The sequence below is a fragment of the Dermochelys coriacea genome, chromosome 9 (assembly GCF_009764565.3).
Source record: "Dermochelys coriacea isolate rDerCor1 chromosome 9, rDerCor1.pri.v4, whole genome shotgun sequence".
Classification (NCBI taxonomy): domain Eukaryota; kingdom Metazoa; phylum Chordata; order Testudines; family Dermochelyidae; genus Dermochelys; species Dermochelys coriacea.
Genome location: NC_050076.1, coordinates 43,691,421 through 43,813,316, shown reverse-complemented (window position 1 = coordinate 43,813,316; position 121,896 = coordinate 43,691,421). Strand labels below are relative to the sequence as shown.

Here is a 121,896-nt window from a genome sequence, read left to right as displayed (position 1 = left end):
ATGAGGTCTTTACAATGCTCATAACTGCTGTGATGATCTGAGTGGGCTCCATGCTTGCCATGGTATGGCATCTGCAGGAGAGCAGAGTTGCAGTTGAAGCAGTGGCTGATGATGGATGCCATGAGAATAGATATTTATAGAGAACGATGAGAGGACCTGCGAGGTGGATTCATGAGAGCAGGAGAGCAGAGTTGCAGCGGAAGTGGTGGATGACGATAGTTAGCACCACGCACATTTCCCAAGGAAGAACACAAGTACCTAGGAGCCCATGACAGACAACATAAAGAAATCCGCTATTGAGACAATAGCAGCAGAGCAGAGTTGCAGCGGAAGCGGTGTATAATGACGGTTAGCAGTCCTACTGCACCATCTGCTGCCAGCAGCACCCAGAACACAACAGTGGCAGTGGCAGTGAGCTGAGCTGAGCGGGCTGCATGCTTGCCGTGGTATGGCGTCTGTGTGGAAAAAAGGCACAAAACGATTGTCTGCCGTTGCTTTCACAGAGGGAAGGGCGAGTGACGTCATGTACCCAAAACCACTCGTGACAATGTTTTTGCCCCATCAGGCATTGGGAGCTTAACCCAGAATTCCAATGGGTGGCAGAGACTGCAGGAACTGTGGGATAGCTACCCACAGTGCACTGCTCCGTAAGTCGATGCTAGCCACGGTAGTGAGGATGCACTCCGCCGACTTAATGCGCTTAGTGTGGACATACGCAATCGACTGTATAAAATCGATTTCTAAAAATTGACTTCTATAATATCGACCTAATTTCGTAGCGTAGCCATACCCTTAGAATGGTATGTGAGGGGGGAAATGCAGTGCTCCTTCCAGCAAGTTGTCTTCCCTCATGTTTACCAGCAGTGAAATCACATTGAACTTGTGACATCTCAGTCATTCCCATGGTAACAGACAGCCATGCCACCAGTACAGGATTAGGACTTTCCACTTCACTGCGAGAACTAGCAGCAGATGAATCTGGAGAGTCAATAGGGACTGAATACTTCAGACACCTTTCCTACTTTTCTGCTCTTCTGCTGTCTTTGAACTGGAAGAAGTTGTTGATGCATCACCAAGCTAGAATTTTTCCTTCTGCGGGAGATACCCTATGGGATCATCTTGTCGTTCCCTGCCCCTCTAATATCAGGCCTCATAACACAGTGACACTCTTTGGAAGAGAAGAGCTGGACAACCACAGTTCATCAAAGCCACTCTGAAAGGCTGGCAAAGGAGGCTGCTTGTAAAGAAAAGTAAAGGGCTTCTCTTTTGGGAGGGGGGGGGGTTAAGTGTTTTTTGGAGGGTTGCGGTATGATCCCAGGCTGGGAAGTGAGGGACAAAATTGGGTCCCAAATTCTGACCATCTCAGCAGGCACCAGTTTGAGCTTAAATGGTTGGATATCTTAATATCTGCAATTATATCTGTTCACTATGGATGAGTATTGTGCATAAAGCTAATAGGATTTGGCACCTCCAAGTGTATAGAGCTTGTAATGTCCTTTGTGATTTGTCTGGATGAAAAGCACTATGCATAGAAGAGGATCTTAATAAAAAGGATACAAAAGATACCTTAAATTTAATCTAAAAGTAACGCACAGTGGAGAGTGTAAGGAACACTTTTAGCAGCCTTGCTCGCAAGGTATAACTGATAAGGTATAAATGATACAGCTGCATTTGGAGTTCACCCTGTTCTAATGCTTCCTTCCCACCCTTATTTTTTTTCCCTTTTCCTGTAAAATATGCCATTGATCTTCTGTCTGAGCTCTGTACTCATCCAGCAATTTCTGTATGTGGTGCCAACTGCTGGTAGAGCCCATGAAGCTCAGTGTGCACTATAACTTTCCATGTTACGTCCGAGGTTTACCTTTCAATCAATTATTAGCTAAAAATTGCCTTGTTTCCTCTCTGAGATAAAGAGAAGGTGAAATACCTGTTCTATGTCACAAGCACACTGGCCAAAATACATTTATGTTCAAGCACCTGACAAAGTGGCCTGACTGTCAAGAGTACATTTTACAATAAGGTTTTTTTTTCAGAAAGAGACTAGCCCCAGTGATCTAAATATTCTATGGAGATTGCACTTGGGCAAAATCTGTGCCCATCAGCTGAAAATCCTGTGGAAGTTCCCTAGGGGTCTTTCTTTGTATCCCTGTCATATCTGTGCCATCGCACATCACTGACAATCTTACCTTCTACTTGTGTATTCACTTGTGTATTGTACCCATATGAGAAATTTAGGTAGATTCTTAATGAGAGAGTTTCTGTCTTACTGGAACTGATACAATTAGCCTCTGTTAATTGAAGCACGGGAAAAGACTCTTAATAGGCAACAGTAATACAAAGAAATCAATGTTTCCTTGCTACAAGGGTACTCTACACTCATGTCTTCTACTTCAGTGCTGGCTTGTTTCTCCTAGGTGAGCTCAACCCTTCTGTAGAGGGCTTGCCAAAGGCCAAAGTATTATAATTAAACTATGGGGAATGTGTAATTCAGCCAGGGTTATTCACTTCCTTCCAACCAGCTCATTACTATCTAGGATTACCCAAAGTTTTGACACACTCTGCTCAAGACTTTAAAAAATTAGTGCCTAAAACTAGGCATTGGCTATAGCTAAGCACCTTGGATAGGAGTCTCGCAAGAAAGGCCAACACTGAGCACAACTCCATTGCCATTGAATTGGTGGTAAAACTCCCTTCACCTTCAATAGGAGTGGACCTCAGCCACCACTGAGCACTCCTGAAAAATCAGCAGTGGGGTTTTTCAAAAGTGCAGGTCACCCAACAAAGGCCGCTGACTTCAGGACAGAGTGGATCACACTGAAGTCAATGAATGCTGCGTGCTTAGAACTCAGACAGCTTGTTTAGGTGCATAGACATAGATTTAGGGTTCTAACTGTGGGTCCTTTTTTTATATCTTGGCCTTTTATTTTGCTAAACTGCACAGCTTTCAAAACACAGGTAGGCTGGTTAGCTCTACTGGATGGAGGAGAGGGGAGAGATTTGTGGAATTCTTTTCTTAATAAACAGACTAAAACGCTCGGATTACTGACTCTGCCAAAGCAACATGGACTACATTAACCAGTTGACTGCTGCTGACATTTCCAAATGCACCCAGGTAGACATTTCCTGCTGTGCTGCACAATGTGCTAGCTCCATCCTCACACGCCACTGATTTCGACAGGATGTTGATGGATTATAGCCATGCAGCCCATGGCTATCTGAGGAGGAATGAGCAGGGTAGCAAATGGATTCCATCACAGGTATTTCAAACTGCAGAGCAAGGATGGAGCCAGTCAAGCAGAAGATCATGCACAGCCTGCAAGTTAAAGGGTAAAAGGTGGGAGGAGGTTTCCCACAAATCAACCTTCTATGGGATGCTGTCATCTTATATTTGGCAGACCCCAGCAAATCAGTGTTAGCAGGAATAAGGAGGAAGTAATCCACCTTAAATCCAGGATTCCTGATTATGATAAATCAGTGATGATAGCAGTGACATTGCCCACAGCAAATTATATTTATATTCTCTCTCTCTCTCTCTTTTTATATAGGGATGTAAAGAACAAAGGGCTTTACATACCTATATAATCTACAAATGGACAAAGGGCTTCCAATATTTGGCATGTAGCTCACACCCAATATGGAAAGACTGTACAGTATTAATTGTACCTAACTGCTTCAAAAAGCTAATGGTCCTGTTAAATTTATGGTTGCAATTCTCCCTGCTCATCTCTCTTTATTCCAGAGAATGCCTATAAAATTCTGGAAAAAAACCTATTAGCATTGGCATACAAAACTTTATGTCCCAGATTATGTTGGAAGAGAGGTCAATACCCCAGAATGATTCACAAACCAGGGGATGATAAATGTTCGCTTAAGCCATAAGTGGGGCAGCTCCTGTAGATGTGCTCAAAGGCCCCCTACTGGAGCAGGCCTCTCAGGTGAGTTCACTCAAAACAGCCAGACTTCCCTTGTAACTTTAATCTAGAGTGCTCACCTGGGATGGAGAGACGGCTAGTTCAAAGTCCTCTTCCATCCATAGGGAATAAAGGTTTTGGACTAGGATCTTCCACCTCTCAGGTGCATGCACTAACCATTGGGCTAGAGGCTATTCTAAAGTGTAGCTCCCTCAGTCTCTCCAGTAGAAGCTGTTCCATTGTGGCAAAATAATTGACCATCATTGGAGCAGGGGGATTGGCTGGAGGAGATGGGGGGAAGCAGGCCCCTGAACTCTCCTACCCCTGCCCCTGTCATTGCCCGCCCACCCAAATGTCTCATGCTGCCTACACCACTGGTGCAAACCACCAGTCTATAAAGCAATTCTCATATGTGCGCGCTCACGCTCTGTCATTCTCTCTCTCTAACCCAAGTGACTGTAATTAGTGAACCAGAGTGGAACCACTTCAACAGGGGAGATCGAGAATATCCTATAGCCCAATAGCTGGAGCATTCCCGAGTGGTGGGTAGATACCTATTCAAATCCTGTCTCCCTACAGGTGGTGGGGCCTCCCCATCCAGGTGAGTGCCCTAATCACTGGCTTGTGTGAATCATAGTCTGAGGCACTATCTTTCCCCAGTCACTGTACAGGGAGTCTAGGCACCTAACTCAGGCTTTGTGAATTGCAGTGTGTTCTGGAGATTAGTGATTAGTGCCTGAAAGGTAAGTGACAGCACCTAACTTCTTTGTGCACCCAGGCCTAAAATTAGAAATCTTAAGTAAGCATCAGTGACACTAAAAATACAGTTCTGTTCTGGAAAGGGATTATGTAATAAAAGCTTCTTGTGCATGGGTCCTACTAGCTTTGTGTGTACAGCATTCTGTCTGCTTACTATAGAGACATTGGACCAAGGCAGTCTACCCCTTTCAGGGCCTGCAGAGCCAGGAACCAGCAAGCCCAGGCCTAAGGAGAAGCCAACAGACAGTTGTTGAACTAGCTGATCCAGCTGAGCAGCAGCTAATGATTGGTTCTGATTCCCAGCTGGAAGATATAAGTAAGGACCCAGCTGGTGGTGGTGGGGGGGGGTAGTGCTGTATTGGTCAGAGTAGGGATAACTCAACCACTTTCAGTGAGACAGGCAGCCCGTTGATCTTTTAGCTGTGAGGGGAGGGCTATGAACCTTGAGATAATGAGGGGTGGGGGGGAATGGAGGACCTGTGGTGCCCCTCCGGTCAGGGCTATGGTTTGTTACTTTTCAATATTTCTTGTGGTTTTGTGTGGTGGAGGACTAAAAGAGCCTATGCTGAAGGCTAAAACAGAGTTGGGTGTGGCTGACTGTTTGTCCCTAAGCCTGTGGAGAGACTCACCAGATTAGTAAATTGTACTGCTTTCTTCTTCTATTAGCCCTGCTGAGCCAACACAACTATGGGAAAGTGAGCTGGATTCTGGTCCTTCTTGAGCATCTGCAACAAAATTAATAACTTTTCAATCAGTTATACCTGTGCAAGCACACTGAGAACACTGGCTTGTGCATGTATAAACAAGGTCATAACTTGGCCTGCATCACCAGCAGTAATGGTTCTGCATAAGAATGAAAGAGTTCAGCTAGACTGTACAAATAGCCATATTGGGTCACCCCAAGGGTCCATGTAGCTCAGTATTCTGTCTCTGATGGTGACCAGTGCCAGATACTTCAGAGGGAATGAACAGAGCAGGGTTTGAGAATCTTCTTGCTGGCAGCTTGTTCCTGTTTCTTCTTCTTGTGCTCTAGAGATGGGTTCTGTATGCCTTGGAAGACTTGCTCTCAGGACCTATAGAGCTTCATACTGGCCACATGCTCTGCAGATATGATGATGGAAGGTCCCAGCATTGTGTGTGAAAGCCCTCTGCTGCTGAAGGTGCCATTTTTCACATGAGAGAGAAAGCTGAGGTCCTGACTGCTTGTGGTTGTTACAAATCCTGTGGCACTAGGATCGTTAGCCTTTATGTCCCTGCCAGATTATTTGGGTAATTCAATCTGCCTACGTGTAACCCTCCTGCATGTTCAGATAAGGTATTAATTACATCCTATTCTGTGATCTTGCCGTAAACTTGTCCAAATTTCATCTCGGCGGTGGCTGATGTGATAATCATGTATAATTTGTAAAGCACTTTGACATTCTTCCAGATAGATTACTATAAATACAAACCCTTTTTTAAATGGCAACTACTGCAAGTGACAAAACACATACTATGTACAATATATTTTACTCAACATACAGTCCATGTACAGTCTATCCAATATTTTAAATAGCTCATATGTACAGGAGGACATATTGTCTACTTTCCAGTCCAGTAACTCCCATTTAGGCTATATATTACCTTCATTTGGGTGAGCAGAACTTCAGCTGTTTATCACTAGCATGTGTCTACGTGAATCTAACGGTGATGTGGCCCTTTGTTTCTGCACTAATGCTAGCTATTAAATGAGAAGAGGAGGTTAATACCAGATAAATAGTGACAAAGAAAGCATACTTTGGAGATCTTGCATATTGGACAAAATTCTATTCCCACTGACAAAAAATAGGAGCTGTTCTACTGCTTGTGCTTTCAAAGGGAGTAGGATCTAGTCATCACTTTAGTTGAATACATGATGTTCAATGCATCTCTTATCTTGTAAGAAACACAAGTTATAAAACTTTGTGAAAGGCTACTGGGCTATCTTTCTAACACCCATAAGCAGAAATAGAGCAACACAGATAAGCAAATCCAGCATTCCAGCTGCTGTGGCCCCAGGAGTCTGACATCCACATAGATGAAGCAGGCAGACTGCAGAAGTATTTAAGGATGATAACAGTTGTAGACTGGGGAAGAGAAGAGGGTAGACTGGTGGGTTTTCCATTGGACACATTGGTTGACATAGGAACAAGGAAACAGAAGCCCAGGGTCCACTGGGGCTGTCAGCAGCTGCCTTGGAGTGCCTTTGTGTGGCAGAAGGGCTATCTGAAAAGATCCCCGGACCATATACCCTGAGTAATGGGGCTACCCTGGGTGGGATTTTGCCCTAACTGTGTAGCTCTTGTTTATCAACCACAAAAACGTGCAGAACAGGCATTTCTCCAACTGTATAACCACTGGCCAGTTTGCCAAGTAGACCCACACTCTGTTAATACAATGTATTTTGATTTTTACAGATCAGATGTGGTCAGTTTACACTTTAAAAATTGACTTAAATTGGACTTGAGCATATGCTTAAAATCAAACTTGTGATTTGCTGAATTGAGATTTTATGTATGGGCACCCGGTTTGGCCTTCCATAGCTACATGTTTAATGAATGTAATGCAAAAATTCTGCATAAGAGCATTGTTCATATTAAACTGACCTGGGCATGTGCAGTGTGACTTTCAAGGGGTCATATCCCACCAGATCAAAACCAGTCTTTGCTAGAAAACTTGGAGGTGTATCGCCTCCATAAAGATGATAGTGAGGACAAATGTCACCTTCCTATTCCTAAACCTACTTTCTGCTAGAGCTGTTCAAAAAAAGGTCAAAGGTTTTATTTTGTTTTGTTTTTGTTTAGAATGGAGAGTGTATTTTTGGTCATCCTATACTCAACAACAGTTGCAATTTCCCCTTCCCCCCATCAGTTTGCAGAAATTCTCACTTATGAGCAGTGTATAACCTATGGACAAGTTATACTGGGGAGGGAGGCTCATACATAAATGAGGCTAACAGTGCTGATCAAAAAAAAAAAAAAAAAAGGTTTACTTGTAGTTTCAGTGTACTGGATCCCCAAAACACATCACTTCCATCAGCCACTTGCTGTAGAATCTTTAGATATGCAACCTTTTGAAATGGCATACGGAATTCCTGGTGTATGTACAATATAGTTTGTCTAAATAGAAACATCAGCTGAGATGTTCCAAGGCTTTGGAACATCTTAACTTTAATGGGAACTAAGTCACTTCTGAAAATGGCATCCTAAGAGAGTTAGTCCAATTTTCAATGGGAGTTGAACCTTTTAGTTGTTTTATTAAAATCCTATCCCATATGTCCAAACGCATAACATGGTTCTGAAAATCTCAGCTGTCAATGTGAGTCTTAACAATTGCGTGAATTTGACATAGGATGAACAAATTTCCTGCTTAATTAGCAATTTCTGTTAAAAATTAAAACACAAGTTAACATTTTTAACAGCTCGAGAACATACACTGAAACTGAACGGTCAGAATGCGAGAAGAAATGATGGAGTCACAGGAAGTACAGAGCTCATAGTCATATGTATGCAAAAGCCATCACGAGTATGGAATAACAAAGTCAATAGCTAAGCAGAAACACACTTGATACTTAATAAAAACCACTTATAGACAAAAGTTCACGCAAAGGAAAGAGGTGCATGGAAAACTTAATGAAGAGAATTGCAATCTAAAAACGACAAAATACCCTTTAAAACATGAGCAGTATTGGCAATTAACATACACTATTCATTATCAGTGTGCACACGTATTAACTAACAGTTTGCTTTTGACTTTTTCCCCACTTAGACTTCTTCTACTTTAAGCCTTCTTATTTTGTTGGCTCCAATTCTGTTTAAAAATACCAGGCATCATTCAAATAGTTACTGATATTCTGATCCAAGAACAATAAATTATAAAAGAAATGTAATTGCGGTTTGTGTCGTTATACACATAACAAGAAGGCTCGCAATAACAAGGGTAACAAGAATACACTTAAATAGTTACAATGAAACTTTAGTTTACATTCTACCCTCAAGATCAGGAAAAATGTGATATAACTTGAAAGGGTGACTTTTGTACAGGCCTATATATTTAAATTGGTGAATAAAAAATGGAGGCATACAGATTAAACCATCTGAACTATAAAGTAACATTGTATTGTATTTTGTCCATGTTTAAAGTTTCCCAAATAATCACCTGTTTGTTAATATTCTCAGAACTGTACTGACATGCTACTCCACACATCCATGCTGTATCACCTGTAACAGCATGAGCACTGGAACAAACCTGCTTCTGTGCGATATTCATTTTCTGTCAGAAGCTTGCTTACCCTGCCATCAACATTACACCACCAGGCTTTCATGATCTTATGCAATTCAACATGTTTGCTGTATTTCTGACTTCCATCAGGAGCCTAAAACCTCATTACAAGTAACAGTCTTTTGCATTGTGTATCGCGGGAGACTGAGGAAATCAATTGTGACACTTCTCTGATAGCTTGAAAAATTGAAAATACATAGCGAATTATGTCAACCTAAAGGGTAGTGGGAGAAGGAGAAATTTGAAGCTGATTCTTTAACTCTCATGCATCTTAATAATGCACCAAACATAAGAAGAATGCTGGCTTCTATGATGAACTTTGTGCAAAAAACAACTGAACTGAAAAAACATTATTTCTGCCTGGGAGAATGGTGGGCTCATGGCAAAGTTAACAAGGGATGACGTTACTCCCCGCAGCTGAGGCTGATAGGAGCTGTAAGTCGTTGCTATCTGATGGCTGTTTGTTGGCCTGCCGTATTTGAACTGAGTTGACAGTTTCACTCAATTTCCTAAGAGGCAAGTGAGCACATCACAATAAAATTACATTCGCAGTTGGTGCTCGTTGACTCACTTGTTGGCAGGCTCAGCAAAGAGGCCCAACGATTAAATGGACTTGGAGAACAAACAACTTTTCTTCCCTGGAGTTGTTCCCTCTGTGCCAAGGCTAGAGGTGGTTTGGGGAAGTTGGCACTGATTTCCATGCCATGTATTTTAAATAAAATTCATTTTTCATTGTTGTCAGTTTGTACTTTTCCCAAGTAGTACATTCAATATTTAGAATTATCTGAAAAAATAGTACTTGATTGTTATAATATTCTGGTGCTCAATGTCTATACTTCCAGGGCAGACATGAAGTGCATATTTAGCTTCTTTCTTCTAAGCAACAATTGAAATTTGATGGTAGAGGATCTCTTGAGTTTCTAGCCCAGCTAGGGATGAGTATACTGTTATGGATAAAGAAAGATTTAAAAGGGACAACTTGAAATGAACCCATCTTAACCACTTTTAAAGATAAAAAATGTGTGTAATTCTTTCCTAATTATACTTATTTCTGTGTTTCTTGGTACTTCCTGATTCTGTCTGCGATAATACATGGAATTTCTGAAGTACCATGAGAGATACTTCTCTTGAAAGTTTCTGCCAAGTTTTGCAGGAACAAGAAGCTTGGGATTGTCTGGATAAAGTTCAGATGAGTATCTGAAGGCCAGTGATGCATCTCCCATTGACTTCAAAGCGTGCAACTAATGGGATCATCAGGCCCAAGTCTTTAGTTGCCTTTCCAAAATGAATCCCTGAACCTTTTTTGAGTAGAGCTGGATAGGAATTTTCCACTCATGTTTTTTCAGTGGAAAATAGCTTCCAAAATCAAAACTTTCCACAAGAAAACTTTATTGGCTGTGAATTTTTTCAAAATTTTTATAGGAAAATAGAAACAAAATGTTTGTTTTGGGTTGGCCCAAATCTAAACACTTTGGTTTGGGACACTTCAGCACTGAACTGCCTGAGCTGTGATAGTGTCTCATGGGAGTTGTGGTTTAGGTGTCTCATTTTTCTCCATTCTCTATGGGCTGGGTTCCCTGGCCATACTATTACTTCCGTGATGCATTGTCTTCCCTCTGGCTGAATTGCCATTGTGCATCCTGGGAGATGTAGTCTGGGCCATGCATGTGGAAACTGGCATTGGTGCACTGAAGTCGGTCTGGCCACACTGACTTACACCAGCTTCTGAATGCCACTTTCATCTGCCTGTAGAGTATGCTAGAGGTCAGTTACATTACAGAAAACGGATTAGGAGGAAGATCCACAACATGGTATTTCCTGCTTTCCTATAGGGTATGTCTACACTGCATACTAAGCCCAAGGTTTGATACAGGTTTAAGCCCAAACCCCTCTTCTGTCCACACACCAATTAGTCTGACTTGGGTCAGCAAGCACTTGGGATCTGGGTCCTAGGACCCTACTAAGGTGAGTGGGTGGGTCAGAGCCTGAGTCCTGCTGTGACTCTGATCCAAGCCCTGTCACTTTGCAGTGTGGATGCAGCTCAAGCCACAGACCCCAAGTCAGAAGGTTTGTATAGTGCAGCATAGATGTGTTAGCACAGCTGTAAGACCTGGTTCCAGCAATTGTAAATCCAGGTTTATAATGCAGTGTGGATGCTCAAGCATGGGTTTGGAAATACCGAGTCTACAAGTATCATTTTACACCAGCTGATGCTCTAGCCTCTCATGGGTCCTGAAATATTCATACAAATATATATCTGTTTAAAAGTGTACTGGTGACTCCCACTCTCTAACTTAACAGTGATGTGCACATTCCTCAAAGTTGAGGATTTTTTTTCCAGTAGCATAAGTTTCCTGAAACTCATTCAAAATGTTAAGTGTCATTAATTTTCACTTTGAGAAATAGAGCATTTTTGAGTGTCTGCACTTTCAACTCTTCACATTACAGTGAACACTGGACTGTTTGTTCCTGATAAATAATGAGCAAACTCTTCTTTGTATAGCAATATGTTTTGAACACTTTCGACTTATAAAAATCCAAGCGTTTGAAACCGCCAAAATGGGACACTTAAGTGTCCTGAAAGAAGTTCATTGGCTAGCTTATGAAAAACCAGAAACCTCCAGGTAAAATAGAGGCATAAGCCCACTTATATACTGATGACTAACAAGGCAACTCTTCAACGTATTTGTGACTGTGGACTGGGATGACTAACTTCTTCCACTGGAATATGTCAACACTTGTGCCTCTTTGTAGATCAAATTACACTGAATGGTTGAAGACATAGTTGGTGTGCATCCTCCTCCCACCCTGAAAAGCCAAGAATATGGTCTCCATAAAAGAGCTTAATCTTCATAGGTCCAGGCATCAGTGCAATAATCTGCTGGATCAATCGTCTTCATGCTCTGAATAAGGATGCTCTTCTGAACTCATGTGCTCAGTTACACTATTTTGAATTTATTTATAGATCCATGGCTCTGGAAAGAGGCAAGATAGATCTCTTTGCTGCCTCGTTTGCTTAAGCAAGTGAATAGATCTCTACCAGATATCTCCACAATAATTATAGCTTAACTTTCCCTCTTCTCCCAAAATCAGAATCCTTCATGAATCCTAAAAATGTGTATTATTTTTAATAGTTTATCTTGCAAGAATTAACCTTTGGCAAATGTCCAATATGTATAGCTTAATTTCTGAGTGGCTCAAGATATTAAAAATTTATTATAATGTATGCAGGCTTGTATTGAAGAGTTAAGTGAGTTTAAGATACAGTATAATCCAAAGCACGTATTTACATAATTTGAGAAAAGGCTCTGTAATACTGCTGATGTTGCATGCCAGTGGAGAATAAGTTACTCATTTGCTGGGCTTCTATTCAGTGATGAAATATCCTGACAAATTCCAGGATGGAACACCTGGCACTTATAATGGGTACAATAAGAGGCATCAGACCTCTTTCTAGCATAACAAAAATCTTTAGAATGTGTTTAAGTGTTGTGGGTTTTTTTAATTTATCCCTCAACACACACACATTTTAAGAGGAGACCCTTGTTTAATTAACACCCCCGCCAAAAGATTCTGAAATTCCATTTACCAGGATCTTCAGGAATGACAGCAACAGCTTGTTGGTGGATTGAACATACATCACTTTAAGTGGTAGGGAGATTTTCAGCAGGTGCAACACTATGACCTCAGCTTATTACACTAAGCTTCATGTCCATCCTTACCTATGGATTTAAACTAACAAAACCAGTTGACAGTTGTTTCTCCTGTCCACCAACACCGCCCAAATCATGTAGTATAAGTCTGTGTTTTCCTTGATTAAGCGCTATAGTGAGCTACAAGTAGCACTTCTCGTTTTGCCCTTGGGCCATTGTTCATGGTTGGCTCTGGATTCTGCAAGCTAACAGTGGCCTCCTGCTGTTCTGAGGATGGTGATCCTGCAGATGCAGCAACAAATGTGAAGTTGTTGTCCTGTACCCTTGGTGTAGTGCGGCACACTCGGGTGGACTTTGAAGAAAACTTGTTGCTGGTGGTGGAAGATGTCTTATCGCATTTCAGAAGTGCACAAAAGCACCTGTAAAACTAACAAAACATAAACAATGAATGAGAATATTATTTACTCACACCATCCTATTCTGTGTAAAACATTTCACCCGATGGTACTCCTGGGCCCTCCTTTGGGTACAGCACTTAATTTCCTAGAACAATAATGCAAAACACATTGGGTGGGTGTGATTCAACTGGTGGGTTTTTTTTTCTTTACAGTAGCCATCAGAGGCCCCAGCAGAGATCAGGACCCTATTATGCTAGGGAATGTACAAAACCATTTATTGCCTTGAACAGTTTACAATCTAGGGCACCCATCCCAACACATAGGTGGACTGCTGTGCCTATACTGAACCCCCAGATACCATGGGTTCTGCACAAGTGCAACCATCGGTTGTGTGCAAGATGTTGTAGGATCAACTAAGCCATGATGCAGTAGTGAGTATAACAAGCAATACGAAGGATCAGAAGAGGGTGGATAAGGGAAGCAAGTAAAGAAAATGCTTATCTTAGGCCATCTTTGTGCACAGCTAGATTGTTCGGATTATCCTCTTTTCCAGAGCTCTGTAGTGTTCTAGGCTGTTAGTTATTTATAGAAAGATAGAGTCCCTACTCAAAGAGCTTCCAATTTAGTTTCAGAAGTAATGCAACGGGAGGGTGAGAAACATGGCAGAAGGCCAGGGAGGAACAAAGATAAGACCAAGATCATGCCATGACTTTGATATGGAATTTGCACACAATGGGTTTCTGTTAAATATAACTGATATTTTGCATAGTTCACTATTTTCTTGTTGACAAACAGCAGAAGTGATTTACAAGGAGGAGTTTAAATAAAGAGAGGGAAGTGGCTTGGCCAACATAGAATCATAGAAATGAAGGGCTACAAGGGACCTTGAAGTCATCACATCATACATGCTCCATACATATGCATGGGAAAAGGTGCAGGGGAGGATGCGGAAAGGGGCATCAAAGCTGGAGTTGCTGCAGTTGAGGGGTTGAAGTATTGAAGGAAATTACTACAACTAATTCCTATGATGACTATACAGAATATTCCATTATTTTACCTCACAAAGACCTTTAAATTACAATGTCCCGTTGTCCCATTAAGATTTTGTTAGTTGGAAAAGCCTTCATTTTTTTCAGAAATGTTCATCATCTATTGAATTACAAGTCTGACGAAGAGCGATCATGTTGAGTGAGACAGTCAACTCCCATAGGCTTGTGCAGTGTAATAATCTAAAGGCATGTAGGAATTTCTGTATTGTATATCTGCCTATTACAACCTAATTCATTTCATCCCCTCCTGACTAAAGAGCTATATTCCTCAGATGGGAGATCTCATGGCTACTAGCTTAGTAGGCTTTATTATAATGACTATGTAATCATAAGCAAAATGCATTAATTCAACCATGATCTAAAAGGCTGCCAGAACCTGCTAATGGTATTGGCAAATCAATCGTACTAGCCTATGGCTGGTTTATTGAAAATATGGTGGGGCTTCTGTTAACTGAACATCAGAGCAAGATTGTCTGTCTAATTGAATCTTATTGGGGGGATAAAAGGGAAATTAGGTAGTTTGCTGGAGTTAAGCCTTCCAGACAGACTTTTTGTTAATCAAGCATCTGTTATGAAGTGGATTTTTCAGATGTTTGGCAAAAAATGGAGTGCATTGGAGATTAGAATTTGTCTATGAAGTGAGAGTTAAGGCAGTTAGTACCTATTTATTAAACAAACAATTACTCAAAACATATCACCAGATTGTTGAAAAATGATCATTTTAATAGGATTTTTTAAAGTCTTTAGTTCTCTGTGAAATTCTGGTTTTCATTTAAAAAAATCAGTTTCAACCAACAGGAAAATTTTGTTGGAGAATTTTCATTTGGTCAAAAGAGCCATTTTTCATCAAAGTGTTTTTATGCTACATTACAGCTCCAAATGCTGACCTTCTCCATAGTTTCTAAAGTAATTCCTACTAATAGCACTCTAAAGTCTGCTCCCTATAAACTAGAGATGGGTGAATTCTGAAATATTAAATTACCCTTATGTGCACTGAAAAACTCTCAGTTGCTTCACTGTGGAATATTTCCTGTTGTTGTCTTCTTCTCCTCCCCCACCAAGGTTGGGGACAGGGTTGAATGGTGCATTACAACTGTCACAGGGTGATTGGCCCATTTAAGAGAGTTGGTCCAGTTCACCTGTGGCTAATTAGCTGCCTTATAGCAGGTACCTTGTGTCTGAAAACCTAAACTGTGTTAGGACAAGGAGGAAGAAGAGGCAGGAAGCTGGAGGTGAGAGTTCTCTGGAGCAAGCTGTATGAGCTTCTCTTGATTTCCCCTGAGAGAGTACAAGTTGGGAGTTTCTTGGAGGGGAAGAAGATCTGGCCCAGAGGAAGAATTGGGCAGAGCTGATAGTTCAGGACTGACCGGAGCTGGGGAACTCCACCAACTGGAAGTTTCTTGAGGCAATCCCTAGGTAAAGGGGAATATCTGTTTCAGCCAGGGGCAGAGGATGATTCTGGAGGAGCTTAGTAGGGGTGAAGGAGGCCTGCGGAATGGAACACTGCAGGAGCCCTGAGGTGAGAGTTGCCATGGAAGAGTTGTAAGAAATTTGGAGACTGATCAGTGGGGTGGAGGCCCTGGAGTAGGAGTGCAGGAGTCATGGAGTAGGGATTGTTGTTTCAGGTAGCTAGATGATTTGGAGGCGTGTGCGTGTGTGTTAGGACAGGCACAGGGACAACAGACTTGGTGAACTGCTGCCTCTTTAACTTTAGGAGTTATGAACAGTTTCAGTTTGAGGGACCTGGGAGTTGAGGCACACATTAATAAATGATGCGCCAAAACAGAGGTCCTGTTAGCCTGTGAGAAGAACTGCTTTCCTTTCCTGGGTGGGTGAGATGGCTGTTGGTCTTGTCTGTGAGGAAAGGAGGGGCAACTCAGTTGCCCCTTGAGACTGAAGAAGGGGAAACTGAGGCTGGATGCATATGTTGCACCAGGTCAGCCGTTTGAGGGTGTCTTGGTGGGGATGGACACTGTGACAGAAACTTTAACTGTCATCTCTAGATTTTTCACAATTAACCTCTCCGCTCTGGTTCTTAAGACCTCTAGTTTCTTATTCAAATTAAATTATGTATTTTCAGCTGTTATGACTACAGGTCATCCACCTTGAAGCTAGTGCAAGAATCTGTGGTGAATAAAGGGAATAACTGAAGAGTTTAAGGATGTTGGAGAAGTTAAATGACTTCTTTGTATTAGTTTCCACTGCAGAGGATAATGGGGAGATGCTTTCTTTTTTCAGATAGTAGATGAAGCACTGTCAGAGATTAAGGTGTCAAAAGAGGAGGTGGTGAAACAAATTGATGAATAAAGAGCAACAAGTCACCAGGACCAATATATAGTGGGACAATTCCTTCTACTTTTTTAGAGGTATTACTGGTTCCGGCAGCATTCCCCATCAAGTATAGGGAGCATGGTTCTTGTCTTCTACTTGTACTGTAAGCTCTATAAGATAGGGACCACATTTTGTTCTGTTTGTACAATGCCTAGTACTAGGGCATCCTCATCCATGACTCCTAGATGCTATGGGGATAAAAATAAAAAACCCTCTAAAACTGGACTGAATCTCTTAGTATTTCCACTGTACATCTAAGAGTTCCAAAGGAATTTTAAGAATGAATGTGCAATCCATCATTAAAAATCAACTACTGTACCAGAACACTGGTAAGGAGCAAATGCCATAGTTATGCGTTTTAAAACTCTTAGAAGTGATTCTAGAAATTACAGAGCAGTAAGTCTACCTCAGTATCGGATAACTTGATTGAAATGATCACTTAGAGATAACCATGGTGTAATTATTTTTTTTCCTTAAGTAACAGACAATCATGCCTTCTAACCTACTATATTTCTTTGTCTATGATTTTGTTGTCATATTTAAAGGAGAACCAATGAATATAATTAACGAGGGAGATTTTCCCTAGCAATTTAGGCCCCAAACTTTCATTGAAAGTCAATGGAAATTGGGTGCTTAGCTATCTTCAGTGGCCTTTGAAAATCTCCAGCTATAAGTCCCCGATGGAGCTCTTCAAGAAACGAAGTAGTCATGGGGTGAGAGGTAAAATACTGTAATGGATTAGAAATTAGCTCAGAGAAATCAGAGTAGAAATAAATGGTCAACTTTCAGCAGGACTAAAGTTAATAGTAGGGTGCCACAAAGGCTCTGCACTTGTACCAGCATTATTTAATCCAAAAAGGGGGATAAATAATGAGGTGGCAAAACTTGCAGAAGACGCATCCACTTCTTACTGCAGCTAGAGCTGGCCTTGAGAAACTTCACAGGGAGTTGTCAAAGCCAGGTGAGTGGGTATTATGCTAGTGCTGAAAAAGTCATCTCTGACAAATGCACATAGAATGGAATTCTTTGAACTACTCATGCACACTGCTGGATTCTAAATAACTATGACCACTGTGGGAAGAAGGGGTGGAGGCATGGCTGTCACTGTGGACAGGTCAATGACAGCCTGTTCGATGCAAAAGATAAATTGAGTTGTGGGTGTGTAAGTCATGGGACAGAACTTAGTACTGAAAATATTTAATGCCATTCTTGGAACTGATGGCATACCCTGATTGGGAATAATTTATACAGTTCAGGACATTCTCTTAAAGTTACAGCTGAACTAGAAAGGGTTCAGAGACATTAAATGGCCTTAAAAAGCAACACAATTTAAAAAGGTAAATTGTATTATTCTAGGTATTGACCAGTGGAACTTAGTGCCTCAAACTGCTATTGAGGGTCAGAGCTTAGTAGGGTTCAAAAAAGGATTAGAGACTTATGTTTTTATAATCCACATCTCCAGTTAGATTAGATGGGATAATGGGGTTTAAGAGAGGAAACCCTCATACTTCAGAGCATGAGCCAATCATTAACTGATTGGTTTCAGAGTAGCAGTCGAGTTAGTCTGTATTCACAAAAAGAAAAGGAGTACTTGTGGCACCTTAGAGACTAACAAATTTATTTGAGCATAAGCTTTCGTGAGCTACAGCTCACTTCATCGGATGCATCTCACTTCATCGAGAGCTGTAGCTCACGAAAGCTTATGCTCAAATAAATGTGTTAGTCTCTAAGGTGCCACATGTACTCCTTTTCTATTAACTGATTGGGGGTTGGAAGAAACTTTCTTTATGGGCAGGTTATTCCATAGTTGTCCATGTTGGGCATTTATTGGATCTTCTCCTGAAGCAGCTGGTTCTGGCCACTGTCAGAGACAGGACATGGGACTAGATCAACACATGTTCTGACATTGCAATTCCTACCATGTGTTCCTATGTAACCATCACACTTCGTGAATCTGAGTGTCCCTGAAAAGCTCCCCCTGGTGGATTTCTCTTGAATAAGGATGGTATTTTCAATCTAAGATTTTTGTCAATGCCAGGAACACTCCAATTCCTTTTTGGCAGAAAAGACCAGTTACATCAGAGTGACACCTCTGCAGCCTTTTATCTTTGAATTTTTCAAAGAATAATGGAAAGTAAATGACAACAGGGCAAGATGACAGCTTGGTGAATAGTGAAATAATATCTTTGTACATTCTACTGAATTCCTAATCAAGTGGATTTGAATAAGCTTGCACCCCCTCTGTCTTTCTGGAAAGAGGCATAAGCTACACTTATATTTGTACAAGGGAAGCCTGTTTAAGGGAAGCTTCCTTTAACAGGTGTTTAAAAGGGACAGTTTAGGGTGTGTCAGCACTCTCTCTTCAGAAACCGGTCCATGCATATACAGGTGTGCAAAATTAAGATCCATGACTAGGGGAAAGAAATTGGACTAATAAATACAGCTTAATGGAAATGTCCAAGGCCATTCTTATTTCTGTAGAGGGGCAGATGTGCAGTGTTCCCCAAACCCTGGCTAGAAATGAGTCCCAGGGTCTGAGCCAAGCTCAAACCAAGGCCATGCTTAGGGTCCCAGCTGCTTGAGTCACAGAAGAGCAGTGTCTCTGCTTTCTTTAATAACTTACAAACCCATGCCTGTAAGGATGCAAAAACAGGCTCAAAAATGTGACCCAAATCTAAGACTTTGTAGGCAAAAGCATCAACCCCCTAGTACAGGCAGTTTAGCTTATTCCAGTTCAGCAAAAAAAGCTATAGTGTCATGAAGTGCCTTATATGGGTACAACTGCATCCTCACTGTGGCTTTGACTGGCATAGCTCTGTTGTCAGAAAATAACACCCCTTACTGACATAGTTATGCTAGTGAAACTTAAGTGTAAATGTAAGGTTCTTCCCTACAATCTTGGCTAGAGCTCTGGGAAGGAAGCAAATTTCACAAAACAGGCAATATGTAGCTACACCTTTCATAATTAGGACTAGCCGGAACCCTGACAAATAGTTGTTCAGTGACCCAGACAAGTATCTACTTTCCCTTGATAGTTGCCCACATCACATGCAATTTACTGTGTGGTGAGGTGAGAAAGCGAATTCTAAATCTTTGCCATGATAGTCATGGCAAAGGGAACGGAATCCTCCATTGTAGTGTGTTGGCCTTGCTGCAGGAATTGTGACAGAGCTTAATAACTGAAACCACTTAGAAAACGTTTGTTTTTTAGTGTCCTAAGTTGTCTCCCATTGTTTATTACCTAATTATTACAAATACATGAAATGTAGATCGCTGTAATCTCCAGAGGCAAAAGGAGGCTCACTAATGTTGTTGAATAATATGCGGTCATTAAATGCTCCTTTGAAGAGTTTTCACAACACAAGCACTTCAAGGTCATTATCAAAATGTATTTTTGAATACAGTGTGGCTGCTTGGGCTCAACGCACTTGAGGTGAAGGACTAGGCCAGTCTCTTCTCACTCTCAGGAAAAAGTACAATTAATCCTCAAACAAAATACATTGTATACAATGAAACCTAACACTAAACAACTCCTTTCTGTGCCTTGCTTTCCAATTCCCCCAGAGAATGGCACACAATCAGCAGAAAGAGACTTGTGTTTGAAGTTGAGCCCAATCCTTTTATGACTGGGTGTTTGGCCATTGATTTAGATAGAAGCAGGATCAGAAAGACACTTTCAAAGGACATCTTAACTGCTGTACTGTTTATAAGTGTAACAGTTTCCATAGGAAAAAACCCTAATTTAATTTGCAAATGAACATTCCAGAGTGCAACTCAGGTGCACCTTTTGCACTTACAAACCAGAAATCTTTACATCTATTGTAGTTGCACTTGTGGATCTTTCAAAATCTGGTACACACTTGAAATTAAGGGTATATTTATAAATGATCAGTAGAAGCTGTAATGAATGGTTAACCCTGAGCTGGTGTAAACTGGAATAGCTTCATTGGTATCAATGGAACTACTCACTGAAAGAAATGTTTGGAGCTTCAGTTCCAACTTTTGTATTCAACTCTTAATTCAGATATGCACGGCAGATCACACGATTTTCAAATGCACGTAAAAGGGCATAATGAATGCATCTGAATGATAACTTGTATTTGTGAATAATATATTTGACTGAAAGTCACTGTCTGAGTTAATTGACAACCCTTATTTGTACATGCAGTCAATCCTTTCCCACGCAAATAAGGGCTTGCAGGATTAGGCACTAAATAATGATCCATAATGCAGTTTGGTGCTACACAAGCCAATGTACAATGCCAAATGAGATGCTAAGGGAACAACAAATGAATACTTTTATGGAGATGCTGGACTCACTTAGAGTTGGTATTAAGAATGTATGTACACTGATAGATTCCAATATTCTCATCCTGCTTATGTAGATAGGAATAATTGTATTTCCCATATAAACTGTTATTTAGTATAAACAGCCTTGATAAACTAAAAACTTATTTATCGATTCTTGTGTCATCAAGCCAGTGCCTTTTCTTTGCCCAATATTTCATAAAGGGAAACAGATCACAGAAGTGTTACTCCAGCAGTTGCTTGAGGTTATTCAGCTATGAAGCAAACTAATTAGTTTTCTTTTTTTCAGTCGGCTGGCCCAGTTTCACAAGTGAACAGTCTCCAGCAATAACATTTCAACAGACTGTCCTCTTTACAGTGACAGAGCTTCAATTTATGATTTTTTTCCCCCTGAAATAAGCCAAGAATTCAACACAGAGTTTCTAGCAGCAGTCTTGACTGGGGCTCAGCAAACTGAGATTTGCCTATGCTGTTTTGAATCTGACACAGTATGAACTGTTTTTTTTTTTCAATTTCTGATTAAAATTTCTGAGTATACCCCTACATGCTGGCTTAGCCTGCCTCAGAAGATGCTCAGATACTAAGGCAATGAGTGCAGTACAAGCATCTGGATAGCGTACAGTGATAGGGCTCTCATCTGTGAGTTAAAGAGCACCTGATATATATCTTAATATAACTTCTTAGACACCTCACTGGTCCCCTGAGTATTCTGTGCTACAGAAACATACCATCTTTAGGACCAGATTGTTTCACCCTTGTGCAAGTGCACTGAGAGGTTGGGAGACAAGGGGCTACAGCCATATATGATCCACAAGTGTCAGGCACAGTTATGATCCCTGTGTACACTCAGTCTTCCTTGCGGCATAAGCCTCTGCAGTGAGGCAGGGATGTTGCCCCATCTCTGACTGAAGCAGTGATGGAAGAGCTGGCCAGATATGCTAGATGGAACATGCCACTCCAATATACAGGATGATGCTGGAGGCACACTTCCTCTGTGCTCCCTGGACCTCCATATGAGACTGTCTCCAGGTAGCACAATTCTTCTGATAGCTCCTCCAGGTCAAGCCAGAGTCTTCAAAGCACAATCTGCCCCTTGGCCTCTCTTGTGCCATGCCACCAGCCCTTATTCAGGGATGGAAGTGAAACCAAGGGGGCAGTATCAAAGGGCATATTTTGAAAGTGACATAGTTCACTATGAAGACACAATCACATTTACATAGACATTACCTTGCATTATATACTAGTATCTTGACATGCTGGCTTCAGCATATGCTGCCATTATGGAGGATTTTACTTTTTGGCAATATGAGCATATGGGACTACGTTCTTTCCTTTATAATGTTTAGTATGTCATGATTGTTATGGACCTGAGCCTGCAAACAATATCATTAGGAGTTTACCCATTGACTCCAGTGGAAACAGAACTAGTTCCCTTAGATAATCATTTTTATATCATTTGTGTCACTCTAATATTCATAGTCCATTCGATGCTTTTCCCCTTGATAGCTCTCATTTTGTCATGATGGGGCCTGGGCAGTCTGACCTAGCGGTCAGAGCAGGAGTCTGTAGTCAGACCGGGTCAGATACCAGGCAAGCCAGAAGGCCAGAGTCCAACGCAAGTCAGAGGGCAAAACTGAGAGTCAGATGTCAGGAGGCAGATAGGGTCAAGTTACCAGGAGAGCGGTAGCAAGGATCAGGTATTGCAGAGGAAGCAGTCCTAAGCAGGGAAATCCTAGTTGCATGGACAACTCCTGGTCCTGTGCTGGGTTTATATGGAAGTGGTGAACTAATCAGGACCCTGACTCTTCTGCCAATGGGATTCCAGGACTGGAATGCTCTGTCAGGGTTTAGCTTCTATTTTGGCAACTGTTAGCAGGGCCCTGAGTAGCAGGTTGGAACCTGTTAGCTCCTAGTTCCTGACACATCTCCATTATTTCTCATTTTCACTTGCTTCTGTATAGTGGCTGTCACCTTCTTCCAGTGTGTGAGAGAACATGCTTTGTCTTATTTTTCTCTGTGCTCTTGCTGAGAGCTTTTGAAGCTACGGCCATCTAGGTGTAGAATCCTTTGGAATGTGTGGTGTATTAACTCCAATGATGGAGAAAAATCTTTCTGCCAGACCACTTTGTGGAGATATGATACTATTCCTCAGCCTAATCGTTTCTAACTGTGGTTTGAGCTGCATGGATAGGTGTGGGTATCTAACTTTTTAAATTTTGTATTAAACTTCATTGAAACTTTATGTAACTTCAGTATGAATAATTGCCTTGGGAAATTCTGGGGCTGAACTGTTCACACATGTGGATTTGCCTAGCTAAATGTCTATCCAAGTATTGGAAGTCATTAGGGGAAACTGAGGCCTATCTCAAATGTGGTTTGGAGTTCTTTAAGACTAATGGCTAGTCATGCAAGATTGGAAGGAGGTAATTGGTGAGGAAACTGTCTGTTGTCTCTTACCTGATGTAAGCTGGAATGAAGGATGCAATCCACTATGCACAAAGACAATGAATTTCTACTATACAAAGTAAGTGGTGTTCATATTAGGTTAGATCAAATCATCTAAATTCTGGGGCTGGCTTAGTGGCACTTTTTTTTGTAGTGAAGTGCTACATAAGTATCAATTTGATTAACCAACTTTTATGACTTTGGTTTCTACCCCTTGCCAAATAAACTTTGCTTTTTAAATAATGTAACTGGAATGGGAGATACAAAGTGGTGTACTCATTGTTACTGGAAAGCCCCAGGAAAGGGAAACCAGATTTCTAGCCCTTAAGAGGCTGAGTATGCTATGGTGACTAGGCCCTTTAAGAGGGGTCAGGGCCAATGCACCTTTGACTAGTCAGCTGACCCAAATTAGGTTTAAAAGAGGCACCTGGAGCCATAGGGAAGGAAGATCTAGTGAGTCAGTGTGCTGCAAGGGCATGGCATGGCATGGCATGGGGCAGGGCAGGGCAGGGCAGGGCAGGGCAGGAGAAAGCCCCGGGTGGTAGTGCTCCGTGAACAGAACCCAGAAGATTCCTGCAAAGAGCTCCTGAGAGGTGAAGAGGAAAATCCTCAGGGAACTGAAGCCCAGAGTGGACTGAGGAGATGGGTTTTGTTAATATTGCTTATTTTTGGAAAACAAAACTGCCTGGGAAAATACTCTGGGGCCTGTACTGGTGGGTTCTCTGTGAGCTGTGGAGAAGGCCTGCTTGTTTCATCTATCAGTGTGAATATAAGGGTTAAGATTTTCAAAAGTGACTAATTATATTGGGTGTCCAATCTGAGACACCTTAAATGGGCCTGATTTTCAGAGAGAATGTGTTCAGCACTTTCTGGAAAGTAGGTCCTCTGATTGGGATCCCTGGGGTGCAGCCTGGGACTGTGAGACTGCTGTGCCCCTTTATCTCTCCAGCCTGGGCTGTCTCTCTCACAATGCTTTGCTAGTGAAAAGCAGCAAACCCCTCCAGGTGCTGTGATCACTCGGCACAACAGCATGTGGTGCCCCCTCACACAGCTTTATTGCAAGAATGGTCCCAGAGCCAGTCATGAATCACACAGAGAAAGGCACCAGAGCTAAATCCCCTCCCAGCACTGTACCTCAAGAATATATCATCTTGAACTGCTCAAGACGAGCAGTGCAAATTTATTAATTGGTTCACCACTTCATCAGTGGAACGTGGACATACTCTAGCCTTTGTAAAACCTGAGCACATTTACAATTCACTTCAGGCAAACTCACTGGTAAAGATAAACAGTAAAAGAAGTTTGATTAGATTTTAAGTGACATTAAGTGATAAGCAAAAAGTCATTTAGTTACCAAAAGAAATAAAATATAAGCACGTAGTCTAAACTCTCAACCCTATTAGACTGGGCAACAACTAGACTAAGCAGTTTTTCTCACCCCACTAGATATTGCAGTTCGTAGTATATAGATTTGTCCCTTAAAATCTGGGCAAGTCCCCTCAGTTGGAATCTTCAGAGTGTCCTTGTTGCTTGCAGCTTAGGTAGGTGAAGGAGTAAGGTCCAGCATGGGCCCCTTGTGTTTGGTTTTATACCCTCAGTCCATGTGTTTGGAAAACACAAGTCCAGGCATGTCTGGGTGCATTGCTGAGTCTCCAGGCAAAGCTGAGCAATTCCTCTGGTGTGGCCTCATGCAAGTGAGTCATTGCATTGTAGCTACCTTGCTGTACAATGGTTGTTGATGGGTTGATTACCACCCCATCCGGGTGTGGCTACTTTCCTTGCAGTTGCCTCTGGGGAGCTAATATCTTGCTGATTCCCCAGCTTACAGCATGTTTTAGTGACCACCATACAATACAATTCTCATAACTTCATATGCAATAATGAAATACATATATGGATAGAGAAATGACTTTCAGCAGATCATAACCTTTCCCCTGATACCTTACAAGGCATGCTTTATATGTGAGATCATGATATATAAAAATAAGGAATATGGGGGTTCCAGGATGCTGCCCCAAGCTATAGAATGTCACGGGTCCTTTTTAAGGTGTCTGGAGTTGGGCAACCAAAAACCAAGGCACCCAAAATCACTAGCCACTTTTAGAAAATTTTGGTTTTGGTCAATTGAACAAAGTGGCTAGTGGGACGTCCTACTCCGTTTATCTCACAAAGAAGCTGGGATAAGTTAGCATGAGAACAAGGACAGAAAAATGACATGAGGGCACCAGGCTAGCTTGTACACTTGACAAATAACTGTTATGTTCTGTGATGATCTACTGGCAGTGATGGCTCATCCAAGTATTCCAGTATAGCAAAGACAGTCACAACACACTCCTCTCCATCATGTCAGTCATCTTACAGCTGGGCTAGGAGGGGAAATGTACTGAAGGTCAACCAAAGAATATCTCAGTGTACACTAGTGAATATTTGAGTGTAACATTTAAAAAGCCCAATTATGTGATGCCTAAACTGTTCTTCAAATGTATTACACTAAATCTATAAAAATACTGATTAATACCAAAACCAAGTAAATATGAATACAGTGTTGATATTTCAAAATAATGTACTCTTCAGCAATAGCTAGTGGGCCACATGCCTAGGTGGTGTAAATGTGTATACCATCATTGGCTTCAGTGGAAATATGTCAATTTATACCAACTGAGGCTCTGGCCTATTATGTATATTTTAAGGCTATACACCCCCAACCAGGTAGGATAATGGATGCATTCAATCATAATTAGTATGTACTTTAGTCTTCTGTCTTCTACTTCCTTAGAATCATCTGAGTAAGATGATCTAGGTAACTATCTGATACTTTTCCATTACATCAACAGTACTTTTTCCTATTTTCCCATCTTATTACTCAGAAGTTCATATTTGCTGGTGAAAATGTTATTGGTGGTCTTGTGATTGGTTTTAACTTTTAGAGGAAATTGATTGCTTCCCTTACAGTTCAAGGAGTACTTGTGGCACCTTAGAGACTAACAAATTTATTTGAGCATAAGCTTTCGTGAGCTACAGCTCACTTCAAAGGATGCATTCGGTGGAAAATAATGCATCTGATGAAGTGAGCTGTAGCTCACGAAAGCTTGTGCTCAAATAAATTTGTTAGTCTCTAAGGTGCCGCAAGTACTCCTTTTCTTTTTTGCGAATGCAGACTAACACGGCTGCTACTCTGAAACCTTACAGTTCAAGAGTGCATTTGTTGGAAAGGCTTCCTCTTTAACCTTCACCTATTTCTATTGCTTGGAGAATTTTTATTCTACAGACACCCCTTATTTTATCCATTCTCTTCTCTAGATCAAAATTATTGAACTCTGACAAAAATGGCAAAGTTAGAACAAAGAGAGCAGGACAGATAAGGTCAGATGTATTTAGAAATACAATGAGCCAGATTAGCAAGAGGAAATATAAAGGCTACCTGCTGAACTAAACATCCCCCATGTGGACTTATGATACTTTAGAAAGAAACCCAAGTTAGCCTTAACTCTGTGTTGAACTTGGTGATTTAAATGGCCATCTCCTTTCTAATTTGGCCTGTTTAATTCACATTATTTTGTATGTACCAATAATATTCACTTTTTACTGTTTTAGTCTTTCTGCACTGAAGATGGGCTTGTAATTAAAGCACTACATCAGGACTTAGAAGATGTGGATGTAATTACAATTTTTTTCTACAGACTCCCTGTGTGACCATGAACATGTCACATGATCACCCTGTGCTTCAATTTCCCATGGGCAAAATTGGGATAATCTTCTACCCTTTGTTACTTATCTATTTAGATTCTGAACTTTGACATGGACTGGCACTTACTATTTGAATTACAGTAGCCCCTAATCTCCTTCCCACTGCCACTTATTCTTGCTCACACTCCTGAGTTTATTCTAAAACTAGCAAATTGCACACATATCTTAATGTTTTGTAGGCTTCATCTTACCCTTCCTTCCCCTCTCCCGCCTTCAGTGTCACAACTTCTTGACCAAATTTCCAACAGTGTTTGATTTCCAAATAAGCCCCCTGGAGTGTATCAAATGCAGACGGTCCACAGGAAGGCTGTGGAGGAAACTGTATGCAACTTCCCTGTGCTGGAGTGGCAGAGAGGAAACAGGAAACCAACAAGACCACTCAGCCTTGTTACCTGGGACTTGACTCAGCCCTCTGGAGAGCCATACTACCAGGCAGTATATAAATCTCGCTGCTGCTTCCTGCATAGTCGCTCTAGGTCCAGCCTTTCCTCTCCATCCATACAGCTAAAAATCTCATCCAGGCCTCCATCTTGTGTCTTGATTACTGCATCCCCATCCTCTCTGGTTTTGAGAAATCTCATCTTATCCCATTCAAAAAGTTCTGCAGAGATCATTACCTTGGTCTATCAGTTTAACCATATCACTTCTTCCTTTGTTTCCTGGACTCCTCTTCAACACATCAAACATGAACTTCTTGTCTTCACTTTTAAGGCCCTTCTCTGCATACCCCACCTTACCTATTGCCTCTGATATGCTGCTGAGATGACAGTTCCCTTCTTCATTGTGCAGATCATGCTAGACTTGAGGTGCCCATTTGTAAAAAAAAATTTCCTACAAACACCTCCATGTTTTCTCTCCTGCCAGCCTTTATGCATGGGAGCAGCTCCCCAGAAATACCTCCCCCCGGAGCCTTTGTCATCCTCTGACTTCCTCCTTAAAGCTCTCCTCTGCCGTGTCATCTATGGAAAGCTTGGTAATGGCTTGGCAGTTGGTGTGGGGTGACTGCTGCGTATCACACTGACCTTTGTCTCACTATTGCCTTGCACTCCCCTTATCTTTTTCTCATATGCACCTGCAGGATGGGGCCATTTTTGTAAAGTACCTTGCATGATGGGACCGGAGCATCTAGGCACTGCCATAATAGAAATAATAAACGATAACATGGCTAGAGGAGCAGTTGGATATACTGATTTGTCCCTGGTATAGGTAGTGCTGCTCCCAAAGAAGTGCATCCGATGAAGTGAGCTGTAGCTCACGAAAGCTTATGCTCAAATAAATTTGTTAGTCTCTAAGGTGCCACAAGTACTCCTTTTCTTTTTTCAGAAGTTTTGGGGTAGCTAGGGCTAAATTTGGAACCAGGAGTGTAGAGGATTGTGCAGATGTACAAGTGTGTGAATCAGGGCTCCTTCATTTAACAGTGTTGTGCGGATTTCTGCTATGCTCACCTCCTGCCACCTCAGTGTGTAACTTACACTACACTGTGCAGACTCGATGGATACCAAACTGATAAAACTTGCACTGGTTTACATCAAATGAGAAACACACCTGCCGGGCTAACAGCAATGCAAAGCCCAGCTATGTGGGGTGGAAAATCACAGCAGCACTTGGAAAACACTGCTCCGTAAGGGGCAAGCCAACACGCTGGAAGGGGAGGAGCATGACTAGCGTGTCGGCGTGCTGTGCTGACTTGCCACATCCAGAGGCAGCGGAGAGGTGCAAACCATGTGGGGGAGCTCAAGATTATGCACATCACATGCCCATTGCACCAGCAGGAATGATGTGAACACTGTACCTTTAAGGAACATATATGCAGAACAGTAGTCATTAACATCCTCAGTGGCCTAATGGACAGAGTGCTGGACTGGGACTTGAAAGACCCTTTTGGATTTTATTCCTGACTCTGCCACTAGCCTGCTGGTGACCTTTGGTAAGTCCCTTCTCCTCTCTGAGATTCCATTTTCTTATCTTAAAATGGGATTAATGATCCTGACTGACCTCCTTTTGTACAGGGCTCTGGAACTGGGATCTGAGTTACTATAGAAAATTCTTTCCTGGGTATCTGGCTGGTGAATCTTGCCCATGTGCTCAGGGTTTGGCTGATTGCCATGTTTGGGGTCGGGAGGGAGTTTTCCTCCAGGGCAGATTGGAGAGGCCCTGGAGGTTTTTTTGCCTTCCTCTGTAGCATGGGGCATGGTTGACTGGAGGGAGGCTTCTCTGCTCCTTGAAGTTTTGAACCATGATTTGAGGACTTCAATAGCTCAGACATGGGTGAGGTTTTTCATAGGAGTGGTGGGTGACATTCTGTGGCCTGCGCTGTGCAGGAGGTCGGACTAGATGATCAGAGTGGTCCCTTCTGACCTTAGTATCTATGAATCTATGAATCTATAAACTGACTGATGAAAAGCGCTATATAAGAGCTAGATATTTATGCAGCACAAGTTAGTGGGTGCTAGGTAAGTTCTCTTCACTCACATGGGGTTGAAATGTGGACCTATAGAACATGATGAGTTCTCCCAGCCCATGAGACCTGGGGAGATGGAATGTCTGTATGAAAACTGAATACGAGTATAAATACTGCAGTCACTAGCTTTCCTGTCAAGGAGAGCATGTGTGTTTGAAACAGCTAAGAGAATGTATTGGCTTTTTCACAAGGGACTTTTGGATGCCTAAATTCACAGCAGTCTATTTAAAAGGTAAATGAACTCTCATATTTTAGAGGCTGCCTGAACTCTCAAGGGAAAGAGCAGCCCCTTTCCCCTAATATATTTCATAACTAGAATATATTCCAAGTGACCTTTAACACCTTCTACTAGGAGATTGCTGGCTCAAACAAATAGGAGGGATGTTTAAATAATTGGCTGTGAGAGAGAAATGTTTCTCACCTCTGGGTCCTGACTGGCAAGTCACTCGGGTCATTCTTGTGAATTTGAGAGGGAGAAAGGTACTGGAAATGTGACTGAGGCATAAACACCACGTTTAAAGTGAAAAGTAAGGAAGCAGCAGGGATTTCTTTTGATCCAGGCTCAAAAGTTAAGATACAAGAGTTTTAACCATTTAAATGTATGGGTGCTGCTAATATATATTTATTATCTAAATTCTAATATGCAATCAATCTGATGAAACATGTCAAAGTTTGGTTATGTTCTGATGTATAAGTTTGAACCTTGGTGGCTTTTCAATGTAGCTAAACAGATAAGGATATATTCCAGAGATATCTTACCCTTAGTTATACAAGGGTTTAAAAACCAGGCTAGGAAGAATAGGAATATTGGATATAAAAGGGGAGGGAGAGACTAATAGATGATGAAATTACGATAAAGCGGGTGCATAACTAACTGGAAAAACTATACTTGGAGTAGTTATCTGTGCTACGCTGTCCAACTGGGAGGAGATATTTAATGGAGTCCCACAGGTGTCTGTCCTGGATCTGGGACTATTATTTTCATTAATGACCTTGAAGAATGGAGTGGAGGGCATGCTTATAAAATTTGTGGATGACATCAAGCTAAGAGGGATTACAAGCACTCTGGTGGACAGGATCATGGTTCAAAATGACCTTAATAAATTTGGAGAATTTGGTCTGAAAACAACAAGATGAAATTCAATAAAGACAAGTGCAAAGTACTGCATTTAAGAAGGGAAAAATCAAATGCACAACTATATAATGGGGAATAACTGGCTAGGCAGTAGTACTGCACAAAAAGATCTGGGGGTTACAGTGGATCTCAGATTGAAGAAGTCAACAATGTGACGTAATTGTAAAAAAGGCTAATATTATAGTATACAAGAGCTGGGAGGTAACAGTCCCGGTACACTTGGCACTGGTGAGTATTTAAGAAAGATGTTGACACACTGGAGAGAGTCCAGAGGAGATAAACAAAAATGATAAAAGATTTAGAAACCTTGACCTATGATGAAAAGTGTGTTGTTTTTTTTTTTAAACGAGGCATGTTTAGTCTTAAGAAAATTAGTTTTGGAGGGTGGGGAGAACCTGATGATGATCTTCAAGTATGTTAAGGGCTGTTATAAAGGGGACAGATCAATATTTCTCCATGTCCACTGATCTATAACCTTAACTAAGAAGGAAAGAACAAACTGAGTAAAGACTAGTACGTGTGTGTGGTGGGGGGAGGGAGGAGGTGGACTTTGGTGAATATACACTTGAAATGTGACATGAATTTGCTTTATCCATTCTTGCACCTTTTTCCCTCCAGTTTATTGCCAAATATTGCTTGTGGATGCTGTCCCTTGCAAAGCACATTAATATTCTCCCAGCAGCTCAGACTTAAGTGTGGAAAGGTGGGTGAAGTGAAAAAATAAAATTCTGTAGTGAAGTGATAGACTCAGTCAATGTACCATCTTTAAAAATGCAGTGAAGAGCTCCAGGAGACGGAAAGACGTGCTGCTGTGCCAAAGAAAGTAGCCTTCATTCTTCCAACTAATTAATCATTAACGAACAGTGGTGGGTGGAAACTTCTTACTCAATGGGAATTTCTTATGCCCCAATAAACATAACCAGGGCAATTCTCAAAGTAAAATTGAGTCTTTTCTGTCCTTCCCTACAGCAACTCCGAGTTTCCTCCCCTTAAGGCCCCTCCCTTTTCTGTTCCATGTGGCACAAAAAAAATCCACAGTGGGATAGTTAATGTTGAAACTGAAGTGTCATTGGGCTTCAGAGGTCTGGCTCCAAGGATATTAGGAGGGGACATGGACTCTGCACCCCAGAGTTACTGTTTCAGGCTGTGTGCAGACTTGAACAAACATTATGATATCTGTTTGCACTCGGTTCACTGTTGGAAGGTTATCTCTGCAGCTAAGAAGGCTAGAAAAAAATTTTAAATGAAAGCTAAGGTTCTGTAGAACACAAGTATATAATGCAAGTCGCATAATTATGCCCTCAGGCTGTGTGTTTCACACCACTGATTTAAAGACTCCAGATGATGGACAATTTATCACATCCCTTAGCAATCCATTCCGATGGTTGAGTACCATTGCTGTTAGCGATTTTCACATTATCTCAAGTTTGATTATTGCTGACTTCGACTGTCAGCTATTGGATGCCTTTGTCTAAAGGGTGGTTTTACTTCAGGTTTTTCAGAGATTGCATCTGCCATGTGGGTACAAATCAGTTATTTGTACTGTTCTGTCAGGAATACACTGAAGAAAAGTTGTTGGAGGAATGTTCCAGGTTACTGAAATTGTTTGTTTAAATACTGAAGTAGGAGCTGCTGGTGCTGAGCCACTCTAAAATTAGGCCACTTTTTTAGGTTCCTAATTTAAGGCAATCAAGTTTGAATATCTTGGCTGAAATCTCTGGGCTTGAATTTCAAACTTAGTCACCTAAATTAATTTACCCAAATCCTACATTTGGACATCTAAAGGCCCAATTGAGTGTTTACACACACAATGTGTGTGCCTCACTTAGGAGCTCCAGAGTGAAAATTGGTTGTGTAGCAGTAAAGAAGAGCAAGGAGGCTTACTGACTGTATCCAGGTCTGCTGGTGAAGGGCTATCTGGAGCTGGCTAAACTTTCAAAGTGCCCTGCTCAACAATAGATCTGGCAAACCTTGGAACACCAAACTGTTTCATTACAGTGCAAACAGTAGACCATTGATCTAAAAAGTAATGTTTCAATCGCACTCATTAGCAGCTGCCTTTTATTTTCTTTTTAAAAATCCATTAATATAATGTAATATTCCAGCTATTATACTGTGCAATAATAGGACATGTCACTGGCAGTAGCACATCATAGTACTGCATGTTATGTACTACTGCCGACATGTCAGGAAGCTAACAATTAGATCCAAAACACAACTCTGACATTTTCCAAAACAAATTTCCTGAAACTGAAAACTTTTCTATTCCAAAATATATTTGTTTTCTGTGGGAATGTTGGACAAAATACAGTTTTTCAAAATATGCTTTGATTGAGATGAAAATGGCATTTTCTGTCAGTTTTGATGAAAAACTTTCAGCCAGCTGTACCCTATAATACAAAGGGTCTTAAAGTAGTGAACTTTTGCAGTAGTTTCTTTCTTCTATTACAAAGTCATAGGGAGGGGTGCATGTGGAATTATTCCAGGATTTATATCCCTTGTTTGTTTCCAAAAACAGAATGTATTTTTTTTACTTTCCCAGTTATCTTTGCAATAACAAACTTGTGCAGTTTTGATACAGTATCAGTTTTCTGTTTCATCTACACACAATGCCCAAACAGTGAATGTCATGGGTTTAGTGCCATTCACTACTTCATTCTGAGTCCAAATGTGCTCTTTATAACATTTTCAGGACTTTGGACCATGTTCCCATGCATCAATTTGGCCCTCAAAAGTACCTCCTTAGGGCATTTCTCTGTAGTTTTGTTAGTGACACTGATGCACTGTGTGCTAACACTTCCATTCTGCCAGTGAAAACAGGAAAGGAAGGGATTGGCTTAGTCCACAAACTTCAGCCTAGATTTGCCGCTGCATTGGGGTTGCATTATGCTCTATCACTTGAGCAAAATAGCTTTGAAGCAGGATCACCCTAGTATTTGGAATCTTCCAATAGTTTAGAGCCAGTGAAGCCATACCACTTCCTGCTGGCATGGGGGTGTGCCCAGAACAAAGGGAATGAGGCTTGGTCCTGTATTACCAACTGATCTCTATATTACCGTATTGGTGCCTAATGGTCACTGGTATCTGCTGCAGGGTAGAACAGCCTTCAGTTTGTTCTGTCTTATACCTGGGTCCTGACTGTTTATAGATTCATAGATACTAAGGTCAGAAGGGACCATTCTGATCATCTAGTCCGACCTCCTGCACAGCACAGGCCACAGAATCTCACCCACCCACTCCTATGAAAAACCTCACCCATGTCTGAGCTATTGAAGTCCTTAAATCATGGTTCAAAGACTTCAAGGAGCAGAGAAGCCTCCCTCAAGTCAACCATGCCCCATGCTACAGAGGAAGGCGAAAAACCTCCAGGGCCTCTCCAATCTGCCCTGGAGGAAAATTCCTTCCCGACCCCAAATATGGCAATCAGCTAAACCCTGAGCATATGGGCAAGATTCACCAGCCACATACTACAGAAAATTCTTTCCTGGGTAACTCAGATCCCATCCATCTAATATCCCATCTCAGGGGATTTGGCCTATTTACCCTGAATATTTAAAGATCAATTACTTACCAAAATCCCATTATCCCATCATACCATCTCCGCCATAAACTTATCAAGTAGAATCTTAAAACCAGATAGATCTTTTGCCCCCACTGCTTCCCTTGGAAGGCTATTCCAAAACTTCACTCCTCTGATGGTTAAAAACCTTCGTCTGATTTCAAGTCTAAACTTCCTGGTGGCCAGTTTATACCCATTTGTTCTTGTGTCCACATTGGTGCTGAGCTGAAATAATTCCTCTCCCTCTCCTGTACTTATCCTTCTGATATATTTATAGAGAGCAATCATATCTCCCCTCAACCTTCTTTTAGTTAGGCTAAACAAGCCAAGCTCCTTAAGTCTCCTTTCATAAGACCAGTTTTCCATTCCTCGGATCATCCTAGTAGCCCTTCTCTGTACCTGCTCCAGTTTGAATTCATCCATTTTAAACATGGGAGAATACTGCACACAGTATTCTAGGTGAGGTCTCACCAGTGCCTTGTATAACGGTACTAAAACTTCCTTATCCCTACTGGAAATGCCTCTCCTGATGCATCCCAAAACCGCATTAGCTTTTTTCACAGCCATATCACATTGGCAGCTCATAGTCATCCTATGATCAACCAATACTCCAAGGTCCTTCTCCTCTTCCGTTACTTCTAATTGATGCGTCCCCAACTTATAACTAAAATTCTTGTTATTAATCCCTAAATGCATAACCTTACACTTCTCACTATTAAATTTCATCCTATTACTATTACTCCAGTTTACAAGGTCATCCAGATCCTCCTGTATAATATCCCGATCCTTCTCCGAATTGGCAATACCTCCCAGTTTTGTATCATCTGCAAACTTTATTAGCACACTCCCACTTTTTGTGCCAAGGTCAGTAATAAAAAGATTAAATAAGATTGGTCCCAAAACCGATCCCTGAGGAACTCCACTGGTAACCTCCCTACAACCTGACAGTTCGCCTTTCAGTAGGACCCGTTGCAGTCTCCCCTTTAACCAATTCCTTATCCACCTTTTGATGTTCATATTGATCCCCATCTTCTCCAATTTAACTAATAATTCCCCATGTGGCACGGTATCAAATGCCTTACTGAAATCTAGGTAAATTAGATCCACTGCATTTCCTTTATCTAAAAAATCTGATCCCCTCCCCAAAACCTCTGCCCTATCCAACCTCCCCCTGCTCCCTGTCCCCTGACTGCCCCAATCCCTATCCACACCCCTGATAGGCCCCTTGTCCAACCCCCCCGCTCCCTGCCCCCTTACCATGCTGCTAAGAGCGGCAGGAGCTCGCAACCCCACCGTCTGGCTGGAGCCAGCCATGCTGCCTGCGCTGCCCGGCAGGAGGAACAGGCCAGAGTGCTGGCGGTGCTCTGAGGTTGCGGGGGACAGTGGGAGAGGGGCTGGGGGCTAACCTCCCCTGCCGGGAGCTCAGGGACTGGGCAGGACGGTCCAGTGGGCCAGATGTGGCCCACGGGCCATAGTTTGCCCACCTCTGACCTAGACTGTTCTCAGTGGTAGCAGATGACAGAACAAGGAGTAATGGTCTCAAGTTGCAGTGGGGGAGGTTTAGGTTAGATATTAGGAAAAACTTTTTCGCCAGGAGGGTGGTGAAGCACTGGAATGGGTTACCTAGTGAGGTGGTGGAATCTCCTTCATTTGAGGTTTTTAAGGTCAGGCTTGCAAAGCCCTGGCTGGCATGATTTAGTTGGGGATTGGCCCTGCTTTGAGCAGGGGGTTGGACTAGATGACCTCCTGAGGTCCCTTCCAACCCTGATATTCTATGATTTGGAGGCTTGATTAGGCCTCCAACTCCCTTGGAGAGCTTTGAAAAACTTCAGCTCAGCTATCAACTATGTATAGAAAGTTGTAACAGCCTTTCTGTGAATGATTCAATGCTGCTGCTCCAGTAGAACTAGATTAGGGGGTGGACAGGGGTCAGAGAAAATGGAAAAAATATATTGGGTTTAAAAACTGACTTTTTGTCAAAACAGTTTGGACAGAGTTTTCATCCAACCCTTCTCTTCAGTAAATACCTCATTTCCATGCATGCCAGAGAAGAACAATATACAGAATGCATTGTGCCACCTTATGTTACGTCATCTGAAACTAAACCTCTCCTTTGTAGTAGGGGGTATGGGAACCTTGCACAAGAAGCATTTTCCACCGAGGAATGAAAAAGAGATAAAATAGCATAATAGTGGATCTCTCTGCAATAAAGTGCACGTCAAGGTTCTTCTAGCCCTATGGAATATCTGATGAAAATGTATGTCCTGAGACACCTTGACAATTTTCAAACTATTATCCAATTTAATTCAATGGGAGCTATGAATGCTCACAACGCTGAAAACCAGATCACTTTTTTAGGAGTCTTTGACTAGGTTAAGGTGCCTAAAATCTGGCACTTGTATTTGAACATTATGGGACAAAATCAGTTCAAGTATTTAAACACCAGGGACTGAAATCTGTTTTTTATATTTAAAGAATTGGAGTGGTGAAGTGAACATCAGCATTTGGGACTAAATAATAGCATCAAATAACTCAACAAGGTTTTTCAAACTGTGTACCGAGAAGTGTGGATTAACAGCTACCAATTTGACTTTTGCCATGACTTCAGATGTTAACAGAAGTTTTAGGTAAGTTGTCCTCAAATAGTATTTGTTAAAAGAATTGGACAAACAAGAAACTCCATATACAACTGTGTGGAGGGAGCAGGACCTAGAATAGATGCTAGGTATGGTCACCAGGAAGGAATTCACTTCTGCCCAAACTAACCTAGTGTAGGCTTAATCCTGCATGATAGTGACTGCCTACTGAAGTGCTAAATATCCCCGAGTCATAGTGAAGTCGATAGGACTTGAAAGCACTCCGCATCTCTCAGAATCAGGCCCTAATGCCAGGAGCCCATGACTGCTATTTAAAAAGGCCCAAGGATGTTTAAAACGGCTTCATGCTCCCTGCAAAAAGTCCAACATTTGTAAATCTCTCTCACTTAGGTACTCCGTTCACAGCAGGCTTTAGGTAGTACTGCACACAACTTTAGTGACGTCAACTTGGCCCACAATGACCTGTGAGCTGGTTCCGTATGAGAGAGGAGTCTGATGTGTGTTTGATGTGATCTGGACGTCAGCAATACCAGGAGGGATGAGCTGGAGTGCCAATGAGAAGCTCAGTCAGGAAAGTAACAAATACTTTCCTCATGGATTGTATTTTCTAAATAGACAACCAACCTAATTCTCAATTACTGAGGGACAATCTCCACTCATTGCTATATTTTGCTTTCCACAACCAAATCCCTGTACAACTTTTCATGAGTGATGTACCCAAGTATTCAGATTCTAATATCTATTCACCTAAATTTGGGTTATTGCTGATGTAGTTTTTAAAAACTAACTTTATATTTGTGGATAATCTAAACAATATACTCCGATGTACAGACACTCTTTCCCCAACATATGTATTATATAATTTTTTTAACATTAGCTTTAATACAACTTTTAAATCTCTACTTAGCAGGAAGCCAGACAGGAAAAGGCTAGAAAATTTTGGGAAAAGTTCTACAATGAAGTGCACAGTGAGTAAATGTAGGGAGAATTCCTTATTGTAATATAGTTCTTAGTTCGCTGTTAGAAGAAAGTGACTCTTACCATTGTCATTGCCATAAATATAAAGGGAAGGGTAAACACTTTTTTAAAATACCTCCTGGCCAGAGGAGAAACCCTTTAACCTCTAAAGGGTTAAGAAGCTAGGATAACCTCGCTGGCACCTGACCACAATGACCAATGAGGAGACAAGATGCTTTCAAAACTGCGGGGGGGGAGAAACAAAGGGTTTTTGTCTATCTGTGTGATCCTATTGCCAGGGACAGAACAGGAATGGAGTCTTAGAACTTAGTAAGTAATCTAGCTAGATATGCGTTAGATTATGATTTCTTTAAAGGGCTGAGAAAATAAGCTGTGCTGAATGGAATGGATATTCCTGTCTTTGTATCTTTTTGTAACTTAAGGTTTTGCCTAGAGGGATTCTCTATGTTTTGAATCTAATTACCCTGTACGGTATTTACCATCCTGATTTTACAGAGGTGATTCTTTTACTTCTATTAAAATTCTTCTTTTAAGAAACTGAATGCTTTTTCATTGTTCTTAAGATTCAAGGGTTTGGGTCTGTGGTCACCTATGCAAATTGAGGATTTTTATGAAACCTTCCCCAGGAAAGGGGAGGTAACGTTTGGGAGGATTTGGGGGGGGGAAAGACGTTTCCAAACGGACTCTTTCCTAATAAAATAATATCGGTTAGATGTTTGGTGGTGGCACCGAAAATCCAAGGACAAAAGTTAAAATAGTTTGTACCTTGGGGAAGTTTTAACCTAAGCTGGTAAAAGTAATCTTGGGAGATTTTCATGCAGGTCATCACATCTGTACCCTAGGTCTTTGTTGAAGAATTGCAACTTTTAGGTCTGTAATCGAGTCACCAGAGAGATTGACGTGTTCTCCGACTGGTTTTTCAATGTTATAATTCTTGACGTCTGACTTGTGTCCATTTATTCTTTTACGTGGACTGTCCATTTTGACCAGTGTACGTGGCAGAGGGGCACTGCTGGCACATGATGGCATATATCACATTGGTAGATGTGCAGGTGAACGAGCCTCTGATAGTGTGGCTGATGTGATTAGGCCCTATGATGGTGTCCCCTGAATAGATATGTGGACAGAGTTGGCAACGGGCTTTGTTGCAAGGATAGGTTCCTGGGTTAGTGGTTCTGTTGTGTGGTGTGTGGTTGCTGGTGAGTATTTGCTTCAGGTTGGGGGGCTGTCTGTAAGCAAGGACTGGCCTGTCTCCCAAGATCTGTGAGAGTGATGGGTCATCCTTCAGGATAGTTGTAGATCCTTGATGATGCGTTGGAGAGGTTTTAGTTGGGGGCTGAAGGTGCTGGCTAGTGGCGTTCTGTTATTTTCTTTGTTGGGCCTGTCCTGTAGTAGGTGACTTCTGGGTACTCTTCTGGCTCTGTCAATCTGTTTCTTCACTTCAGCAGGTGGGTACTGTAGTTGTAAGAACACTTGATAGTGATCTTGTAGGTGTTTGTCTCTGTCTGAAGAGTTGGCGCAAATGCGGTTGTATCGTAGAGCTTGGCTGTAGACAATGGATTGTGTGGTGTGGTCTGGATGAAAGCTGGAGGCATGTAGGTAAGTATATTGGTCAGTAGGTTTCCGGTATGGGGTGGTGGTTATGTAACCATCGCTTATTAGCATCATCAAGGATCTACAACCTATCCTGAACATCTCTGGGGGTGAGATATTACCTGTAATCAGTTTCTTAATGTATTAGGCTTAGTCTTGAGTGTTTTTGCTTTAATTTGCTTGGTGACTTCCTTTGTTCTGTCACTACTTGAAACCACTTAAATACTATTTTTATATTTAATAAAATCACTTTTCTTTATTAATAAACCCAGAGTAAGTGATACCTGAGAGAGCAAACAACTGTGCATATCTCTCTATTAGTGTTATAGAGGATGGACAATTTGAGTTTATCCTCTATAAGCTTTATACTGCGTAAAATGGATTTATTTGGGGTTTGGATAGCCTGCTGCAACATAGACCCAGGGTCTGGTCCATGCCCCCCAAAGCTGCAGACAGCTTAGCAGGTTAACATGTCTGACTCAACAAGACAGGGTTCTGGAAGTCCCAGGCTGGCAGGGAAAATGGGCTCAGAGGTAATTTCAGCACATCAGGTGACAGTCCCAAGGGGGGGGTCTCTGACCAAACCCATCACACACCCCTCTTCAACTTGCTATAGATCGATCTGATATGCACCTGATGTGTATGGATATATTATAAGCATACATGGTGTACATATTTATATTCACACTGCATATAAATATCCTTGCTGAACAATCAAATTGAGTACCATGCTCTAATAGCTTTATGCTATTGCTCCCAACTAACGTATAAACTGGTTAATCCTGAAACATATCCCCCATAGGGTATGTCTTCACAGCACAGTTAGTCTGAGTTATAACTTGAGTGTTTACCTCCCCCCCCATTTGACTCCTCTCCACGCACAGCGGTGCTATCTAGCCTGTTGGGAGAATGGGGCTGAAGCTCAAGGAGGACTGATGCTGGAGCTAGTAATGAGGCTTTTTCCATCTCTCACTGAAACAATGGCAAGACTTCCGACTCCCACTGAACTCCACTCTAGTGTCTGTTAGCCAATGACCATGTTTTCGCTGATGTTGGGAATTTAGAGACAGATTTTTTAAGGATCATCCTGTGACACACTATACCTCAAAATGGCACCCTGTAACCCCATGTTCATCACTCCTATACGGTTATGATATTTCATGCAAAGCATGCCATGTAAAATATCTCATAAAAGGTCATGATCTGCTGAAACTCATTGTTCTGTCAAAATATGTATATCGTTAGTGAGTATGAAGTTGAGATTTTGTTGTATGGTTATTGAAATACATTGTGAGTTTGGGAGTTGGCCACTGCTAGTTCTCCAGAGATGACAAAGGAGGTAACCCACACCTTTGTGGGTGTTTAAACAACTATTCATCAGCAGGAGAGTTGTAAACAAGGGATTTACAATTCTGTAAGCGTTGCACAAGCATCACACAATGGGGATTGCTCAACTCTGTGACTCGTCAAGGTCCACCAGGACATGTGCCTGGAAAATACTAGCTCAGACATGGACTGAGGGTATAAAATAAGGGACAGTGGTATCATGCGATTATCTCTCTCCTCCCCCACCTCCGTTGAAGGCAACAAGAATGCTGATAAGGCGAAGACTTTGAACTGAGGAGATTGGTCTGAGGCTGAGAAGGAAAATCAGCCTGTGTGTTAAGAACTGTAACCTACCTACAACATCCAGTGGGATGAGAGAAACTGCTTGATCCCAATACTGCTTAGTCTAATAAGGTTTAGCATTTAGACTGCGTGCTTACATTTTATTTTCTTTGGTATCTCTGACCTTTATGCCTACCACTTAAAATTAATATTTCTGTAGCCAAACTTATTTTAATGTTTTATCCTTACCAGCGAGTTTGTCTGAAGTGCTTGGGAAATCTATTCAGGTTACAAATGCTGATGCATGTCCCTCTCCTTTGATGAAGTGGCAAACTAAGTTTTGCACTATTCAAAAGAAGGTCTTAAACAGTGCAAGACGGTATAGTTCTGGGTTGCAAGACTGGGGGCATAGGAGACGCACAGGGAAACACCAGCAAATCGTTCATGAATGGTTTGGAGAGCATTCCAGCAACTTAGCTGGGTGTGCCTCTGCATGCTGGTGGCTGAATGATAAGCAGCAAACCCCTCACAAGCATTGTGAGAGCCAGCCTAGGCTGGAAGGTTAAGGGGGCATAGAAGTCCCCCATTTCCAGGCTGTACCCTTGGGATCCCGTGTCACATCTTCAGTTGTGCACTAATCTTGTGTACCTGTTCTTGATCATGCTGCTGTGTACAAATAGCAATTTCCAAATATACAATTTGTAACTGACTGCATACATGTTGACTTGTATTGATAACTGCAGGCTGCTTGGTTTCTAGTCCTGTGTGGTGTCCTCAGCGCCTATTGACTTTAGTGAGCATTGTGAAAATTGGGTCCTGAGTGTCTACAGAGGCTTTAGAGCTTAAAGCTTCCATTTGTCTTCAAGTGCTTAGCACCTTTCAGGCTCAAATTGAATATACAGAAAAGTGGTGCACAGATTGAGGCACCTCTGAAAATCTGACTCGGAGCTCATTAAGTCAATGGAGTCTTTCCTTTGACTTCAGTGATCTTAGGAGCAGGTCCCTTATGCTTAGATTTACTTGTGCTTCTTAATATGTCATGCAATACCCTCAGGTGGATATTTAACTCCTCAGTGTAATAATGACTTCAGCCCACCAATACTTCCCTGAATAAGAAGAGAGATGAGTGGATCCTTCAAAACATGGGCAGCTAACTCGGGGCCTAAATCTTAACATAAAAAAGATCATGACTAGAATTATAAGGTCTGAAAGCAAAGACATTCCCAGAAGTTTGGAGTTGCAGGAAGTCCTGCAAGGGATTTAGGATAATTCATAACCAGCTTCTCTGTAGCATAGAAGACCATGGGATTGCTTTTGCCAAAAAATGTCATTGCCAAATGTTAAATATACTACAGAAATGTCCCATGTTGAAGGCTATATCCAAAATATGCCTGAGGTGAATCCTGGCCCCAGTGACCTCAATGGCAAAACTCCCATAAACTTCAATGGAACCCAGACTTGTAATATTTAACATCTTATTTCACAGATTAACCATACCTAGTTTTACTAATAACACTGATATCCTGTATTTAACTTCACCCTCATCTGGCGAGCTGGAGGTACACTGAAGCAATGGCCATAAGAAAGGTTGAAAACACACATGCAAACATATTGAGGATTATTTGGAAACTAGGAAGCATTATACAGTTTGTATTAGAACAAAATATAATGTTCAGGAGTAAAGACACAGGGACTAAAATATAGTATCCAAGAAAGGAGGAGACTTATGTCTCTCCTGGAGACCGTACTTCCTAGAGCAATGAGGAAAACGCTGTGGATAGTTGATACTAAAGTAATTTCTGCATCTTTCCAGCTTGGCTCTGACAACCCGTACAAACGTAAACTCTCTCTTCCTTTCAAGCCATAAAGCCCCCCAAAGGAAATGAAGCTTATTAGGCCTTTCTCTCCTCCTTTCATCAGATTTATTTTTTGTGGCAGAAGTGCCACAATATTTTACTGTTTCACGTGGATTCTGAACTCTTACCAAAACAATTGCAAAGGACAAAACTGAACTTATTCTTACTTACCTTGCCTTCTATTCATAATGTTCCATGGGCTTCCTCTAGAGCAGATGCTCTTCAGCAGAGGAAACATTACCTTGATTCTGCACAGCGTTTTGAGTCTTCAACTCGCCTCAACTCCATTTCTATTTAACGGGCTGGGAGGAATTGAAGACTGAAAATGACATACAGGGCAATCAAATTCCGCTTTTCTGAGATGACGTAGTCCTGACACTGTTGTCTGCTGTGTATGGCTCTACCTGGAATTTTTATGGGAAGAAAATAATGGTGAAGAGAGATTTGTTTATACTGAAGAAAATATTTTAGGGTGCTATAAATAACTTGGTCTGTGACTAGGAATTGCAGCATGTTTGCATGATTTAAGTCTTCAAAAAATTGCATCAGAAGGTGAATGTAGAAGATGAGTTTTCAGGAAGTAACAAATTAAAGATTTTCCAGGTGAATGGTAATATTTACATGATCTTTTTTGAAGACACAATCTTCTACTCCCAACTGACTTTTTTTTTCCTCCTTCCCTCACTCTCACTCACACAACCTACTGTGTGAGCTGTAGTTGTGTGGCACAAGAGAGGCAGTCAGGAAATGGCTATGGTACTAATCCATCTATTGCCAATTAACATTCATTTTCTCAAAGTTGTCATTTTGCATAACAAAGTTTTTTTTATAACTCTGAACAGCACCTAAATTCTGTGACCATGAATCTGTATTTGTTTATTTTAGAGATTTGAATAATGACTTGTTAACACAATTCACCAAGGCCATTGTCCTGTACCTGTGTCATGCAGAGCAGCAGTGCCACAAGCCCACATTTGTATTACACAGGCAGGATGAAATACACCACTGTGTGGAGAGCCAGCATACATCCCAGGCACCACTCGTGTCCCATTTACGCCCTCAACATAGGGCTAACGCCTTGTTCTGGCTATGTGCTAGGAGTGATTTCATCTGCACTGAACGTCTAATATGAATTTTAGCAACTCGTATTACTGACTGAGAAAGCAGATGCTGTATATTTTATCTGCTTATTTTGCAATATGCTCGAGCTGCAACATAATTTTAAGATAGTGTCCAAGTGTGGTAAGGAAGCCCAAGAAAACTTACTCGGGAAAGCTTGAAAAGCCAGTGATCTCCCCTCAAAGACTCAGGATTGAATGTCTGGTGTAAGCTAAAATGGATAGATTTCCATTCAAAGATTCATTGCATGAGGCCAGTGGGATACCAGTTGGGGAGAAAAAAGAACTGAGTCTAGAATTAATAATCTGTCACTTATGTTTTTAATTGGATTTTTAATAGGTGTTCATCATCATACCATCCAGGCACTAAGCAAAGTTTTTTCTGAACAAAAGTTTAGAAATAGCAATAAATTCTTCAAGAGGGCAGGGGCAAACAAACACTGATGCATTTACAGAGCATCTTTCCATTCACTTCTTTGGGCTTTGGATCAGGCCTGTAATCACTCAGTAAAATGCTATTGTAATTCAGCTTGAATGCACACCTGTTTCTTTCCCCCCTAAGTTCCTTGTCTATGCACTGGATGTCCTTGTAGAAGAATGAACTCCCTTTTATTACTTGGGTAGCAAAGGACCTGAGCACGCAGCCCCACCCACTGAGTAGACTTCAGCAGGAGAACTCCCACTGAAGTTTTGCCTGAATAAGAACATCAGGATAGAGGTTCCAGATGAATGATCAGTAAGCAAATGCACATATTTAATGCAAAAATCGAAGATGTGGGTGTGTATGTAGACTCCAGGCAGGGAATGCAAGCCACAGTCTAGCCTTTACTGTTGTATTAATGTCATTTTGTTTGTTACAATATGCCATGTCCTGAAGCACTGTATGGGACTGACTGAGAAAGGAGGACTCTCTCTCCCAAGGGCAGGCAAAGGTATCAAAATAGCTTCCTTACACATTACTAGAAAGTGTTAATACACTTTTTTTAGTTAAAAAGTGTCCATAGTGCCTACCTAAGCACCAAGTGTTGGCAATTCTAATGCTTATCCCAAATATTTCATGGTGATTGGTTTGTGGGTGGAAAGAAGAGTGGGGTACCGGTAGAAGCAGAGATCTGGGACTTGATCTTTGTAGCATGCAGAACATTTTTAATTGACTTCTTTTTGTAAATCTGATATATATTTTAAAAGAAGGATTTGGGATGAACAGTCTTCCAGGTTTCCCTTATTTGTCCCTTCCTGGATTTGGACCTCAGTGAGAAAATATTATTACATTTGGGGCCAGATTCTCAGCTGCTGTAAGTTGGCATCATTCCGCTGAGGTCAATGGGACTGCCAAAGATCTTTCCCTTACAAGTCAGAAAGCTGTAGGAACATTGTAATTGAAATATAATTGAGCTAAAGGCTCTCTTGCAGTCTCTATCCTGGACATGTTTTATGTGTTGGGAACTTTTGTCTTCCCCTCTCAATTTTGGCATCTGACCAGGAAAAGAGAGAAGAATGTGGCATGGGCAGTTGAACCATAGTCAGAACAACCCGTGAATTCTGGACTGGTGAAAAGAGCAAGCAGAAATGCAACTACAGCTTACACACTGAGCTTCAGATCAAACATTTTAGAAAATAGTTCAAAATTCCCCTCACTCTTTCCAGCTTTACCAAATTCTTCTCAGCACAGGATCTTGAACAACCTCCATCAGTACTATAGCAGTCCCCTTACCCTCCAAGGGTAATGTGATATCCTTGCCCTTGATGATCTCAAGAGGTGGCAAGTGACTTAGGTGTGAGGCATTCTTCCTGCGGGACTCTGGTTGGTTTCCAAGGTCAAATCTGTGGGGGATCCACATGTCAGAGACTTCCCAGAATGGAAGGAAAACCCAAGAACTAAACCCCAACTTTGCTTTCAGAAAAAGCAGGAGGGCCAAAGGGAGTGGGGGGATATATCTATTTTCACTTTTTTAGCCATTTGAAGTGTTCCTAATATAATCCATGTTACATGGAAGAAATACCTTAAACATAAGGAATCAAGGTCTAGATACTCAAAGATATTTAGGCACCGAAATCCCACTGAAATCTACCTTTGACGATGCAGCCCCAAGTAATCTGAAGAGCCCGTGAAGAGTGATTTACTGGGGAAGGAATTCCTGATGCTACATGAGAACTGGATTTGTTTGGTTTGTGATGTCTTGGAAAATATAAAGAAAAGCAAGGAGATTGAAATATGAGTTTGCAATGATTCTGGCAGATTTTTCTTAAACATGGCCTTTCTCCACTTCACTAAAATCTGCATACTAAGAAAGAAAACTCCTCTAAGTGCTCTAGTCTAGCTGAACTTTTCTGTAGCCCCCATCAGTTTAGTATCTGCATGCTGTAATGTATAGAAATAATGACCATCCTGCCTGCTATTACTGCAGTCTATAGAGCTCTCTATTCTCTGGGATCTGCATCCCATCAGAACAATCAGCCAAGTCAAAATAGTAAATCCTCCAGGGTTCTTTTTGAACATAGATATTTGGCATTCATTTTCAAACCATGCCTTTTGCTTTTTTTTGTCTGTACTGATAGCTGACCGAGCCTGTGTTTGCAGGTCAGGACCTTGGATTGCAAGCCTGTGTTCTCCTATGTAGGTGAAGAGCCTCGCACAATTTAGGGGGGCTGTAGTACATAGTAACTAATTGTGTTTAGGAACTCTAATATCTGAGCAAGTTAATTTCCAAGTTATTCCATGTGTCCCAGATTCCAGAAACGCATCTTGTTCCACTTCCAGCCAGTGATACCACCAAATGTGTCACGTTTCCTTCCTACCAGCTACCTAAACCCAACAGCCAAAGAGAACTCTCTCTTAGCTGTGGACATCTAGCTCTTTGTGATGAATGTGCACAGATAACTGTGGAAACCTCTACTTCCCACCTCAGCCAAGAACCCTCTGCCCAAACCTCAGTATCTGAACAACACATGATTGACTATGCTCTGAGGTAAGTACATGTACTTACATCATTACCTTCTACTAAATAACCCATGTTATGCTATGAGATGAATTATGTCCCCTGCTTACACTCTAAGATCTGAAAATAAAAACTTATGCTTTACAACTTCAGGAAGTTTTACTGCTTTCCACAATAAAATCTCTAGGTTAGTGACTTGCTGTAATGTGAAGACTTGTTTCTTCCTGATTGTTGCTGCTATTTCACCCAAGCATCAATTTTAACTCCATTTGTCAAATGCTTTTGTTAAAGTCAGTAAGTACTGAATGCAAAAAAGGGCAGGGGAATTTTCCTCCCATTGAATCATTACAGGGGGAAAATTATGGTATAACAGTAACACATGCGTTTTGAAATTCTGCTCCCATGCTGTAAAAGGAAACCAGTGATGAATATCTGACCTCATTAAACATGGGAATTCAGGTCAGGAATTGTTTCTAACCTCCTTTATAAGATTGTTTTAAAAGATGTTTGTGTGTTTTTCAAATTAAATCCTCAAATACATTAATCCTAAATCCCAAATACTTGTTGCTATAGCTGAGAAACAAGCACCTCTGTAGTCTTCCCATGCTCACATAATTGCGAAGTGCATGGATAAGATATGCCTTCCTGCTGTAGTTAGGTTTAATAACTTGTTCAGGATAAATGGAGCAGTGGTGGAGCAATTACCTCTGAAAAGCAAACAGAAGTAAAACTTGAGGAGTGCATGCAGGTCATGACCAGGAACAGACACACTGTACAGCTGCTCTGTTATCAATTTCAGTGCAATTGAGATTTTGTTTTACAACTATCCCTTCCTGTAAAGAGAAACCATTAACAAGCGAATTTGAAGGGTCCCTGTCAGACTTGATAAAGGATCTGTAGTAGATCCCTAGTAGAAGATAACAGTCATTCCCTAAGCCTTTCCTGCCAAGTCTGGGGGATGTGAATCAGGCAGGGAAGAGTTAAATATCTGGGGAGCAGATGTAGGGAGAGCTATTTCTTTCTTTGGCAATCCTATAAAGTGAACAGAACAAAGGAGTCACCAGTCTGGGAGGGGAGAGATCGGATTACATTTAGGAAAGCAGAAGGATAATTTTCCTCTGGGTCTTCTCTGTACTCTGAAAAAGGGAGGGGAGAGGGTGTTAGAGTTTATGGGTTTGACTATCCACTTCCTTCTCTTATTTAATCACTTACCACATGTTCAGAAGGACTATACCATGCTCCCATCCTGATATGCTAATGCAAACCATTATACAAAATGCAAGGCTCTGCTCTAGCTGTGTGCTGCTTGTATGCCAGGGGAGGGGAAGTCCACTCTGACACTACTTACAACCATATCTCTATCTTAAAGATTCATGCCTGGGTATTAGGCTCATTTAAACCTTCGGATTTATTCCATATTCTAAAAATTGGCAGTAATTAAACAATTTGGGCAATCATAAATTATTCCTCCTGTAAGACTAACACAAACTAAAATATTGTGCTGAATGTGCTTGTTATAAAAATACAGGGCGATTTTCTTAAAGCAAGAGGGGGAGATATGATTTAAAAGGACCAGAATGAGGGGGAAAGCCCAGGGTCCAGATCTTCAGCTGGTATAAACTGGCATTGTTGTATTAACATCAGTGGAGGTATGCTGATTTACATCTGTTAAGCATCTGGCCCCAGGGATTTTTACTCATAATGGAAAACCTGCTGAAATGCTCTCCCTGGGGTAGGGTGACCAGATGTCCCGATTTTATAGGGACAGTCCTGATATTTGGGGCTTTTTCTTATATAGGTGCCTATTACCCCGTCACCTCCTGGCCCGATTTTTCACACTTGCTATCTGGTCACTCTACCCTGGGGCAGTATGTACAGTATCCCTACAACTGGCTGTATATATTTGGCTGATTATTTTCATATGTTAGATATGTTGTACAAAGTGTCTTTCATTTTACAGTAACCTCACAAAGTGCATTGACAATGTATGTATAAACTCCCCAGTGAAATGCTAAACAGCGGAGAAGAAACAGAGATTTGTTAGTAGTTTCTGTAGGATTGGTCCAGGCACAGTGGACACCAGTTTGACTTTGTTACCATATTTCATACACTACCCACTGTTGGGTCACATCATCCTAATACAAAAGAAGAATGAGCAAAAGAGATAAAAATGACTCTGGAGCACCGGGCAGAGCGGCAGCGCTGTGTGACTGCTGTGCAAGGGTATCTTAAGTGCTGCTAACCCACTGACATGGATTATTTGGCCTAGACACAGTACCACTCACCAGTTCCGGAGCCGCAAGAATAACAAGACAGTTTTATTCCATTTCTAATCTTTAGTTTGGAGCCATTCTCAACAGAATGGCTTTAGGCATTTTGAGGCCCCCTTGCTCAGAACTCCTACCTCCATTTCATACACCTGCCAGGACCGATAAAGATCGAATGGGACCATTCTTTTCCCCAAACTGACACAGCAATTTAATGCTGCTCACGTGAATCCTCCGGGGGAGGAAGGGAAGAACTTTTGCTAGGAGGATGTGGCATAGGCTGGAGGTGGTGTGTAAGTTTGGCTTAAACTCAAGCCTCAGTGTCTGTCCCCCTCAAGATACCACTCTGTCTCTACAGTCCTAGACTGCTCTGATCCAAACTAAATAATCTTCTCCTAAGTGACAAGGAAATGCTTCATAGGAAGAAACCTTGACTTTTTTTTTTTATTGAATGGCAGCAGCCCAGATTAGCTAAACTATCAGCTGCCCGTTACAGGTCTGTTGATCAAGACACTGCAGATGTTACAAAGTGCCCAGATATATACGCTCAAGCAACTATGAAAGTATGCATGGAGACCTCACAGTGTTCTGGCCATAGTTGAGGACTGTAAACACCAATGAGTACAGCTGGCCAGAGAATGACTGTTCTGTTTCGTGACAACTTTTGAGGTTTCAGAATTAGTTTTTGTTCTCCATTGGCATGAAAATAAAACCATTTGAATATTTTTGCAGGAGTGGGTCGATGAAGAGTGCCCAGTTCAAACCCCCATTCTGCCAGATTTGGAGCAGAGTTTTTTTTCATCCTCCATTACTCCAAATCAGGCCGTATGGGGACTTAATCCTGAATTTCCCACATTTTAGGCCAGGACCCTAACCAATCAGCTATAGACAAAGTCTTTTCATGACCCCAAAATCTTCCTGATAAAAATTTTATGGAAACAGATTTGTTTCTGTGAAATGTTTTGCTTGTGGTGAAAAGGTTCCTATCAGCTCTACCAAGGAGAGTGAGGAACTATTTAAGATGGCCTATGAGAGAGTGACATGATATAATGGATGACATTAAGGGAAAAATAAAGATGATTATCAATAAGTCTCCTGACAATGAGACCTAGCTGGCTGTGAAATACTTTACTAAGGTAAGTGATGGAAGTTCCATCACTTGGGAAACGTAAAACCTAGACTGGTAAGACACCAGAAAATGTACTGTAAGAAACAATCTTTTATTACCATAGACATAGGAGAGAGTACCAACAGGTGCTTTGCTTCTCTAACACCTACATGATTTGTTTCTAGGAAGACAATATACAGAGGAATTTCGTGGAACTCAAGGGCAAAGGAAAATGTTAGCTCCTCAGGGGTATAAATCACATCTACGTACACACGGGGTAGCTGAAAAATACTCTAGATAAAATGGAGGGATTGTTCTAATAGGCTGCCTCCTAGGACTTGCATCTTTAAATTATTTAACCTGCTGATGCATTTCTCTTGAATGCTCATCAGCACACATCTGTCTGCTCTCTGAAGAGGATAGCTCTCTTGTTATGGTTTCAACAAACTTTTTAAAAAAAAATTGCAATTGAGAGAGGCAGGCTACATGTGACATGTAAAGCTCCAGACACAATTCTACACACAAGGTATACCACCCTCCCAAAGCAAGATCTCAGATTATTCAAAAACAAGCTTATATTCTGCAGGAAATGACTCACAGATTTTACTACAGCGGGGCTGTGAGTCATAATTAAAATATCTGACCCAACTGGCTGATCCCTAATGATCCCCCATTTCCCCCAAGCATGTGATGCGGAAGACATAACACCACTGCAGTCACAAAAGTTCACCATGAAATCAAAGAGCTTGATTTTCATTTATACTAAGGCCCTTTTACATCCCTCCAGCATCCAAAGGGACCGTAAATGTAACTTGCACTCAGTTTAAGGCTCTTTTACACTGCCCAAGTGGTGTGAATGAGAATCCGGCTCCAGAATTTTAGAATGAAGGTGCTATTTTGGTTCTGAAGCCACAGTGTCTTCCAAGCAGCATTGTTTTCCTTTAAGCACTTATTGGATGGGACAGGAATTCTGACACTTCCCAGAACTCTGACAGATAAAGGCAACAGTTTAACATGTCTTCTGTTGTTGTTGTTGCTGCTGCTACTGTAGCCATCTTGGTCCCAGGATATTAATGAGACAGGGAGGGTGAGGTAATATCTTTTATGGGCCAAACTTTTATTGGTGAAAGAGACAAGCTTTTGAGCCTCCGCAGAACTCTTCTTCATGTCTGGGAAAGGTGAGTTACCTATCTTCTGTCTGTAATGTAAGAGTGAGTCAAGTGAACAAAATTCCCTACAGGCTTGGACTTCTAAATACCTGAATATTGTCTTCTATGATTTTCATCATGTTCAATTCACTCGCTAAAAGGAATCTCAGTGAGCAATTAAGTAGCGTGATGGGGTGTGAGGTGAGCGTAAACTTGGGAAGTGTGCATATGACTTTTTGGCAGGGAAAAGTTTCTCAGCAAAGCACATCTTTCCTCTTTTATTCACCCTAATGCAATCCAAATCTTAGTACTTCGTTGCAATCTTTTAACTCCCACGCAAATACCCTTTTACGTTGTCTAGTTGCCTCAGTCTGATCTGTGAGCTTTTCTTACATTTCATTTTGCCACTTTTATTTAAAAAAAATGACAACCATATAGATAGAAAATATTTGTGGTAAAATGCACATTCAGTTGGAACTTAGATACTTATAACTATTTATACCCAAACAATTTTACAGTATAATTTTTTTCCCTCTGATAAAAGGGGTAAGTCCAACTTATTGGCTGGCCAGTGTCTTGTACCGCATCAAAAGAACAGAATTATATTATATCAGTTGTTACCATCTATGATGAATGAAGGGGGCGGGGGGAAGGTTAGCTCCCTTTTATGGACACCCAGCCATCTAGTTAGCTCTAAGTCTCTATTGGTGACTGTTCTCTGCTTGCTTTACCTGTAAAGGGTTAAAAAAGTCCCCCAGGCAAAGGAAAGGTAGTGGGCACCTGACCAAAAGAGCCAATGAGATGGCTAGAACTTTTTAAAATGGGGGGGGAAAAAGTGTTCCCTTTGTGTCTGTGGTTCTCTGGGAAAGAAGGAAACAGGGAGCAGTTATACTTGAGAAGCTGTAAGACAGGTATGATCATAGATCCCACCTAGAACTACTTATTTGGAACCCCAAAATGTGTAAGTAGATCAGGAATGTTTACAAAGATGCAATTAGGTTTATTTCTGTTTATTTCTTATGGCTAGTGGACTCCTCTGTACTAACCCCAGATGCTTTTGTTTGCTTGTAACCTTTAAACTGAACCCCCCAGGAAAGCTATTTTGGGTGCTTGATTTTTCTTATTGATCTTTTAAAATCTAGCAAAAGCCTAAATTCCAGATGCATTTTCTTTCTTGTTTTTATTAAAATTTACCATTTTTAAGAGCAAGATTGGATTTTTGGTGTACTAAGAGGTTTGTGCATATGTTGTTTAATTAGCTGGTGGCAACAGCTAATTTTCTTAGCAATTCTCGGGGGGGGGGGGCAGAGGTGTGAAAGGGCTTGAGGGTACCCCACAGGAAGGAATTCCCAAGTGCGCCTTTCTGGGTTCCCAAAAAAGGGGGTTTTGCATTTGGGTGGTGGCAGCATTTACCAAGCCAAGGTCAGAAGAAAGCTGTAACCTTGGGAGCTTAATACAAGCGTGGAGTGGCAAGTATTAATTTGTAAAAATCCTTGAGGGTCCCCACCTTCTGCACTCGAAGTGCCAGAGTGGGGAATCAGCCTTGACACCATTGTATAACACCAGAATAATGGAGAGGTAAATCAGACCCATAGTATCTAGCCTTTGATGATCTTGTCAAGTTGTTCCATGCACTTGCTAATCCAGGGCAGCAGTAATTCCTCAGGGTCCTGTTTGCTCTTCATTAAATAATGGTAGGTTGTACCCACCACCCTGCATCTATGCAGAACTTTTTCTCACTCAAAATCAACAAACGCATTCCTAACTTTCAATTCATTTTAGGTCACTATGATGGCTCTTCTTCCCCAGGGGGAAAAGATGTCAGCTGCTTTGGACTTCCCTCTTTACAGATATTATTAAAATGCAAAATCATTCAGCTCTGTACTTCATCCTCTTCACGGCAGGAATATCGTTCCTATAAAAAGGTGGCAAAAATCTGAATACAACATTCTAGATCAGGCATTTCTGCTTTCAACTGTTAATAGTCACACATTGTGTTCTTTCTTCTCTTCCATGCTGATAAATTCCTGTACGGATATCATAGAGGATTGTATGTCATTAATAATTTTGGACATTAGTTAATGAGTGAAATTTGTTAAACACTATGTACCTACGTGCTGAATGGCCTATATTTTACCACCAAAAAAATGCACAGATTCAGTCCTCTTAATATTCTAGATGACTGCATAGACTATAACATTTGTATCTAAAGCTACTTCCATCCATCTGTTAAAATCCTCATTCCGCTCCCCTTCATTCCATCCAGAAGTTTACTTCTTTAAATAAAAATTAATAGTTTCTAGTGTTGAAACATTAATTAAGAAATGTGACTATTATGATTGTATTAAAAAAAATCAACCTGTTTTTGCATCCATTTAACAGTGCTTGAAATTCAGACTATGTAAAGAAAAACATTGCCAACTTGGTTATGCTGTGTGTATTTCTCCTCGGAGTGTTTTGAGCATATTTTGTGATGAAGTTGCACAACTGAAGTTCTCATTGGCTTGCAGGGCCAGGAGTTTTGGAGATTATGAAGCAGCCAAAAGACAAATAAATACATAATGAGAGCAGTGTTTGAAAGAAAAATCCAATGGAAACAACTTAGTTTGGGTGACATCAGACTAGTAAATGTCTTATGAGGAGGGAGTGGGAAGAGTTAAGTGTGTGGGTGAGGGAGAATGACTTCAAAATAGAATAGAAGGAGGGGAAAGGCAGTGTGGACTGTGGATGGGAGTAGTGGATGTGGCGAGGTGGAGGGAGGATAGGAATATTCATTTTTTTTAAGGCAGAAGCAACCATTATGATCATTTGAGTCTGACCTCCTGTCTCCATCATTTTTTACCATTCCATCAATTTGTGTCCTTTGTAAATGTTACTAGGATTTTAGCAATGATTTTATATTCCCTTTCACTGTTGTGAAAGAAATCAAACAGCATTGGGCCAAGAGCAGATCTCTGCAGGGCCCCCTTACAAACACCCCACTGGATGATGATGATTTTCTGTTTACAGTTGCTTTTGACGAGGAGCATATGACAGAAGTATGACCGAAGGATTTGAGAGGATGACAAGAAAAGTGAAACGGGAAGGAAAAGGCTGTGGAAGAAGAGAGTAACCATATTGGTGTGCTTGTCATAATGTGGTGGAGAGCAATGTTCCCTCTAATTTTTGACAGGCCGTGTGAACAAAAAATTTCTTCTGTGCAAATTTTTGTGCACGCGGTGTTCTGCCATGTGCGCGGGAGTTAGGATCTGTGTGCACATGCACACACAGCTCAGAGGGAACAATGGTGGAGAATAGGTAGAATGGAAAAGCATAGGTTCGTTGAGATCTCCTATACCTGAGGAAACTTCAGACTGAAGTAGGTTTCTGAGGAATCTGGTACCAAGCTTGCTGACACAATGATTTCCTCTGTTCAGTGTCTAACTCTTAACTCTTGGTTTGGATGGCAAATTATAATTGACTAAGAGAAAGGAAACTTTAGTTGGTTGGTCAGGGTTTGTTTTATGTTTAATGCTCCAGACTTGCCAGCTTCTTTATTTATTTAGGAAGCTGGTCTCCATGCTCACTACCTTCTGTCACACACATTTTTAATCTATGTCCTTGGCATCCTCCTTATTCCCTTGGTGAGTTTCACCATTTGCTTTTGGAGGATTAGAGCTCCATTACTTTTACACTTGGCATATCTTGCATTGTTGAACCACATCCTCAGCAGGTATAAAATAATGTCGCTATGCGGACTTCAGTGGAGCTATACCCACTGAGGATCTGCTCTGTAATCATTTTCATTACATGGTTATTCTAAAAATGTCCCTGTTAAAAAGAGAGATTTGTTTCTACGATGTCATGACACATACTGCATCAGAACAAACTTTAGGGATATAACTTTACTTACTTGTTTGTTCAAAAATATGTAGATGACTGGATTGTAGACTGTACTACTTTTTGCAAGGACTGACGGAATAATGGTGGCGGGCGGCGTAATTAGACCAGGTTTTCCAAAAGTAGCTATCAGGGCCATGATCCCATATGGCAGCCAGCAAAGAAGAAAACAAATTACCATCACAACCACCATGATCAGTACACGTTGCTCTCTTGTCCGGCCTATTCCTTTAGTAACACCACTCACCTGAAATAAAGAAAACAGGATTGTGAAAGAAACATTAACAGCATGTATAATTATCAATGCTGAAAATAGGGGAAAATATGTCTGAGTTACTTGAACTACTGCATTAGCAGTTGTGACAAGTGGCTGATGCTACTGTAGTGGATCCAAGTGGCTTTTCCTTGGTGTGGTGGGTCAGGGTGCCACCCCTTGCCCCTATTCTTGGGTGTTGAGGGCTCTGCTGGTGCCCCGGTAGAGAAGAGGTGGGGAGCAGGGAAGGGACCCAGGTCCACCCTCTTACTCCAGGTCCCAACTCCTTCTTACCCTCTTTCCCCTTGGGTAGGGTTTCCTTCAAGTCCTCTGTGCCACGGAGTCCCTCTGCTCTGCTTGAGCAGGGTTTCCCTTCCTCTGGTCCTCTAATTAACAGTGGTACTCCTCCAGACTCTAGTCAGCTCCCTTTCCCTCCCCTGTCTGTCTTGGGTTCATTAGAATTAATGATGGCCCCTTTCATCCTGAGGAAACCAAAAGCCGTCTGCAAGCTACATTTGTGTGTTGAATGTGTGGCACTGTTTGTTAGTAACGTGCTTCAGGGGATAGGAAAAGATGCCAACTGCTCATCTGTAAGTGCATAGAGATGGGGAACACAACTAACTACTGAAATGCAGCCTTCTCAGGGCAGAACTAGGCAAATGTTGGCAGCATAGAGCAATGCTAAACACTAGGACCTGGAAAATACTTTCATCTGGAGTGGATGGATGTACAGGGGTAATTTTAGAAAGGCACAATGCAATTTTCCTACTTCAATTTGACTAGGGTACCCCAGCTAGCACTCCAATGGGCTCAGTCATCAGTTGGTGTAAGTCTGCAAAGCTCCATTGACTTCACTAATTCAACAGAATTACACTGGCTTACATTTTTAGGGGCTTGAGGCCACTTCCATCTGTGGCGAATAGAAGGCCTTTGAAAAGGATCACAGTGGTCACTTCTAAAGCTTTGCAGTTCCACCAGCATAGAATCAATCTTGTACCATTAGTGTAGTACTAATTGAAAAGGGATCCCTACTACTTTCCCATCATTGCTTCCAGGCCAGGGGAAGTTATATCATTTTCTGTTGCCATTGCTGGAATGATGTACAAACTTGAATGAACTGTTTCATTTCTTACTGGATTTGCTGTACTCAAGATCCATTTTTCTCTGCTACTGGACTGCATATCTTGACAGTGCAGTTTTTGAGTTGAAGGCTATGACTGCTCTAAAGTGTATTTGATCACAGGCAACTGAGTTAAAAGAGGATGTAAAAATTATAGACTGCAATGAGCTCTGGATGAGGTCCGACAAAATTGAATGATGCAGTTAACCACAACATTGTTGCTTAAGAACTTTTTCATGAGAAATCGAAAGTGATTAAGCCAGTTTTCCTGCTTACAGTAAAATGAGATTTAAATCCCCCCAAAGCATTTTTATTTATTTACTTTGGTTTATATTTTAAGCCTATAGCTCTGGCAAAGTAAATCAGATGCTTCTACTCAGACTTTCTCAGGAGACAAGAACAAAAAGACTGTCAAAATTGAAAGACGATTAACTTAAACCTGATAAACAGGAACTCCAGGGGTGTCTTACCTTAGCGTGATTGAAATTATCTTCTGTCACTTGGGACCAGATGAATAACCTTCCAGTTTTTTGTACATTTAATAACCCTTCCCGTAGACTCCCAACACCCATTCAAAAAGCCACTGGTTCCGTGTACTGCTTAGTTCCCTATTGATAACTGTCCTGTTATACACCGCCCCAAAAAAAATCATAACAAATTCCTGTTCTAGATTTTTCTCTAATCCTTTGGACCTCTCACCTCCACATCAGACAGCCCTGCCCCTCTGAATCCACGGGCGACAAATTCCATCCCTCATTAGTCTCTCCATCCCTATGTGAATGAGCAGACACTGGTCAACCTTCACACAGCTGCTGCCTAGATCAGATTAGGTAAGATTAATGAGACATAGGCTACATCTACACTAGGAGTTAGGGGTTGTTTCCCAGCTTGCATACACATACTTGCTCTAGCTCTCATTCAGCTATCTTTAGTATAAATAGTAGCATAGTCGTGGTAGCAGCAGAGGTGCTGCTTAGCCATGTCGAGTACAAACATCCCTGAAATTGCCCTAGCTCATAGCTACAGACTAAAATCAAGCCTATCCCATGGACCTCTCAAACTTTTACACAATACATCAGTTTCTTCCTCTGTGTGTCAACAGTAAACCTTCACCACCTCAAGAAAAAAATTATATTGTTACTTATTGGTGTATATTTTCCAGATGAGGCACAGACATTTAGCCCTGCAATTTCCACTGATGATGGGAGCTACAAACATTAGTAATGCATCTCTCCATGAAATGTACCCTGTAACTACAGTAGACCCTCCATTTTTATTTATTTATTTTGGAACACCAATCTTATGAACAACTAGTTATATGGACCATTTTTCCTGACAGGAAGGGGCGTGGGTGTGTGTGAAAGTGATGTCAATGAAGAACAAGTTGACATCTCTTCATATGTCGATGCCTCCAGTGCATTAAAAATTGCTTTGTAGTGGTGTGAAGGACAAGAAGAAAGTGATGCAGTGCCGCATAATGCAACTAGTGTGACATACCTATGGTAATTTTAAGAGAGCCTTAAATTAGAAAAGTTCCTAAAATGGAACTCCTTAGTCCTCAATCAGTTTGTTACAATAGGGGTTCTACTGTAATTAAATCAAATGAAGGCACTTGGCCAGATCCTTAGCTGTGCCATGAAATCTATGGAACAAGATAAATTTATACCAGCTAAAGGTCTGATCCCAATTTGGGATTTTTTGCATTTCTTTTTTGAAACCTAATCTGTTGCCTAGTGACATTGTTCCTAAAAAAGGAATCACTCTTAGGCATGCTTAAATACTATAACTGTAGTGTGCAACTATGATTAGTCTATGCTAACAACCATTCTAAGACATGCAAGAAATGGATGATTCTTATTGTTTTTTCTTAAAAATGTAATGCAGTTTCAGGACACACATTCCATCAGAATTTACCTCAGAGTACAGTAGGTTTTTGAACTGACAATTAGATTGCTAATAACATATACAATTAGATTGCTAATAACATATATCAAGCTAAAACTTCATTTCCACTCTAAAGGCAAGGATCAGTCATTGCAGTGGCTTGAAGGCTATTTAGTACTCTAACTCAAGTTAGAATGGCTCACGCTGGTTACAAGGTCAGGCTGTAATTTGTAGATGCCAATATTCACAATGTATAGTACTTTAGTGCCAGGCTTACTTAATACATTAGAACATGGTAAGGGACCTGCTAAGCTTGACAGAAGCAAAGTGTGATAGACATACAGCCATTCTCAAGGGCTCACATTAATATGAAGGAACAAGCCAAGCCTTACAACTTGGTTTACTGTATTCAAGACTGAAAACACATTCATTTTACCCTGAAGGTTAAAGGTCTAACTCTGAAGACCTTTAGGTTAGACCTTTAGGTTAGGAGAAAGTAAAGTGGAAGGTAAAAGGTCTAACTTTTCTCCCACTTACCGCAATGGTGGCAAAGTTAGATCAACACTGAGCGTGTTTGAAACTCTGAATGCTCAGAGCAGGATCAACAGTGAGATAGACAGGTGGGTCTCCAACCTGCCTTGGTAAATGAGGCAGTACACAAAGACTGTACATAATTCCAGCTCCTATCCAATTGGCTGCCTGTCTTGTTTGTTTGGCTTCAGGGAAATTGGCATTGATGGTCATGTAAATGTCACGAGACATGACATGTTGATGGCCCAGATTTGTAAACTTCATCTGTTTTGTCAAGATACTTTATCTCCCTAACACTTTGTGTTTCTGCTAAGAGAACAACTAGGTAGATTGTCATAAGAACAGCCATAGTGAGTCAGGCCGAAGGTCCATCAAGCTCAGTATCCTGTCCTCTGACGGGGGCCAATGGCAGGTGCCCCAAAGGGAATGAACAGACAGGTTATCATCAAGTGATCCATGCCTTGTCACCCAATCCCAGCTTCTGGCAAACAGAGGCTAGGGACACCATTCCTGCCCATCCTAGCTAATAGGTCCATCAATGGCTATCTTCCAGGAATCTATCTAGCTCCCTTTTGAACCCCGTTATAGTATTGGCCTTCACAACACCCTCTGGCAAGGAGTTCCAGAGGTTAACTGTGCGTTGTGTGGAAAAAATACTTTCTTGTGTTTGTTTTAAACCTGCTACCTATTAATTCCATTTGGTGGCCCCTTGTTCTTGTATTATGAGAAGGAGTAAATAACACTTCCTTATTTACTTTCTCTATCCCACTCATGATTTTATAGACCTCTGTCATATTCCCCCTTAGTCAACTCTTTTCCAAGCTGAAAAATCCCAGCCTTTTAATCTCGCCTCATACGGAAGCCATTCTATATCCCTAATCATTTTTGTTGCCCTTTTCTGAACCTTTTCCAATTCCAAAATATCTTTTTTGAGATGCGGCGACCACATCTGCAGGCAGTGTTCAAAGTTTAGGTGTACCATGGATTTATATAGAGGCAATATATTTTCTGTCTTATTATCTATCCCTTTCTTGATGATTCCCAACATTCTGTTCGCTTTTTTTGACTGCCGCTGCACATTGAGTGGATGTTTTCAGAGAACTATCCATAATGACTCCAAGATCTCTTTCTTGAGTGGTAACAGCTAATTTAGACCCATCATTGTATACGTATAGCTAGGATTATGTTTTCCAATGTGCATTACTTTGCATTTATCAACATTAAATTTCATCTGCTATTTTGTTGCCCAGTCACCCAGTTTTGTAAGATCATTTTGTAGCTCTTTGCAGTCTGCCTGGGATTTAACTATCTTGAGTAGTTTTGTATCATCTGCAAATTTTGCCACCTCGCTGTTTACCCCTTTTTCCAGATCGTTGTCCCCTAAAAGTGGATTATAAGTGCTAATATACCACTCCATCAGTTAAGACCTTTGTTAACAGCTAATATATGCAACAGGAAAATGTTGATGATAATACCATAAAAGACCGTTGGGTCTGACTCCTGGTAGGAGGAAGGATGTTAAATTGTGGTTGGAGAAAAAAGAGGAAGAAATGATGGAAAGATAAATTTAAAAGCAAAAGAGAAGTAAGGCAGAATTAAAAATACAGCTTTTTATTGTGTGCACAAGAAAATAGCATAATGCTCATGCATGCTTTAAAACCAGGGTGTAAATTCTTGAAACTGGGGGGGGGGGAAAGAAGCAGAAAACAACCAGGAACCCCATCTTGCCTAAATTATGCTTTATGTCTTCTAGGACTATGTGAATAAACTGTGTTAGTGCACAGATTTAATTGTATTGTAAAAGAAGAATATTTGCCCCTAATTACTGGAGACAGTGGAAGAATGGGAAGGAGGAGTCACTAAAATATTGATAAATTTCTAAATTTTCAATCTGCGGGTTTTGAAATTTGGATAAAAACTTGTTTTTGGTCATCCCTCCTCCCACACTTCCATTCCCTTCTTCTGTTTTGCCAATGAAAAATGGAGAGAAAAGATGAGGGGAAAAGGGAAAAAAACAAATACTGATTTGGTTTTGGTGTTTGGGTTTAGCTGAGAAAAAATACTTTTTTGGTAAAAATTTCCATTTTTGAAAAAAAGCTATTTCATAATGACAAATTTCAACCAGCTCTCCCAACTACCTACTATGTTTAGCTCCCTGTAAATAGCAACATTGTTGCCTATTTTGACTTAGTTTGTCTACATGTAAATAATCCCAGAGCTCCTTGTCTCAGAACAAAAGGCATAACTTGAAACAGTGCCCCTTCAAGACCAGAAGTATCAGTATACTACGATGTGTGTGCATCTATGGTATGTCATGTAGGTTTGTGAACCACTAAGCCAGCCTCTCACAAAGCTTGTTTGTGTTTTGTAACCACAACCCAGAGTGAGGGGAGCAGGAAGGTCACCCCCCACACAAGGGAACATTCAGAGTTACTCTGCTTGGTACCTTGCAGGTCAGAACCCTAAGGGTAGAAAAATCAGGTGCTTAATGTTTCATGTCGAGCTGGTCAAGAATTTCCCATCTGAATGATTTTCTGACCAAAAATGCAGTTTCTGCAAACTCAAAATTTCCTGTGAAAAATTTTGATTTGCCAAACACTTTCAGTTTTCTGTCAGGAAAATATAACTGAAATATTTCATTTGGGGTTGGGTTTGACCCAAATCAGAATATTTCATTTGACCCAAAATGTTTAATTTGGAATCGGTTAAAAACATCTTTACTCCTTCATTTACTTATGTAATATTGGCTTATGGGAGTTGGGTTCCAGCTCCCATTCTCTCTTATGATTCTACTTATTATGGAAGATCTCATTTCAGTCCCCATTCTCTCCTTTGGCTCAGGCTCCCCGACCCGACTATGTCTTTCATAATAAATAGTCATGTGACTCTGCATGATCCACCACTTGGTCAAAATGCATTATGGGATAGGTAGTCCTCCAGAGAGCCTGGGCCAAAGGAGAGAATGGAGACTGGAACTACAACTCTCATAAGGCAGTAGGGAAATACAGTTCAAAAAGTGAATCGAAACACTCCTATTTGGGGAATGCTAAAGTTTTGTTTGTTGAAATGTAACATTTTGATGTTTCCAAATAAAAATTTTTTTTTTCAGAATTTCCTTTCCACATAAACTGTTGGCATTTAAACTTCTAGTCCCACTTCAGGACACAAATGAATGTTGACATGTCTGAATTGTCTGAAGGACAGAAACTCTGAATTTTGCTCCACTTTGGTTTGATGAACAGTTAGAGTGTGATTACTTTACATATTGCAGAGCAGTGGTTCTCAAAACCACCACCTGCACTGAAGGGAAAGAAGAGGCTAAAGAATAACTTTTCTCAATGATGAGGAATTGATCCTGATCCTGCACCCTTAAAGTCAGTGGGCATTTTGCCACTGACTTAATTATAGTAGAATCAAGGCCTTCATGTGGAAGCTCTGCTTCTCTGCAATATGCAACCAAAGCTTTGTTAAAAGACAAATTTATAAGTTGGGCTCCTGCTTGACCTAACACAAGGGCATTTCACATTAACAATACATCAGCTCTGATCATCAGCAACTGTAATCTGATTTAAAGAGCTGTCGTATCTACACATGAAAATTAAAGAGTATTAGGAGCCAGCATGTGGCAATAGCCCTGCTGTTCAATCAGGATGAAAGGCACCTGTCATAGTTATTTCTGGTTTAAGAACTATATTTATCCTTCACATGTGTCATATTTACCCTTCCCAGGCTCAATGGAGATGGAAATGCAAAGAAAGAAGTTGGAGGAAGAAGCAATAGGTAAGATGCTATGAACTGTGACATGGATTTCACTGAGTTCAATACCTGGACTGATTGCAGGATTGCCAATGTTGTATTCAATCTGTCATCATAGTGTTCATTCACTTAGCAGGGTTAAGTCCCTCTGAAGTTGCTCATGCTCTTCTCCTAAATAACCTAAATAAGTGTGTTGTATACGGATTTTGCCATCTCACTGCTCACGATACTTTTCCAGGTCTCTAATAAATATATATTCAACACTCATCATAGTATAACTCCTGTAGTGCCTCACTGTTAATTGCATTGATGAGAGTTTGAATCTCACCAATGTGCCAGTGCTGTGTGGGTAATATTGGCATTTATGTTTTAGTCCATCTTTGCATGCTAGATGTTACCTTGAGGTTATTTTATTTCAGAGTAGCAGCTGTGTTAGTCTGTATTCGCAAAAATGAAAAGGAGTACTTGTGGCACCTTAGAGACTAACAAGTTTATTTGAGCATAAGCTTTCGTGAGCTATAGCTCACTTCATCGGATGCATTCGGTGGAAAATACAGTGAGGAGATTTATATACACACACAGAGAACATGAAACAATGGGTTTTATCATACACACTGTAAGGAGAGTGATCACTTAAGATGAGCTATTACCAGCAGGAAGGAGTGGGGGAAGGAGGAAAACCTTTTGTGGTGATAATCAAGGTGGGCCATTTCCAGCAGTTAATAAGAACGTCTGAGGAATAGTAGGGGGTGGGGTGGGGGGAGAAATAACATGGGGAAATAGTTTTACTTTATGTAATGACTCATCCACTCCCAGTCTCTATTCAAGCCTAAGTTAATTGTATCCAGTTTGCAAATTAATTCCAATTCAGCAGTCTCTCATTGGAGTCTGTTTTTGAAGCTTTTTTGTTGAAGGATAGCCACTCTCAGGTCTGTAATCGTGTGACTGGAGAGATTGAAGTGTTTTCCGACTGGTTTTTGAATGTTATAATTCTTGACATCTGATTTGTGTCCATTTATTCTTTTACGTAGACACTGTCCAGTTTGACCAATGTACATGGCAGAGGGGCATTGCTGGTACATGATGGCATATATCACATTGGTAGATGCGTAGGTGAACGAGCCTCTGATAGTGTGGCTGATGTGATTAGGCCCTATGATGGTGTCCCCTGAATAGATATGTGGACACAGTTGCCAACAGGCTTTGTTGCAAGGATAGGTTCCTGGGTTAGTGGTTCTGTTGTGTGGTGTGTGGTTGCTGGTGAGTATTTGCTTCAGGTTGGGGGGCTGTCTGTAAGCAAGGACTGGCCTGTCTCCCAAGATCTGTAAGAGTGATGGGTCGTCCTTCAGGCTAGGTTGTAGATCCTTGATGATGCGTTGGAGAGGTTTTAGTTGGGGGCTGAAGGTGCTGGCTAGTGGCGTTCTGTTATTTTCTTTGTTGGGCTTGTCCTGTAGTAGGTGACTTCTGGGTACTCTTCTGGCTCTGTCAATCTGTTTCTTCACTTCAGCAGGTGGGTATTGTATTGTAAGAATGCATGATAGAGATCTTGTTATAAAACCTTGTTTCAGAAAGGTGATGCATACCTGTACTTAAAGGTGGAAACGTCACTAGAACAAAGTATTTTATAAAATCTTGATTGCTAAATGGAATTTAGGAATTTTTTTCTTTTTTTGATGATCACCCAGGATTAAAAAATGATTGCAGTGGATCATAGCTATGATGCCAATAAAAATGTGAATCAAAATATTTCCATTTGCAGTAGGCAAATATTCCTGAAGCACACCCAACTGTATCAATAATTTGTTTATATACAGCAGTATTTTAAATGTTTTAAGAGTATGCCCATTTGTTTATCTATGGGGAGAACTCCTTTCAAAATTATGTTTCATGTATCTTGTTTAATGTTTACACATCTCATTAAAGTTCTCTTGTTCATGCTCTGTAAAATATTTCCTGTGTTCAGGGGGTGGGGTGAGGGGAGAAATAACATGGGGAAATAGTTTTATTTTAAGTAATGACTCATCCACTCCCAGTCTCTATTAAAATGTCTTTGCCATAGTCTGACAACCTTTAAAAATGATCAGTCTGTGTAAGGGAGAGGAATGGTGACAAACTGGGCCAGGAAATGTTTTTGGAAAAACAAAACACTTTATATAAGGTTATGCATTATGGCTGGAATTTTCAAAGGCTCCTAAGAGAGTTAGGCACCCATATTACCTTGAAAGTCAATGAGAGTTGGGTACATAACTTCATCAGTCACCCTTGAAAATATCAGTATGTAAGATGATCCCTAGTACTGTTGTGAGATCTTCATGTCCTCTTCAGTATAGATTCAAAGAAACAAATATGAATGCTCAGAAACATGATCCAGGGTGTTTTTGTACTAGTAAACAAATGCTGCATGCTAAGCACTTTTGAAAATCTGGCCTTTATTTCAGGCCTTACATGTGAGAGGCTCTTCTGAAATCTGAAGAAATCTGAAATCTCTGATTTGTGGGTGCTGGGCCCTTGAAAAGCTCCTACACCTTTTTTTTTCCCCAAACTTTATTTCAAACCCAAATTTCTTCAGATGAGGCAAAAACTCCAGCTCCATTCTGAATGGTTCACATCTGAAGTTTAAAAACCAAAACTTTTTTCAAGTGAACTAACCACAGGAAAAATTTCCAAATAAATTTTAATAAAGGAAACATATATCTTTTTTCCACCCCTTCATTCAAGCAACTCAAGAAACGACAAAATGTATTCTTGGTTCCTTTCCAAACCAAATTCATTCTGTGTTGAGACTAATCATGAGAAATCGGTTGAGAAACTTATGAGCATATGAAGATTTTGTATGGGTTTGTTACCAGGTAACGTTTAGGTCATGTGGCAGTCTGCCTCCACATCTCTCCCCGCACTACACTGATGCACTGTGACACACAGCTAAAAGGAAAAATAGCTGCTTTTTCACAGTGGAATAAACACTGACATAAAATGAGTACAGTATTTCTGATGGTCCATATATTGTAAGCTCAAAACTCCTAACAGCGGCGGCCAAAGCCTCGGGCCCTTTAACTCAACATGGGAGCCCCAGGCGACGTGGGCCAGGCAGCCTGGAAGGGCTCGCTGGGGGATGTTGACCCCCAGCCCTAACCTTCCACCTGAGGCCCCACCCCTTCCGGGGGCTGGAGCCGCCCCGGCCCTGTACCAGTAAGTGTCCTCAGTTACTTTCACCCTGTGTGAGGGGATCATAAGATTATTGTAGGGGGGCGGGGTTTGCAGTACTGCTACCCTTACTTTTGCTGGTGGCGGCACTGCCTTCAGAGCTGGGCAACTGGAGAGTGGCGGCTGCTGGCTGGGAACCCAGCTCTGAAGGCAGAGCCACCACCAGTAGCAGTGCAGAAGTAAGGATGTCATGGTATGATATTACCACTCTTACTTCTGTTGTCTGCAGAGCTGGGCCCTCAGTCTGCAGCTGCCACTCTCTGGCTGCCCAGCTCTAAAGGCAGCACAGAAATAAGAGTGGAATGGTATGGTATTGCCATTCTTACTTCTGCGCTGCTGCTGGCAGGGTGCCACCTTCAGAGCTGGGCGCCTGGTCAATAGCCACCACTCTCCGGACACCTAGCTCTGAAGGCAGCACAGAAGTAAGGGTGGCAAAACTATGACTCCCCTAAAATAACCTTGTGACCCTCCCCTCCCACCTTCCTTTTGGGTCAGGTCCCGCAATTGAAGAAACTCTGATCTCCACCATTAAATCAGAATAGTATAGGGGAAAAGCACACAAAAAAGACCAGATTTCATGGGGGGCAGACCAGATTTCACAGTCCGTGGCGTGTTTTTCATGGCTGTGAATTGGAAGGACCCTATCTATTGGACAGTGATGTAAACTTAGTGATGTTCAGATGTGTCTCAAGTGAAGTTAGTTTTTAGATGAAACACAAAAAGTTCAGGAATTGTTCAGGAATCTCTGCAAACACTCAGAATGAAAACCATCAGTTGTCTCCTGCTGGGGTTTTGACAAGATTCCTTTGCGACTTTATTTTTAATTCTGAACCCATGCCACGTACAATTCTTAAAGCAAGAAAGAGATTGTCATGGGAACCACTGCTCACTAATGAGAAGATACTTTAATAATGGACTGAAGTCATATCTCAAGGCAATTTAGCCTTCTTTCTACTCACATAATGTATTAGAAGTTTACTCTATGACTTGGTTATGTGAGCACTTACAGTGCAGTCCACATATCATTGTTTGCATATCAAGATATGTTCGGGGTTTGATTCTGCGAGCTGCTGACCATTCTCACCCAGACCAGTAAACCACTCAATTACATGCTTCAATTTAAGCACAGAAGTCATTCTGTTGAAGTCAATGGAATGTTCACTTGCTTAAAGTTACCCATGTGTTTAAGCGCTTGCTGGCTCAGGCCACTGTGCTCACAGGCTTAAGCTCCCCTGTGAGCTGTTGAGTCCCCCTGACAATAATGGGAGTTCTGCGGGCAGAGCAGGGCAGTATAATGCCCCTACATGTTTAGATGAAAGCAAGGATATTGTCTTGTCTTTCACTCTAGCTGCATTTTTTAAAGGAAATAGCTAAATTATCTATGAAAGCTAGCCATTAGACTGGATGCAGTCACAGAATATCTATCTGCCCACACACACATGGAGCAGCTGAATCATGGGTTACCAACTTTGTCAGTTAATTACAATATTATATTAGGAGATGAAAAGAGGGAAACAAGACATTACAGACAAGCAGGGATAAGAGAATGAGGTGGGAAGGGAGAGCAGCAGGAGGCAGCACGTTTGGCCTAGATGGTTTAAAGATGGCTCCAATATTTCATGAATTCTCTTGAGTTCTAAAGATGGGTCCCTCAGAAGAAGCTGGGCTCATTCTGTTACTGAGCAATCTTGCATTTTCTAATGACAGTGAGCTACTGATGAACATCTTCACCCATCCATAGTCCATGTCGCTCTTCCGTTGTGTGAGAATGGTTCATGTGTCTAAAAGGATTCCTGTTATCTATGATGTAAGTGTTAGATAGCCCTAGTGAGTGAGTTAAAAAAGCTTCTTCAAACTTTAAAACAAGGAACAGTTTGATTAAAGAAATTTTGCAAGTAGAGACAACAGAACAAATAGTTTCCCAGTACATGTCGTAGAAACTCAGCTTAAATTTGCCAGACTAATCAATATGTACTCACTGTTTAGCCTACACCACATCAAACCATTGTCTGCTTTGGCTACATAGTACCAGGCCTTTCTCAGGACTGATTAGATATGGGCTGAAAGATAGACAATGGGTCTGATCCAAAACCCGTTGAGGTCAAGGGAAAGACTCCCTTTGACTTCACTGGGCTTTGGATCAGGCCCAGTGGCATGTTGTTTCTAATTAGGGTCTGGTTATGCATGGGTGGAAATCCCATTGAGTACAGCAGGAGTTCCGCACATTGCAGGATCATGGCTTTACCTATGGCCCTTCAGTATGGGTGATGTTGATTCCGCCAGAGGACTTTATCTGTTTTGATTCTGATGGCTGTGCTGCTTTTTTTCCTATTCATTTTTTTAAACAGCACTAGGAAATGTGTATTGTCCCATATGTGCTTGTTCTTATCAAGAAGAAATTGAGCTAGATATCTAGGCAGTGTGGCCTGGTGGATAGGGCATGGGCTGGGAATCAGGGGGTGTGGGTTCAATTCTTGATTCTGTTGTTGTTCTGCTGGGTGACCTTGGGCAAGTCACTTCCCTGCCCAATGCCTCAGTTTCCCCATCTATAAAATGGGGGTAATGTTAAAGATGGCTCCCATATTTCATGAATTCGCTTGAGTTCTAAAGATGGGTCCCTCAGAAGAAGCTGGGCTCATTCTGTTACTGAGCAATCTAGCAATTTTCTAATGATTTTACTCACCTCCTTTGTGTAAAGCTCTGTCAGTCTTTCTTTCCAGTACTTTTTCTAAGTGTTCACTTTATAGGTTAATGGAAATCAAATCAAAACAAAAATTCAACACCTACAAACGTTTAATTTTGTATGTGGTCTCAAAAAATGCTCAACAGTCTTAAACAGTTTCTTTGAGGAAACCCAAATCGTCAAAGAGCAATATTTTGAAAATATAATATGACAAAATATCACAATATCCACTGTGAAATTAAATAATCCACTATTTTATTTCCCTCTTTTCAGCCCCAGTCCAGCAAAGAATTTAAGCATGTGCCCAGCTTTGATGATGTGTGCCATCTCATTGAAGTTAGTGGGACTACTCCCTTGCTTAAAGTTAGGCATATGCTTAAGTATCTTGCTGAATCAGTGCCTTAGGCTCTCATCCTCCAAGCTGCTCAAGGGAGAAAGATCCTTGTGTTGGTGTGGAACCCTGTTTATGTTAATGGGACTTTGTGACAGGGTGTACAAACACCGCACTGGATAACGGGGGGTTAAGGAGCTGCTCTGGGCTCAGCCAGCTCTGACCCACTATACCTGCAAGACATGGACAGGATGGAGGAGGAGTTAAAAGGGAAGCAGAGAAGTTCACTTGTGGGCAGACCAGGGAAGGGAATACTTCAGTCCCTGAGAAAAGGTCTGGCTGAAGCTAGGAGCTTCCCATACAGCCCTTCCCGGAGAGGGTCTTCCCTCTGTCTCTCACTAACTGAGTTTATCTGTGTTAATTTCCCTGGCTTGTTGTTTATGGATTAAACTCCCTGGACGGGGAGAGACTTTGGAGTGACCTGGCTTGAGGACCAAGTCACAGGAAGAGGCAGGCTACTGCAGAGGTGGAGCAGCCACTGTCAGGAGAACCCCAGTGGAGAGAGAGTTACTGTGCTATGCAGAAACATCAGTGGTAAGTTGACCTGTTCACAGGCTCCTTGCTGGTACAGGGCTATGCCTGAATTCAGCAGCTTGTAGGGTCAGGCCTTAGGCTGTATGATCCTTATTGCATATTCTCACAACAAGTTCTCCCCCCTGCCCTCCAAACACACACACCCTTGGCATTTCCTCTGTCTCCTTCACAAAGTAAAGATACTTAAAACTTAAATCAGTCATTTGGAGGCTTAAACTATCTTCAATATGCAGTCTTTGGCTCCTGGCAACTGCTACTTTATCAACCAAATCCATCTTATGGAGGCAAGTATCTAGAGACACCTAGAGCAGACAACATGAGCTTTCAAGCAATGTTCTAAATCCACCTTGTCCTTAAATATTGCATTTGGAGAATAAACAACTTCCTCCAAGTAAGACAATGTCCAGCTCGTCTCCCTCTATCCTTTTTAATACTGTAGTGCGAGGCATTCCTGGGAGCACAAGTGAGGTACAGAGGGCCAAGGGTTTAAAAGCAATATCAGGTGGTTCTTCTGTAGGCTATGTTTTCTCTCTTGTTTGAGAATTGCCTGGAAACTGGTTGACTTCATTTGCTGGCATGAAAAGACAGAACCAATATCCTCTGCATCACAGGAATGACAGCACTGAAAAAGGTTTGGAATTCAACGAATAATGTAGTGGAGTATCTCCTTTGCCAGCTGCAAAGAGAAACATTAGGCAGCAGCTAACTGATTGATTGATTGTGCTCTACTTCCACTTGGTACTAATTCCTGTACTCTTACAATGAGTTAGCTCGCTTAACTGGGAATTTTTAACAAAAAGAGGAAATAAATCAATAGAATGGCTTTATCTAGATATGGGGAAAGATACTTGTGATCCAGACTGCTGTAATTTTTTGAGTACCCAACTTGAGGCATCTTAAAAGGGCCTGATTTTTCAGAGGAAAAGTAGACTGTATTTTCTGAAAATTGGGTCCCCGTAAGGGGTCTCATGTTGAACCCCACTCCCCAACTATTTGAAAACATAGGTCATGTTTCCCACATTTCTCAGAATACTGTATACAGATGTGCTCTACAGTATGTGATGGCACAAAATGTGGCATTAAGATAATTGTAATTAGTCACGACTCAATCTAAGCTGCACCAGACCCATCAAGTCAGAAAAGCAGGTGCTGCACATTCTAGTGCAAGCATGGTCCCTGGTTTGATAAAATCCAACCATGGCTGCACTTGGGGAATTGCTACAGTGATGTGTTAATTATTATTTCTACTACATTTGGGTCACTAGGCACGATGTAGGATCTGGATTGGGGGCTGTGGTGCTTGGTACTATACAAACACAAAATAGAAGGATAGTCTTAGCCCTGAAGAGCTTACGGTCTCATTCAATATGAGATATAACAGTTGGTATAACAATAAGTCAGAAGGTTGGGGGAAAGAGGACAAGGCAACAGGCAATAAAAATGGGTATTAACAGAGGCCAATTGTATATGCAGCTAGGTAGGTCCTATTTTGATATTGTTTATCTCCTGTATGTCTGTGTATATAATATATATAGGAAGTCCCTAATTACCACATTGCTACTATACAATACCAAAATATATATTTCATGGTAATTATTGAGTAATCCACTGGATGCAATGGTTGAGATTGTCATAGTTGCCTAGCATTTTAGCCATGCAGGCTACATTGACAAAGGGGATTTAGATTGAGCGCTGCCACACCTAAAGTTTAAGCACCCTGCTACCTAGTGGCTCCCTGTACAATGCATGAGAGGAGAGAGATACCTAATGGGATCCACAAAAGCCAGGATGCTGAGAGGGGAGCCACCTGAGACAGCCAGCAGGAAATATTGAGGAGCAGGGTGTGGCCTAATCCACACCCCTTGTGACACTTCCCAAAGGTACCCAGGGTCATGAGGCACTTCGCTGCAACCTGCCCTCAGCATGATAGAGTCTTGTATATGCCTGCTGTAGATCAGCTCCCTGAATCCACCAGCCTCCGGTTCCACAAACCTGCCCTCCAGGCCTGCTCTCAGTACGGGTTAGTGATAGATGCAACCCCATGTCCTTGATGCATCCCTCTGTTAGGTGGCCTCAGAGCACATACACCAGATCAGGCCCCACAGGCAAGATGGGCAGGGAATGCCTAGTTTGGGAACCCTGATGGGGCCTAGACATGAGCGTCTGGATGTAGGTGCTTGTCCACAAGCCCAATCGCAGATTTTTAGGCATTTTGGGGACTTTATGGGGAGAAACAAAAGTGCCAAGGGAAAGTGGGCACCTACAGGGCTAGGCAGCAGTTCAGTAGGGGTTTTGAAGATCTAAATTTTGGACTTAGTGTTTACATTCATTTTTGGCGCTAGCCCCCAAATCTCATTAAAAATTCACTAATGAATCCCCCTGTTTAGTTTTGAAAATCTCCTTCAAAGGGATGTTTGGCTGGCTGGCTGTATTTTTCTGGCTTGCTTTGAATCTGCTCAAGTACTGCGAGTTTGAACATTTGACTTGAACTCTAATGTCACTGGGATTGTGTTCCACTGAGGAAAGACTGAAAAACCTAGTGTAGAGAAATTCAGCAAATTATATATACACTGACATACATATCGTAGATATAGGCCACCTTGTTGTATCAGTCTCACTTTTGGGGTCAGTAGATTTCTCTCCATAACATGCAGCACAAGCATCCCTTTACCTATATTAAAAAAACAACAACAACCTTTTGAACTAGACGGATGCTTGAATCATGTGGGGGAAAGTATACACATTCAAACTAGTTTTGTCATCTGGAAATAGTGTGTGAAACTCCAGACTCCAGAGGATTCACCTAGCCATTGTAAAGCAATAGCTCAGTTGCTTAAATGTGAGAGTACCAGGCTGTATTCCAATAATTCTGCAGTTAAGTTGTGTTGTCCGTATACTAAGGGTCAATCTAATGCTCGCTCAAGGCAGTTAGAGTTTTTCCATTGGATCAGGCCCGAGGTGAATTTCAATTCTTCACATAGGTAAGCACAAATATATTTACTAAGGCTGATCAACAACTAGAGAGATTACTTGCAATGAGAGCTGTAACAGATTTTTTTTCATTCACTGGCAACTTCAAAAATATTGGAATAGTCACTTCAGGTTGAGCCAAAAATAACTGGTCTTTGAAATTTTTGGTGAATTAAAAAGTTGAATGTAGAATGAAATGTTTTGTTCAATCCAAAACAAAATATTTTGTTCTATTTCACGTGTCTTTTAATGTTTTAACTTTTTTAAAATTTGAGGGGAATTTAAAAACAAAAAGCTGCTTCATTTTGAAAGAGTCAGAATGAAATATTTCAACTCTTCTGGAATTTTATTTTGTGTTTTTTTTTATTCTGACATGAACAATTTGGCAAAACTGACACAAACTCACAAAATGTTGCTGAATCAGCATTTCTCACCAAAAAAGTTTCACCCCCAAAATTCCACCAGTTCTACTTGCAATGGATGTTACTGTGGATATTGCTGATCCTTTGAATTGTTAGTTGTGATCCTAATGTCTAATGCTCAGAATCCAGGACAGAAGAGCTGCAACCATGCTCCTAAACAAATATGCATTGATTGACAGGACTTGTGGTATCCTTAAAATGAGGTTGGGTGTGTACACACTGCTGGAAAGGAAAGGAAAGGAAAGGAAACGGAACCTGCTGTGGGTCTGCAGTCTCTTGCCTGATAAATAAGGTGGCACATACACAATCTATCGCTGGGAGCACAGGCTCACTAAGGAGAGTGAGGGAAAAAGAAGGCCAAGGAGGAACGTTCAAGCAGTATGTGAAAAGGGTAATGTAGGAAAAAATGTAGCAGAAGTGAAATATCAGGATGTGGGCTGACACTCCCTCTCTGGTTGTGAAAGAAAGGGAGAAGAGCAGAAGACTCTATGAACTCTACTAGGGTACTTCCTTTGCTGTTCTAGGAGGCACCCCAATACAATGGTAAGAGAGCTCATTAGTCCCAACACAGATAGAGGTGATCTCCTCTCTGTTGTATTCCTTTTTAATGGGAACTGGACTAGATACTCTATGGACTTTGCCACATAATAGAAACATGGGGATATTTTTAAACAATCCGTCACTTTTCTTGATGGAACAGTCGCTTCCAGCAGGCCTCTATGCTGTCCCGTATACTGTCCCACACTTTCTCTACAGCTGCAAGCCAAAAGATTTTAGAACGCTGCTTCTGAGACATCCTTTATAAATCATTTTAAGGAATGATCTCTGATATCAGCTTTCAAACTGATGGGAGGAAGAGGGGCATGTCCACCTAAAGCTCAATGGCACAATGCCAGCAGCTAACACAGATGTGTGAACCTTGCTGGCTTTGATTTGTATGGATTCCAATTTTTTTTCCAATCCCCCCTGAGCTTCACTTTAAGTTTTGCAAAAAGAAAAGGAGTACTTGTGGCACCTTAGAGACTAACAAATTTATTAGAGCATAAGCTTTCGTGAGCTACAGCTCACTTCATCGGATGCATTTGGTGGAAAAAACAGAGGAGAGATTTATATACACACACACAGAGAACATTGTTTCATGTTCTCTGTGTGTGTGTGTATATAAATCTCTCCTCTGTTTTTTCCACCAAATGCATCCGATGAAGTGAGCTGTAGCTCACGAAAGCTTATGCTCTAATAAATTTGTTAGTCTCTAAGGTGCCACAAGTACTCCTTTTCTTTTTGCGAATACAGACTAACACGGCTGCTACTCTGAAACCTGACTTTAAGTTTTGGGTTTGAAATGAACCTGGAGAAGCTGAAACTCAGTGCAGAACTGGTTAAATGTGGTTAAGAGTACTTTGCTGGATGTTAAGCTTTGTTACTTGCTAACTTTTGTTCAGTGTTGGCTAGGTATTTCTTAATTCTAAGTTTGGAATAAAAATGCATGGTAGACCATCTGCTGTATTTGAATGGTTCCTAGAGGGTTTGTTCTGTAGTTAAGAGGGGGAAAATATCAATTGCAAGGAGAGGAAGAGGACACAAAAGATGGACTGCTGGATTACATGGAGGCTTGGGAGTTCAGGAAGCTGGGTTCCATTGTTCGGTCTGCAAAAAACTTCTTGTGTGATGCTAGGCAAGATCTGTGCTTTGAATTCCCCATCTGTAAAATAGAGGAGATGATGATGATACCAACCTTCTAGGAATGCTACGAAGCAAATTCATTTATGTTTGCAAAGCACTTTGAAATTTTCAAATGCCAGGTGTTATCGACATGGAAAGTAATTATGAAAGATCCATTCATAAAAGATCTAGTTACTCTCATTCTGTGGCCCATGGTAACATATTTTCATTAACACTAAGGCCTGTTGACACCACTCTGTGAGTGTCAAGGGGCCTTAAAGTTGGTGTGGATGTAATTTATTCCTACTTCAAGGCCCCTTTACACTGCTAGAGTGGTGCAAAGGGGCCTTAGTGTAAATGAGAATCTGGCCCTTAACGTTTTTTCTGGCATAAACAGGATGATCCTAGCATTCACCTGATTCATCCCACAGAGAGAGAGAGAGCAACACAAGCCTTTTAGGGATCAGTGTGTTACTTTTTCATTATTCACTATGTCTGACTGTGACAGCAATAGCAGCAGAGTTGATAGCTCAGCCCTATGCTAATCAGGATACCAGAGACACAGTTGTTTGAGTTTAGCAAATTATGGTGACAAAACATAACATAGCCTCAATAATGCGAGGTAACAGAAAAGAATAGTGATGCTCCCACGCAGCCATCTACAGATGAATGTTGTGTTTAAAAACCAGCTGATATGTCTGCGACATATAATCAAAAAGAAATCTAATAAAGGGAGAAAGTATGAGGGGCTAACTGTCTCTGCTCCTCTCTGGCCTTGACACCAGCCACTTTACCCCACTGCAGGTCCATTAAAATCACTGCTGTGCTCACCTTCCCAGCTTGTCATTCCAACCACATGTCCCTTCTGTATAGCCCTCGACTCATTCTCCTTGGTCCACCACATCTCTCTCTCACACTCACACACACACACACACACACACACACACACACACACACACACACACTCACTCACTCACTCCTGTCTTTACATTAAAGGATCTTCAACATGTATCTTGCTCCATCTATCAGGGCTATTAGGTTATCAAGCTGTAAATCCTGCCTGGCCAATGACTGATTAACTCCCTGTCCACTTCCCCTCAACTACCTCCAGGCTTTCTGCCGTGCCAGCCTTCATGCACAGGAGGAAACTCCCTGTCAGTATTTGTACAGCTGCTACCTTATCCTCTTATAAATCTCTCCTTAAAACTGACCTCTGCCATGATGCCTACAAATCACGCCCATCTGGCATTAGGGAAGCCAATGCAGAGCTGCTTCTCTGTTCATTTTGGTACCTCCTACCCCCACCCTGGCAGGTTGTGCACTGTCTGAGGCAGGGGCTTCCTTTTTTGCACTAAGCGTTGTACAGAAAAGTAACTGAGGCCCTGGTCCTTGATTGGGGCCCCTAGGGTCTACCATAAGACATATAATGATGAATAGGAGCACCCAGCAGCTTGGCAGAGTGTTATTTATATGGAGTGCTACATTGCAGGGTAGTGTGGCTCTGTACCGGCCAATGGAAAGCACTAAAAGGGATTGTGTCTCAGGAGCGTCATTCCCTTTCAGAACCGCCCATCATGCGGGTTATTGCGAATGCTGCTCCAGTCCCCTGAATGGCACAGCTTGCCCAGTGCTCTGTATTGTGCTAGTTTGGAAAGGAGGATGTTGTAGAGACTCTTCTTCCGCATGCCACCTGTGTTGGTGGTGGTTGTACTTGAAGCCAAAGAGAAGTCTTCTTTAGTGAGCTGATGAAAGGGATCACTTGGCTAATGGCATCACAGTTACCACTGAGTGGCTTTCTCTAATGGGGCTCAGGCCATGACCTGAGAGTCTTCACTAGAGCCCACTCTGCAGGAAACAGGTGCAGGTTGGTGTCCAGCTTCGAGGAAAAGGTAGAATGCTTGAATGTCCTGCTTCTGTAAGTCTTTGTCCCAGCATATGGAGCATGGAATTGTACCATAGCACCCTGCTTCAGGTAAAGAAAACCATCCTGCACCTCAGCTCCCACAAGATAGAATGTAATGAATATGTGTAGCTTAAATGGCTACTGATTTTTACAAGCTGTAAACATCTTCTCCAATTTCCTGGCCTTCTTCAAGAACACCAGCAAAAGCTAGTCACATTGTACAAACCAGGAGACAGGGATAAACCCAGTGCCATGACATTGTCGAATGTCATAAACTCAGGATATAGAGGGGAGCTGGATGCATCACTTCCAAATTGTGCAAGAGATTCAGGTGAACAGAAGGTGATTTCTCAAAGCTATACATCTATAGTGTGGCATGCTGCAGATGACAAGTGTGTTGTTCTTCTGCCTAGCCAGCTTGCCTGCCCAAAGCATCTCCTGTGGTCCTTACGTTCATATGTGTATGTCACCTCAGGTCCACAGAAGAATTCATCTCCCACAGTTGGGCCGAATAGCCTTCAGTTTTCCCAGGATCTGTGGAACTCTTTGCCAGAGGATGTTGTGAAGGCCAAGACTATAACAGGGTTCAAAAAAGAACTAGATAAGTTCATAGAGGACAGGTCCATCGATGGTTCTTAGCCAAGATGGGCAGGGATAGCGTCCCTGGACTCTGTTTGCCAGAAGCTGGGAATGGGCGATGGGATGGATCACTTGATGATTACCTGTTCTGGTCATTCCCTCTGGGGCACTTGGCATTGGCCACCGTTGGAAGACAGGATACTGGGCTAGATGGACCTTTGGTCTGACCCAGTATGGCCGTTCTTATGACATCTTACATTTGCTGCCTGCAGCATTTGGAACAGCTATGAGAATGCTCCTGTTGAGAAGCTTTAGCATTTATAGAGAGCCCTGGGGTAACCATCACATTATAGGATTTTGCTATTGGATCCTATGCTTGATCCCAGACCCTTCCTGACCTTTCCTAGGGACAGAAGACTTGCTGCTGCTTTCCTCTGCTTTCTTAACAGTCTTCCCTTGACACACAGCCAAAAAACACCTGGGTCAAAGACAGAGACCAGAAGTGGCTTATCCTGCTCCCATAACTTGTATAACAAGAGAGGGAAATGCTGTTGCTTTTCCCAGTCAACATTATGGTTCCCAGAGCCCTGATTTCTCTGATGTATTGTCTGCCTCCAGCCCTGTGTCTGCTCTCCACGTGTAGCTAGATCAGAATGCCAACATGTTTGTGAGACAAGGTGGGTGAGGTAATACCTTTTATTAGTCCCACTTCTGTTGGTGAGAGAGACAAGCATTCGAGCTTACACGGAGTTCTTCTGGTTTCTGAGTGAGACTCTAGATAATCCTCTGCCATCTTAAGCAACAGTCTATATTGTTGGATGACTTGAGTCCTCATTTGAGTCCACACACTGATGTCTTTTGGACTTTAACAGCTGAGGGGCTTCTTAATGGTAATGTAGAATTTGGCTCCGTCAGCATGCGACACTGTCAGAAAATACCTTGAGAAAGCATGAAAGGGAACAGGACCTGTATTGTCCCTATTCTCCTTTCCCATCCTACATGCTCTGCATTCCCAATACCTACGTAATTCCCTGCCATTTCTAGTAACTTGACTAGGTCTAATTAGTGATGCTTCCTTTGAAACAGGACAGAGCATGAGAAGTTCAGCTTCTGCCGGGCCAAGATATAGGTTGTTCTTCCTGGGAAATAATGTTTTATAGCTCCCTCCATAGACTCTAATTTGTCCTCATTAGCATTGCCCTCTCTCACCTCCTCTGTGCTTGTGCCATCATCGGCTTCAGTGACTGAAACCCAGCTAATTTTGATTCAGGACAAAAATCTACAACCATCCAGCTTTTGTGAAGTTTTGGGTTTCATAATCAAAGGTGCAAATAACTCTGCTAACAGAGCCTTGATTCTCACTGTGTCCTGTCTTTCTACATCATAAAAAGATACAATGGCAATGTTTTCTCAAGGCTGTATATATATAATAGGGGATATCATGCATCCAGGTAGGCATATCACATCAGGCATGCCATGAGATCAAAATACAGAGTAGGCAATGAAGGCACTCATTTAGAACTGAAAAGAGAAATATGAATGTGCAAGTACATAAAGCTAGATAAGGTCCCTTAGGCTTTATTCTACAGGGTGCTGGCAAGACTTTTGACTGATGCATTTAGATGCTAAAAGCTGAAGTTGATGAGCCTGATTCTGGTCTTACTTAGACAGGTCTAAATTGGGATTAACTCCATTGAAGTCAATGCAGTTAGACCAGTGTAAATGAGAAGAGAATGAAAGTAAATAGAACTGTGCCATCTTGCACAAGTTGAGGATATGCGTATCCTCATAATTTAAGTTATGTCCAAGTTGCTGTGACAAAATCTTCTGAAAACAATGATGCATATCATGGGAGATCTGAAAAAGATAATACATCTTCTTGGGTTTGTAATGTTTCACTCCATATTCTTTATTCAAAATATGCTTATGATATGAATAATATAACAGATATACTTTATGCAAGATGGCTCGTGTGAGATATCATTGGAAAGGTTATGATTTACTGAATGTGTATATGTATTTCAAATGTGTTACTTTGGATGTGTGTCTCTCCACCCCCGCGTCTCCCCCCCCCCCCCGCAACCAGCGCTTCAGGTACAACAATGGAAAAGCCAGACAGGGCTAATGGGCCATTAGCAGAGACAATGGACTGTGAAAGAGCTTAGTCTTCCCGTGGACACTGCAGAGACATGGGTCTGAGTCACCTGGTATTGGATGCTCCTCCTCCCCTTTTGCAATGCCAGTGGCTTTCCACTAGAAAACAAAGGGTTCCCGCCTTACACAAAATCTATATGAGGCAGGGGAGTGATGACATCGTGGTTCTCCTCTGCCTCCCCACCCAGAGAAACACTGAACACCTGGAAGCAAAAACTGAATTGATGGGAGAAGGGTTGAACCCAAGCTGGAAGGGTATCTAGCTTGTGAGTAATACCACCTCAGGTCTCAAGAGGGAGACGAGTGCAGCTGCCTTTCAAGACTTTCTGTAATTGGCCTGAAACAACATCTAGGGTGAGAAGTACTATTTGTAGCCAATTTCTTTAGTAAAACTAGTTTAGTTTGTCTGTTTGGTTTCATTTGCTTAGTAATCTGAGTAATCTGCTTTGTTTTGTCTGTTATATTCACTTAAAATCCACCTTTGGTAGGTAATAAACTTATTTCTTGTTCATAATGAACCCAGTTTATGAAATTTCTAACTGGGGGGGGGGCAAGATATGTAGACATTTCTTTTCACATTTGAGGCAGAAGGTGGATTTTTATGAGCTTGTGCTGAACAGATTTTTCTATACAGCATAAGACAGTATTATTTTGGGTTTATCTCCCCAAAAGGGGTGTGCATGTGAGTGCTGGGGGAGTCCTTTCACACAGAGATGACTTCAGTCTGTATCTGCAGTGGGGTGTGGCCCTACCTGTGTGTGTGTACTGCAAGAGGCCTAATTCAGCAAAGCAGGGAGAGGGAACCCAGTCTGATTGAGCAGGGGAGGCTCAGTGAAATCCCAGTACATCAGGTGGCATCCCAGAAGAGGGATCCAACCTGTCACAGGGTTAATCTAGCACTGTGCAAAAAGTCTGTCATGAAATCCCAGAGCATGCACAATCTGCCTATTTTGGTGGTGTTGCAAACTAACCTCAGCTCTGATCCACTGAGAGATTTGCTAATATTGCCAGCAATCCTGGGCCACGTTTTGAGTCAATCTGGGCCAATTTATTGTTTTGACAGCAGTTGAAATTCAGCACTTGTATGATTTCCCCCCCCCCTTTGGATTACTAGATTCATTGCAACCCAAAGGGAAAAGCAGCAATCAAGGAATGTGAAATGAAAGCAAAACAGTTTGTACTAACTCTGCAATTCAAATCAGTGGGGTTTTGCATAACTCTTAAAACAACATTGTGTCTGCAAGGTCCATTTGCAGTTTGTGCCAGAATCTCATTTCTTTGTATTTTAAATAATCAAGAGGAAATGTAACTTGTCTGAGGAAGACTGCAGTCTCTGCTTTCCATTGTAGACAGTGGGGTTGATTCTGCAAATATGCATATATAATCATTGGCTCCAATGTCCATTAAAGTCAATGGAAAGAATCCATTGACTTAGACAATTCAGGACCTGTATTGATTCCCAGGTGGAAACTCACAGGACCCCAGGAGTAACTGACTATACACACATGAGTAATAGTTTGCAGGATTGGGCCCTAGTGGGGTTTAATTGATTTAGTCTAAATATCTCAGCTGATATTAAGAAAAAATATTCAACTATAAATTCACAGAAAAGAATTCAGGGTTAGAACTATAGTCTGAAAAAGCTTTTTCCAAAACCTTAAAGCACTTTGATTTGTAATGTTACCAGTTTTATTTATATACTTAGAATTAGATGGTAAAAATCTTTCAGGTAAGCATACAGGCAATAGAACACAATAGAAAATCAATTTAAGGGCCATATTGCACCATAACTATAAACAGAACTCTCCGTTGAAATCAGCCATTATACTGGAGTGGCTTCTTCCCCATAGAGGTACCCCAAGGTGCTGGAGTTGTATGCTGTGTGAAGGAAGTATGACTGACTGTAGTTGTTCCCGGATCACAGGCACTGGAGATGGAAGAGGGGGTAAATGGCTACTGTCCCCTAACTTTTTAAATAGGGGAGCATGCATCCTCACTTTTGAGAACTTGAACTTGGTAGGAACATAACACGGGGGGATCCAGGGGCCTGGGATGCCCCTTGACCCCTGACCAGCCCTGGGCAGTGTAGTGGCCAATCTCCTTCCCTGCTGGCATGATGGAGGGATGCCTGAGCCAAATTTGAGTGAGTCGTAATGTGATCTGTTGCACAGGGTTGTAATGCCACTCAAATTTGGCTTGCTTTGTTTGCTTGCCACCCACCATTTGCCCTCCCCCCACTTTGCTTTGCAGTCCTTCCAGCATCCCTGTTCCCAAACAATTCAAATCCTTGATTCCAGCACCATGGTCAGCTCTCTCAGCTTTTCTTGGACTGAGCTGTGGATACACTACTTCAAGAGCAATAGTGTTCAGTTATTGAAATTAGAACTTTAGAAGCAGTAATAATTTTTAAAGAACACCCTCTTTAGTGTAAAAGGACAAAGCTAATGCTCAAGTACCAGGGTGATGAGCCTGATATTAAAAACATAGATAATCGTAAACTCTATGGTAAGGAAAGACAGTTTTATAGGAGTGAGGAAGGCAGAACTGCCCAGCAGTAGTTCCAGTGGAACAAGGAACAGGAAGATTCTTTTCTTCTCTATCAGTATTGTCTTGTTTTCCTGCTCTTCGGGTTCTGATTTCACAGTGAGCCAGGGAAGGGTTTGGGGATAAGCAGAGTGGGCTGAATTCTGCTGTCATTTACACTGGTGTCAGTGTAGAGGAACTTCATTACTTTAGTGGAATTACTGTAGATTGATACCTGAGTAAGTGAGAACAGAACTTGGTGGGATCAGTTCCATATGGTATTACCATAAACTGTCACTAAACCCTCCTCCCATCAATACAAATAAAGTTTGCTGCTGATGCTACATTAAAAATCCATACAATGAATGTTTAATGTTTGTTTGCAATTTCAGGTCCCTCTGGTTTTTGCCTGCTTGAGTTTTGTTCAGCAATATCCCTACTCCTTTCACACTTGTCTGCAAATTTCATGTTAACCAATTTATGTAGTATATATACATTCCACAAGAAACTAACAGCAAAATTAAACACACTTTCCCAGCTTCTGGAGATTTACCTCATATGCTGGAGGCAGAACCACCCCATGTTCTGCTGCAGAACTGGATGAGTGTGCTGCAGGGATGGCTGACATAAATCTCAAGTCCCAGTGAAGTCATTTACTGAGGCTTCACATCTAAGAACCCCCGCTTCAGTGTGTGACCCTCAGACTCCTATGCCATAGAAGTTGCTTGAGTCCTATGGTGGATGAGAAAGGAGATGATAACTGATGTGTCTAGATCTGCTGTATGTTTTATTTTTTTTCTTGAGGGAATTAGGATCTAGAGCTGGATGAATAATTTCTTGTTTGTTCAGCCAACAATCCAAAAAAATCAGGGAAGATATTTGTTTGGCTTTTGCTGGCAAATTGGGAAAAATACATTTTGGGCCAGCAAAGTGTGTGCACTTTCCCTTTTATAACCTCTAGTCCAGTGGTTAGGGCATTTTCCTGGCATGTGGGAGACCCATTCTGGAGCAGGGATTTGAACTCTAATCTTTCCTCTTCTACATGAGCACCCTAAACAATAGTGTCTATGCTATTTTGGGTGGGTTGCTTTCCATCTCTCCTGTTGAAGCTGCTCCACTTTGTATCAATACTTAAATATTCATTGTGCCAAAGAAAGAATAGCTTTGTAGCCTGACCTTTAAAGCACTTACTTCAGAGGTTAGAGATGTGGATAAAGGAGGGGGGACACACACATGCCCAGAGTTTGCTAGCCCTGAAAATCTCTTCCCCAGCCAAAACTATTGAGTCAGATTCATGAATAGTTTTTGGTTGACCAAAACTGCATTTTTGATGTATAAACTATTTGTCCAAAACATTTCACCCAATTCTATTAGGGTATGATGCATGGAGATTTCCTCTTAAACAGGAAGATGGGAAAAATCTGATGTGTACCAGAGTGGAAGTATGATGAGGGGTATAGAAATCCCACGCAGATGGACAGTAGTGGAGGGTTAATTCAGGCCAGGAGGAGACCGGAATTGCATCAGCTGTGAACAATCACGAATGTTTTCTTTGAGGAGGGAAGGAAGTTCCTCTTAAGGGCTTATTGAGGGGGTTCAAGGTGATTACGATGCAGGATCTGACTAGTAGTAGCCCCTGGATCAGAAGGAGCTCAGAAGATGTCTTATTCACAGGCAATTTATTTTTGTGGGGCTGGTTAGAATGAGCCACCCCCTCTTTTTTTCCCCTTTGGCCTGGGCTACAGAAATGCCTAAGGTACTTCTTACTTTGCAGAACTCTTATGTACCCTGGAACAGGAGGACTTTTTCCAGTTTGACTGGGGGGCCAACTATCTGCTTGTTAGAGAAAACCAGTGCTAAACCAGAGGGGAAACTGAGGCAGAAGCTCCACCTGACAGAAAGAAGTAAGTCACTTGTCCACATGCAGATTTCCTGCTTTCAATAAGCTGTTGATTGGAAGCTCACTAGCAATGTGAATCAGCTTGCACTTTACACCAGGTGATGCCACAGTCTGAGCAGTAAGTATCATCCCAGCTTTGGTGAGGACTTGATGACGCAAGGGTCCCTGCATCTTCTGAACTGGCCCTGGTATGCTAGAGGAGAAGGGGTGACGTGCAAATTGCAGTTCCAGTTATAGTTATGCTTACAGTAAACTACTGTGTATGTGCATGGAGACTACTTCACTATGAGTATAAACCTGAGGGCATCAGAGTTTTTACTTAGGGTATGTCTACACTGCCAGCAGTGCAGCAGTTACCGCGCTGCTCAGAGCACTGAAGGAAAACTGCTGTTGTGTTTTCACACTGTCAGCTGCCTGCACAATAGCGTGTTCACACTTGCAGCGGTATTCAGAGCGGTGCACTCTGGGCAGCTACCCCACAGAGCATCTCTTCCTCTTCTGCCGCTAAGAGTTGTGGGAAGAGAGAGGGGGTTGCGAGGCATCCTGGGTCCTGTCCCAATAGCCCGTGATGCATTGCTTCGCGTCCCAGCAATCTCTGTGCTTCCATCCACATTTCCATCTTTCAACAGTTTGTGTAGTGCATGCTCTGCCTCTTCAGGCTGCAGGAATGGATCCCGAACTGTTGACCAGTATGCTGCTCGCTCTGACTGACACATCCCAAGTGGCAGTGGAGTTATTCCTTAAAGTACAAAGGCAAGAGGAGTGCGACGTTGATCTCACCACACGTACTACCTACGACACAAAGTTGCTCGTGACATTCACTGAGGTGCTGACCACAATGGAACGCCACTTCTGGGCTCGGGAAACAAGAACTGAGTGGTGGGATCACATCATCTTGCAAGTTTGGGATGATGAGCAGTGGCTGAAGAACTTTCGGATGAGGAAAACCACATTCATGAGACTATGTGATGAGCTCACCCAGGCCTGCAGTGCAAAGATATGGGAATGAGAGCTGCCCTGCCATTGGAGAAGCACGTGGCAATTGCACTGTGGCAGCTGACTACTCCAGACTGCTACTATCAGTCGCTAACCAGTTCGGTTGACCGTTGGACGTGTTGACGGAAGTGCGCAGGGCCATTAATTGCATCCTGCTCTGAAAGACCGTGACTCTGGGCAACATGCATGACATTGTGGATGGCTTTGCACAAATGGGCTTCCCTAACTGCGGAGGGGCGATAGATGGGACACATATTCCAATTCTGGCACCAGACCACCTAGCCACCAAGTACATTAATCGGAAGGCGTATTTCTCAGTGGTTCTCCAGGTGCTTGTGGATCACCGTGGGCGCTTCACAGACATTAACGCAGGCTAGTCCAGAAAGGTGCATGACGCACGCATCTCTCGGAGCACAGGCCTGTTCAGTAAGCTGCAAGCAGGGACTTTCTTCCTGGACCAGAAGATCACCACAGGGGAAGTCAAAATGCCCATTGTGATCCTGGGAGACCCTGCCTACCCCTTAATGCTGTGGCTCATGAAGCCATACACGGGACACCTTGAGAGCAGCAAGGAGCGGTTCAACAACAGGCTGAGCAAGTGCAGAATGACAGAGTAAGCTTTTGGCCATTTAAAGGCCCGCTAGTGCTGCTATATGGAAAGCTGGACCTGGCCGATGACAATATTCCTATGCTTATAACTGCATACTGTACACTCCATAATATTTGTGAGGGGAAGGGTGAAAACTTCACTCGGGGCTGGACCACTGAGGCTCAGCGCCTGGAGGCTGAGTTTGAACAGCCAGAGACCAGGGCTATTAGAGGAGTGCAGCGCGGAGCCATAGGATCAAGGATGCCTAGAGGGAGCAATTTGAAGCTGAAAGCCACTAATATTTGTTGTATGCTTGGGAGTGTTGAGCTTGTAATGCTAGGAGGTGATTGTGATTGGTGCAGACAATGCAATATTAATGTTTAAGATAATTGTCTGTTGCTTTGCAGGGCTCTGTTTGCTTTCAGTTAATAGAATAAAGATTGCTTTCAAACCAACAGAATTCTTTTATTAAAAAGCAACAAACATGAGTCAAACAAAAAACCACATCAGCATTGAGGGAGATGGGGGGGAGGGGAGGAAGGTTCCAGGAGGAGGTGGGGTCCCGGGATGGCTAAAGGTTTGTGTGTGTCCAGGGATCATATCCTACCTTCCCCTTTGGAATACAGTGTAGTGGGTGCTGTACTTCAGGAGGGCCAAACTGCAGAGGGCTGGGTGTTGAGTGCAGTGAGTACTGGGAGGCTGCAGGGCTGCCCTGTGACAGGGAAAGAGTAGAATGCCGCTGGTAAAGACTGGAGCCAGGAGGTTGATAAGAGTGTGTTGGCAGTGTCTGGGGGATCCATGGGAAGGAGTTTTGCGACAGCGGCTGCTGGGGAGGGCGGGCACGGAACTGCTTGGTTTGCAGTGCTAGGAGCGCCTGGAGTGTGTCCGCTTGGCGCTCCATAACATTTAAGAGCCACTCCGTGGCTTCATTCTGGTGTGCCACATTCTCCTTTCTGTCCCTCTTCTTGCTATCCTGCTACTCCTTCAATTCCTTTTTTTGGGTTTGGAGTGCATCATCATGTCACACAGAAAGTCCTCCTTAGTTGTTCATGGCTGTTTTCTAATTCTGTGCAGCCGTTCAGCCAGTGATAACAAAGAGGGAGGCTGGGCTCCCAAGATCATCTCTGTGAAGCCAAAATGCCACATTTTACAGAAGCAGTATTGTTTGCAACGCACAGAATATTGATTCAGTGATTTAAAACACAGCCAGTATTCACATGCCTATTACTAACTGGCTGACCCCAGGTAAGCACACATGAGCCACAAGACCCTCAAAATGGTGAGTAGCTACAGGGGCAGGGTAAATCAGTGTTCTCAGACCCTACTGTATACTGGGCACTTGGCTCTTTGGCAGAGCCAGCACTGGGGAGGGAGGGGCGGGGCCTGATAATCATTCCTGTCCCCACATTTTCCACAGGCTGTGATTATTATGGAAGATATCTCGCTGCTGAGGGTGAGCAGGGAATCAAGGGAGGGTCTTCTCCAAGACTGTGGCTTCCGCCCTGGCCTTTGTGCAGCTTGCCTGTGTGCAGCAATGGTCCCCTCCATTGTCACCCCCCATGACCGCACAGTGGCACAGGAAAGTTACTGTTAATGGGGCAAGAAACAAAGCAGCTCTGCTGAAGAACCTGTGGTAGTGGATCGCCCAGTATCTCCATGAGAGTTTCCTGGAAATCTCTGAGGCAGATTCCTGTGAAGTGAGGGAGTCAATCAACAGCCCGTTCCACCGTTCAGACTAGGCATGCGGTGGGACACAAGCCTGCTTTCTGCAACCCTCCTGACCCCAACAACTCACTTCTGCGATTCCCAAAATCAAACCCACTTACCAGGGGCCTCCTCTCCTGTTTTGACTTTGCCAAGCTCCGACAGCTGTGACTGGCCAGCCTTCTCTGGGGTATAAATGAGCTCCTGACTGCATGCATCTCTGACCTCTGAGTCATCCTCTGCCTCTCATTCCCTCTCCTCCTCCACATTCTCGTCCAAGATTTCCTCCTCCTGGCTTGGTCCGCTCTCGACTGGTACGTGAGCCACCGAAGTATCCACAGGGACCTTCACAGTGGAGGTGGGGTCGCCTCCGAGTATCACATCCAGCTCTTTGCAGAACCAGCAGCTCATGGGCGCAGCACCAGAGCAGCGGTTTGCCTCCTGCGCCTTGTGGTAGGTGTTCTGCAGCTCCTTCACTTTGACCCTACACTGCAGCATGTCCCAGTCATGGCCCTTTTCTGTCATGCATCGTGAAATCTGTCCGTAGGTATCATAATTCCTATGGCTGGAACGCAGCTGGGACTGGACAGCCTCCTCTTCGCAAATGCTGATGAGGTCCAGCAGCTCGGCATTGCTCCAAGCAGGGGATCGCCTGGTGTGTGGAGCAGGTATGGCCACCTGGAAAGATGCGCTGAGACCACTGGATGCGTCACCGAGCAAACAGGAAGGGGACTTTCAAAATTCCCAAGGAATTTAAGGGGTGGGATGACTGTTGATCACCTGAGGGCAGGGCAGTAGAGTTCAAACCGATGACCAGAGAGGCAAGAACAGGCATTATGGGACACCTTCCAGAGGCCAATCACAGCATTGTAATCAACCAGGGTGTCCACACTCGCACCGCAGTGTTGTAGCCCTGGCACAAAAAGCTGTACGCCTCTCATGAGGGTGGTATTTTTATAGCACTGCAACTGCGCAGTTTCTGTGCACTAAGTGGCTTGGCAGTGTGTGCACCTTGAGAGTTACAATGCAGAAAGCCGCTTCACTGCGCAGAAACTTGCCAGTGTAGACAAGGCCTCAGTCCTTACTTAGGCTTGTTCCCATTGGGGCATCAAGATCCAGAACATCTGATGTGGTCTTGGAACACTTACTGAGAGAACCTGTCCTGCTTTGTACCCCTCTCCCATGCCCCTTTGCTGCCCAGCAGTATGGTTTACTCAGGAGAGTAGCTTCCAGTAAAATGGTAACTACAGCTGTGCATTACCAAGGCCTGGAGGTGAAATGACAGGTAATGGAAGCGCGTAGTTTGCTGAATGGGAGTGAACTCTGCTTTGTAAGCATGAATGTGTCAGGATTCGAAGCAGGCTTGAATGATTATGTGGAGAACAAGAATATCCAGAGTCCTCTAGCAGTATACTACTTGCAGCTAATGCTGAAAAGAGGGTTGGAAGGGATATAAAGCCTCATGCTTCAAGGCTGATGCTGCCATAACTTTTAGGAATGAGGATTCAGTCTTCAGGGGGACAAAATACCCCACATCTGCCTACAGTGGGGTTTTGCTCATATTCTCTTGAGGCATCTGGCACTGTTTGCTGGACTAGAGGGGTCTGATACAGTCTGGAAAAATTGATGTTCTTATAACTCCTGAGGTACTCGTTAGTTAGCAGATCCACTAGGGAGCCAGAGAACAGCACTACATCAAACAGTTCTGCCTCACTGTGCTTGGCCACTTCCCATGCAGTCTCGGCAGCATGATGGGTATTCACATAAAGGGTCTTCTGCTCTCATGGGTATAGAGAATACAGTTTGTGCTTTACTGCTCAAGCTTGCCAGCCACACATGGTTACTGGTTGTGTTAGTTTTCAACTCTCCATGCCACTCAGGAGGGGATAATATATATGACTCTCTTTTGTAGGCAGCTGTCCTATCCCATACTTCCTAATAAGAGCTTTCTGCTTAATTTTATTGTCTGTTTTCACTGAGCATTTAAGCTAACTTGTGTTCCACTTGGATGATTATTGCTAAAGGGAAACTCATTTGAATATTAGACATTTTTGTTCAAGAAATGCATAACTGAACATGGGTTCCAAATCGCACAATAGCAGTGTGTTCTTTCCTTTTTGGAGTATGCATTAGGGAACACATACTCTTCACTGGAGTATGTTTAAATTTAATTTCTGATACACAACAAACACTTGAAAACATTAAACATGTTCATGGATAGAACAGTGAAGCAGACAACTGGGAGCAACTTAACAGAACTGCAGGGAATTATAACTGTGTACATCATGTGGAGAGATGCAGATATCTTTTGCATTAGTCTTTATTAATTTTTTTCCTGTTTCCATCCCCTCCTACTGCTGTTCCTTTCACTCTATAAAATTAACTTTAGGTGCTTGTAATAGAGCCAGACTCACCCGGCAGCTCCTCCTGCTGGTTGTCCTTGGGAATTAGCTCATCAGCCTCTGGGGCGCCCTCTGCCATCTGGTGATTCACCTTACCGCTGGCCGCAGTCCCTCCCAGGACCCGGTGCCTTCTCTCACTGGGGTGCTGCCCCCTGGCAGTAAACCCCAACAATCCCTGAGGGTCTCCCCTCCCCAGGGAGCCCCCACCCACTACCCCCACCTTGCCTCAGTCTTGGCTACTGCCAGTCCTCACTTAGCCCCGCTCCCTGGGCAGACTGCAGTGTATCAACCACTCATCACAAGCGAAGGGGTTTGGACCTTCTGCCTCTGTCTACCCATGGGCTGCCCCCTTGCAACCCCAGTACCTAATAGGCCCTAAGCTAGGCCTTGCAGCCTGGGGTTTCTAGGCCAGAGCTCCCCTGCTCCCAAGGCCTTTCCCCTTCATCCCTGCTCCAATCTAAGTATTCTCTCAGGTCCCTGCAACCAGGCCTGTCCCTCTTTGAATGCAGAGATGACAGGTTTCAGAGCAGAGAGAGACTGCCTAAGCTTCAGCCTAGCAGCCCCTTTATTGGCCCAGCTGCGGCCTGACTGGGGCGTGGCCCAGCTGCGACCATTTCCCCAATCAGCCTAGCTTCTCTTGCTCTCAGCCCTGGCTCTCTCCTAGGGCTGGCTTTTAAGCCCCACAGGGCAGGAGCGGGTAACCACCCCACTACATGCTCAACTTTTTTGCAGCCGAGTGTTTTGTATTTATGTGAAATGTGTTTGTGCAAGGGAGTAAGAATTCCCCTTATGCTGGTCTGTGCACCTGATCCCAAAGTCTGGGTACCAAGTAGCCCTACTTATTCCTTCCCTGGAGCATATGTGTGGGGAATGGAAGTGTATTGCTCCACTTATGCAATCACTGGCCATGCTAATCTCCACCTCCTTCCTCTGGTCATGCTTGTCAAATAAATATCAAGAGATTTTGGACGCACTCTGAAGTTGGCAAAAGGCCCAAAGTGCTGAAGACCAAAAGATCTGGTCATTTACACCTGTGCCAGAAAGGTTTAGAAAGCTACCATCTGCTAATGTGAATGAGTGGAGAGTTCTGTCTTAGTAGCATTTTGCATACACTTTGCACTGGTATGAATGATTAAATAACGAGCAAATGAGTGGTGAATCAGACCTTTTGATCACAGTAATCATTCTCCATGAATTAAAATATGATTGAAGTGTGCAATAAATTACTTAAAACTATTTTTGATGAGTTGCTTGGGGAAAGTGACTGCGTAATTGCATCTTTATATTTAATGTACAATTTTGGGGCAAATTTGTTTGATTTATTAATCTATTGTCTGACTTATGCTGGCTTGAACTGGCATGAGCAAGAGAGTCTTGTACTTAAGATTTCTTCGAGGATAACGAAACGTAGAACCACAGTAATTTGTGGCTATAAAACTGTTATCAGATTGGAGGGAATAACATTTAGAATCCTGGGAGAAACTTGTGTTTAGGATGAGGAGCCCAATCCCTCATTCTTCATGCATCCAAAACTCCCATTGATTTCTGTGCTGTGTGACTGAATGCAAGATCATCTATGAAGCATGGAGGATTGGAGGAAAAGAAGATTTCTTCCATAAACTGATATGCATTTTATATCCTTAATTTTCTTTCTTGCTTCAGGCTAAAACTGTAATTGTCTGATAGGACACTGGAGTGATTGGATATTTTCTGATATTACCATCTGATACTAGAATAGTTGGGAAAATTGGGCTGTGTAAGCTTCTCATTGGGTGAGGCTTTTTGTGGGGGGGAGGGACCTCAGGAGAAAGCGCTTCTAATAGAGGTATTTGATTATGCTGAATCTTTAATCTTTGGTTGAATTTAAATAATCTGCAGCCTAGAATCAACCTTGCAAAGTTCTACTTGCCCACTTTGCATAGAGCAATGTTCTTTCTTTCTCTTTCTTTTCTTTCATGGTTAACACTTACCATGGTAAAGGGGGAGTGAGCAGATGATTTTTTGAGCAGCAGCAGGTACATTTTCATGATTCTGCAAAACTGGTTAAAAGGATAGTGCAGAATTTAGTCTATTAGACTGTTCAGATAGTGTCTTGAAGATATTCAGACATAGGAAGCAAGAGAGAAATTCATGTATAGAGTTAGAATGAGTGGTCCATTGAAAGCAGTATATCATAGATAACACACAGTTGACCTGTACTGGACTGCTCATATAGGAAAGGCATTTCTGGGACTCTTGCTTTTCTGAATGGGATTCTACAATGCAAGAATGCTATTTGCTGCTGCTCTGATTCTGCAATGTGCTGAGCACCCTGAAGTCCCATTGTAGTTAATGGGAGTTCAAGGTACTCAGCACCTTGCAGGATCAGACTCTCTATAGAGCTTCAGCTACTATAAAGTCCTTCATACACTATTGCAATGTAGCTCTGATTTGAGCTATAGGTAAATAAATCATTATCTCTCCTTAAATTGCTGGCCAATTTCTTTCTTACTCCCTGCAGGTACAAAAAGCAGATTTATTTTTTTAAGCCAGTGTTACCTTTTATTTCATTATTAACAGGTACAGGAGGATTCTGGGGGAGGAAGAGAGGGAGGGGAGAATCAACCAAAAAACCCCAAGTAGTGGTGAGACATGGACAGATTCACTGCAGAAAGCTGTTATATGGGATAGATAGTTACCAAAACTGATATTTTAGTTATGCTACAATCTCTGGTTTTGTAGTATGCAATTTAAAGGGATGTTAGCAAAAGATAAAACTTGTACGCGATTACAGATGGGCAAATCAGCCTTGAATGTCATCATGTGCTTTTTTTGCTAATACATGGTCTGTGGATAAAGGGGAGGGCTTCAGTTTCCAGGGCAATTCATGTTTGCTTTGCACACCACTCATTTTCTAGCAGAGCTTTCTTTATCCTTCTGTTGTTTTCCCTGATATTTTTCAACCTCTGCGGTGATCTCAATGACCCAGATATCATATGTGATAGGATTAACACTGTACTGCCCTGTATCAGGAGTAAGGGGTAGACATTTCAGATTACAGTAAATCCCCTGAAATACAGCATGAAAGGGGGACAGACCAGACTGACTGTGGCAACTGTACACCTGACATCACAGCTGATTAAAGTGCTGTATATGAGGTTATTTTCTAGATTATCATTATACCATATTTCTGAGCTCATGATGCAGCATTTACCTTCCCCACCTGTTTTATGGCCCTCTTGTTTTGATAAGAAAAATGTACTGTTTCTCTGAAAGAGGTTTATTGTAATTCAGTGTTACGTGATTTGATTTTCTAAAACTACATTAATATACAACAACCTGTCTCTTCTGTTACCAGGCTGTTCAGATTCTCGGGTGGTTGATTGGACAAAATAGCCTGTGCTGTTTTTGCTTCAGTTTCTCAGAAATTGGCCTTATTCTAAATTATGACATTAGATTCACAGTTACATACCTAGGTGGGAAAGAAGTCTGAATGTCTTAGTTCAGAATGTATTTAGTTCTTTGACATTTAATGTTATAATTCTGGTGTGGGGCGGGGTGGGGCGGGGCGGGGGAGGGAATGACACTAGACAACCACCAGAAAAGAAGTGTGGATGAGAAACCCCTCCTATCTCAGTCTTCAATTACTTATTTATTATTTGCATTATAGTAGCACCTGACTCCCAAGAGACCAAAGTGCCACTGTATGAGGCCCTGTGAAAACTCAGTCTCCACCCTGAAGAGCTTAGACTAAAATGATGAGACAAAGGGTATGTCTACATAGCAGACGCTTTGCATGGGCTAGCCTACCTGTGCTAGCATGAATCCAGCTAACCTGGGTAGCAGCAGTGAAAACAGCAAGACGCGTATGTATCCATGGTTGGTGATGGCTCGTGCTATCCACGCTGAAGCTTGCACTGCACTGTCTTCATTGCTATTGTTATCCTGTCTAGCTGGATTCAAGCTAGCCCATACACAGCAGAAGCTGTGTGATTTGCCAAAGAGTGATCAAAAGAAAGCTGAGAACAGCAGTGACTTGTCCAAGGTCACCCAGCTGGCCAGAAGCATGGCTGGAATAGGTTTCATGACATATCATCTAGTTCTCTGTCCACTACGCTACACTGTCTCAAAGAAACTCCCTCTTCAGACTCTATCAACAGTGTCTGATGTGAACCCTGCAGTGTAAATACACTGTAGTGTAGTGAACATTTAGTGTGCAGCAGGCTAGTGCTATATATGTGTGTGTGTGTGTGTGTGTGTGGTGTGTGTGTGTGTGTGTGTGTGTGTACACACACACACACACACAGAGCTTGTCAATTCGACCCTGCTCCAGTGCCCTAAAAGTTTCCATAATGCAATTTGATGTATATCCTGTTTCAAAGTGGGGTACGGATCAAGTTGTGCTACAGAACTTCTAGTGCGCAGCAGCAGGGTCCACATGGACACCTAGTGTGTGGGAGGGCAGCGCAGGGCAGACTTATACCCCAGATTGCCAAAACCTATTTGTATAGACTACCCCTTACAATGCTAAAAACTAAAATACCAGTGGTACAAGACTTCGTTATCACTCACTAACTCAAGGGAAGATACCATCCTGCAGCTCCAATTCATAGGCTGGTACCCCCAGTTTTCCCTTGATTGGAACAAAGTCTGGGAGTAAAATATAGCATAAGCTGGAGGAATTTAGAATTGAACTGCTTGGTCACAAGGTGCTATGGAGCCATGGATACAAAACTGAGACTAGTGCTCCAGAAACCACATGAAAGCTTTGGAACAAGCATTCATGCAGGTTACAACTGAACGTAAGCTGCAGAAAGATGGAAAAACAGCTCCACAGAATATACTGGTGTGAGCAACAATTTAAAGAAAACTGTAGTCACCTCTGAGACTGACGCTTCAGAAAATACAGCCTGCAAAATGTGCAACTGGGGGAGATTCCACCGGACCTGGAGGGTGAGCACTTAACTTTTTATTTCTTCTTCACCGACTACCTCAGACTGTCCTAAACACTGAGGAAAACTCGTTTTACACCCCTTTTTTCTACTGGTGCCTCAGATAGGAGCCTTGTCTTATAACAGGCTTAATCAAAAGTGATACAGGCTACAAAAGTGAGATCTTAGAAGAATGTTGCTGTTTTCATAATGTAATAAAAATACTGTAATGATAAATAATAATTAATAAATAGTGTGTAATAAGCATGTCATAAAAACTAATTTTATATATTTATATTTCCAAGTTCACTGCTTTTATAATTTATGCTGAGGTAAGGGAGAAAATCCCTGGAAATATTCATTTTTAGGAAGGGGTTCATGAGACTTGACATTTAAGTGAAAGGGGTTTGTGTGATGTTAAAGTTGGGAACTATTGGACTAGATGATCAGGGTTCTCTTCTGCCCTTTTCTATAACTTAAGAAAATTAAAATCTTCAAGAGGGAAAGACCCACAGATTTAACTCTCCCTGGAGTCAGAATCCTGATACAGAAAAGCTTTTCTATCCAGGGTTTGTTCTGTTCTAGAGAAGCTTTTACATAAATTTTATATTGATGTCATTTTGAAAAGTAAAAGGAGCTGAAGCGGCATTTACTTCTGGTATCTGTGCCTGTCATTTTGTGGAATGACACTTTTATGCTATCACTTCCCCACACAATAACCACACTTTAAATCCAAACTCTAACAAGAGTATTTTTAATCTGCTATGGTTTGTGTGCATGATACCAGGCATAAGAAGGCTCACAGTAGGGAGCTGTTCAGTTCATTACATTTGGCTTAGTTCATTCTCTTGTAGGCCAGCTCTTTCCACTGCAGAGGTTTGACAGCCGAGGGTTTGAAACTAAATTAGTGCCTTATCTCTCAGCACTGTGTCTAAAGGCTGATGGAGAGGCCGCACAGCTCAGGCAATGCTGAAGGAAGTTGTTTGGTTTTGAATGCAAGCCGCTTTTTCTTCCATATAAAAAAAAGTTTCGAAACTTATGAGAGAAAACCCTCAAACAAATGTGAAAAAAGGCAAAAATAATTTTCTTTAATGATACCTTTCTAAGGCCCTGGTTTTACAATGAGCTCTATGCAGGGTGACCCTGCATTTGCACAGCACGCTGCAGTCAACAGGACTCCATGTGAGCTCAGGGGTCAACCTGCATGGAGTGTATTGCATGATCAATGCATCCATGAGCGTCTGCCACTTACACTGACACACTGTGCAGTCCTGTCACTTAAAGCTGGGGCATGGTTTGGTTGGAAAATAAACCTATTTTCTGAAGTTGAAGAATAACACATTCAAGGTGGGCCCACTGTCAATAACATCTTTTTTTATATACATATGAGCTCAACTACTTAGACTGACTGCGTCTTTTCAAGCTATGACAGTAATCACCGGGGAGAATAAAATTCAAAATGAAGGCTGACACTTTTTACTTTGAATGCATCTCTCACACTGCTGTAGATATGACACGCACCACTTCTTGGTCTGGGACCCTGCAAATATAAAATGACAAGAGGATAACTAAAGAATGGCATATCAAATTTCACGTGCTTTTTGTTCGCTTGTCATGATACTGATGTTTTTTTAATGGGTGTGTGTCTTCTGTCTTGTACTATTTAAAGAAAAGGGAAAATCCCTTCACCAAAGATCAGAGCAGATGGTATGATAGCTCCTAACTAATGTATACCCTAAATCAGGGGTTCTCAAAGCCGGTCCGCCGCTTGTTCAGGGAAAGCCCCTGGAGGGCCAGGCTGGATTGTTTACCTGCCACGTCCACAGGCGGCCGATCGTGGCTCCCACTGGCCACGGTTTGCTGTGCCTGGCCAATGGGGTCTGCAGGCAGTGGTGGCCAGCACATCCCTTTGTCTGCGCTGCTTCCCACAGCCCCCATTGGCCTGGAGCGGCGAACCGCAGCCAGTGGGAACCATGATCAGCCGAACCTGCGGGCGCAGCAGGTAAACAAACCGGTCCGCCCTGCCAGGGGCTTTCCCTGAACAAGCAGCAGCCCTAGTTTGAGAACCAGTGCCCTAAATAGTTCTGTAATATAATCACTATTCAGTGAAATAATAAAAGTAATATACTTCAGCTGTGTTTATGCCCCTGCCATGGTTGCTTTCCTCAAATCTTCTAGTGGGTCAACTTATTGGCAGGAAAGTTCTTGTAAAGAATAAATTTTAAGACTAAGTTTAATACAAATCCAAAAATATTAAGTGAACCTATTTATATGTTCTGCTTAATTAGCAAAGAGTGAAGTGAATGCAGGCTAAGTTGAACAAATGGAATTCTATTAAATGCTGTGCACTGTTCTGTCCATGTGGCTGATTTCCTTCCAACCCAGCTCCACCCATTCCGTTTTCCTGGTAACCATCAATAACAGTCCCTCCAGGGAAAGTGGGAACTATGACTCCGGTTCCACTTATGATACCTTATGTACCCTTAATATAAGTTGAAGAAGAAGAGAAGGCAAAGCACTCGAGAAGGCAAAGCACAGGGTCTGGTCTCTTGGTCAGAGCTGCTGGGGACGTCTGACGTTACATATGACTTGCAAAGGAAAAGACAACTAGGCTTTTGCTGTGTACAATTCAAATATATGACTTCAACTTTTTATAAACGAGCGTGCAGATGAAACAGAAATGCAGTTGCTGCTGAAGAGTTTATTTTTCATGTTCTACTGTACAAAGGCGTGGGCAAACTTTTTGGCCTGAGGGCCACGTTGGGGTATGGAAATTGGAGCACGGGCCATGAATGGTCACGAAATTGGGGTTGGGGAGCGGGAGGGGGTGAGGGCTCTGGCTGTGGGTGTGGGCTCTGAGGTGGGGTCAGAAATGAGGAGTTCTGGGTGTGGGAGGGGGCTCCGGACTGGGGCACAGGGGGGGTGACGGCTCCAGCCTTGGCATGTGGGCTCTGGGGATGAGAGGCTTGGGGTGTAGGAGGGCAGGAAGGGGTTCAGAGCTAGGGCAGGGAGTTGGGGCATGGGGGTGGTGAGGGCTCTGGCTGAGGGAGTAGGCTCTGGGGTGGGGCTGAGGGGTTTGGGGTGCAGGAGGGTGCTCCAGGCTGGGACCAAGGGATTCAGAGGGCAGGAGGGGGATCGGGGCTGGAGCAGGAGGTTCGGGGTGGGAGTCAGGGGTGCAGGCTCTGGGCGGCACTTACCTCAAGCAGCTCCTGGAAACAGTGGCATGTCCCCTCTCCAGCTCCTACGTGGAGGTGCAGCCAGTGGCTCTGCTGTGTGCTGCCCTGTCTGCAGGCGCTGCCCCCCCCAGCTCCCATTGGCCGCGGTTCCCAGCCAATGAGGGCAGTGGGGGGCAGCATTTGGGGTGGGGGCAGTGTGCGGAGCAGAGCCCCCTGGCTACCCCTGCACGTAGGAGCCAGGGGGGACATGTCACTGCTTCTGGGCGCTGGGCGGAGCGGCCCCTGACCCTGCTCCCTGGCAGGAGTGCCAGAGGGGGGCAAGCCCCAAACTGTGCTCCCCAGCAGGAGCTCGAAGGACATATTAAAATGACTGGCAGGCCCAATGTGGCTGCGGGCCGTAGTTTGCCCACCACTGCTGTACAACATAATCAGAACTCTTGATCCATGGGTTTTATGCCTTGGTGTTTTTATGTTCATTTTGATTTAAACTTTGTAAAAGGAGTCAATCCCAGCTCCTACGTGGAGGCGCAGCCAGTGGCTCTGCTGTGTGCTGCCCTGTCTGCAGGCGCTGCCCCCCCCAGCTCCCATTGGCCATGGTTCCCAGCCAATGAGAGCAGTGGGGGCAGCATAGGAGCCCTGACGTCTAGTTAAAATACAATCCTTAACAATAAAAGCAATAACAAAACAGCAGCAAATAGTGACTAACAGAAATGATCCAGGCACCAAAAAAATATAACATAACAAGATCTTCCTACCCGTGAGATTCCCAAAAGAGACCTCCCCCTTCAGCCTTCCCCAAATGCCTACCCAAAAAGAGGAGCTTTTCAGTGTGCCCTGGTGCTCGGCAAATTCAGGCTATTTCAGACCAACAGGGAGAGTGAATTCCTAAATCAAGAGGTCCTAAAAGAGAATCCCTGCTACCACAGTTACTTCTCATAAATTTACGGGTGCTCCAGCCCAGTGCCTCCAGAGATTAAACTATGGTGGTGTCGTAGAAGGGGAGAGAGGTGCTGACATAGGATCAAGAATTTTAACATCCCAGATCTTGTGTTGCCTCCACTGATATTGACACAGGTCCATGACTCAGTATGGTAAAGGCTTCAGTTGCTTTTCAATCTGCAAACAGTGGAGGAAGCACAAGCGTCATCTCTACTAGCTAGTGGATCCAATATTCATAAAAGCCTGATTCTGCCCTCCCTCCCCCCCGCCCATGGTGAGGCGCACCTCACTCACGTGAACAGTCTCATGGATTTGCCAATCCCAAATCCAAATGGTGTTGGGTTAGTGTATGGGATTTTTATATAACCATAGATTAACTTCATTCCACAGAAGTATTCTGCTTCCCAGCATGCAAAGGGGGTAGGTCTTCTGCAATGCCTTTTACTGAGCACAGCAGACTGCCTTGGTGTGCTGGCCCTGCTCCATGGGCTAGTGTTGAGGAAGGGATGTACGGGCATGTACCCGTATGGGAGGTACAGAGGGTGAACTATGTGCTCCCAGAACAGTAGACACTACATAGGAGCTGCAGATTTGCCTGGCCCTCAGATATTATGTACTATAGTAAGGGCCAGGCACAATCTGTCACTTGAGTTATAAGTTAGGGAGGGTGATGCTGCCTGAACACTGCGACAAGCCTGCAATTTGCATAGAGAGTGCTTAGTGCTGTCAGACTGTCACCTTTTTTAATTGTTCCATTGTAACTGTTCTTGCACTGATTTTTAAATTAGCTCTCTTCTATCAGAGAACTGGCTTGGTTAGTGAAGAGGAGAACAGGCAATTCTAGGAAATTAGTAATTAGTGTCAAGCTCTACGAACTCACTGTTCTCTGAAAGATCTTCTCTGTATTGAGAGGGTATAATAGAGCCATTCTTCTGGGAGCAGGTGTGGTACCTGTGCCCAACACTACTTCCTGAAACAGCCAAAAAAAATGCAAACCCAGCACAAAACCGATCTACTCACAAGCTGCTAAAACTGAGGAAAGCAAGAAATGAAGAACCAAATTCGTTAAAAGGGGCCAGATCTGGCACAGGATGCACGAGGTGGGCAGCACAGGTAGCTTTATGTCATCTTCATGCCCTCCTGATTCTGAGACTACTGTTGGCTGGGAGAGTCTTATTGATCCCAGGTTGCTCAAGGCCCCAAGGGGCTGTGTCAGTGACCTGCTCGATGCAGCTGCATCCTGGCCATTTTCCCCTGCACGAGAGGCTGGAAGGATCTGGCACAGGAGCAGCTATAACTGACCTCTAGTACCGGAGTTGTAAGTCTGACCCAAGGCATATTGACCTACAAATCACATCCTTCACTAGTAATTTCCCAATTACAGAATGATTGTTACAATGTCTGCTTGTATGAATTAGAGTATTAGCTCTGAGATAAAACAAACATACCACCCACCCCCTGGAAAAAAGGGTACAAAATAAAAACCTTTAATTGTAGAAACAGTGTCCTGGAGAGGGAGACAGAGCTTTTCTGCTACTCCAAACTGGCACAGAAAAGGATCTGAATTTTGCCAGAGACCTTAGTTACCATAACTGAAGGAGCAATTACTTCAGAGGTCCATGAGTGAAGTTGTGACTTGACTCCATGCAACCTACTGTTGGTGGGAGTTGTTCATTAATATCCCTAACCCCTGGAGTGGGAAAACAAATTCTTTTCTTATGGGACTACGTTGGAGTATAGACAAAAAATTGAATTAACAGTGCAGTAGCCAGCTTTGTGACAACACAATATGGTGGACCAATGGCATTCTACTTTCCAGGCTGGTGACACTGCTTCTTAGAGGCTGATGTACATGCGTGCCCAACTGCTGTAAACTTTACTAGTATAACTTGATGCAAAGTCAATGCCGTGTTCACATGTTGGGTATGTTACTTCCCGGCTCTCCTGTTTGGGGAGGCATGATGAGTGCAAATGTCTGGAAAAAAGAGATGAAAAGTACCATTCAACCCAACGGTACTCCACACAATAAAGGGATGATGAAAGCTTAAAGCAGAATATCAACTTGTCTCTTGTACCCTGTCCGAAAATTAACTCTGTCAGTGGCTTCAAAGGGGCTCTATACAGGTATGGGGATCTGTCTGTATGAGGCTCCCTGGAGCTTTGTGAGGGCAAAGCTCAGTGAAAGATGCCTACCCTGTGATTAACTGGAAGGGTATAGGGTAGGGGAAGAGTACTAGTAAGAATATAAAAATATATAGGGGGTACTTCCAATGCATTGCAAACAATTGCAAGAAACTAGTTCTTAAAGTATGGCACATCCAGCACTTGGACTGAATGCCTCGATTACAATTTAGTTATTTATGTTGTAACTTATTTTGGTAGGTTCTTACTGAAACTGGCATGCAACTCCATAAGGGCAGAAAATTCTGAACACTGAAGGTTCTGACAGTGTTGGACAAATACAACTCCCCATACTGCTGACATTCTCATCTGCGGAAAATATTTGCATTTTAAAAAGCAAGTGGTTTCTACCTGAGGCTGAAAGTGACATGCTAAGGTCCACTGACTTTGTAAAAAGCTGCACTGACAGATCAATCTCTTTATGAAAATGTATGTCAAATGCCTTCTCTAGATGAGAGGTTCTTGAAAGGATTTGGGTTCACGTTTGCAGCTACTTATGCACTTATTAAAGAATGATTTTGGGAAAGATTGGCATGTGAACTAAAGCCGGAGGTGGTATGCCATAAAACCTATGAAAATAGTTGGGTCTAGATACATGGAAACAATATTGAATGTTAATGCAGGATTGTTTGACTGATTCAGGCAGCATAAAGACTTGAGGACCAATACTTGTCTGAATTCACAATAAGCTCAACTAGGCAAAGGATTATTGTAATCTATTGTGTAAACTCTCCCAGGCTTTAAAATGAGAAACCTTTTCTTAAAAACAGAGCTGATTGCTTATTTCTTTTGTTTGTAATGCATGGTTTCCCTGACTGATTGCCTAGCTTTTTCACCCCAACAGTGGAATTTCATTAGTTTAGGTGAGGACAAAAACAAAGCTCCCAAATATTATGAAAAGCTACTCTGATCCTATGACAGGTTTCAGAGTAGCAGCCGTGTTAGTCTGTATTCGTAAAAAGAAAAGAAGTACTTGTGGCACCTTAGAGACTAACAAATTTATTAGAGCATAAGCTTTCGTGAGCTACAGCTCATTTCATCAGATGCATCCGATGAAGTGAACTGTAGCTCACGAAAGCTTATGCTCTAATAAATTTGTTAGTCTCTAAGGTGCCACAAGTACTTCTTTTCTTTTTTCTGATTCTATGGTGGCTCTAGAGAGCCAGCATGTGCCAGACATTTAATGGAAAAAATCTGTTACGAGATTTCTAACCCACCCTTTAGCCCAAAGATATCTGAAATTTTGAGTGTTAGCACCATTGAAACTTTTTGAGCCTCGCTGAAGAAGGAAAGAATCCATAATGCAACTAGCCTTTTTTATAGTGCTGTACCTAGTGGGAAACTTCCTTCTGACTCCTGCAACTGATCAGCCCCCAATGTAAAACATGAAAGATCATCACACAAATCGTAGCTTGTATAGCTACAAATATCTGTGCTCCTCAATATTTCTGAATGTTAGAAGCAACTGTTAGGAAATGATCAAGTTAGAGAAAAAGGCAGGAAAAATCAATATATTCAAATAGTTTTAATCTGTGCATGTTTTATGTCCTCTTATGCTTTTCTCTATTGTGCATGAGGTTGCCAACTAACAGACTTTGCAGATTTTACCAGACAACTGCCCATCACCTGATTAATACATTAGGTTTTTTTCAAAAATCCATATCAATGTCTTTGCAGTGGCTAAACAAATTCACTACAGCTGTTTTTCAATGTATTATTTTTAGCCAGAGGTATAACTTCCCCTCCTCCCTGAGGCCAGCACATAGCATGCTGCTCTGCTTTCATATGTCAGTTTTGCTGGTGTTCTACATGGAAATGTAATCTTTTCAACATGCATGCTTATAGTTGCTAATGAAATATTTTCCCCAATACTTATAGGGACCAAATGGGTAATCCACAAACAGAGATAATTGTGGTAAATAAGGAAGGAATGTGGTTAATTCCAGTGACAAAAGTGCTCTGCAACTGATCAGTAGAAGCAGCTCCAAATATTGCCAGCTGCTTTTGCTTTTATTTTGATTATGTCTGTGTTCAGCTAAAAATAAATAAAAAATCTTTTAGGTCTGGGCCCTGATGATGTGATGCACTGAAGGCTCTTTTGGGTTCAATATTCTTCATGCCAATGTCTGTCATCTGATTTATTTCTAACAAATTTATTAGAGCATAAGCTTTCGTGAGCTACAGCTCACTTCATCGGATGCATCCGATGAAGTGAGCTGTAGCTCACGAAAGCTTATGCTCTAATAAATTTGTTAGTCTCTAAGGTGCCACAAGTACTCCTTTTCTTTTTGCAAATACAGACTAACACGGCTGCTACTCTGAAACCTGATTTATTTCGGTACTTAAGCTATACTGCTTCCTGCCTTAGGTGATGTGTTTGTCACATCTCTAATCTCAATGGGTTCCAGGGAAGTATGAAAGAAGCATAAAGCATGTTCCAAGCAATTGTAAGGGGGAAGATTAATTATACTTTTATCTAATGTTAATAGGAGAGAATTAATGAAAGATGTCATCCTGCTCCCACATGTCTTGTGCAAAAAACATAGTAACTATACTTACCTTCGCTCCACCAGCATTAGAACCTTGCTGCGCGTTCACTTATCAGCATGATGAAATTATGATGTCCACTATCAAACAAATTTGTCTTTCCTTAAGGATGTAGACTTTTGAGGTCCCAAGAGGAGGCAGTGCTCTGAGCCACTGTCTGACATCATGGGCCAGATTTTGAGCCGTTTCCTCATGGGGAGAAGCACCTTCTTCCACAAGTGGTCCCACTGACTTCCATGGGGCTATTCACTGAGTAAGGTACTACTCAGTATAAGGAACAAAGATCAGAAGCTGGACCAACAAGGAGGTGTTCAACAATGATGGTTAGCGCTTGGGATGGATGCTTTCAATAAATCCAAACTAGAGAATTCCATATTCTATGTAGAGCAGTAGTTCTCAAACTAGGGCCACCGCTTGTTCAGGGAAAGCCCCTGGTGGGCCGGGCCGGTTTGTTTACCTGCCACGTCCTCAGGTTTGGCCGATGTGGCTCCCAATTGCTAAGGTTCACTGCTCCAGGCCAATGGGGGCTGTGGGAAGCGCTGCAGGCCGAGGGTGGTGCTGGCCGCCCTTCCTGCAGCCCCCATTGGTCTACAGTGGCAAACCGCGGCGATTGGCCGAACCTGTGGGCGCGGCAGGTAAACAAACCGGCAGGGCCCACCAGGGGCTTTCCCTGAACAAGTGGCAGCCCTAGTTTGAGAACTACTGGTGTAGAGTGCATTTCTGTCACAATTTTGGTACATGTGGCAGGCATATTTAGTGAAGAGCAAAAAAAGGAATGCCTTATTTGTGGCTGTCCCATGCAAGGTAATTCTTACCTTCACTGTGTCATAGCCTGGCTGGAAGATGGGTCGCATTCTTGTCACTTCACTGACATGCATAAAACTTGCTTCAATGCTGCAGTCATTACTGCTATCTTTGGGTTCCTATCCTCTTGGTGATGGTAAATATGGTGGGTAGATAGGAGGTGTAACTGTGAGTGTGGCCGCTAAAATTACTGAGCTATACCAGATGCATTTTAAGAAGCCTGATTTTTTTTCATAAGGTGAATGCTCGGCATTTTCTGAAAATCAGAGCCCTTTATGATGTTTCAAGTAGGGCAAAATCACTAGTCATTTTTGAAAACTTAGGTTCTCTTATCCCCATTCTCTGTCCTCTTTCATACTCTTAGATAAGAATACGGAGCTTGATGGTTTTTTTTCTTGCACTGATTTAGCTTAACTACCTTCTGTGAAGTTTCTTCTGATTCCTTCCCTTGGAAGAAATCAGAATCAGGCCCATGGTAATGAATCCTAATTCAACATAACTTTAGGTTTGGTATATCTTATACATAGGGCTTTTAGTAGTTTACTTTGATCCTGGTCAAACTCAATTTCACCTTTCTTATTGTTATATAAAACTTTGCTTTAGACCCTATAAATAAATCCACTTTTGTTTCCTACCTACTTGGCAAAAACGTCTTTATATTTCAATGGAAATCTTGTGTATAAGAACTCCAGGGTCAAGTCCATATTTTCTCTTCACTGAAACTGGTAAAGTATTCTACAGAGACTTTCAAAGTCTGACCTATGTGAGAGGTATTGTTTATTTTGTTTTGTTTTTTGATTTGTGCTCCTGTAATGTGCTTATTTGTTAAGAGGATTCTGCATTTGTTCCTCAAAGATGTGAGGATACCCAAATGCTGCCAGTGCCTGACATAAATAAAAACCTAGCCCAGCGCTGAGTTATAGATGTTTGAATTAATGTAACTTGGCACCACGTCAATAAGTCACAAAACATGCCAAGCTGTTTTCTTCCATACATTCACTAGTAGCAGTTCAGGCATTAGAAATGCTCACCCTATGTTTATGTGGCTAATTTGCAAGTCAAACAGCAATCCACAGAAAGCAAGTATTTTGAAGATACACTCAAGAGGCTCCTATTCAAGTAGATCATAACTGCAGTATTACAAATGGAAACAGATGTGAGCCATGCAACATATTCAAAATTCTTGAATTAATAGACATGTCAGTATTCAATGTAACCCAAATTAATTGGCTTTACCTCTAATGCATATGTACTTTCATTAAAATGGCATATCGAGCCTGCTGCCTGTTTGCCTTATTCCCATCCATTCTGAGGTCTATCACATGTAATTCTGGCACAGCTTTATTTAATAAAGAAATCGTGTGCACTTTTGGAGTACGTGACAGAAAAGATAATGCACTTAGGAAAGGATATGCCTACTAAATATTAACCCTCCTAAGGGAGAACATTCACTTGTGTGCAGCAGTGCATCTAGGGCCAAAACTTGAGCCCATGTGAGGGAATTGGCTATGACGGTCACACGGAAGTCTGGCTTGTACCTGCAATGAAATGTTGGCGCTGTGGCTGCACTTAGTTCGGACTTGCCTATTATGCTGCATTCCAGACTACTGCCCTGCCTGGGAAAAGTATTTGAAACCTCACTGAAGGGCTATCATGACAGCCTTGATAGCTATCAATCTGGGCTATTTACTTTAACTCTCAACTACTTGCCCATCCCCCTGGAACAATGGTCTTTCTACACGGAGTCCTGCAAGGTGGGGGTGGGGGCGTAAAGGGAGATAAACACCAGTGGTGGATATGGAGCCTCACAGTCTAAGCATGCAACATAGAGATGAAGGCCCTGTTTAAGAGCGGGATTCAGCTCTGTGGTGTGGGGGCCAACTTTTGCCATCAGGAAGGACTTGCAGGAGGGATTCTGTGCCACCTGTATCATTGAGCCATGGACTCTCAGAAGGGGTGAGCACAGACTAGTGGAGGGGACGTCTGAGGACTGCTGTTTGCAAAGCCTTGTAACTCTCAAGTGCTTAAATAGTAAAGTCAATGTGGTTAAGAAATTTCTCCGCTAAGCCTGTGTTCCAGGCTCACCTGCCATACTGTCTCCAAAGGGGTTAAGTGAGCAAACCCAGAGTGCCCACAGCATAGGACTATCTGTGTGCAACTGCAGGGCTTGGGAAGTCTTGGACCTTGATTTCAGAGTCTAGTGCAGCTCCCCAACCCCGCCCATGCCCCCCACCCTCCAAAGACTCAAGGAAGACTGTCAGACAAAAGGTCTGAGTTTGTGAGTCCCAGAGCTAGAAATGGGACTAGACTCGACCCAGACCCAGTTGGCTTAGAAGCACATGGGACCCAGTGGCTAAATCCACTTGCAACAGACTGGTGACTGCACAGTGGGTTGCTGGGCTAGTTTACAACGCCCTGTGTCTCTCCTGAGTTGCCAGGATGTGCCAGTGCAGGGGTTGCAGGTAAAAGAAATCTCCCCTTATCTCAGAATACAGAGCAATTGTGATCTGCTCTACAGCAGCTATTCCAGTCCGGTGCAAGATCCTCCAATCTTGTCCTGACTCCCCTCTATCCTACTCCCATTGAGTGATGTTCTTCACCATGCAGAGGTGCACTTCTCCTGCATAACCTCTCAACCAGATCCAGTCCCCTTCTTGTGCAATGGCATATCAGAAGTCCTGCTCCCTGTGGGAGCATCTGCACTCATGAGATAGGGAGCTGAATTTGCCCCTTAGAGCAAAGCTCTATGGCATACATTTACAACAGTGATGTCAAACCTCAGGTCCTTGCTCCACATGTGACTTCTGATAGCCCTTTGTAGGCTCTTCTCTGGTTTGAACAGACCTTGTTTAATGTCTTGACACTCATCTGACAGCGGCTGTGATTACAAAATGACAATTTAAAACAGACTATTACAGAGGATTTGGGTGGCTGTGACATGGAGCTAGACTTACCTAAATAGGTGACACAAATGAATGCCAGATTGCTCATAAAACCTTAAACAATAGGGCTCAGATAGAAATCTGTAATTAGCTGGTATAATGAGGAGACTAGCTGTGGCATTGTAATAAACACATAAAATATGCCTTGTTGTTCTGCATCTGTTTATTTCATGGGTGACTGTCTGCCTTCAAATCACTTGATTACCTGTTCTGTTCATTCCTTCTGAAGCAACTGGCATTGGTTGGAAGACAGGATACTGGGCTAGATAGTTCTTTGGTCTGACTCAGTATGGCTGTTCTTATGTTCTTAAGTGACAAAGTGTCTCTTCAGTGATTTGAAGGATGAATGCCAATGCTGGTTACACACTACATAGGGGCTGTGTGGGATAGGGGTTAGATTGTGTTCTGGCTCTACAGGGTCAGGACCCACTCTCTACGACTATGTAGGACATCTCCGGAGTTTGGAAATTGCAAAGCAAGTGCTTTACATCAGGTATCCCCGTTATAAGCCAGTGAAGGGGGAATCATGGCTCACCCCAGCTCCGTCAGTAGAAGTGGGTCAGCACAAGGGAGAGTAGTAAATTATACTTTTTGGAGGACTGAAGTTCAGTTACCAATTCCTTCTTCTCCCCCACTCCCCGTGCCCTTTCTCCTTCAATTGTGACCCAGTCCATCCCTTCCTGGGATTCCATGAAGTGAGCTGTAGCTCACGAAAGCTTATGCTCTAATAAATTTGTTAGTCTCTAAGGTGCCACAAGTACTCCTTTTCTTTTTGGGATTCCTCTGTTGCACATATCCCTTATGGATCAGCTTAACCCTAGGTATATATATATATACATATATGTGTGAATGCATAACAGACCTTAAACATGATGTACTGTGTTGCAAAGTTTATTAGCATGAGTTCTGCATTACTCATGAGCACTCATGCTACAAATGAGTTAGCCACGCCATACAAAATAGATGCCAATACGGCCTATGATGGGACTTTCAAAAGCACATAGCATTGTCCTAAATCTGTTCCAAATTACTTAACTGGGAGCAGAGTTAGTCCAATATAGCATGTTGGAAAATCCCCCACCCCCATGCTCTGAGAAGGGTCTCTTAGTGACATAAATCCAACTAGATGGAGAAGAAAGATAATGTTCCAAGACTTTTGACTCCATTTGTCAGTGAATTCTCCTTAGCCATGCTCATGCCCATTTAGTGCTGGCTTTCTGGGAACAGTCATGCCAGCAAATTTTATCAGCATGAAGGTTCAAGAGCCAGTTTCAGTCATAAAGGGGATTATTTGTGGAAGCCAAACTTTAAATAAGCAGTGGGGGGAAACCTTCGTGAGTATTTGTGCTAGATGGGCTTGCTCATTCATCCAAACAGCAGGAGGAATCATATGATGTTTGTGTCTTTCCAGCCCAGTCATGACTAATAGCAAATTCTCAAAGTATTACAAAGATTATACAAGGATGCTCTTTGATTACTCCTGTGATGTGAGACCTCGGATCCACAACTTTCAGATGTTTTGTACATTGACACTTTGGGGATATTTGCATGTAAGCAGCATGGGAGAATGCAATGGTAGAGGAAAATGTGTTGACACTGTGCAAGGGCCATACCCAAATGTTGTCCCTAGATCCATCTTACTGCAGACTCCGCTCATGCTCTTACTTTTCCAAATCACCCAAAGAGGGCAGGGAGGGGCACTAAGCAAAGAGGCAATGTGCCTCCCCAGCCAGAAGAGACAGCATGCCATAAGCTGGAGTGCCTGCGCTGGGAAGGGGAAAAGCTACATCTGCATGCTTAGGAGCTCTCCCCAGCTATTCCCCCTGCACAAAGGTGACAGACACCCCCAACCCACCTACACCCAGGTCAGTGTGTGACAGATCCTGTCTAATCTTAAAATGAGGGTTTCCACCATAACAAGACTAGCATAAAAATGCTAAAGGAGAATTTCTTTAAATATACCATGTGAGTAATGTCAAGACACTTGGGAAGCATGGTGGCTTTTGAACTGCTAACTCGTGGCACGATTAACACAAATGCATGTTTTTACGCAATGTGATGGTGTCTGAGAAATGTGGGTTGCAATGTACACAGAACTACATGTTGTTCTGCCTGTGGAATGTCTGATATCAATACAAGTTCTAGGCATAGATGTAGGCCAGTATATGGTCCTAAGACTAGTGACTATAGTAATAATAAATACAAACAGAGCTACTGTAAATATATGCACATATGCAAAACTACTCCCAGATGTACCATCCATACCGGATACAAGCTACCTGCACAAGTTAGCCACCCCCTGTCCAGTGAAGGAACCAATACCAGGTCGGACAGAGTGGTATCCCTCAAAGTTGACCTCTTGATGTTTCCAGGGAATTGTTTCCATGTGTGAGAGAGATTTAGAGGCATGTGGACTCAGTGAGGAGCACAATCTCACAGGCTCTCGGTTCCCAGCATCTGAGGAACGGGAACCTTCAGCTGTGCATAAGGAGGAAATGGCCACAGAGGCCTTGGTTGCCTCCCCCCTTCCCCTGTAGTAGATTGGCGTAATTATTGGAGTCCCCCTGAAAATGCACGGTAGCAGTCACAGACGGTCATTCCTAGGAACTCCTGTGTGCGAACTCCTGAGATGCTTATTAAACCATTCAAGAGCAATGCTGTTTGGTTCATAGCTTCTACTCCTTTCTCCAGTTCCTCCCCAATTCCTTGTTGGGCCTGCTGTCTAATGTACACTCATGGGGAGCTTCCTTGTGGTGACAGAGTTTGGAGGGGACTGCCGCACTCCAGGAGAGTTCAATCTGAGTTGAGTGCCTGCTAGTTATGCAAGTTGATGGGATAATGTGGCCCATCCTGTAGCATACATAAAAAGGAACTAATTGAACTGTGTTGAACATGGTCACTTACAGTTGTTAGTTTTGTGTGGCAAGTTTGTGTTTTAAGTATATTGAGAGGAGAGAAGGGTTCCTGTTCTGATGTAATCTGACCTTGTTTTGCCTTGGGGAGAGTTTACTGATTGCAGAAGTTGTGATGGAAACATAAAATCTCTGTTCTTTACTGGGGGAATGGGAGAGGGTTAAGAGACTGGAAAAAACACAAAAGCAGATTATCCTGGATTAAGGTCACCATGGGACTGCATGCAGTTTATACTGGAAGCCAACAATACACTTCTGCAGGTTGAAAGAATCTATTACAGTGTGAATACAATTGTATACTGAGGTGTTCAAAACTGATTCAGTCTCTGTTTGCAATAAACCATATAAAGAAATTTGTAGCTTTGGTTCTGTTAGATAAAATGAATGTTTTGCTAGTGAATTTCTTTTGCTCTGGACTGAAGAATTTCTGATTCACAGATTTCTCCAATGTAGGCTTTCTCCAATGTAGCTATCTCTGTCAACTGACATTTATAGAGAGCTATTTGTAGAGGCTAAGCACCAATTTTACAGCATGAACCACAATAAAATAGTAGTTTGAGTGCAGGACCTCATGGCGTTTCTGCCTAATTTATAGAGGAGAAGATTATTAAAAAGCAGCAATGAACAAAGTAAACATGAAGTTAAAATGACAGTAAGGTACTTTCCATCAAAACTAAACTAAATTATGCTCTAGTCTATTAATCTTTCATGTGAAAAACCTGTGAAACTATCCAACGGTAGTAAATAAGCATCTTTGTCAGTGTTTGCACTCAGCAAACCATCTGTCACTTTCAGTAAAATAGTTTATGGTGTGTTGAGCTGACTAAAACAAGCTTTGGAATCTGGAAATATCACGTCTGACCCTTGCAAGGGCAATTGTTCATAATATGATGGGGAGGGAATTAGCTGCACATCAGCTCCCAAGGGGAGATAGAAGTGTGATCAATTCCCTATGCACCGGTGGCTGGGCATATACCCTGCAATACTTTGCTGGTTAAGAAAAAAAAGCACTATGTGAAAACAACATATTTCTGCTTCAGGACTCTTCTCTGATTTTAATGGGATAATTACTCATGCACCTTATTCATCTTTGCTGCTTTCAGTAATCCAGTCAGTCAAAATCCAGTCCAGTTATCAAAACCTGATCACTTGACTAGTCATCTGATGGCCCCAACAAAGTATTCTACAGTAAGTAGTTAATGTAAGCGCAGAAGTGACGGTTCAAACTCCTCACCTGAAAAATTAAGTTAGGTCTCCTGGATGATGGGATTTTTCTCCAAGACCTTTTCCACTCGGTTCTCAAGAATTTAGCTCAAATTCAGATTCATCACTGAGGGTTGTGTTTTATATTTGTGGCATACAGCAACACCATGTTGAGGTGATCCAGCTCAGACACAGTGGGGTAGGCATGGGGGTTTATTGCAACTCCAAAAAGCACACCATAAATCAGATAGACTTACGCATGTGCATTGCATAAACAAATCCTGAACTGTCTACAAATTATAAAATATGCAGGTAAACAAAGCTGCAGCTGCATATTTATCACACATCACTCTTCTTACTATTTCTTTATCTATTAACTTCATGTTATTTACAGGGCCGCTTGTGAATTCATGCTTTGTCCATTTTTAGCCTCTGTTTCCTTACTTCTGTTTTTTTTCTTTGTTCATGCAAGGCCCAGGCTGGAATGTTGCCAAGTACACGAATAGCATCATAGAGGTAAATGTACTAATTTCCTTTGTCTATCACCGTCATCTCGAGGCACACCTCACTCTCTTTCACTACCATTAAATCTCAGCGTTGCTGCTGAGCCATGACTAGTCATACAATAATATTTTGACACTTGCCAGCCCTAAAAGTGGTTTTATATATATGGGGAAACTTGTATTCTGTTTACCTAATATAGCAACTTTATTGCGTGATTGTGTTCAAATGAAACAGGGAAAGTTTTGCCATAGAAAGTGTAACCTTCAACTCTCTTCCTGATGATGATGAATAATCAATGGTCCTTGCATATTACACATACAGGACCCGATCCAAAGCCTACTGAAGGAAAGGAGAGTCCCTTGCCACAATAATAGACGCCTCTGCTTGGTGACATAAGGTTATATGATGCACAGTATCATGTGATTTGTATTTTGTGGAGCAGATGAGATCTCTATTATTTGAACATTTTCGTTGGGGGATGTGAGGTAACTGGAGGTGCAGTTGAGACTGGACTTTGTGTATTGGAACCAGAAGAGAGCCATGGAAGGTATAAATTAAACTCACAGGGCCTGTTCTCCCATTGAAGTGTGATAAAGTTATGCAACTAATTACTATTAAAAGTAATGAGCTAAATGCACACAGATTCTCCACTGGTATCTAGTGGAGATCAGATCTGAAAATTGCAAAGGAGCAAGAAAGGTGGAAAGAGATGTAGCTTGGATGGTAGTCTATAATGATATTCCTCCTGGCCTACCACCAACCTGCCCTACCCCTCCCCTACAAAAATAACAGCATGGGTAAGTAAATCCTGCCTATTTATTCTTTAAGCCAAGAGAAGAACCCTAAAGACTATTGAACATTGACTTTAATTTTGTTCTCAAAATTCCATGAAAATGAGTGCACTTTCTTCCATTTGCAATTTACTTTCATCTCCTCTAAGGCAACCAGGGAAGAAAAAAGAGACTTTTAATTGATTGTGGCCTAAAGATCAGTTACCAGGTGAGAGAGACTGATGCAAATAGAGTACTAAAAATAGGAAAACCATACAAAAGAGAGGTGATGAGCAACAATAGTGGGTCTACCCACTGGTGGATTAAAGATATTGCCATCCCTAGGCCCTGAAATAATTGTGGCCCCCCCCAGCTCAGCTCACCTCCACTCCGCCTCCACCTCCTCCCCTGAGCGCGCTGCTGGGTCCTGCTTCTCCCCGTTCCCTGCCAGTGCTTGTGCATGAAACAGGTTTGCAAAGGAAGGGGAAGAGGGGGGAACGCAGCGTGCTCAGGAGAGGAGGTGGGGCCGGGGTGGGGATATGGGGAAGGGGACCAATAGGGGCGGGGAATGGGGTGGGGAATGGAGGCGGGAGCGGAGGGCGCGAACCGGTGCCGGAGGAAGCAGCCTCTGGCTGCTATTATAAATTTGCCGCCCCTGCAAATTTGCGGCCCTAGGCCCAGGCCTTGTCGGCCTGGGCGTTAATACGCTGCTGGGTCTACCTCTTGCTCCCTCCCACAATCTCTGTGGGTTCTGTAACACCAAGCTGTCTGAAGTTAGAGCAGTAAATTAATGCTATTTTTCCTTACCAGCACAATGGGGCAGTATTTCAGAACATTAGTGTTGTCCCTGGACAGATCAAGGCTTTAAAAATTGCGTCTCGGCAAATGGAGGTATGATATTTTACAGTTCTACACTATCTTCATTCTTCTCTTGAACTTCAGGTTCTGAGACTACAAGGAAATGCTTTGCCCTCTCACTTGAGCACAACATTATACCAACATTTGTCTTGGGGAGAAGGGCTGCTTGGAGCTTCTGATCTTTGCAGCATACCAATCCCATACATATCTCTATAATATAAACAGATCAAAATATTAACTTAGGGCATTCAAAACTTTGGAACAGGAAGTTATTTATATTAGTTATCTCTCAGTATTCTACTGTTTTCCCCAGAGATAAGCATGTATCTATCTGTACTAAGATATAAAGGGGCTGATCAGCATTCAGGTATGGATACAAAATACAATTACATTGCAAAGCAACACTTTTTCGTATAATGTGGTGGTGGTCAATTAATTGTGCCATATTTAATCAAAGACTTTTGTCAATTAAGAACATTTTTTCTATTAAATGATTCTGCTTAATTGTATCAAAAGAGAGAAGGTGGATGAGGTGATCTCTTTTTATTGGATCAGCTTCTGTTGGTGAAAGAGACAAGCTTTCAAGCTTACTCACATTCTTCAAGACCTGAAGAGCTCTGTGTAGCTCAAAAGCTTGTCTCATTCATCAACAGAGACTGGTCCAATAAAAAGAGATCACCTTACCCACCTTCTCTCCTGGGACCAACACAGCTACAACAACACTATGTCAAAAGTCTCACTCTAAAGTCAATTTACAATGGTCACCATTCAAGTCAATTAATTCACAGATTACCAAGAATAAACAAGCATAAGAGATATTTAACATTGGAAGGTGTCTCTAGATACCACTGTCTAGCAGCTGCTGGAAAACAATGACCACTGTATTTAGGTTCAGCCAGTTCTTAATGGATTCCCAGGTGTCTGGCTGCCGGCTCTTGCCCAGATGCTCTGAATCTAACTGATCGTCATATTTGGGGTCAGTAAGGCGTCTTCCCCCGCATCAGAAATCCTGTGGGGGGGGTCACCTTCCTCTGCAGCATGGGGCGCGGGTCACTTGCAGGTTTAAACTAGTGTAATGGTGGATTCTCTGTAACTTAAAGTCTTTAAACCATGATTTGAGGACTTCAATAACTCTGCCAGAGGTTATAGGTCTATTAAAGGAGTGGGTGGGTGAGGTTCTGTTGTGGCCGGCAATGTGCAGAAGGTCTGACTAGATGATCATGATAAACCCTTCTGGCCTTAAAGCCTATGAGTCTGAGTTTATGACGCATACTCCATATAAAGAAAAGGAGTACTTGATGCATCCGATGAAGTGAGCTGTAGCTCACGAAAGCTTATGCTCTAATAAATTTGTTAGTCTCTAAGGTGCCACAAGTACTCCTTTTCTTTTTGCGAATACAGACTAACACGGCTGCTACTCTGAATACTCCATATAGTAATATGTATCTAGGGCCTAATTCTGTGATTCAAAAATACCTGAGGGTGACTAAATGCCTGCATATGTTCAAGTGTTTTCTAGTACAGGCAAAGAAATGTTGTCTACAAATTTATCAAACCTGGTTGCTAGTTAATTAGTGGTGTGCTGCATATGGGAGTGTCCTCTGCTGCAGTACATCTCATTGTTTTCCAGAGACCAAGGTAAATGGGAATTTAATTAGAGATTCTGCCCCAAGAAAGAAATAGCTCTCTCTCTCTCCTCTCATGTTTCTCAGCATATTCTCTGCAATTCATCCTGAAGATGCAGCCATCCCAACAGATAATTATCTATAGGCTTGGCAGTGTTTGGCTTTTATTTTTCATAAATATGATGATAATGTCAATGTTTGCATCTAAGCATTTTATTTGTATCTATTTAAATTTTCACGGTTGTGGGAAATTATGAGGGAGTAAGACAATCTATTCAATGGCAGTGGACATTGAGATTCAAAAAGTTAGTTTTATAATCCTTGAAACACAAATTGTCAACATTGCATATCAAAATATATAAAGTAAATATCCTTAAATCAAACTCCAAGTTCTCAAGCAGCATTTTTCTTACTTTGCCTCTTTGTAAATTTCAATTATCATCCATGGAAGTATTTTTTTCATCTGTTTGTCTGTGCACTGTGAAATCAATATTTATCATCTAATAAACGTATCCTTCCAAGTCTATTTATCTAACTTCTGTTAGTATTGAATGCTCTGTGCTGAATGTCTGAGTGGATTCCATTACTTTCTTTTTAGATTCTGCTTAACTGTATCAAAAAACTGTCTACTGTCAAATTAACAAAAGGTGTTTTTACAATGGACACTATTATAAAGTCAATACTTACCAACAATTACCATGCAATAACTTAGAATAGGACACACTTAACTTAGGAAGGTATTTCAGTTACAACAGTGTGGCAGTTATTGTCAAATGGTGACCCCTGTATTTAGATGGAGGCAGTTCTTTATGGGCACATTACTTCACCAGAGAAAAATAAACAGGCTCCAGATAACAAAAATGAGAACTTGTCATCTACTCTCTCCCAATCCCTATTGTTTCTGGGAAAGGGTTTCTCTCTGTTAATATATGTGTGCAGTGCCTGGCATATGGATGCCCTGATCCCCAGTTTAGAGCGTCTAGGCATCACCACAGTACAAATAACTAATAAAAGTTGTCAAGGTATGATCCGAATCTCATTTAGTGGGTTTTTGGATCCGGATCCAAATGCCTGACTGTGCTTCTACTTTCCTTGTGTGGGGAGTGGTGTAAACAGAGCTCATGCTTCTCTTGTCTACTTCCCAATCAATGGCAGAGAAGGGACTCAGCTTTACTGGAACTATGTGAAAAGTTCTACACATGAAATGAAACTTTTGGCTTTTAATTGTTTTCAGCAAGAAGTCTTCTTTTTTCCCAGTGTAATTTTAAATGAGTTCTCCTCTGAGAAAATGAATCCTGTGTCACGGCCAAAGCACAAAGCTAAGGTGAAAGGGTCAATTTCATCAACACATTATTGTAAGCTGAATCTTATTCTTAGCAGCACTCAGGGTCATACTGGAAAGATTTGCAGGGAGAGCATTTTATTAGGATTTTTCTGGATCGGGGAGGACATGTAGAAGTGAAATAAAGTACTGTGTGAAATATGCATTAAGTGGGCAAAATTTTCTACCCTTGGTTCATTTAGTGCACTGTGTGTCTTGCTTTTTTTATTTCTTTATCAAAGTTTAAAAAAAGACTTGTAGATTCCATTTCAAACTATTCATTGTGAAGAACATAAAGCTTCTACTTGGTTAGTCAGTTGTTTGCAATTGAGTTCTGAATCTGTGAATTTATTTGTAAGTATTTGCCAAATAACCTGGATACATTTCAGACTCTTTTCTCATGGACTGTTTGCTTAGTTGAGTTGTTATTCATTGGTTGTGTTGTGTGGATGGCTGCCTAAATCACATGGTATTGCTTCAGCTCCCTTATTGGATAATGGAAATACTTTACAACAGTGATACAAAATAATGAATAAGTTTGAGATTTTTACAGCAGGCCAGGGATTTTAGATGCATCCTCTATTAAAATTTAATATCTCAACCCCAAATAGTTTTGCTAAAGTTGGTGTTTAGGTCTGTAAGATTTCTCCCTCAGTTAAGATTGATATGGGTTTTCACTTCTGTGTCTTGCAGGTATGGTTTCAAAGTGAAACTCAGCTGACAGTAATTGATTTTAAAATAGCTTCATATGAAAGCCATGCATTTTCCTAGATTTGCACAAATCTGCACTTTGGCTTATTCAAAAGCTTCACAAACCTTTCAAGGAACCCGGTCAGGTTTTTGGTTTTTGTTTTAGTTTCGTCTTGCCTTGGGTTTTGTTGTGGACTTTTTACACAGCTATAATCATATAAAGTTGTATATAATAAAGTATTGGCTCAAGTATGTACTATGGCGTTTTACAGCATGAAATATTAGACCAGATCAAGTAAATGTGCCTGTTACCTTTTGGTCACTGGCCTACATACAGATAGAATATAGGGCCAGATGCTTAGCAAATATAAATCAATGCATCTTCATTGAAGTCAAGGAGCTATGATTATCTGATCTCTATATCTTAATACAGTTTTAGTTGAGCTATTGTAGATTTCTCCTTGAGCTCAAGAGTAGAATTCTGTGTTTTTCAAGCAGGACTGTAATGCTGTATGAAAAAGTTAATAATGAATAGGTTGTACGTGCAACCAATAATTTGTTAAAAAAATACTTATTTTCCTTTTCATTTCACAATTAATTCTCTAAGCAGAATTTTTAACCTTAAATCTGCAGTAAATTGATACATGCAGCATACACGAGTCCTGCTGATTTCCTGACAGCGTGTTTAGATAAACTGTACATTTGAATGAAATTTCTTGGAATACTGATGTGATAAGGAGATCCTATCTTCATCAAAACTCCATCAGACTACTAATGAACTCTTTTATTAGGATTTCATTTGGCTTCTATCACCTTTCTTCATGAAGGTTAAATTCTATCTGCTGTAGAGTGATCTAATTTTCCTGGCCTGTTCTTATTTTAAGTTCATGTAATATTTATGACAGAGTACAAGTTCATACTGTAAAGTTCCATGAGCAATGTCTTAAGGCTTTGTTAAGTAAACTAAGGCAACCATTAAGTATTTTGAACTTTGTACCAAATCCTGGTCATCCATTGCCACAAATAGTTCCACTGAAAAGAATGTGACTACTCATGTGACTAAGAAGGGTGAGTTCTGTTCATAAATAAAAGAACTGGAGAGGAGGAGTTAATTACGGATTACAAAATGTTTAATTGTCCTGATCAAAGACTCACATCCCCTCAGCTTAATTTTGTCTGCCATGTCATACAATGAAATTCCTGTTAGGCACAGTGAATGTCTTGCTTTCTTCTAGAATGTTATATAACCAGGTGAAAAAGGAAATGAATGTTTATTGAAAAGTGATCGAGAGAGGACATAAGAGGAAAGAACAATGTGTTCACAGGTTTCAGAGTAGCAGCTGTGTTAGTCTGTATTCGCAAAAAGAAAAGGAGTACTTGTGGCACCTTAGAGACTAACAAATTTATTAGAGCATAAGCTTTCTTGAGCTACAGCTCACTTCATCGGATGCATTTGGTGGAAAAAACAGAGGAGAGATTTAATCTCTCCTCTGTTTTTTCCACCAAATGCATCCGATGAAGTGAGCTGTAGCTCAAGAAAGCTTATGCTCTAATAAATTTGTTAGTCTCTAAGGTGCCACAAGTACTCCTTTTCTTTTAACAATGTGTTCAGATATTCACAAAAATCTGAAGATTCATGATGTTTAATTTTTTCAATATTCATTAGCTATCTAAGAGACATTGTTTATTATTTTGAAATAGTTGCAACTTGTGCTTTTAATCTCCTTTGTATCCTTTTCTAAGGGGCTCAGAATTAACATTTCTTCTCTTACTGATATTGCCTCACTTCCATTGGGCAAATATTAGGACTAAAACCTGCCCTCTAGTAACAAGGACTATTATAAAAACATTCTCAGTGTATGAGATCAGTTTAAAGAAATACTGTACTATTGTTAGCATCCAGATGACATTTCCTACCAAGTTATATCAGTCTTTAAAGTGTCTGAAACACTGGGATTCAACAACACTATTTTAAGCATCCCTGGAAAATGACCTTAACAATTAAAAATGTCATGAATCAGAGGAAGAAAATACTAAAGTTAAGCAAAATTATACAGTTTCCCCTGGCGGGCTCGACATTAAGGTCCTGATCTTTCAAACACTTAAGCATAAACATAATTTTATTCCTATGAGTAATCCCATTGAATTCTATGGGGCTATTTATTTCAGGATGTTAAGAAATTTAATTAAAGTCGATACTATTGTTAAATCCATGAGGCCTGCTGGAAAACAACATGCTGTGCTATAATCACAGTTCAAACTCCTAAAACTTGGAATAGTAAAGATACAACTGAATTTACAGAACTGGTCACTGTGGATTGTTTGATTTGCTGTAAACAACATTAATCCAATCTTTTGCAGACAGGAAGACATGTCTTTGGTGATAACTGCAGTATACATGGATTTTCACAGTAGCTGTCTGGAAAGGTAACATCTGGAAAGGACCGTGAAGTTTGTACTGAACATAAAGATGTACTAGTCTATAGCAAGATAATCCACCCAAAACCCACCATATTTTTCCCATCCACCACAAGCAATGTGAGAAAACATGAGTGGATGGTAACTGCTCTAGAGTTCCATGGACGGAACTCCCATCTAAGGTAATATTGTGTTGGCAGCTGCAGGGACAATAAGTCTGTAGGATTTTGAGAGGAAGTGGACTAGATTTATATAACAGTAATATTTCAAACTAGAATGAGCCCATGCCACTCACAGGCTGAAGGCCTATCCTGGCCCATCAAGCGATTCTCATTACTATCGACTGATTCTTCATTAGCTGGACAAACTCCCCCCAAAAGAGCCTCAGCAAGAAGAAATCATCATGTGACCATTACTGCCCTTTCTCTCTTATTTGCTCTTTGCAACAAAAATAAATATTTTGTGCATGGAAAGTGCATCCTCAGTGGTCCATGTGAAAGCAGCCATGGCCTCTGTCTAGTTCCCAGTGGACACATGTCCACGTTGCAAAGGGCCACGATCAAGTTGAGGCACTGTGGAGTTTTGGAGGAAGGAAAAGTGTCAGATTAGCGGGGGTTGCCCTGTACAACCCTCGAACCTAGCAAATCAGCAGACTTCTGCATCGTAATTAATGCTCTGCAGCCTGTCATGCGGGTCTGGGAAGTTTTCTCCCCCTCCACCTGTACACACACACAACCCTCTTCATTTACCCAGCACTTGAGATACTCTTATAGAGTTGAGCCACGCCTCCCTCCAGTTACCAATCACCTGTCAGGTTTCCCATGACTTCAAACTGTTTTGTTTTGTTTTACCCCCAGCTGCCAAATTTTGTGCAGCTGTATGTGACATTTTATGAAAACTACTGAAATAATTTGTATGTTTATAAATTTGCATATGACAAATTCCAGGTTACAGTCAACATCCCCTGTCCCAAGCAGTAGTGCATGGAGCTCTTCAAAGCATGGCAGTGGTAGCTGGGGAGGCGGGGGGTGGGGAACGGAGGCAGTCGGTAGGCGGATGGGTGTGGGGGGAGCTGGAAGTAGCGCTGTCACTGTAGCTGCTGGGGGATGCGTATTGTGTGACTGTGGCTTCCAGGATGTCTGTGGTTTGTTTTCTGGCTGCTAAGAGGGTGCAGAGGTGGCTGGATCCTGGGGTTGGTACTGGGGGGACTGGGGGTGGATGACTGGGTGCACAGAGGGGGCAAGAGGGCCCAGATGGCTGGGCATTTGGAAGTGAGTGGATGACTGGGGGTTGTTCAGGGCAGTGGGGGTGGATTGCTGGGTGCTAGGGGGAAGTGGCTGGTCAGTGGTGGTAAGAATGAGGGGACATATTGCAGAGGGCCTGGGGGAGGTGAGGAGCCCAGCCCCAATACTTGACCCCTCCCCTTGTGCTGCAGTCACCACCCCTTGTGCTGCTCCTTTCTAGCTGGGATCCAGTAAGGGAGGAGGCACCCAGCTGCCTATTCAACAGGCACCACAGAGGCCTATGGCCACCAGAGGCTGAAACTGCAGCTTCTGCCCACAGCTCAGCCTAATGGGGTGAGATTCCATCTGCACCCTGAGTAGGTGGGGCTGCCAAATGTGTGTCATGCAGTATGCACGTCACTAGGCCAATGTGATGTTAAACTCCATCACTATAAAGCTAATCTCCTCTTTTTAGTCCCCCCCTTCAAATTCTCTGTATGGGCCACAAGGAATGAGTTGATTAAAGATTCAGTGGAAACAAGCTACATTATGTGCTTGACGCTGCTGGAAGCTGATTCTGTGCTGAGCAACGTGCTAAGTCAGCATGAAGCAACATTTTTGCGGGGATTTGAGGATGGAGAAAAATATTTATCTGCCTCACAAGGATGCCATGAGAGTTAATTCAGAAGATTGTTTAAATGCTTTGAAATCCTCACATGGAAGACACTACTGAACATGCTAAGTCATCATTGATGTGTGAAAGTTCTAAGTGTTACTAAAATATAAACAAAGGAAACCGGTGACTATAGGAAAAAGTAGCACACTCAAGTGGACAGTCTGCTAATACAGAGGTGCTGCTTAATTATTTTTGCCTGTTTGTAGAATATCCAAACTTGTTAGGTGGGAGCAAACACATACATCAATAAATGACTGAGTAAGTAATATGGTAATTCTCATGGGTTGTTTTCAGAATTTTTCTATGGCTTCAGTCATGTTATAGGAGTCAGGTTGAAGTGGTACCCATAATCAGCTGTTCTGGGCGTTCTTTTCCTTCAGTGCTTACATCACCCTACCTGCAAAGTCGGATGGTCCACAAAGGAAAAAAAAATAAGTCAGATGAATTATGTTGCTGAGATGGCAGTTGACAGGGGCAAAAAAAGTCCAAATGGGCCCACACTCTGTAACCCATGTAACTGAGTGGTGAATTACAGCTGTGAGGCTTTCCTTTGAATTTAGATTCTGAAATTTTAGCCTGTCCTTCCTCGCTTCAGCTTTCTCATTTGTCTAAGCAGTATCTCCATTTATAATTGAAATCATGAGGCATAATGGTCTCACAGTAAGCATTGTGTCATAATCAAGTTCATTGTAAGAACATAAGAAAGGCCATGCTGGGTCAGACCAACATTCTATCTAGCCCAGTATCCTGTCTTCCAACAGTGGCCAGTGCCAGGTGCTTCAGAGGGAATGAACAGAACAGGAAATCACCAAGTGACCCATCTCCTGTTGCTCATTCTCAGCTACTGGCAATTATAAATTACTAAGCAGAGGATGGCTTTTGCAAGAATAA

The 121,896-nt window shown here is 42.2% G+C and overlaps 1 long non-coding RNA gene across 1 annotated transcript; it reads left to right on the top strand.

Annotated features, from left to right (window-relative positions):
• The first annotated feature begins 14,456 nt into the window (after positions 1-14,456).
• LOC122455891 lies at positions 14,457-121,269 on the top strand. Its single transcript, XR_006274399.1, has 6 exons — positions 14,457-15,485; positions 16,308-16,435; positions 20,998-23,916; positions 36,531-36,682; positions 62,664-62,714; positions 119,050-121,269. It is a non-coding gene; the product is annotated as an uncharacterized LOC122455891 (long non-coding RNA).
• Positions 121,270-121,896: the final 627 nt, after the last annotated feature.